Source organism: Equus asinus, chromosome 6, assembly GCF_041296235.1.
Source record: "Equus asinus isolate D_3611 breed Donkey chromosome 6, EquAss-T2T_v2, whole genome shotgun sequence".
NCBI lineage: Eukaryota > Metazoa > Chordata > Mammalia > Perissodactyla > Equidae > Equus > Equus asinus.
The window spans coordinates 8,734,826-8,879,004 of record NC_091795.1 but is presented as its reverse complement, the minus strand read 5'-3'; the positions used below and the strand labels follow the sequence as shown (position 1 = coordinate 8,879,004).

General features: G+C 47.8%; 2 protein-coding genes across 12 annotated transcripts; one reads left to right on the top strand and one right to left on the bottom strand.

The window, feature by feature from the left end:
- The first annotated feature begins 14,525 nt into the window (after positions 1-14,525).
- Positions 14,526-24,646, top strand: ECRG4 (ECRG4 augurin precursor). The gene is made up of 4 exons (XM_014843553.3): positions 14,526-15,000; positions 19,072-19,119; positions 21,072-21,229; positions 24,263-24,646. The coding sequence occupies exons 1-4, from the start codon at positions 14,820-14,822 to the stop codon at positions 24,419-24,421; spliced, it is 546 nt and encodes a 181-aa protein (XP_014699039.1). The 5' UTR covers positions 14,526-14,819; the 3' UTR covers positions 24,422-24,646.
- A 14,396-nt stretch (positions 24,647-39,042) lies between these two features.
- UXS1 (UDP-glucuronate decarboxylase 1) lies at positions 39,043-135,107 on the bottom strand. 11 transcript variants are annotated; one of them, XM_070511544.1, is made up of 16 exons: positions 134,901-135,065; positions 124,594-124,733; positions 108,172-108,199; positions 106,851-106,914; positions 105,450-105,493; positions 99,293-99,353; positions 88,304-88,484; positions 72,521-72,625; positions 69,414-69,473; positions 66,582-66,703; positions 57,896-58,015; positions 51,007-51,050; positions 46,862-46,922; positions 44,437-44,494; positions 42,357-42,460; positions 39,043-39,233 (listed from the first exon to the last, which is right to left on the bottom strand). In XM_070511544.1, the coding sequence occupies exons 2-16, from the start codon at positions 124,631-124,633 to the stop codon at positions 39,102-39,104; spliced, it is 1,224 nt and encodes a 407-aa protein (XP_070367645.1). In that variant the 5' UTR covers positions 124,634-124,733; positions 134,901-135,065; the 3' UTR covers positions 39,043-39,101. The 11 variants fall into 11 exon arrangements, with proteins under 11 accessions (XP_070367645.1, XP_070367646.1, XP_044629015.1 ...); XM_070511545.1 differs by having other exon boundaries at positions 106,851-106,899; positions 134,901-135,054; XM_044773080.2 differs by lacking the exon at positions 124,594-124,733 and having other exon boundaries at positions 134,901-135,106.
- Between the last annotated feature and the right edge of the window lie 9,072 nt (positions 135,108-144,179).

Sequence of the window (144,179 nt, the reverse complement as noted above, 5' to 3'; positions counted from 1 at the left end):
GCTTCTATGAATGAGTGTAGTAACTAACAGTACATTTGAAAGCCCAAAACAGTACTCTTGGACGTGACTATTTTACCATTCCAAAGATTTTGCCATTCTTGTTTGACATGAAGTTGGTTATATCAGTTAACAAGCTCTAAATTCCCCACAGACAGGGGGATGGGGTGAGGGGTTGATCTGTAAAGCGTTGCCTGGATAACTGTAACGGTTGACGTTTAAATAACCTCCAAAGTGTTTGACTGTCCAGTGCATTCGGGGAAATTCACAGGTTTTGCCTTGTTGGCAGGAATAATGGGATGGGCAGCCACAGAATACGAATGACTAAAGTCTTCTCTAGTGGGCTCTTTCCATTTTTGCCATCACCAGGAATTTTGATGAAAAAACAAAAGCTGATCCAGAAAAAAATAATTTGCATCTAACTAATTATTAGTTTCACTTAAATCCATTGTCAGTGGTATTTAATCAGAGTCTTTTTCATCAAGATGTTTGACAATCAATCTTGGGCCAACTAAACATTCAGTTGATTTAGATATTAAACTTCCATGGCATTGAAGCAGATTCTTCTTAAACAGAGCACATTTTGGCCAATGTATTTTTCTCTGAAATTCCACCAGAGATATATATTTTAACTCTCCCTCAATACCAGAGGCAGGAGTGACTAAGCTGGTTGGGGTTGTAAGGAAGCATTTATTTTCTGGAATTTTAAAAAATTCTTACAGAGTATCTGAATGCTTATAGCCCCTTTCATGCTGTGCCCAATATGACTTGCTCCATATAAAAAACAACTAGTACAAGAGACCAGAATGCTTGGTGTAATCAACACGAGCTGCTTATATGTGGGATCTTAGAAGACAGAACTGCTAGTTGGATTCAAGTCTGATCTTGAGCTCACGGCGCGGGTCCGGGTGTACGTGAGGTGGGGAGGGCGGTTGGTGGAAAGACTCCGCCTGACGTGTACAAAGGGCATTAATGTCAAAGTTATACAAAGGCCCCGGCCATTCGACGAGGAGCCTTGTTGCTTCTTGTTCATGGAAATGCATTCTCTTAGTTTTCCCCGTCAGATTCCAGCAGTGCTAGCTGTACGCTATTCAGAGGATCTGAACCCTCCCAGATGCCAGCTTCTGCGGGTGCAAGACAGGAAGTGCAAAGTGGTTTTGGCCCAAGTACAAAAATGTGAACTATGACAGAGCGTGCTCTGTGGGAAGGCCTCTATGATCTTTACACTCTTTCAGGCTCGGTGTGGAGTCATGAGTAGCCTATCTCTGCAGAAAGTTTGGTGCAGCTGGTCACTTTTGGTCTTAAGTGACAAAGTCCTATTGAACGAATTAAAGCAAGGACGTGGATTTATGGGAAAGGTTGTGGCACATCTCACAGGCTCAGGAAGGTCGAGGACTCGGCAGGATCCACCCGACAAGATCTGTAGGATGCCTGCCTCTCCCCTCTGCTCTTTCTCACGACTCCACTCCTCTCCCTGCCTGCAGATAGATGCTTTCTCCGCATCACGGCTGACACAGCTATCAGCAGTCTCTGGACTTCTCCTGGCACAGCTTCGGCCACATTGAGCTATGCTGTCCCTGACACAAGTCCAAGGGTCCCAGGGAAGGGATTTGGATCAGCTATCCAACTCCGGGGTCAACCAAGTGAGGCCTGAGAGCAGATCACCTAAGAAGGGGACACACATGTTTGGAACAGGGGAAGGGCATTCTTGTTAGAAGCAGGTAGAAAGGGGATACCAGTAGGTGAGTGCTGTGCAGTTAAGACCACTCCTCACCACCCGGGCAAGAGGAGCATCTGTCCTAGACCGGTCCGTGAATCCAAATCTGGTTCGTCAAAGACTTTCTATGGTTTTCTACCCAATATCATTCTGATATGGTCATCATTTAATTGGTTTAAAACAAAACAACAGCAAGCAATGTTCTAACCCATCTACAGCTTTCTCCAGTCATGGAAAGAGAAACAGTGTTTTGTGGTCTTGGTTGTGTGGTTTCCCACCACCTTCCAAAGCAAAGAAGTGGCAAAACGCATAATGAAATTAGACAGCATGTTTGTTGAGGGCAGGGAGCGTGTCCTGTTCATCTTGGATGCCCTGATGTGTGGGAGAGCAGTGCCTTGCACACAGGTACTCTATAAGAGCTTGCTAAATTAAAGTTTTGGAAAAAAATGTTCTACCAAGATGGAGGGCAAGAGATAATAAACAGCCGCAACAGACCCAGTGTCGATGGTAGAAATGTGAACAAGTGGTTAAACACTGGAATAAAGATGTTCTTAATGAAGTACCACCATAGAGTAAAGGCCTGGAGTTCACTCCGCTGAGAGACCAGAGCGCCTCAGACAGGAGGGGCCTGTTAGCATCTCTGTGGGGTCTGGTCACTGAGAGACAAGTGGGCTGGGCGTCAGCAGGAGGCGGAATGAGTTTGTGGTTGACTTGCTGTGTGACTCTTGGAATTTTATTGCATTCCTTTGGTTTGGAGTTCTCACGGCTTTATATTAAACTGCATGTTGTCACAAAAAATAACTTTAAAATATACCAAGATTGCTACAGAGGTAAGATGTTACTCATGCCAAAATTTACCGTGTCCTGGAAACGACCCGTGCCTGTTGTGTGTGCTGTACAGTTTCACACGTGTGAGACATACCTCATCGTACTGAGCCGTGGAGTCTGCACGTCCCTGAGTCAGCCCTGGAGGTCCTCCCAGCACGTCCACCCCCCCGCCCTGTGGCCCCCCACAACCCGCGCAGGCCCCAGTCCTTCATTCTTTCCTCGAACACTTTTCCCTCTGCTGCTTTCTTTCCTCCTGGGTTTATTTCTCCCTCTTTTCTCCACAGGTCTTCTTGAGCTTTCTCCTGCCTCTTTTCCCTGCTCCTCTTCTGTGTGTCTGCCCGTGGGACTCTGCCTCACGGGTGTCCCTCGGGCCCTGAGCTGAGGCACTGTTGAGCTCTGGGGTGATGCTCAGATCAGAAAAGGGTACTCTTTGGGCTAGATTGCCACATAACAAACCATCCAGACTCGGCGGTGCCAATGATGACGACGCCCAGTTACTTCTCACCACTCCGGCAAGAGGGCGCTAGGGCCCCCCGGCCTCGGCCACCGGGCCACACTCCATTGTGCCTGCCCAGGCCGCAGCGCCCACTCTGCCTCAAGCCACAGGAGCCCCCCGGCAGGGCAGCCAGCCTTCTTCCACAGCAGCTGGCTTCCAAGAGAGGAGAGAGGGAAACCGCCGGTTCTCTTAAGGCCTGGGCGGAGAGGTCCCCAAACGTCACCTCCACTATGTTCTTAGTGACAGGGGTTGGCAGACTTTTTCTGTAATGGACTGGCTAGTAAGCATTTTAGCCTTGAGGGCCAGACATCTCTGTCACTACTCAAACCTTGCCACTGTAGCGTGAAAGCAGCCGTAGATAGTACTGTAGATAAGTGAAGGAACTTGGCTGTGTTCCAGCAAAACTTTATTTACAGAAACAGGCAGGGGGCCGGATTTGACCTGCCAGAGCTTGTTGATCCAAGCTACTGGTCACAACAGTCCCAATGCCGGCCCAGATTTAAGGGGAGGAATGGCATGTGCATACAGGAAGGAGAGGACCCGATGGTGGCCGTCTGGGAGACCAGCCAGCACAGTGCCAGGCCCAGGGTCTCATGGGCAAGTTGGTGAAGGGCAGAGAGGTCAGCAGAGCCCATCCTGACGATGAAGGGCAAGCACATGCTCAGAAACTTGCCGCGTTCCTGAAGACAGTGCTGGGACGGAGGGAGGGAGGGCTGGCTTTTCGGCCTCTTGGTAGCTTAGCTCTGAGTATGGGAAAGGCACCCCACAGAGCCAACATCTGCAGGGGCAGCATCTGCCAGCGAGGCAGGGTCTGTGGGCTTCCCCCACTCACCCCACTCTTGAACCTCCAGGGAACGCCTCCACCTGCCCACGGTGTTCTGCTGGGGACGGTGCCGCTCTTTGTTTTCCTAAAGAAAGCGAAACCAAGAAGACTGAAATGCAAGTGTTCTCCTCTGATGTATTCGTTTATGAGTTTATATCAATATTGCTAATATCAGAGCCAGTCGTACTGAAGGAGAAGGTGGAGGAAGGGGGGAGACAAAGAGGGAAGGCAAAAGGCAACCTTCGGTGGCTGCTCTGGGCCAGGAGCAGGCGTGCGTGGAAAGCTTGTAGTTGGGGGGCAAGGAAGATGGTGAGTCCTTGAAATACAGAATACATTATGCCTGTCTCTCTGTCCAAGGCGTGCAGTAAAGTAGACAGTAGTGAAGAAGTAAGGGTTGGCTCTATAAACTGTCATTAACAACTAAAGCACAGGGTTAATGGTCGGTGACGGAACAGTCATACAGGGTGGGGACGGCCGCTCACCAGGGGACACAGGCACTCCGTTAACAGGGTATCAGTTCAGCCTGACGGCAAACCTGGAGTGAAATCAAGACCCTCCTGGGGCCAAGCCCAGTAATCCTCAGAGGAAAATACCAGGAGGTAAGCTGGGAACGCCACGGAGAAGGGGAAGAGAGGAAGCCATCCCGAAAGGGTAGCCTCATATGGCCTCAGTGGTATCAGCCAGACTGGGACGTGGCAAAGGAGGAGCTGGCTGACACAAATGAGAGCTGAGAAGGGTCTCTTAGGCTCAGGGGCTGTGGGAGAGGTGAGGCTGACCAAGAAAGCCCTGAGAGATAAGAGAAAATGGGCAGCAGCCCAACAGGGAAGAACTTTCTAACGATTCCAAGACGGGAATGGCTTCTCCCTGGAGTGGTGAGTCCCCAAATCAGAAGATTTCCGCAGAGGCGTGGAGGGATTCCTGCTCTCAGCAGGCTTAGCGACAGGACTTACCAGAGCCCACTAAGCTCACTCACTTTCCTTCCAGGGGTTGAAGCTCTTTCCTGGGAAATGGGCCCCGTGGAGCTGTGGGCCCCGTGAAGGCAGGGACTTCCTGGCTTTTGTGTTCCCTGTGCCCCTACACTTTTCACTATTCACTACACACCATTCACACTTGGTGAATGAACAGATGGCCTCACACACCCTCATCACCACTGTGGAGGTGACAACATGTAGCTAAAACACACTGCCATACGGCCCACCATTGCCCACCAGGGATTTACCAAAGAGAAACGAAAACACGTCCACACAAAGATGTGTATGCAAACGTTCACAGCAACTGTGTTTGTAATGGCCAAAACATGGAAACAACACAAATACACACCAGCTGGTGACTAGATACATACCTATATTATGTAATATCCATACAAACATCAATAAAACTCATCAATAAAAAGGAACAGACTACTGATAACACACAACAGCATGGCTGAATAAAAAAACTTCATGCTAAGAGCAAGAAGCTGGACGCGCAAGAATGTGCACTGTATAACTCCATTTACATAAAATTCCAGAAAAGGCAAAGCTATAGTGGTAGAAAGCAGGTCAGTGGTTGCCAGGGTCCAGAGGGCGGGGGGGTGGGGGGGGGACTGCAAAGGGGAGGAGGGAGCCTTTGGGTGGAAATACTGTGTCATGAGTGTGTGCTGGTTACACAGCTGCACGTATTTGTCAAACTCTTTGAATTACATATTTTAAATACGTGCAGTTTATTGTACTTCAGTTACACTTCAATAAAGTCAATAGAGAATATACATGTTTTAGACTCGTTTTCAGGCTCGCAACGGTTGGGAAAAGTTGGAAAAAGTTCTAGTTAAGTAACTCAGCAGATTGCACGACAGAGAGCGGGGCTCCAATAAATCCTTTACGGCTTGGGTCCCGGGGCTGTGTTTCCAGTGACGGTGCCCGGAGCCCGTCTGGACAGAGGAAAGAGGGCTAATGTGCTCACCCACCGTGGTCACAGGTGGCCGTCATGTGGCTGTGCCCTGTGACCGCTGTTGCCCGGCCTGGGGCAGGAGCTCCCCTGGTCTCAGGACCCTCAAAGTAGAAGCATGACTAATGGAAAGGGCCACTGGGAGCCACCTCTGTGACAAATCCTCCACCGCCAGGCCTGGAGCCACTCCAGCACTCAGGGCTGCTCCAGCCCTTCCCACCTCTCCAGGCGGTTCTCCAGGAGCGGTCACTGGGGAGGCTGTAAACAACGACTCAGGAGTCCGGGGGGTCTGACAAATGCCATACAAAAATACACGCCATCCTCACCCCCTGCAACACACACACACAGGGGAGAAAACATAGGGCGAAGACGGAATCTCCCAGGAAAAACCAAACTGTTTCAAACTGATACGCCAGATGATGGGAACGGCATTGTAACCATCAAAGGGGAAAGGAAATTTCCTACCTAAATATCTTGAGTGAGACAAGATTCTTGAGCAGAATCTTAAGATGAAGAGCCGGGTTTTGGCAGAGGAATGACCTCACCCCTGAACCACGAGCCTGAAATAATGAGCTGCACGTGAAGATGCTTTACAAACCATCAATCAGGTACATGAACCTTCATCACGCTTGTTCTGACAGCTGCGAAATCTAATTGCAGTCTGCAGCGGCTTCTCACCTCAGTGCTTTTGGGCGGCCTCCCCAGCCAGCCGGAGACCCCCCGAGGACCAGAGCCGGGCTGCATCTTCCCCGTGGATGGCATCCAGCAGCGTCTTGTCTCTGGGGAACCAAGGACGGAAGGCCCAGAGGAACGCGAGAGCACCGGCCTGAGTCGGAAAACAGACGCTGGTGAAAACCGCCGAGTGGCAAGCACAGCCTCTGACCCCAGGTTCTTGGTCTGGAAAATGGAGGTGCTGTTCCTGCTCACCCTGCAGGACCCGGGAGGGTCAGACTGGAAATGGTCAAGTGCAGGTGAAGCGACAGGCTTTCCCTGACCTGGGCAGCCCTTTGTACCCAGCAGGCGCCCGTACCACTGGGGGGCGGTGGGAAGCTCGTGGGTGATGCCGCCGTTTTCCCCGCAGGAAACGAGGCTATTTTACCGTCGTTACCTTATCAAAATATTTTTATTTAAACAGAGCGTTTTGGAAGGCATGAGTCTCTGATGCAGGAGTGGGGGCGGAGGGGAGCTAGGTGGAACTACATTTCACTCTGTACTTAGATGGCTGGCTTGAAATTCCATGCTCGGTAATGAACAGTGTAAACAAAAGGAAACAACACTAATAAAAAAGGAAATTAACAGCAACAGTCTGGGGGGCTCTGGATTGTGTGGGTGTCGGCTGTACTTAACTGCTGACGCTCTAATTATTTGGCCCCAAATAGAACTCCGTCGGGCTCTGTCAATGATGCTCCAAGATGCAGAGAAACAACGCGGCCGCAGGACCGCTGCCCCGCCTCTTCGGGACCCGGATGCCTGTCAAGGCGGAAGGACTGTCCGAGTCATTCACAAAGCCAGAAATCAGTAGTGCCACCGGCGCCGGTTAGCTCCTTCGGCCTCCCCTGCCGCATCTGTGCTGGCCGTAGCTTGGCCTTGCCCGGTCCTGGCAGATGAGAGTGCGACCTGGTGTACCCCAGAACTGCCCGGACAGCGGGCCCCTGGTGCTGGTACCATCGCCTCTGGAGCCGCAGGTCCCCACTAGAAAGCCATATTCTGTGTCCCGGTGGTTGAGCTGCTGGTCTGGGTTTTATGTTAAGAAGCCACCGTGGTCCTCTGCCCCATGGGGCAAAGGAATTCAGGAAATGTGCGTGCAGAGTTGTTCTAAGGTGGTGAGCTGTGTGGTCCTGCACCAGTGACAGTCCTGTCTGTCCTTGGGGGTCTTCTCAGCTTGCAGGATCTTTTTGGTTAAAATGCTGCAAATTGAAGGTATAAAAAGACTAGAAACTGTTCTCATTCAAGGTCTTAATCTGTTTTAGTAACATCATTATTTTACCAGAGGTCCCTTAGGGACACAAAGACCATTTCTTCAAAACTCTGGCAGTCTCCAGACCCCCTAGCTGGAGATTTATGCCCACCCCCAGTAAGGGCCACGTGTGTCTGCAGAGTCCTGGGAACTCCCACTAAAGGTCACATCTGTCTGTGGATCCTGGGCACCTGCACTAAGGGCCACATCTGTCTGTGCATCCTGGGCACCTGCACTAAGGGCCACATCTGTGCATCCTGGGCACCTGCACTAAGGGCCACATCTGTCTGTGCATCCTGGGCACCTGCACTAAGGGCCACATCTGTCTGTGCATCCTGGGCACCTGCACTAAGGGCCACATCTGTCTGGGGATCTTGGGCACCTGCACTAAGGGTCACGTCTGTCTGTGGATCCTGGGCATCTTCACTAAGGGTCACATCTGTGCATCCTGGGCACCTGCACTAAAGGTCTCGTGTGTCTGCAGAGCCCTGGGCACCTCTTGGGAGCCCTGCTCACAGAGCCTGTCAGGGAGCCAGAGCTGTGCATAATAAAGACTTTGTGCCTCTCAATGTTTTTTAGACCGAAAGGAAACTTTGCTGCTTTCTCCTCCTTTGGCTTCAGTGAGTTATTTGAAATGGCAAACGTTATTAAAATTCCAACATGGAAATATGCTTAATAAACAGGAAAGGAGCTTTGAGGACCCACCACTGAGCATGGAAATTAACCCAGTGGTTGCCAGTCCTGAGGTGCAGAGCATTTCTCTGGCTGGCATTTGGCAGGGCTCTCTGTGCAGCGTTCTTTCCTTATTCCTGTGACCGGGCTGCTGCTGGTCATTCGTCATGTGTAACAGTATAGCTTTCTACTATCAAAGTTGAAATGCAAGACATGCAAAATAATCTCATTCATACAAGCCCTCTGTAACCACAGATTCACTTTAGATGGCAACGTTTATTCATTCATCAAATATTTATTGAGTATTCAGTTCTAAGGGGTAATGACAAAAAGAGACCAAACAAATTGAGGAGCTCAAAAGCTTAAAATCCAATGGAGAAAAGAGAAATAGGTACACAAAAATTCAAGGCAAAATGGGGACACTTTCAGGGAGAACATAATGGTGGCGGAATTTCAAAACAAAGTGTGCTCCTGACCCCAAAGGGGGAAGCGGAACAAGCCTCGCAGGGGAGGTGGCATCTGGTCCTGGCCTTGAAAGGTGCGTGTGGTGGGTTAGAGATGGTTACGAACTCTTTGACGTCCTCCCATTGAGAAATGGGCTCTTTGTCCTTCCCCCTGACTGTGGTGGATTCTGGGACTGCATCGGTCAACAGAATACAGTGGTATCGATTTGTGTCCGTTTCTAGGGCAAGACTTAAGGTACTGGCAGCTTCCTCTCCTTGTCTTTTGGAACAGCTGCTCTTGGAATCCTTTCTGGCAGCTCGAGCCCCCCTGTAGGCCCTACCCTGAGACCCACATGCTGAAGAGGCCACATGTGGCTCTCCAGGGGACAGTCTCAGCTGAGCCCCGCCTTCCCAGCTCACCCCACCAAGGCGACTGAGCAGACCCCTGTGGGCTGTTCAGCGCAGCACATCTGCCAGCGCAGCACTGTGGAGTGAGCTCCAGAACGTCAGGTGAGCAGCACGACGCCCCGCGGAGCCCTGCGCTGATAGGCGCCTGGAAAAGCAGGGTCTGGTTAGCAAGGAGGAGCGCCCGCCGGCACCCCAGCGAGGGGCAATGGGGTGGGCAAAGCCGTGAAGTGCAGAGAAGCTACTCAAGAATTGAGTTTTGAGGGAATTGGGGAGCCTACAGGAAGTATAAGGGAAAAAAATAACTGTGATGCATATTTAAAGGCTAAATAGAGAGTCTGAAGGTCATGGGTATGTTATATACTCTATGGTTGATAGAGCGCCATTAAGATTCTATATTTCTTTTAGCTTTTCCTTATGGAAATTTGTAAATATACACAGAGAAGAGTGTTATATCCTCTGACACGTCTCAGTTGGGGCTCAAGCAGTGTCTAAGCCTCCCTAGCAAAAGAATTATCAATATGTGCGAGTCTTTTTTCCTGAAATATTTTAAGGCAAATCCCAAACATCATATCATTTTACCCATAAATATTCCCGTATGCAGCTCTAACAGACGAGGCCTTAAAAAAGGAACTGTAAAACTATTTTTACACCTAAAAAAAGAACAATCTTAATGTGGAACCAGTCCATGATCAGATTTCTCTCTTTGTTGTCTTATTCCTGGTTCGTTTGAGGCAGAGTCGAGCTGGGTCCAACACTGCATTCGGTCGGTGTGTCTCCAAGGCCTCTGGAATCAGTGGCCGTTCCGAGTCAGGCCCTGCGCTCTTTCTCACACTATTTGTGCCTTCGGCTCAGGGCACCCTCGCCGGGTCTGTCACTTCGTATGCTCTTCTAGCGCTGTATTTCCTGTGAACTACAAGTGAGAGAGAGGGCCACTTGGGTCTGCAGTGTTTTGAGGTGGGGGCGCCATGTCAGGGCTGTTGGGGAAGGTCCATCTGATAATGTATGATAGTGACGTGTGGGGTGGACGGGGACCCACCCAAAATGAAGGTTCCCAAGCACCTGACCTTGGCTGGAGGGTGAGGAGAGGGGAAGGCGCGTGCAGGCGTCACACAGGTCAGAGCACTGTGAACGGAGGGAGTTTTGGTAACGATCACCACTCCTAACATTTGCCGGGTGCTTACTGCATCACTGGCTCTGTACATCCTGGGGTTCTTATCTCAACTTGCTGGATAATATCGCCTCCATTTCACAGACCGGGCCTGGGAAGGACATGTGCCTGACTCACACGCTAGCACGTAACACAGAGAGAACTGGAAGCTGCAGTCTGCGTTCTGAGTTACTGTGCCACATCACAGAGGCAAAGTCCCCAGGCTGCCACAGTAAACGGGGAGCAAATGTACACTGCTGGGTGAGCAAGGCCAGGCGGAGGCCAAGGGAAGACGGCGAGTTTGGTAGAGAGCTGAGGGCGCTGGTGGTCTCGGGGTGCAATCAGCTCAGCATCCCCTAGAAACCTCTTTGTTTAAAAATGCAGACTCCTGGGCCCCACACAATCAGAATCAGACTAGATCAGAATTCCAGGGAGTGTGGCCCGGGAATGCGCATTACCAAGCACTTCAAGATTTTTAGACTAAGTTTAAGAACCTCTGGAATAAAGAGTGTGACCAGCTTTGGCAGAGGGAGAAAGAACAGCCATGTACTTGAGGGGATGATGGATTTCGGTAAACAGGACTTTCACAGCACCTCATGTGTCGTTAGTGTTTTATAAGGAAACACTGTTGAACAAATGGAAAGGAACTTCGACACCAAGGACTGACAGTGCCTGCAACTGGAGCATCTGAGTTTAGCAGCCCCTGTGAAGGCAGAGTGAGTGGCCCTTGCCACCTCCCACTCATTGGTTACTGCCTTGTGGGAACGTGGACTTGCATCACACCTTCAAACCTCTTACTGAAAGAAGTGGCAGTGATCGCCATGGGGGCCTGATCAAAGCAGCCTTTCCTCCCCGGCCTCCTCCACAATGGGACCCTTCCATGTTTGGGTGGAGAGAAAGACACTATGGAAAACAGTATGGAGATTTCTAGGAAAATTAAAAATAGAAATACCATACGATCCAGCTATTCCACTTCTGGGTATTTATCCAAAGAACATGACGACACTAATTCAAAAAGATACATGCACCCCTATGTTCATTGCAGCATAATTCACAACAGCCAAGACTTGGATGCGACCCAAGTGCCCATTGACTAACGACTGGATAAAGAACATGTGGTGCATATGTATATATAACGGAACACTACTCAGTCATAAAAAAGACAAAATTGTGCCATTTGTGACAATGTGGATGGACTTTGAGAGCGTTATGTTAAGTGAAATAACTCAGAGAAACACAAACAGCGTATGATTTCTCTCAAATGTGGAAGACAAACACATGAATAAAGACAACAGATTAGTGGTCACCAGAGGGGAAGGAGGTGGGGGGCAGGCAAAGGGTAAAGGGGCACATATGTATGGTGATGGATAAAAACTAGAGTACTGGTGGGGCTGGCCCCATGGCATAGTGGTTAGTTTTGACATGCTCTGCTTTGGTGGCCTGGGTTCACGGGTTTGGATCCCAGGCACAGACCTACACCACTCATCAGCCATGCTGTGGCAGTGACCCACATATAAAGTAGAGGAAGATTGGTACAGATGTTAGCTCAGAGCTAATCTTCCTCAGCATAAAGAAAAAAACACGAAAAACTAGACTACTGGTGGTAAACATCATGCAGTCTATACAGCAGCTGAAATATAATGATGTACCCCTGAAATTACACAATGTTATAAACCAATGTGACCTCAATAAAATAATTTTTAAATAATCCCTGCTGAGTAAAAATCTGAGTAAGCCTAGACTCAGCGTGGCGGGCAGTGGATGAAAGCGAGACGGGTAGATGAGCGTGTCTGTGCCGGTCTGTTAGTGCTGAGAAAGTACGACTCACAAGACGTGAGGCAGACAGGACCCCCGAGCCAACGGCATTTCAATACTGTCCAGGCGAGAATGTCCAGTGAGCGTTTTGAGAAACAGATACTGATACAGAATTGAACTGAACTGGATTGACACGGTCATGAATCTTACGCTTTTAACACTTCTTTTTATTAATCAGTGTTCCTATTGGTAACCATAAGTCTTTATATTGTGAGGGTTTTTTTCTTTTTAAGAAAATGAAAATCAAACTAAACTATTATGTTCCATGACACATGGCAGGGAGGGACAGGGGCCCCTGGAGTGATGCTAATGTGGTTTCTTCATCATTATGTTGCATATTGGATCTCCGCACTTTTCTGTATTATGTTATATCTTAATAAAAATTTTACGTGAAGAGGCCATCTCTATTAATGGCGCAGATGGCGCATTCCATCATTATTTACATTGTGTGATGTGCCACGCATCTGGGGACTGTAAATCTCCTGAAACCACTCTTGTTTGTAAAGCGGGTAAACATTCCAGCGAACATCGAAGCTGTGCGGCTACCAGACGGGTCCTTTCAGCAGACGGCGGCCACTTCCATCTTCTGGGTTAGAAAGCGCAGACTTCGCTTCAAACAGAAGACTCGCCCTCAGGACACTCTTCCGGCCACGTCTTCTCATCTTCTCCGTCTTCTCCTCGCTGTCCCTCCTGTGGAGGGTGCTGCTGCTCCCCGACCCGGTGTGGACAGAGCAGTGCGGAGGCGGCAGGTGAGTGAGCTCACCTCCGACCCTTCCCTGGGGACAGGAAGCAGGGCCGAATCCTCAGGAAATGTTTTCTCACCGTATTGGCGATTATTTTAAAACAATTTTCTGTAGGACACTTGATTTGTCTTACCAATTCTACGTTAAAACAGTAATCAGGATTTTAAAAAAATAGAGGCTCATAGAAAATTAGGATTCAATATTTACTTTGTTTTCAAATCCTACAGCTGTATGAGCTGATTAAAGCAGACATTTTCCCCCTTGGGATCTTTGAATTAACAAAGTAGAATCGCCACTCTGCCTTTTCAGCTGCAAAGGGGAGGGCTGGGTGGGAGGGCGTGAAACGTCGGCCTCCTTCCAAAGGACGGAGAAGGAAATGAGCTAGGGAGGGGCTCCCGTCCTCCTGGCTGCGCAGCCTCTCTCCGACCAGACCTGAGTGAGCAGAGGGAATGTAAGCGCACATTAAAAGCAAGCACTGATGGAGATGCGGGGGGAGGGGACCATCCGCAAGAATAAAGGAGAGATTGCCGTGAAGATCTTCAGGCTGTGTTCTAACCCATCCAAACAGAACACTGGTTTTCTATGTGCTTTGGTTTTCTTCCAAATAGCAAATTTCTCATCCTTGGGCAAAAGTAAATACATCGCTTTTCTTAGTTGCTTTTTTCCATCCTGCTCCCTATTCCACAGTTTCCTCAAGGTCCCTAATCATTTCCCCGCAACCACTGATGTGTAACCTCGTGTTTCAGCCTCTCTGTGTCTCCTGGGGACCCTGTGCAGCTGGAGTCCTTGTGACTCTCTCAGATCCACGTCACATCGTTTCTTTAGCTGCCATCGTCTGCCTTTGCTTGCTAAGTAGAAACATACTTGTTGCATTGTCTGCCGGAGAAATCCAACTACATTTACTCGGGGAGCTAATTATACGGTCAGACGCTAAGCATTTACCCCTGGAAGGTATAAAAAGTGAGAGACCAGAGGAAGAAAAGGTAATCAGCTGAGTTCAGAGCAGATCGGACAAGGAAGGGTCCCTACAGGCAACTTCAATCGCTCGGCCCTGTCCTAGACCACTGGGACAGATGAATCAGGTGACCGGCTCAAGGTCAGTTGGGACAAGCCCGCCTCATTTTTCCTTCACCACACCACACGGCCCTTCATGAGTCCTCTAACTTGAATAGGCCTGGTACTGGGATGGGACCTGCGCGTTCTCACTGGGCCTCACTTTAGTGTCGCTGAAGCGGGCGCGGATTACTTAGCGCAGCCTGCGACGCGTTTGTTCCGCGAACACTTACGGAGCTCACGGACCCCTGACATGAAAGGCTTTCCTGTTGGAGTAGTTTGGGGTGAGAGGTTTTCTTGGACTACAGCTCTGAACCCAGACTGTGGAGTCTTTCAAAATACCACAAAACACAGAGCTGCCAAGGGCATCTTTAAGCTCAGCCTTGGAAGCAAGGAAATTCCAGAGGCCACGTTATAATCCAAGGCAGGAGCAAGGCCCTGCGCCAGGAGGGGCGCGCTGCGGAGGAAGGGGAGGATTGAGAACAGCGGGGCAGTGGGCCACCGGGGAGCGGGGCGGGGGAGAGGCGGCGAGACCCGATCTGGCACCGGGCGGTCCATCCCCATCTCTTCCCGGGGCCGGAAGGCCTTTTCTCTCCTGGTGCCTCCAGCCCCTCGGGACGGCCAGAACCCCGCTTGTCCCCGCCGGTCACCCTGCGCCCCGCCCCCGGCGGTCCTCGGTGGCCCAGCAGCGCGAGCATCCCTGGCTTTGGAAGTTCGGAGCCCCGCTCAGCGCGGCCCCTTGGCCCGCGGCCCGTTGGCTCGGCGCCCGCCCGGCGGGTCCCGCCCAGGCAGGGATGCTGGGAGCTCCCTCCCGCAGGCCCCTCTCTCCCGCGCCTAGTCCTCCTGCGCAGCGGCTCACGGTGCGCGCGTTTCCCTCCTGCCCGCTGGGTGCAGCCATGGCCTCCTCCTCCGCGCGGCCCGCCGTCCTGGCCATGACCGCGCTGGCGCTGCTCCTGCTGCTGTGCCTGGGCCCAGGTAAGTGGGGAGATGCCAGGGGGCTGGGGAGGGAGATCGGTCACAGGGTGGGGACGTAGGGACTCATCCTGAGCCCGGGCAAGGGCCAAGGGGTGATAGGTGTCTTGCATTTTGCACTTGCACGAGCGGTCAGTAGCGCGCTTGGGCAGGCAGAGTACCCGGGTCAAGGGCAGGGTCTTAGAGGTGCGTGATAACCCTGGAAAGAATGAGGGCTGAAGGTCCGCAGGAGGGGCGAGAAGTGTTCCTGGACCAACGGAAGGGGCACTGGGCTACTGGGAGCTTTACGCGGCGGCGCCCTCCGGGACTGAGGGAGCCAAAAGGCGGCATCGCCGAGATTCCCTTCGGGCGCTGCTCTTCCAGGCGCTTCCCAGCTGGGTCAAGTTCCAGGTCTGCAAAGCTGGAGCAGGCCTCACATCCCAGATGGGGGAACGCTCTTAAAGGAGAACCGCTCAGCCGCCTCTACTTCGTGGAGCCCTCAGTGAGTCCGTTGGCAATCCCGGGTTTGTTCCCTATAAAATGTGCGCGTTCACACACCCGCCCCAAATGAAGCGGTTTGGTGAGTGTACAGACAGCTGAACCCCGACATTCGGCGGACCCGCCCTGAGAAGGTCCATCTGAAGGGGGTGTTTTGTCCTGGCAGTGCTGCCTCCTGCTTGCTCGGTCCTTGCTGGTTCCCTCGCGGCCTGGTGCACGCATGAGCCCTCTGAGGCTCCCAGCTCTGAGAGGCAGGTGTGGGGACCCCAGATCCGCTGCTCAGAGCCCTGGGGTCGGAAGGCACGAGGTCACTTGCCCAAGTCCCTGAGACGGTGCTCTGCCCACTACAAAGTAGCTGGGCGCTGTCTAACGCAGGGGGAGGACTCCCTCGCAGCCTCAGCGTCTGTATTCTGCTTATTCAAACAGGTTGGACGCCCCAGCTCCTGGTGGAGGGGAGTGGGGAGGCCGCAGCGGGAGCCCTGGGGTTGGAGCCCGGTGCCAGAACAGCAGGGGACCTGGTCCCTGAGGAGGATTACTGTTGTCCTAAATTACCACCACAGGGGCAGCTGATGAATACTTTCCCCTTAAATGATTTACCTGCCTCTCCCCTTCGTTCCTCCCATTCTAAGAAGCACATCCGAACAAAGCAAGTGAGCATTGGCTATAAGCCGTTCCTTCAAAGTAGACGACTTGTATTTTATTTCGTTCATACCAAGAATGTGGGGATAGGACTCAGTTAAAATATTATTATCATTGAGCTGGAATGTGAAAGTCCTTATGATGTAAAAAAAATCTTTATGTCTATAGAAAGTCCCAAAGGTGGTTCTTTATGGAGCTCAAACACATTTAGTGGAGAAAATGATCATTGTCCCTTCTTGATCAATTTATTACTAGTTAGCACCTTCAAAGGGGCCTCCTGCAATTCTGAGTCTGCTGGGAGAGCTAATGTCAGGTAACTAGATTTGATAAATTCAGGAGTGCCTATTGTTGCAGCTCAGAAATAGTGACTGATGATGTTGGGGTCAAAAAATCCATATTACAGGAAAAAATCTCAGCTATTCATTTGTCCTTTATTCCTTTCTTCAAACAAATTTAGCCTGGTGTCTGATTATGTGTATTAATATTTATAGTTCAATGTGTAGTAGTTGGCACAGTGGCAACATTAATAATTCATAATTGAGGACTTGTCCATACTTTTCAGTTGTATAGCTGAGTTTGGCGAGGTTTTCCTTTCTGGAGTCGCAGTGACATAGATTTGCTACAAGAAATTGCAGCTTCATCGCAAATGCCTAAACTCGATGTCTATTTCAACATCATGCCACGTTTCACTTATTAATTATTAAGTGCTTTTCAGAAGGCACACAGATGGAGGAACAATACTTAATTCCATACATGAGACCCTGTGAGTTATTGGAGATCGACAAATGTGAAGACATTAATGAATGCTAATATTAGTGCCAAGGAAAGTATCCTTCCGCTTTGGCAAACGTCATAGATTTCCTCACTGACTCTTGAGGTTGGAACGGAAGTATAGCCTTCAAGAGTAGCCCCCCACCCCCATCTAATTAATACTTCCCTCCACTGCAGCCTCATCAGGAGCTTACCTCTGCTGACTCTGGCTCAGCTGCCTCCAGCAGCTGTTGATGGGGAACCCCTTGGAGCGACTTATTCCATCTTTGGGTGGTGGCCCAGGTGTTGGAAACCCTGATCTATGGCCCAGTGGCCCCTTAGAACCATAGCTCTCCTCCCAGAAGCTTCGTTTCTCTAGATTAAATGTCTAAATTCCCTTAATTTTTTCTCATATGACACATATTTGGGCCCTTTGCTCCCTGGACTTTTTCTCTGACCACAACTCCAGTTTTCTGTGACCTTCCGAAAGTGAGATGTGGTCTGCACCAAATAGTAGAGGGGTGGTCCGATCAGAGGAATGACAGACAGAGACGGGACGATTAATTTCTTTCTTCAAGATGCTAGCCTTTTATTAATGCAGCCTAAAATTGCAATTGTTTTCTAAACAGCCGCATCGCTGTAGCCCTACATGAGCATGGACAGCGAGAACTGCTGCACTCTCCCACAGGCCGCTGTGCTGTGCTAATGCTGTAGCCCACTCTCCTGCAGACGCCCGGCCCTCCTGTGGAGGACGGGAGAGCAGCACTGCTTGTGCCCCCCCAAGCCCCCCACCCCCCACCCCCACCCCCCCACCCCCGTCCTTCAGGGCGGTCCCTAGCGATTCTTCTCAAACCAAGTTCCCTGGCTGGCACACCTGTTCTAAAGGCAGTTGCACTCCAATTCAAATGCCTATAGGGGGCCACTAGGTAAAGTGGCTGTTTGTGCACCATGGGGTGTGCTGAGTGGCTTGGGCCCAGAGGCATTCAAACTCATGAATTGGGCATACTGATAAAATGCACTTGCAGGTAAAGTTCAGCTGTGGGCAACCAATTTGTGACCTTCGCCTATGAATGTGGGTTTTTTTCTCCAACCGCATAGTAAATTCTTTAAGCAGGGGTTTTTAGTCTTATTTGGGTCCCAGATACTTTTGAAAGTCTGCCAAAAGCCATGGCCCCTATTCCCAGAAAACTATCTTTGCAGATGTTGACACAGGCCTTGGGCCTGTCAGTGGATGGCGAGGTTAAGGCTCTGCCCGGGAAGGTGGGCACCACCACCGCGTGAGCATCTCCATCCTGGGGCCAGCCTCCGGCTCCTTACGCCTGAGGATGCTCTGCTCACTAGTTCTGAGGCTGGGCTTTTTCCCGGGGGCTTGGTTCTCCCTTCAGGGACAAGCCCACGTGTGGTACTTAAGCATCAGAGGCTTCGATGGGTCCTCAGACCAGCTCACCAGGCAGAGGTGTGTCCTTTCAGGCCAGTCATGTTATTTTCTATTAAAACAATGGGGCTGATTAGAAACACTTTTAGACCTGAATAAAAATAACAGCAAATGGTACTAATAATGCCTGCTTGTAAGGTGATCGGAGCAAGCTATAAAACTGGGCTGGGCTGACGTTTTAGAGGTATGTTCCTTGGCTGTGGCAGCATAGCTCTCATTTCTGCCTGCCTCTGTGCTCACGTGGCTGCCTTCTCTGCATCCTCTCCTCTTCTAATATGGACACCAATCACTGGATTTAGAGCCCACCCTAAATCCAATATGATTATCACCTCGAGATCCTTAACTAGTTGTGTCTGTAGAGACCCTATTTCCAGCTATGTTCCCATTCAGAGTTTCCGGTGGATGTGAATTTTGAGGGGGCACTCTTCAATCCACTATACCGTGAAAAGTGACAATCTGCAGGAAGGTGCTGATGGCAGATGGTTGACCCTCACACACAAGGGCTGAAAGAACTATGTCACTTTTCCTAGAGAATAGCTCAAATGGTATTGTCCTTGGTCAGACGTGGTCATTGTCACCAGTTTTGGCCAGGGGCAGCCTGAATTCTTTTTGCTGCACAGCAGAGAATGCAAAGCATTAAACCCTGAAATACTACCAAGCTGCCAAATCAAGATGTGGGCATTCAGAGAGCCTTTCCAACTCTGATTTTTGCATTTGAGAAAGTAACGGGCACAGTGCAACTCTGAAACAGATTTCTGTTTTCATTCCTTTAGGTGGCATAAGTGGAAATAAACTCAAGCTGATGCTTCAAAAACGGGAAGGTAAATAAACCCCAACTGGATAAGGGTTGCATTCGTAACTGGGTTGAATGAAATGGCAGTGTTGACTGTGCTCACTGGAAGCTTGGATTTGGGAAATCAGAAGTATTTACTCCTTAAAAGGTAGCAGATCTGAAGAGCTTATTCTGTGGGTATGCGGTGTGCTATTTTATGAGATAAATATTATCGCCAGTAAATTTCTGAAGGTTGTTTTTCTGAAAGCTGCCAGTGTGGACTAAGACATAACAGAACAGTGCCACAGTGTGAATTGAACGCTGAGTCGTTCAGCAGGCGGTGCCCTTTGGAGCATGGGTCTACACTGAGAGCACATCCTTTAGAGCACAGACTTCACTTGGTGGGGTGCACACAGTCTTGCGGGGGTGCTCTATACCCAGTTAACTACTGAGGGGAGGTTACACAGAACAACCTTTTTGTTACTGACACCTGTTGTGAAAAATAGTCCTAAGATAGCGTGGCGGACAGCAGCAAAACGTCATAGAAAGGGAACAGTGAGGGAGCCACACGGTGTGAGTTCTGGGCCCACTGCAGTCGGACCGGGGCACCAATTGTGTGGTCTTGTGAATGCCACTTTCCCTCTGGGAACATTCTCTTCACCTGGAAAATTAAGAAGTTACCTATCCCTTACGAGGAAGTGTGGCCACGTTTCTGATGTGAACCTTTAACCACTTGTTCTTGCCCCTTGTTGGCGGGGTTCCAGAAGCCTCGAGTCTGCTCCCCGACATGCGCCCTCTGGCGCTTGCTCGCACACCTCCCAGTTGGCCCTCAGAAATCCCCCACAGCCGCTGAGCACCCAGAGCACCTCGAGAGGACTGGGGCTCCCAGGGGAGCTCCCAGCACCTTTCCAGCATGCCTGGCCTGGTCCATCCCTGAGCCCTGACGTGCCTCAGGGCCACCAGGGGCGACGGAAGCCTTCTCGGGGCCAACCTGTCAGAGGTGAGGGCAGAGAGCAAACTGCCGAGAAGATCTCAACTCCTGGGTATACGTCTTCAGCTTTTGCTCAAGTCAGGCCAAGAAACACATATTGAGTACCTACTGCGTACAAAACAGTGCTAACAGGCCCTGAGGGAAATACGCATGATCAAAAGTGAAAAAACAAATGCTCTGATATTTACCCATGCGACCAGCGCACACACAGGCACTTTCCTTCCATTATCCCATGCAGCCTCCCTAATGGCACTGAGCCAGGGTCTGTCAGTCCAGTGTTACAGATGAGGGGGCAGAGGCTCAAAGCCAGACACCAGGGCCAAACGCAGTGGCACAACCGCTTCTCTGAGCACATCCTGCAAAGGTAGTGCCTTTTAAACAGTGGGGGCCACGTCCGAGGGAGCTGTGCTAAAGCAAGGGTAGGACCGGTCAAGACTCAGTCATATCTCCCGTGGGCAGACGGTGAGGCCCAGAGGTGGTGGCCCACGGTGGCACTGTGTGTTCCAGCAACCTGATGTGGGAACTGGCCAGAGCGCTAGGCTGGGCCTGGTCTCGGCCCACTCAGGCTGGTCATTCCAGTTCCTTTGTCTTCCTAGTTTGCAAAGCAAGCACAGCGCTCTCTGGTTTGCATATATAGTGAATACACACCAGCGTGGCACTAGACATCCCGTTGTTTGCTGAACGCAGAGCCCAAGCCCCTAGCGCCTGCACGAGGCCTGGCGTCTGGGCATGCGGCATGGCTGCAGAGGTTGAGCTGAGCCTCGTCTCTACCCTGTGCCCTAGAAGTTGAAGGTGAGCCCGGGCCTCTTTACGTGGCTCTAACCAAACAGGAGAGCTTCCTGACAGGGAGCGTGGAGACTGATGATCACAGGCCGTGCAAGGATGACGTTGAGAGTCAAAACCGTCCTATGCATGGGGCGACTGGGGGAGTGGGATATCTAATAATGATTCACCCCAGGAGGAAAAGAAATCATTCTTTGTACTTTGGGGTGGGGAATTCATCATTTCAGCACCCGCTCCAACCAAGACTCCAGTGGCTGTGGATGAGAGCAAAGCCAAAGAATTCTTGCGCAGCCCGAAGCGCCAGCGGCGGCAGCTGTGGGACCGGAGCCGGCCGGAGGTGCAGCAGTGGTACCAGCAGTTTCTCTACATGGGCTTCGACGAGGCGGTGGGTGTGCGCTCCCGCTGACGCCTGGCTCCGCGGGGCAGGGCGCTGGGGACGGAGGCGCGGCCGGGGACAGGGGGCTCCAGGAGTGTAGGTCCCCATTCCATGTCCAGTGCTACCCAGGCGCTGGATTACATTACCACTGGGATAAGGACACCAGCTGGAATTTTCTGTCACACTGCAGTCAAACGAGAGTCTCCCCCAACTTGTTTGGGAACCAGAATTCCAGAGAAGTCCCTGCCCCAGATGCCTGGGACTGAGAGCCATCGAGGATCTGATTTTCCTGGGAAGTCTTTTAGCTTATCTGTACAGTTTTGCCTGGGTGTCCTTAAAATAGCTCTCAACTTCCCAAAAACATTTTCAGCTTTACCTCAAAAAATGTCAGAAACAACAAGGTGGATGCAAAGACCCATGGGGATAATGGAAAGAGATGAAAAGTGACTGTTAAAGAGACATGAGTCTTTGCAGATGTTTTTGGGAAAATTTGTCAATGGATTTGCAGGAAATGTGGTTCAGTCACGTGTCCGGGTGGCGTGGGTGGACGCATTCACTGTGTAAGGAAGGAGAATGTTTCCAATCACAGACATCCCACTGAGGAACAGGTGCAGGTGGGGCAGCCGCAGAGCTCGGGCGCTGAGTAAGTCTGCAGGGTGACGGCAGGGCTGGGACAGGTGCCGGATGCGAGCCTGGCCATTCGGACACTCAGCCTGCCACCCCAGCCAGGAGCAGGTGAACGGAGCATCTCCAAATGGGCAGCTGGGAGTGTTTTTCCAAGCAGGCCCTTGATTCATCCTGTGAGTAGAGGGGGTATACAGAGTACTGTACAGGTGAAAAAAAATGAAACTCTTCAGAGACATCATTTTTAACGGCTGCATAAAATGCAGTCAGGTCGCTGGATCATCATTTTCTTCCCATTCCAAACATTGGACTTATTGGTGGTTCCCTAATTATCTTTTTGCTACTCAAATATAATTTTTTTGCTGTGCAAATAGCTAAACACAGCCAAACTCTGTGCCAGGATGGTTCTAGTACTTACAGGAATTAACTTACTTAACACTCACAACAACCCAAAAGGCAGGGACGTACTATTATTTGCATCTTTGTGTGTGGTTTGTTCCTTACTTAATATTACATTCTGCCCAGTGGAATTACTGGGGCAAAAGGTAGAATCACATCTGAGGGTCTTTAAGTTTCGTCAAATTGCATATTCCCATAAGCCATGTATGAGAGCATCAATTTTCTCACATCTTCAGCAGCATCTGATATTCTCAATGAAAACTTTAAAAAAATAAGTTTACTTATTTGATAGATGAAAATGCAGTACCATCTTTTAGTAAGTTGCGTTTCTCTGATTACCAGTATTTGCAGTTCATGAAAATGGGGTATTAAGAGTTTAACATGGGGAAATGGCTAAAATAATGACTGATGACAGAACCAGAATAAAGGTGAGGATCAAATAAGATTATGATAACTAAATATGCATGGAAAAGACCAGAAGGAAATACATCACAATGTCATAGTGGTTGTCTTTGGCAATTGGAAATATGATCCCCCTTTTTTTTTGTCTCCCACATACATAAATTTTTAAAATATGAGTGTGCATTATTTCTGTAGTCATAAAACATTTAAAAAGATTATTTAAAAAATATATTTTAACCCAAAACCTCAAACAAGATTATAAAATGAGAAAAACCAAGGGACGAGATTACTTCATTATGAGAAGAATTGTTGTGCCCTCTTTTCCAAGGCAAGGCTGAGGGAGGGCTCAGAAGATGCGGAGGTGAGGCGTGGAGTTGTGCTCCTCAGCGTGGCACAGTTGGGCCCCTGCTCACCCAGCGTGCAAGGCCACGGAGAAGACCACTGCGGGCGGGCCGCGGCCTCCAGCCTCACGCAGGGCTCAGAACTCAGTGTCCTCTGGCAGTCGTGTTAAAATAAACATAGAGTCCTGAGACCCGACCACCAGAAAATTCGATCCAGGAGGCATGACGTGCCTGAGGATCTGCATTTTACAGCATCCCTAGAGATTGGGGTGCAGGGGGGCACTGGCCACACTTTGAGGAAAATTGGTCCTCAAGCCCAAAGTTTTGGACATGCCGCCTCCCCAGGCCATCGTTCTCTGCTCCTGCCCTTTCGCCTTCACACAAATCTCTCACCAAGTCCTGAGCATCGACCCATGTGGGTCCCAATCAAATTCATCCTGCACCTTCACTACCACCAGTGCAAAGTTAGTCTCTCCTTTAAAAAATGGTAGCAAAGGCCAGTTGCCCAGGCTGTAAACTCGAATGTCTTTCTACGTTTCTCACTCACCTTCAGTCCTTCTCCCTCCCTTTGAGTTTTATTAACTGCAGTGTCTGTTTTCAGGTGTCTCAGGAGCTCTAGGCTTCTGGAGGGCAGGGACTCTGTCTTACTTGTTGTGGGTGGCCCTCCAGTGCCCAGCACAAGCCCGACATGTTATGCCCATTTAATAAGCATTTGTGGAATGAATAAGTGCTCCTGGGCGTGCTGTCACCAGCACCACAGGGATAAAGGAGTCACCGCCAGGAGGATCCAAAATGCCCTGCCCCGTGGCGGGAAGACACCAGCGCAGAGGCTGATTTAACTCAGCCAACATCTGTTAAGGATTGCTGTGTGCACCCGAGTGGGCCAGGCACAGGAATGGGATGGAAGACGAGGCTGTGTCTGCCTCAATGAGACATGTACGGTGCCTGGGGGTCAAGCCAAGTTGTGACTGAATTTGGCAGATTCTGTTTTATTTACCAAAACAGAGGAAAATTGTTTAAGTCTGGGGTGTATTTGGAACTCACATGACAGAAGTTTTCATGGGTATGCATGTGTACTCCTGTGGGGAAAATCATTGTATCGGTATTCGTTAGCTGGCTGTGTGACCCCTGAGCGCAGGAGTACCCTAACACGGAGTTATTCTTAGTGTCGGGGTAGTTAATCATTGAAGAACCACCCCAGAGAGAAGCCAGAGGTAAGATGTGGCCTGGGGGTTGTCCTTAAGTCCAGTCTCTCTTGTTTTCTCTTTTCCTTCAGAAATTTGAGGATGACATCACTTATTGGCTGAACAGAGATCGGAATGGACATGACTACGACGATTACCACCAGCGTCACTATGATGAGGATGCTGCAATCGGTCCCCGGAGCCCCGACAGCTTCAGGCACGGGGCCAGCGTCAACTACGACGACTATTAGCTGCCAGGCCACCCGGCCCAGGGCCCGGAGGCCGGGCGAGCCTCTTTGCGGCCGTGCCCCGTTTGGTTTCTGCTGCGCTTTATTCCAGCAGTTCTTTTCTACCCGCTTTCTGTGACCAGAAAGGAAGTTAAAACAAAGGATAAATGCCTTTTGATATTTCATGCGAGTGCCTTACACTGCATTTCATTTAAGAATAGAAATAAAAGCATTTTGTTAAAAAGAAAAGTCTCCGAGTTCACTAGGATGAAAATTAAGCTGGTGGCAGTTTTCATTCCCTGGATGAAGCCTGAAGTCTGAGGCTGAAGCCTCATCTGGGAGGCACCTCTGCATTCTCAGCCCACGTGGGACCTTCCGGCAATCCTTGCCACCACTCCAGGCAGACCCTGGGCCTCAGCCAGGGGTCTTCAGTGGGTTAAAATCCAGCCCACACTAGATGCAAGATACAAAACCAGCAAGAAAATTTAGTTGAAAATTATTTAAGTTTACAGAACTAGGCTTTCTGGGTTCCAGGCCCAGAAGTGGGGCTGGACCTGTCTAATATTGCCATCCAGAAAATGAAGGATAATAGAGAAAACTATGACGTTTGGTAGATTTCAAGCCTCACTTATCTTAAAAAATTAAATCCTGTCCAATGAATTCCAGAAAGATTTAAGAATATACTTCACATCATATTTAACCCATCTGAGAGAACCAATGAAAGAGAAGAGCGGTGTTGGGGTGGGAGAGGGGGGAAGAGGACGGGAAGCAGATGGGGGATGGTGAAGGATCCAGCTGCACTGACAGGAGGGGGTCTCAGCCTGGCAATGCTTGACTGCTACTGGGCTGGCTCAAAGCCCAGTGCAGTGTTAAAAATGCGGGGGGGGGGGGGGTGGCGGAGAAGACATCTTAGCCTCATTCCTAACCTTAAAGGAAGTGCTTTCCATGTTTCTCCATAGACTGTTTGCTGGATTTTTTTTGGAGATGTCTGTTATCAAGTTAAGGAAATTTCTTTCCTTTCGAAAATATGCTAAGAATTTTTTTTAATGTCATATATGGATGTTGAATTCTATGTTCTTTTTCTGTTGAGATAATAGAACTTTTCCTTTTTAATCTGTTAACTAATGTGGTGAATTCTATCAAGAAAATTCTAATATTAATCAACTGAATGCCTGGAGTAAACCTAACTTGATCATGATTTTTTTACTCATTGTTTCTAGTTGGGTGATATTTTTCAGAATTTTTGCATTCATGTTGATGACTGTTTTCTTTCCCATTCTCTGTGTAAGAATGGAGTTGTCTGTTTCCTGAATGTTCAGTTGCATTCAGAGAAAGCCCCGTGGGGGTGGTGTTTTCCTCGTGGTAACATGTTTGATTGTTGACTGCGCTTCTCTTACAGCTAAAGGATTATTCTGACTTTGCGTTTCTCCTTCATCTGTTTGGCTAAGTTCTGTCTTCCTGTGTAGTCATCCATTATTTCAATGTTTTGAAGTATGTTGCGGGTTGTTCTTAATATCCTCTTATCTGTTTTTCTCTCTAGCACCTGTGGTTATGTTCTTTTTTTCATTCATTTTATTTGTACCTTTAAAAAAAGTGAATCTTGTCTTTTCAAACATGCAGTTTTTGCTATGCTGGTCTCTTCTTTTGTATGTTTCTCTATTTCATGAATTTCTGTCCTTTTAATTTCCATCCTTCTGCATCTGTGGGTCTTTGATTTATATTAGATCTCAGCTCCATTTTGAGGCTTCTTATTTTTTTAAAAGCAAACACTAAATACTGTTTCCTTCCAAGTGTCATATCCCATGAGTTTGATGTGAAAAGTTGCATGATGAAATCTTCTAATTTCAATTATAATTTCTCCTTTGACCCATGAGTTGATTATGTATTGTTAAATTTCCAAGTGAATGGACTTTTCTAATTATCTTATTGACTTTGTTTTCTTACTTAATTGCATTGTGGTAAAAAAAAAAACGTGGTCTGTCAGATCGCGATCCTTTGAAGTGTACTGAGGACAGCTTTATGGCCAAGTGTGTCAGCCTCGGCAAGTGTTCCACACGTGCTTGAAAGGAATGACATTGGACGCAGTCAAGTCCATTAGGCTCAAGTTCCATAGTTATACTGTTCACATTTTCTATTTTCTTACTTTTTCGGGGGTCTATTTGATCTACTGATTACTGGTAAGTGTGTTAAAATCTATTATGATGGATTTGACAAACTGTTCCTTTAATTCTGCCGGTCTGGCTTTATGGGAGTCTGTACGCAAATTCACACGACACACGCGACTTTAGAATCGACACGTCCTCCCAGTGAATGGAATCATTTATCATTATGCAGCAAATTTTCTTATTTCTGGTAACGCTTTCTGCCTGAATTCTCCTCTGATATTAATGACCATCCTTGCCTCCTTCTGGTCACTGTTTGCCTGGGCTCTCTCTCCCAGGGTTTGGCCTTTTATGTTCATGTGGCTTTAGCTGTGTCTTGTGAAGAGTACACAGCTGAAACTTGTTTTAAAATCTGGTATAACTGTGACGGCCTTAATGGGAGAAGTTAGCCCACTTACGCTCACCGTGATTAGTGATTAGGTTTTCTTTTAACACCACATTTTGAACCTTTGAGTTGTCCCATTTCACTGTCCCCTTCTCCTCCTCTTGGGCCATTTTGTTTTCCTTTGCTTATTGGTTCTTCTCCCTTTCCTTCCTTTGCAGGTGCACACTGGGCCTATTTTATTAGTGTTTGCCCCATTTAATACATATTTAACAACAGTTACCGGTAATCAACGACCACAGATTCTCCTGGACAATACAAGGACCTCGCAATACTTCATTCTCTAATCTCTTCTCCCAATTTATAAGCTATCGTAACTTGGCATCTTAAATCTAGCATGCTCTGTTTTCCCCACAGATGATCTTTGCTTCATATACAGTCATTGGTTTGCTTAGATTGTCACATATTTATCCCGGCTCACTATTTCTCCTGCAAGTCAGACCATGCGTCAGAGGTCATTTTCCTTTGGTTTGAATCTCATCCTTCAGAATACACTTAGTGAGGGTCACTTGGTGGTAAACTCTCAAGTTTGGCACTTTCCCTTGTTTTACTTGGTACAGAATTTTCGGTTGAGTTATTTAATCAGCACTTTGAAGATACTGTCATCTGGTCTTATGGATTCCACCGTCGATGTTAAGAATTTCACCATCCGTCGGTCATTCCTCTGTGGATGATATTGTCTTCTGCAACTGTCTCTTATAACCTACTCATCTTTGTTATCCCTACCCACATCCACATCAATATATATTTATACTGCTGGGGGTTGGTTGGGCTTCTCAATCTGAGGGTCAGTGTTTTTCACTAATTTGGAAAATTCTCACCACTATTTCTTTGAATGTTGCTTATTCTCCATTCTATTATTTCTTTCTGGAACTTTATTCAAAAGTATAAATTTCATTCATATTTTCTCTTTTTCAAATATGCTTAGTTAAGTCTCATGTTATCTGCTCAGATTTTCGTTTCTCCTTTGTTTCTTTCAATATACTAAACTTCTTTTATATTTGTTATTTCCAGTGTGTGAGGATGTCTTTGCAGATCTATTTCTGGCTGCCATCCGTTGTTTCTCACTCATGGTGTCTTGTCTCCTTGATTTCATGTAATTTCTGACTGTTACCTGCGCATTTTCTTTGGAACTTTGCGTTGTTAAGATCTATTGAACATTGAGTTAAGTTGAATTCTTCCAGGTGGCATTTGCATTTCCTTTTGCTGCTGGTCTAGGATGGAGGAGAGGGAGGGAGAGTTACCAAGCTGGAACCACTGGAGGTTAAATTCTCCACTGGGGGACTCACAGATCACACAGGGACACCTTGTGGTTCCTACTCTCATGGGTGCCATCTCCCCAGCCACCCATCTACTACTACCCAACTCTTTGAAAGAAAGCGTCCTTGCTGCCCACTTCAGTGTGATGGGTTTGCTTGTCATTGGCCCCTCCGTGTGATGCAGGGCAGTCTGCCCTGGGCTTTATCTCCTGTCCAAAGCCCTGGGCAGCCTTCAGAGAAGCTCAAGCTGGATGGATTCTACAGATGCCTTCCGGCAACAGTCGGCTTTCCCTTCATTTTGGGTTTGTGCCGATTCCTTACTTTTGTATCACCTAAGAGATGCATCTAAAAAGATATTTTAATATCATATGCAGCATTTCATTTGCTCTCATTGGGAGATTTACTCAGGTTATCTAATCTGCCATACTATTATTTGATCATTTATTTCAAATCAGATGTTATTCACCTTTTTGGTGCATCTAGGAATCTAAGAATAATGCTTTTAAACACATAAAATAAAATACATAGGATTACAAATGAAACCAATTATACTGAACAAGTTACCAACATTTTAAAAGACAGATCTATGATATAGTAATCAATGTGCCCTTCAAGTTATAAAAAACAAGATCTGGTGACAGGTCTACAATCACTGTAATTCCCAAGTAGTGAGAGTTAGTATTTTGATTGACAACAACTGTAACGTGATGACATACTGGGTTTGTACACATGACAAAGTCCCAGATGAGACCTAATACTGTTGCAGTTTGCTGTCCATACTTAGAATTGAGGAAAAGGCTCAATTTGAGTTAAGGATTAGTAAAAGCAAATAACATAATATTTTTCCCCATTCAAGGTCATGGAACTCCTTATTTAAAGGGCTTTCCAGTTCAATTCCTGAACACATCCGGAGTGAAAGTTTCCATTATTCTCGGGATAAAGGTGAAGACACGGCAAGAGTCTAGGAGGTCTGGCCCTGCCTACTCTTCAGCCTCCACTTGTCCTCACTCCCCGTTGCTCTGGGCTTCAGCCACTGCAGCCTTTCAATCCCTTCAGCACGCCATTCTACTCCCTCCTTCTGGAAGATTCTCTCTCCCTTTTGCCTAGTTAACTCCCAGACTTCCTTCAGCGCCCAGTGTCTTCACTCCCCCTCCCCACTTCTAGGTCAGCTTCCTCTCATAGGCTCTGACATAGCACTGCGATATAGCACCTTCCTTGAGAAAAATTATGACATGGGTGATTATCTGACAAACATCTTTCTCTCGACTAGGCTGTAAACCCCCCAACAGGGATCCCAACTGTCTTTGCTCACTATTAAATCCTCAGAGCCTGGCACAGGGCCTGGCAGAGTAAGTGCTCTTTAACATGTGCTGCATGGAGCCTGACCGCATACAGGAAGGGATCATTGACCCAGTCTACGTTCACATGGGAGGAACAGCTGGATGGGTTCAACGACAGACTTCTTCTGGGATAGAAAGTAAGAACAAAACAGGAATTATAACTCAGATTTGGGCGTCCTTCCCGCACCATTTATTTGTCTCCCTCCTTCCCAGGACAAGAACCACCCTATGTGAGCTTATCTGCACCTGCCACCCCACAATAGCAGAGTCCACCTTCTCCCTCCAAAGTATGCCTCATGGGCCTATAGTTTCCTGAGCCCGTGCTCAGCCTGGAAACAGCAAACTAACATTTTCTCCCATGTGACCACTGTACTGGCAGCTAGCTGCCTCTGAGCAGCTCACCATGACCAAGGGCGAGGATTCGAGGCCACGTCAGGTGGGAAGCTTGGTCAAGCTTGGTCAGAGGCCCTTGGCCAAGAGCTTTCCAAATGATATCACCTGATTCTCTGAGCGTCCCTTTTTAAAATTAAGATCCTCTGTGGATCAGAATTACTCTCTAGGATTTTACAAGCCAACCATTTTCATAGGTGATTCTTCAACAAAGGACAAAAAATCCCACTGTAAAGAGATCCTGACCAAGAGCTAAAGATTGGAAATGGGAGAGCCCAGACATTGCGCCCCCCTCCTGCCCCTCAATATTTTTAAAGATAAGACTGAGTCGAGGGCATCTGGGGGAGGGTAAGTAGGTCATCCAGGGGAGCCCAGGCTGGGGATGTCATGCCTGGAGTGACCTGATTGCTCAAACATCAGAAGGGCTGTCAAGAGAAAGAAGTCTTTGTCTCGCTCTTGGAGAGCCCCAAGGGCACAAGCAGAACCCGTGAGTGGCTGCTCAGTGAAGCTGAATTTGCTCAAAATTCTAGAAATGGAATGGGCTGCTTCACAAAGATAAGTGCTTCCAGCAGTGTGAGTGAACATTTGTCAAGATTGTTTATAGAAATTTCTGCATTTGAAGATTAAAGTTTCTTAAATTTTGAGGTCACGAATACCCAGTGGTGATTTTCAGGTACAACAGCGACTCCCTTCTCCACTGCCGTGGAGCCTTTGTGAAGGGATCTAGCACAGGATTCTGCCGAAAGTTTGGCTAAACTTTTCTCTCTGATAAAACTCATAGTGTATTTACAGAAGGAGGGCAGGTGAGGCTAGATTCTGGAAGAAATGTTAGAGCCAAAAGGGATTCACCTCCTTACAATACAACCAATAAGCTGAAGTCAAGGAAGGCTTGGTTACGACCAGGCCAATACTTTCCTGTAGTTTAGTGTTTTACTCTGCTTCTCAAGTCACGCTGTAGCCATCAGGGAAAAACAGGTAAGCACACCCAGGGAATTGGGATTTATACAGAGCTGTGTCTTTCCACTGGAAGTACATTTACTCTCTTGAAAACAGATGCCTAACACACCAAACGTAAGACAGCCTGGGGAGAGGGCAGAGAAAAACATCACATGATGCCACTGCTGACACTACCCGGGTTAAAACGAAACTGAGAAGCAGGCTGTGTAAGAGCCAGATGTAGTAGCTAGGAGAAAAGTGTGGAATAGACTCCATCACAAATGGCGTGGCGTACATCTGAGGTAATTCAGGGCTTTTTTTTTGGTGGGGTTGTTAATTGAGCTCTCTCCTATTCTTTTCTGATTTCCAAAATGTTTTGCTGAGAAATTTTGTGAAGATAAACCAGGAAATGTGAAATGGAACTTGGTAAGCGTTCGTTTTTGAAGAAGCCCGAGTGCTGATAGGAACACTGCTGCGCAGGTCCTGACCGCACTGATGACAGATGAACTCTACCTCCAGCCGTTTGATCGGTGAAGCTAGGAATGAAGACTCTGATTAATCGTCCATCCATGCATGGCCTTCCAGTTGGCCAGCTGAATCAGACATGGTTCTGTTCTGGGAAGTGATAAAGAAACACCATCCTCATAGTTTCCTCCTCACATCTGTGTATCACATCACTGCAACCTCACTCTCACCTTTCAAAGTAGGAAAAACAGATGTCAGCACCTTTACTCATATCTCTTTTTTTCGTATTTTCAATGTTTTTATTTCATTAATGTTTAATTAATGAAACTCCATCTTTAGTGATATTATAGATTCCTATTTAATCCTTTTCAAAGCCTAGTAAATTTTCCTCACTCTATTTAAAAATATCTTTCAAATTCAGGTTTTGTCAAAAAGATAGCATAGGGCATTAAGCACACACCATGACAAAGCTAGAATATTTAACATGATTTGATTTTTCAGCATCATTTGATATAATCATGAGGGTTTTTTAAAAACAGATTTCCTTTTTTTCTTGCTGGAAAAGATTCACTCTGAGCTAACATCTGTTGCCAATCTTCCTTCTTTTTCATCCCCCAAACCCCAGTACATAGCTGTATATTCTAGTTGTAGGTCCTTCTAGTTCTTCTACGTGAGCTGCTGCCACAGCATGGCTACTGACAGACGAGCGGTGTGGTTTTGCACCCGGGAACTGAACTCAGGCCACCGAAGCAGTGAGTGCCAAACTTTAACCACTAGGCCATCAGGGCTGGCTTGAGGGTTTTTTTTCTTTAGGTTGTTAAAATGGTGGATTATATTGACTAAGATTTTCAAATTCTGAACCAGCCTTGTAACCCCTGGAATAAACTCCACTTTATCATGGTATATAGTTCTTATAGTGTTGATTTCAATTTGCTAAAAATTTTATTTAAAAAATTTGCACATATATTCATGAGGGATATTGGTATGTAGTTCTTTTTTATACTGTTTTTGTGCGGTTTTGATGTCACAGTAATGTTGGCTTCATAAAGTGAATTAGAAAGTGTTCCTTCCTCTTTCAGTTTCTGGAAGAGATTGTGTAGAACTGACGTGAATTCTTCTTTAAGTGTTTGGTAGAATTCTCCAGTGAATCCTTCTGGACCTGGAGATTTCTTTTTCTAGAGGTTTTAAACTATAAATTCAATTTTTTTTTCTCCCCAAATCCCCCCAGTATATAGTTGTATATTTTAGTTGTGGGTCCTTCTAGTTGTGGCATGTTAAACTCAATTTCGTATACAGCTATTCAAATTATAGATTTCATATTGGGTAAATTGTGGTAGTTTCTACTTTTCCAGGAATTGGTTTCATCTAAATTGTCAAATTTATGTACAGAGTTGTACATAACATTCCCTTATAATCCTTTTGATGTCTGTAAGTGATATTCTTGGGTCATTCCTAATGTTATTTGCCTTCTCTGTTTTGTCAGTCTTGCTAGAAGCTTGTGAATTTTATTGATATTTTCAAAGTCTTGTAGACAGCATATAGTTGGGCCATTAAAAAAAAAGCTACCCTGTCAATCTCTGTCTCTTAATTGGTATCATTAGACCATTTACATTTAATGTAATTATTATGCTAAGGCTTACATCTACCATTTTACTTTTTGTTTTCTGCTTGTTTTTTTTTCCCATGCTTTCCTATGGGTTAAATTTTTTTTTTAGAATTCTATTTATGCATTTGAGTATATCTCTTTGCATACCTTTTTTTAGTGGTTGCTCTAGGTATTACATTATATATACACATAACATATAAAAATCTACTAGTGTCAACTTCTACCAGTTTGAGCGAACAGTGGAAACCTTACCTCCTCTACCCTCCAATATTTATAATATGGTTGCCTTATTCATTTCCTTTACAAACATTGAAAATGACAAGTGTTCTAATTTTTGCCTCAACTATTAAATATAATTTAGAAAACTTAAGAGGAGAAAGAAAACCTATTACATTTACCCATATTTTTGCTTGTTTCATGTTTGTCCTTCCTTCCTAATGTCCCAAGTTTCCATCTTTTATTGTTTCCTTTTTGTTTAGAGAAATTTAATTTAGTCGTTCTTTTAGGGTAGGTCTGCTGGTGAAAACTTCTCATTGTTTCCCTTTATACGAGAATGTCTTGATTTCTCCTCCATTTCTGAACATTTTCACTGGATACAGAATTCTGCATTGACAGTTCTTTTCTTTCAGCACTCAAACGATGTTCCACCTATTTCTGACCTCCATGGTGTCTGATGAGAAACCTGCTGCCATTCTAATCATTTTGTCCCTGGAGGCAATGTGTCACATCCCCTGGCTGCTTTGTCCCTGGAGACAATGTGTCATGTCCCCTGGCTGCTTTGGAGACTTTTTCCTTTGGCTCTAGTCTTCAGTCCAACTGTGACGTGTCTTAGCTTGGATTTCTTTGGGTTTATTCTATTTGGTGTTCACTCAGCATTTTGAATCTGTTGGTTTAGATTGTCTTGCCAAATCTAGAAAACTGTCAACCCTTTTTTCTTGGAATAATTCTTCAGCCTCAACCTCTTTCTCCTTTCTTGGAACTTCAACGACATGACAGAGTTTTTCTTATACTTCCACATATCTCCAAAGCTCTGTTCATTTTATTTTTCAGTCTATTTTTCCTCTGTTGTTCAGACTGGGTGATTTCTATGATTTTATCTTCAAGTGCATGGGTTCTTTCCTTTGTCCTCCCCGCTTTATTGTTGAATTCATTCTGAGCCTTTTATTTTGGTTACTTTACTTTCCAGTTCTAAAAGTTCCATTCAGTTCTCTATATCTCTTCTTTGCAGAGATCTTCTACTTTTTCATGTTTCAACAATGATTATAATTGCTCACTGAAGTATTTTTAGGATGCCTGCCTTAAAATATTTGTCAGATAATTCTAACATCTGTCATCCCAGTGTTGGCAGCTGTTGTCTTTTCTCTTTCAGTTTGAGATCTCCGTGGTTCTAGGTGTGATGAGTGACTTGTGATTGAAACCTGGTTGTTTGGAGTGTTCTACCACAGAACTCCGGGTCTTATTTAAATCTTGTGCTTTAGCAGGCCTCCCCTGACACCACTCCAGTGAGTGAAAGGAGGGGCACCGCCTCTTTACTGCAGGTGCAGGTAGAAGTCTAGGCTCTCCACATGGTCTCTTGATACCAGGAAGAGTGGGTCACTACTACCCACTGGAGATGCAAGTCCCAGCTCAGGCCTTCTAGTCCCTAGCTGCCACTAGGCCTTCTCTGATACCACAGGAGAGGGCTGGGAAAGAGGTCAAGGTGTTTCGTTACAGCCAGGCAAGGATGGAACTCCAGGCCCCACGTGATATTTGCTGGTGGCAATGAGGGTGAGGCTGCAGCTTTTTCATGTGGTATTTGGCGGGAGTAGAGCCATTACTGTAAAAGTTGTGTTTTACTAGGCCATCTCTTTCCTGGTATGTTGGCTACAGAGAACAGGTTTTTGTTGGGGCCTCTTATGACTGCCATTGGCATTTCTGGATTGCTGGCTTCTCCAGCTCCACGTGTCTAAGACAAAAAGAAAACCCAGGGAACTCACACCTTGTATCAGTTTGCTAGGGCTGCCATAACGAAATACTAGAGACTGGGAGGTTTCAACAGAAACTTATTTCTCATGGTTCTGGAGACGGGAAGTCCAAGGTCAATGTGCGGCAGGTTTGGTTTCTCCTGAGGCCCCTTCTCCTTGGCTTGCAGAACACCACCTATTTGCCGCGTCCTCACGTGGGCTTTTCTCTGCACATGCACATGTATGTTGTCTAAATTTCCTCCTTATAAAAACACCAATCAGATTGGATAGGGGCCACCCTAACCACCTCATTTTTAACTTAATAACCTCTTTTAAAGACTTCATCTCCCAATATGGTTACATTCTGAGTGCTGGGGGTTACAAGTTCCAACATGTAAATTTTCGGGGGACACAGTTCAGCCTATATCCTCAGGCCCTGAGGTCCCTAGTTGGTCTGCCTTTATCCACTTTTGGAGTCTTCTGTTTATTTTACATAATGTCTAGAACTGTAAATTGTACTTAGCAGGAAGAACAGGAGAGCATCTTTGCTTCATCTTCTTGGAAATGAAAGTCTCTTCTTGGCATTTTTGCAAAAACTAACCTCTCATGGTTGGCAAATGGTAAAGCCAGCTATTTTGACTCCTGCATCCTGGGTATTTATACTACATCACATTAGTTTTATTTCAAATAAAATGTATAAAAAAATACAGAAACAAAATTCAAAATGCACTAAAATACTAAGACTTTTGAAAAACATTAAGATTCTTGAACAAACCCTTTAACTGACGTGCAAGGACCGTGGATGTCACCACTCTGCCCCAACTAAAAAGCAGAAGAAACCGAAAAATCAACAACTCTTCCTAGATCCATCAGACAAGTGAGGTCACAGGGCAAACTGCTGTCCCCCAATGGGAGAGGTTGATAGGCGAGTACAGAGAATCACAACTTACCAGGGCAGCAAGCTCCTGGAGAACAAGTGTGCAGGTGGGAAAATCTGAAGTATAAATGATGAATTGCTGGAGGCTCAGTGTGGACAAATTTGAGTTAACAAATCCAGGAGGAGCCAGTCATGGGGAAGGGGGCCCACAATTTTGTGAGGTTTTCTTTTTTTTTCTTTTCTGGGGAAGATTCAACCCAAACTAACATCTGTGCCAATCTTCTTCTATTTTGTATGTGGGCCACCACCAGTGTGGCCACTGACAAGTGATGTAGGTCCATGCCCAGAACCACACGCAGGCCACAGAAGCGGAGTGCACTGAACTTAATCACTAGGCCATGGGGTCAGCCCACAATTTTGTGAGTTTTATCTCCAGGAGCTCAACCTGGTTCTCATAGTGAAGAGCAGAGAAAAATCTTGTGCTTCTGGCATCAGGAGGGGAAAAGGAACCGTTTGGAAATGTGTCAGAACATTCTGTTGCTCCTCACAAGGCCTGTCCTCTGGAGAAACTAGTTAACCAGTCTAACCTGCTGGGTTACATCAGCGCCTAACCAACCTGGGAAGGGAACAATGCCAGCCCCCCTAGACACTGCCCCACCTAGAGGGAGATAAAAGAAATTAAGATTCTTGATAATAAGATGCCCCCTTTTTTCCCTCTCATAGCACAGCTGTCAATAGGAACGACTCTTGTTCCTCAGTGTGGCTAAGCTGAAGGTAAGGGACACGACAAAGAATTTCTAATACGGGGAAACCAGAGGTCCGCCTGGGTCATCAGAACCACAGAGGCCAGCTAAGGCCTTGGAAGCACTGTGCATCCCTACCCCAGGCACCAAGGCAACAGTTCTCAGGGCTGTGCAATTTTTCAATTCCCTATCAAAGGTAACAATCAACCACAGAAAAGTCTTAGGTAGGGCACACAAATCATTTTAATATGCAAATTGAAACATTAAAACTCACAGCTTCTCTGCCCCAGGAAATCCCTGAGGACTTGCCGGATTTCCCAGTCTCTCTTATGAGACCAAACTATAACTCACTGTCATGAACAGACCAGCATTTCAGGCAACACAACTTCGAGGTTGAGAATCAAGTCAAGTTCACACATAACTGAGAACCATTAACAGAGTGGTAGCCTGTCCAGCACCAGGGCTGTGATCAAAGACTCCACTCAGGCTCGTGGCGTGGCCATGATACTCTGAGCTTCTACCTGGGGCCAGTGGACTGGGCTCAGCATCCAAGAGGGCATGGCTGCAATCCAGCCCGTCCCGATTCTGTAACTTGCACCTTGCTTGAGCTCACTGTCAATGAAGGAAGAGAAGTCGTACCCATCTTATCCCTGCCAGCAGGAGCAGTGACGCCAGGGTCAGGAGCCAATGCCCAATGCAGGGGTGCCATCACCTAGCCACCCATCCACCCACCCCCCTCCAGGTTCCCTCAGCACTGCCATCCTCTCTCTGGGACATGCATATGCCTAACACAAGGCCCATGTTGTTTTCCTGGACGTGTTGTATGTTTCCTTAGGGTGAATTAGACATAATCCCTCTTCCCCTTCTTCCTTGTTTCCTGAAAATATTTTATGAAAATCACGGGGAAGAAAGCCAAAAGAATGCATCCCACAGAAGAATTCCAGATATCTGCAAGTCACATAGTAAGAGTTCTGGACCCTGGGGCTTAGGGGATCCCAAACTGCAACGCACAGCTAGCTCCACAAAACCCCCGTGTCTATGCTCTTTCTTCACGTCTGCAGTCACCATTAGTAGTTCCCAAATGAGCTTCTCAGCTCTGTTCATCCCTGCTCAGTAAATGGTGCATGAGTTAGTTTTGGCCAAAATAACGACAATTAAAAATAAGAAACCATCCTGGAGTCTTCTCTCTCGCTCGCATCACATCCAATCTAACACCGACCCTTGGTTCCAGAATCTCTTGGAGAATTTAGGAGGATACATGAAACAAGACCACAGCTTCCTGGGCCTGGCCCAGAGACTCTGATTGGAACACCACGTCCAATTAAAAAAATCCCAAGGTGACTTTGAAGGACAGGCAAGTCTACTTTACCCTGGTTAGCCGTGGAAGCAAGCATTTTGCCCAACTGCCTGATGCTTTACCCCCTTGGTGCTGGTTCAGGTTTGTCGCTATCAGGCAGAGCCAACTGACTTGGAAAATGTGTGGCTTGATTTTACTGCACTGTTCTTCCATTTGCTATAAAAGCAGTAAAAAACTCCTACCACTAAACCTGGAAAGAATTCTTAACAAAAGAGAAAGCTCTCAAAGCTTTCACTCAATGAGTCTAGTTGATAGATCATTATGACAAATGGTGCTTCTTTTGGTCTGTGCTGCCAGAGAAGGAGACACAATGACTCCAACCCTGGGTAAGATCTGAAAATCTCTCCACATGGCAGTTAATACTATGTGCACTGATTCAGCTCAAGTAGCAGATAAATGTTTTCAACATCCACTCACCAAATTACGTATTATAATGACCTGGATGTTTTCAGAATTTTCTTTTAAATTAAGTTCTCCAACATTTTTCTTAGTAATTGAACAACAAACCATGCAAAGCAGAAAGCCAACATTTAACACTGAAAGTGAGTTTCAATATTTTATTAAAATAGCATATTTAACCACTGTTAACCAAGAATACGTTAACTTTGTCTCCCTCCCAACCCGGAACACGCAGCACAACACAGTAGTGATTTCAAATATCCTTGATCATGATAACCAACAGAAATACTTCAAAGTCAAGTTTGCAACTAAAAACTAGACCTTGGAAAAATTCTGAATTAAAAGAAACATAAAGCTCTCAAACAGAATTCTTTTATCCGCCCAAAGGATAAATGCCGGCACCCCACCCACCTGACAATCCTGCTGGGTTCTGTTTTGCTGTTTTCCTTTATGCATAGTATAACGTCTCCTTTATAAGTACCCACTTTTATAAATAAAATCGGCATTTTTCACCCCATTTAATGTTCCTTTTCAGCTTCACAAAGAAACCAGTAAATAAAACTGTCAATGACAGTCACGACGTATGCTCTCACAGCAAGATAAAAAACTCGAAAATATGCAGAGATGCATCTATGCTATTTTACATAAAAAGACAGATTTAAAAAGTGCAAGGCAAAATCTGCAGTTTTTTGAGGGGAGTTTTTAGGCACATCCATTTCTTTAAAGCAAGCTTCAGAATGAAATTCCAGTTTGTTCTTCATGACACCTGTTTAAGTCTTTCTTTAAAAAAAAAGAAGAAAGAAAAAAAAAATACATCCCATCAAGTGTGAACAGGAGGTGAGGTCTCAGTTATGGCGCGTCCGTCCTTTCTTTATTCTCGCGGGCTTTGGTTTGGGGATGTACTGATTGTTCGCCTGGTACTCGAGTTCTTTCCGGAAGTAGTGAATTGCTTTGTTTAGACCTTCTTCCAGCGGGACCTGTTGGAAGAGGGTGAGAATGAGAGACGGGGCCACTGCTGAGAAACAGCAGACTGTCCCAGGCTGCGTGGGAAGGAAGTGCGGACCTGTGGTCAGGGCTCTCTGGAGGGCCTCACAGCCCCGCATGCGGGTCACTATGGCAACTCTGTCAACCTGGAGCCAGAGGTCCTTCCAAAGCTGCCTTCAAAACGCGCTGTGCAATTTGACAAATTTCACCCCTAACTGACATAAAATGAGCTCTAACTCCCCAAGACCCCAAACCACCTCTGGCTCCAGGTTTGGTGTCTGCTCCAGTCTGAATCAGCTGCTAAGACCACTTTAGAAACAACGCACACATGACCCTTCCTCTCAGAAGAAGTCCACCGTGGGGGGAAGGTGATTTGGGAGGCACCCGTGTCTGATCTAGAGGCTTCACTCACCCGTGAGACATCTGCCCTTTGCACTCTCACCCACAGTGACCCAAGAGGCTGAGTCTGAGAGGGATCCATACACCACAGAAGCAATCTCAATTTGGAGCTGCCCTGCGGCAAACAGGAAACAGATCAAACCAGCTGCCCGTGAGAAGAGGAGGAGCGTGGAGGAGGAACGGCCAAGGGCCCTGAGACCCCTGAGACCCCAGGAGAGATGGCTGTGCCTAGTGTCTTGACTGGGGCCACTACTTCACAGGTGTAAAAACAGATCAAAGCTTATCAAATGGTACATTTTACCCAGAGGCAGTTTGCTGGATGCCAACTGTACCTCAACAAAGCTGTTAAAAACACACACGCAGGAAAATGAAGATGTAAATAAAAGCTTCTTTGGACAAAATCCCTCAAAAACTTCTTAGGAATTAAAACTACTAGCAGAAAGATAAACTAGTGGTAGATGCCTCATATTCTAAAAATGTTAGAATATTCCACTTTTCTTTTTAAAACCATAATTAGGCACACACCTGTGCCAAATGCTCACCTTTGTTTTTTTTTCTTTTTTGCTTTCTGGTGAGGAAGATTGGCCCTGGGATAAACATCTGTTGCCAATCTTTCTCTTTGTTCTCCCTCCTCAAAGCCCCAGCACATAGTTGTATATCCTGGTTGTAAGTCATTCTGAGTTCCTCTATGTGGGACACCACCACAACACAGCTTGATGAGCGGTAGTAGGTCCACACCCAGGATCCGAACTGGCAAACCCCAGGCCACGGAAGTGGAGTGTGTGAACCCAACCACTCAGCCATGGGGCTGGCCCTGAATATTATACATTTAAACTGCAGACAAATATTAATGCCCACTGTAGACACACCTCACCTAATGTAGAAGCAGGAGTTATTACGTGGTGAACACGTATTTAACTTTGTTCAAAATGCTTCACTTAAACCATAGGTTCTATTTACAACGAGACCATGGCACGTGCCTTCTAAACATGAAGGCCTCTGCTTGCTGCAACCTGTTCTGTGCAGCTGGGATGATGACAAAAGTAGATTTCGTCACCTAATGATCGTGTTTCTATTTCATTCAACAACTTTCTGTGGCCCTCAGCAGCTAGCTTCGACCTGCAGGTCACAGCAAAGAAGAAGCCTTTTATCTTTAGACTGGAACCCTCATCCTCTAAGCATCGCCATTCTCGGTTTCCACTGACTCAGCTCTCGGAAGGGAGCAGTCCGGCACGCCACCACCATAGGCCGCGTTTGTTTACTGATTATCCTGAGTTGCAGGCACTTGACAAACAGCCTACACAGGGAGAGGCTGACCCTAAACTGCTCTCATCTACCCAAAGACAGATCCTCCGAAAGGAATCAGCCATCATCTCTCCCCTCCCAGAAGTGCCATCAACCAGGGGCACGACTGTCACCACAGAGGAGACTAGTTGACGCCACATAAAGCCTGTCACAAACCATCACAGCTCCATCTTTTCTTCTAAGGGCCCATTCACCTTTCCCAATATCACCTCCTCCTCTCTCAGAGGCCCACGTGCCCCCTTTCCCTGAGCAGATGGTATTTGCGCCTGAGTTCTAAGCCACCCCTTTGAGGTACTTATTTTCCCTTGGGAAATTCCCATGTATACAAGAGGTACATGTTAATAACTTTCTGTTCACTCTTCTCTTGATCTGTTTTTTGTCACACAGGGTTCTCAGCTAAGAACTCGGAAGGGTAGAGGGAACATTACTTTTCCTCCCTACACTCAGTACTACATACATTTTTAAAAGGTGAACAGATTGTGGCTGCGCCCTGCCTCTCTGTGCCTGTGACCCGACAGGGAGGCAGCCACAGCCCACGGAGGCACACCTGGGACGGCCCTACGTCTATCGAGCGCCGACAGTGCGCCAGTCTCTGCGGCAGCCGCAGGGGCACCGCACACAAGCCCAACATGCCGCTGCCCTCAGGGAGGGCACATTCTGGCAGGGCCCCGGGGGAGCGGAGGAGCAAAGAGGGAAGGCGGAGGCGCTACAGAAGGTAAATGGGGTGAACTTGTGCCCACAGGTGTGGCTGCCTAGGAAGGCCTCTCTAAACAGATGGCCTCTGAACTGAGGCCTGAAGGACAGAAGGCAGCAGCCACGCACAGCCCCAGCCACAGGCGGCCCTGGAACCTGGGCAGCTTGGGGGACACAGGGCCTGAGAGGACAAGCACTCTAGGGCAGGGGAGGAGAACATTCTTGCAGTCACAGCAAGGGCCTGACAGTCTGCGAGCAAAGGAAAGGCATGGAGACCCCCTTGTTTCCTCGCCTGCAGCCTCTGTCTCTCCAACCTGGTGTCCTGCCTGCACCAGAGCCGGTGGACTAGCTCACCCCAGTTCACACGGCAGCCTCGCCCAACCCTGCACGCGCCAAGACGGGCTTGACTGAGCAGAGACAGGCAGGTCCACACAGGCCCAGAGCACACGGGGCCATCCCCCTCAATGCTGCTTCCACGTGAGTTTATGAAGGCAGAGCCCCCAGCAGGCCAAGCCACTTGCCCCATAACAGAGAATGAGACACATGACACAAGAAGCTACGTGATGACCTGGAAAAAACCCTCCCCTCCAGTCTGCCCAGATGCCTGAGCCCACCTCGCTCCACTGGGGGCTACCCAGCAATAGCTGGTGCCCACGAGGACACGGACGTGGCCTGTGGAGACCTTTTTCCGTGAGGCCACGTCACTCCCCGACACTTACCACAGGCTCCCAGCCCAGCATCAGCTTCGCCTTTTTGATGTCTGGTTTTCTTTTCTGTGGATCATCCTGAGCTTCGGAGAGAAACTGAATTTCACTTCCACTACCTGAGTTGTTAAAAAAAGAAAAAGGTAAGACAGAATCACAAACCAGTAGACCTCTGACTTCTACTGTACATGTCACAATAAAATCCCGTCTGGGCAGATAAGGGTGCAGGCTGCACAACACCCCCTCACAGAGTCGCCTTGCCGTGGGAGGGACTGTCCTTCTGGCCTCTCCAGAGCTCGGGGAGGAGCGGCTCCTCTGCCTCTACAGCCTGAGCTACCCCGAACGAAACAGGAGGGTGTGCCTCACACTGCCGGCTCCAAGGCAGACCACCCGCCACCAGCTGACACAGCAGGCATGCCCACCAAGACGACTCCAAAGTAAGTAAATACAGCAAACATGGTGTGTGGTGGTCTGTGACACTGATGTCCCCAGTGAGCCACACCTGGGGTGTTCACGCCTTGGAGTAATCAGCAAGCTTCAACTTGTTTAACTAGTAGAGTAGGGGGAATGACCACAGGCCAGTAAGGGGCTGACGCCTTACATAAACCTGGCCACTTATATGCGCCTGCAGCATCGAGTCCTGAGCCAACACCTAAAATGGCCAGTCATCCTGGAGAGACCATGTGCAGAAGGACAGAGAAGCCTGACTTGTCCAGCATCCTAGCTGCGTCCAGAGCCTGCTGACCAGTAGAATGTAGCCACAACAGTGACCATCAGCCAGACGTGCAGAAGAAACTCCAAGGGGAGGCCAGCCCTGATGGAAGAATCTCGAGCAGATGAAACGGTGGTTGCTTCCAGCCACGGTGGTGTGGGGGTGGTGTCTGCACAGCCACTCACAGAAACACGTGGTTATACCGCGGCCCACTCAGGTTTTAGACTAATGCTTCTCAAACATCAATGTGCACACACAATCACCTAGGATCTTGTCAAAATGCAGACTCTGGTCCAGGAGACGCGAGCAGGCTGTGCAATTTTGCATTTCTAACGCGTGCCTGGATGATGCTGAGGATGCTGTCCTGTGGGCCCCACTCTGGGCAGCGAGGTTTTTGATGGCCCAGGTGCCACATTAGCTGTTATCTGAGCATGCTCCTTCCTTACTTGGGTAGGGACAGACAGATTCAGAACAGAAAAGCTGGGGAATGGATCTGAATGGAGGCTGCTGGAGCCACGAGATGCTTCTGTTTCCGTCTCCAGAAGAGCATCCCCTCTCCTGTCCAACTGTCCAGACTTGATGAGAACAATGCTGGTGGACGACAGCTCAACTCCAGGAAGGACAAGCCTGAAGAATCAATCCAGCCAAGAGTAGGGTCTGGAGAGCCAGTCCAGAACATCCTGTATGACATTCACCCTTAGTCCAGCCAACCACACTCCATCCAAGTTGTGTCTTCACTCAAATTTCTCAATCAATCCCATAAAACAGACACCCCCAAGCGCCAGACTCCCCAGAGCTCCATAAGCCTGATGATGTGACAGAGGGCTCACCCAATACGTCTGCAACCCAAGGGCTGGCTGGAAGTACACAAACTTCCTGTGGCTTAAGAGCAGACCCTTGACAGGGGCTACTCCCCGTGTCTACACTGCCCACAACGTTTCACGGCCAGGTTGGCCAGAACTGTAAACAGAACATAAAACTCGCCAACAGGTTCCATCAGAAACGCACAAGCTGGTGTCACTCTCCCTGCTCCCTGCAACTCCATGCTCCTCACTGCCAGCTCTGGAAACCAAACAACGGCCAGTGTGCAGAAGGACCCAACGCAAGCCCGTCCCGAGCACTGGGAACAATCTTCTTCCCACTCCACAGACCTGCAATTCCAACTGTGAACAACACCGGCCTCCTTCCCTATCCCCTTCGTCTGTATCTTTCCACTACTTAATTAAGAATCAGAAAACAATTAAGTGTTCCTGATAAAGTTCTGCTTTTTATCTACCTGATTCAATTACCCTGCATTCATTACCCATTTCCTAGTCAAGGTGTGATTAACTGATAGGGTAAGTGCAGCCGGTTTTCCTTCAGGAAGGTGTTTGTCCTACTTACCAACAAGGGTTTTAATTAACTGAGCAAATTCTAGGATGGTGTGCTCTTCTGGGTTCCCCTGAGGAAGAAACGGTTTCTGGTTATGAGTGTAATTGAGGCAGCGGCCCCTCCCCCCAAACCACACGCAGTCTTCAAGGACGTTCTGGGCACCTCAGGAATCTCCAGGCTCCTGCCTCTTGTCTCATGTCTCAAGATGCCGACTCCTCAACTTGGCCAAGCGCTACACTTACCTGTCTTCACCTCTGTCCTCTGGACTCACGGTTCACAAGGACACCCTCTAGCCCAGCTGAGAGTATCTAACGTGGGCGCATGCGCTGGCCGAGTCACCAGGACAGACAACTGTTGTATCTAACGTCACTGCAAGTGCAGTGTCACTTTGTATAAGTTTGTTGTGCAAAATTAGCTCTCCTAAGACAACGTAGTTCCTTCTCGGTGTACTATGTCAACAACTTAAGTAATTAGGGACTTGCAAACTCACACACGAAAGCCCTAACAGGAATGAAATGACTCACGGAGGGAAAGACTCAATGTGGCTGACAAAGCATACTCAGCTTTTGGGGGGCTTTAAGAGAAACCATTTTCTCCTTTTTTCCCTCCCACCACACACCGCAGCAGCCACTGCCCCGTCCCTTCCCAATCCTGCTACTCCTACTTGCCACCCTACTCCCGATCCTAAGAGACCACCAGCAAGTTTGGCAATTTCATATCTTAAAGACACTTCATCCCCAATTTCCTAGTCTGCTCTGAAGCTAGAAGGTAAGAGAGGCAGGCAGGGACCCTGGCCCTCAATATGGGCACAAAAAAAGGTACAGCTAGCAATGTGGAGTGGTGGGAATCTGGGAGAAGGTGGCCCAGTTTTTATCAGGGCTACTGGCAGACACACTCTTCAGACTTTAGAAAAGACAGGTTTCTACAAGAGATGGGCATCTCCAAATGTCCCAGTGCAAAGGCCCCCAGCAGGAGGAAGGAAGCAACATGGTATCTAAAGAGCGAGCGTGGATACTCAAGGAGATCCTGGACAACGTGCTCATTTTAAAGGGCACGTAGGGAAAACACAGGGAGCAGCTGGCAGGGCCTTTACAGCGTCAGGTCAGCAAATGCTCACAAGACACATCTATTCTGCTTTTAACCACATGTTCCTTCAGCAGCTCACGAAGCTAGCACCGGCTGGGTGCTTGCAGCCACTTGTATCCCTGAGCCAACCAACGGCCCCACAGGGATCGGCCGCTCCAGGGGCCACTCTTCCCTGTTTGGGAAGGGCTCCCTCCCAACTCAGTGGACAAGGAACGCGATGGAACATGCTCAAGATTGCTGGTTACAGAAAAAAGTACAAGACAGGTTTTTGAGTGATATGGTTTCCAAGAAATAAGCAGACATGGCCACACCTGTTTGAGAGTCCCAAACATTATAGGAAGTAGGAGAGGGGATCTGGGAGAAGCCCCTGAAATAGAGCCCACGGCACTGTCCAGGTGAGGCAGTGTTAGGTGGCTCCCTAATGAGCTAAGGGGCTCTCGTGTCAGTTGCCATCAACAGAAGCAGAACATCTTGAATGCTGGACAGTCTACACTGGACACTTCCCATTTAAACAAGATGGAGTGAAGCCATTCAGAAGACAGTGACGGAAAGGGAAGAGGACTCCAGCATGCCATGGCTCTGGCTGAAAGAGCTGGAGAGGAGAAGACTCCGGGGTATGACCGTGCCCTTAAATCCCTGGAAAGCGGTCACAATGCAGAGGCATCTGACTAGCTGTACATGGTCCCCCAGGTGGAGAAGTAAGGCCAGTGGGCAGGCGCACAGAGAATGAGATTCTAGTCCTTGACCTAAGGAAAAACTTCCCGTCAGCCAGAACTGGCCAAAGACAGAATGAACTGCTTTGGGGGGAAGCAAGTTCACCAGCACTGCCAGTGTTTAAGGCTGGGAGGGAGACCGGGCAAACCAGCCTTATAGTCCCGGCAACAGAGAGACTCTGAAAGCGGTGGGGGAGGAAGCAACAAAGGTGGTCTGCACGGCTGAACCACAGAGTGCCCGGAAGACTTTCTGGACAACCTCCATCTTCTGAAAACTCATTCTACCAAGTCTTAGACAGACTATCTGCACACCGAATGATGGAGAAAGGAAGGCACACAAAATGCCCCTGTATACCACCAAGAGGATGTACAGATTTCTACGCGGGCCCTTCAGGTGGACGAAGCTAGTTTAGTGCTGCTTACAGCCCGCATCCCCGTCGTGCGGATGCTGTACTTCTTTATAACTCTTACTTTACTGTGCTTTGTGTTTTCCTCTAGCGTCCACATTCAACAGGCAACACTCAAGCAAGTCCTCAGTGTGCTGATGGCAAGTAAAGCCAAGCCTGGTGCTTCTCACGGGTTCATGGAAGAATGAAACTGGGCTGTCCTGGAGACACGGAAGGGGAGGCTGGACTCACCAGGTTGACCGGGCTGCTGACGTTGCTGTTCATGAGAGCCACAAGGCCATTCACGAGGTCACTAGAAAAGAAGGGAAGGCCAGGTCAGGCGCCGCCTGCTGAGGCACGCTGGTGCCGAGTGTCGGACACGCCCCCTCCCAGAGGAAAGCCAAACCCAATGGAAAACTGAACGTCAAAATAAAATCCTGCACAGAAGAGGGAGCTGAGAATGCTCAAGTATTAATGGATGAAATGATATGATATCTGGGATTTGCTTTCAGTGGATGGGGTAGAATGGTTAAACAGGATAGAAACTGAGCAATGGGCTTGAGTTCTCAACTTTGTATATTTCTGAAATCCTTTAACAATTAAAAAATAAAAATAAGTTAAAATAGGCACACACCCAAAAAAGATGGCGTTTACACAACTTTCTGATGAAAGTCCATGGTTAACGTGAACCCACGTAGTTGGCCCGTACAAAAGCAGATGATTTTTTAAAAAGTAAGATCCACCGAAATGAAAGGACTCCAGTATGTAACTCCCATACTGGCAAATCACAGATACAGCCAAACAATACCAAGTGCGGAAATAAACTGGAACGCCGCTCCCTACTCCCTTGCCCTTCAGTTCACCACCCCCCAAGGAAACAGCTCGTATGAAACGTCAGGGGTGTCTGGATGCGGCAAATGGATCGTGATTGGCAGGGCCATGAAGGTGAAGATAAGTAAGCAAATTTTCGCTTACCAAGGTTTGGTTCTTATTTTCAGAAGCTTTAAAGTGTGGCTCTGTTAAAAAAAAGTTACTTCGTAAAAATGACACCTCACTGCTCTCCACAAGCCCCTCTCAGTCTATTTTCACCAGCTGTATTTCTGAGAAGACTTGAAATCCTGCTCTGGCAATCCAGTGAAGTCCATTTTGAAGCCTCTCCCTCCTCCTCCAGCATTACCAGCAAGGAGCAGGGCACTAGAGTGAACTTCCAAAAGAAAACCTCAGCTTTTGCTTTCCTTTTGGTTGAAATAAAGGTTTTTTTTGGTGGGATATTTAGTAAACCAACTGTTTTCTGGGTTTTTGTTTATGACAAATGGGTATTTTATATGAACGTGCCTAAAGTCGTTCTAGTTTCACAGATCAAGCACAGACGCAAATATCTGAGGACATCAGATGATTTCTCTTTTCTGGAAACTGGCAAAAAGTCACTTCATCACTATGGCAGTAATTACTACATCGCAACATGTTCTCTCATGGCACACGTCTCTTCATAGTCAGGGGAAGACATTAAAAGCTGCCACTCAGGGGCATCCACAGCCATTTGTAATATTGAAATGCGAAGGGGTCCATATCAAGCTCGAGGACGACTGACTCTTACGCAATCATCCTCATTGGGGGACGCGACGGGGGTGGGCTGTGTACCTTTTATGTAATAAATCCGCAACTTTTAAGGTCAAAATGGCATAGATCACACTCATTTAACCTGTAGCTCTTTAAAAGTGTCATTTTGACAAAGTGACTTTTTAAAATAATATAGCATGCCTTTGTTATGTGGATGAGGACGTACCCTGACCATGAAAATACCAAACACGGTCATGCCAAGATGTTGATGCGCATGATCACCTAGACCTCAGAAACCAGGAAATGCTGCCTCAAGGCAATCATGGATTTTGTAACAGTTAATTTGGAAGAGTAACTATGGAGTCAGACATTGTGCTGTGTTTTTTTTTTTTTTTTGGTGAGGAAGATTTACCCTGAGCTAATATCTGTTGCTAATCCTCCTCTTTTTTTGTTTTTTGCTCAAGGAAGACTGTCCCTGAGCTAACATCTGTGCCAATCTCCCTCTACTTTGTATGTGGGATGCTGCCACAGCATGGCTTGATGAGTGGAGTAGGTCCACACCTGGGAGCCGAACCTACAAACCAGGGCCACTGAGGTGGAGCACATCAAACTTAACCACTATGCCACAGGGCCGTTCCTAGACACCACGCATTTTTAACCATGAAGTAAAAGATTATCAGTTTCTAAAAAATAGCTTATTAAAAACAGGAAGCTTTGGTAGTTAACTACCAGAGCTGAGTCTTGAACACGTCAAAGTGCATGAGGGGAACCCTGTGGCTGAGTCTGTAAAGTCACAGAGCCTCACCATCTCAGGCCCCATGACCCGAGAGAACATGGCCAGAGCTGGGGAGGCAATGATGACTGTGACAAAGAAAGGCCTTCTGAAAGGGATGTCCCAACGCTTCTGAAATGTCCCAGTGTTCCTGGCGACACGACATGAGTGCTCTTTCCCAGGTGTTGCTGGCATCTGGGACGATGAACGTGCGTGTGAGCCACACCTGGGCAGGCCGCACTCGAGGGGTGTGTTTGTCCTGAACTGGGATGGAATGTGGCACATGCACCACTGAATTCTTAAAATATTTTAATCACTAGCAAAAAGAAGTATCTGAGGCTATTTTAAAATGAACTTTGTATCTGCTACCTTTGAAATAACGGGAACAGTAAGCAGAATGGGCTCTGATTTCCCTTCACTGGCTCACTACTCTTTCCTGCGGTGTTACAGCTGGAGAAGTTCAGGGAACACTGATGCGGCTGAAGGAAACTGAGTGTAACTGAAGACCGCAAGACTCCCTCCAGAAGGGGCACGGCGTCAGGGAAGGGGGAGGGTGGGGGGGGGGACACAGTATTCTGAAAAGATGGCAATCAACACAGCCCGATAGAGAAAGGTGCCACCGCAGTTTCCTCGGAGCACGTGGTGCCTGGGTCAAGTGCTCTGACATGAAAACGATCCTGAAGGGGGTAGCTGCCACTTCCTGGTTAAGTCCCTTCTTAGGGTGTTTGGGGAACAAAGTGGGCCAGTCATTTTATACTCCCAGGCTTTCTGCCCTCCTTGGCAAGATGCTAATGGGTGGAGAGAAAAAAACACTGACCACTATAAGTGTTTATTCACGGCTTTCTTTTGGACTAAATGTGGAAATTCACAAACACTTCCAGGAAAAATCTACAGCGGTTGTTTTGCTTTCTTTTTCCTAGCAGTTCCATTTCTCAAAGCAATGTCCACCTGGGACCCTCACATAATCAGATGGTCTCTGTGACTGCTCCAGCTGAGGTGGGGGCTGCCCAGACCCTCACCCCATTGCCACTACGTGGCCCCTACAGCACCCCCGGGACAAGCTCAAGACACCAGGAATAGCATTTTCCAACTGCCTGACATTACAGGGTATTTGTATGGAAAAATGAAAATATATTGTGCCAAAATACAGGCTGGATTCTACAGTGATGTAGGATACCAGAAACTTACACAGAATTCACAGTAACAGTGTCCTGTGAGAAAATATTCTGGTATACGTAACTGCCTATATGGTAACTCTTCTCTCAGAACACAAACTCCATTTTAAAATTTGTCATCAACTGAACTGATCAAGAAAAATTAGATTTATGAAGATTACCAAGAAAACAATAAAAATTACCATGTGAGACTACTCAACAAAGTTCTTAAACACATTCTTATCTGCCTTTAGTTTCAGCACAAAATTGAATATTGGGACACTCATTTTTCTCTCTCTGAGGACAACCTCATCCAGTCACAAATGGGTCAGACTTTGGAATCCGCAGGTTTGCTGGGCGACTAAGGCCAAACCTTACCCGGCCCGAACTGAGGCGACGGCCCTCAGCGCCGGGCACTGCACCTGTGCACCACTAGGTGGCAGTAAAGGAGCAGCACTTGAGTCCTGAGTCATGGATGGCCACATGACATTCCAACTTTTAAAAAGAGAATGGCAGGAGCTTTCCCATCTGAAAATTAAAATGAACTTTTTTGGGAAGATTAGGCCTGAGCTAACATCTGCCACTAATCCTCCTCTTTTTTGCTGAGGAAGACTGGCCCTGAGCTAACATCCGTGCCCATCCTATTCTACTTTATATGTGGGACGCCTACCACAGCATGGCTGGCCAAGCGGTGCCATGTCTGCACGCAGGATCTGAACCGGCGAACCCTGGGCAGCTGAAGCAGAACGTGCACACTTAAGGGCTGCGCCACCAGGCCAGCCCCTTAAAATGAACTTTTAACCAAGACACGCTGTTAGAGTTGTGAAAACAGTTAACGTGTAAGACAGACACGACTGTTGGGTCTGCACGGCGCCTGCTGGGCCGCCGCTCGTGCAGGGCCGGCGTCTTACCTGACATACTGGAAGGCCCTTGTCTGCGACCCGGATCCGTACACCTGGGAGGAAACCGACAGTTAGGCCTCCTGGGAAAACCACACCCCAGACAGCGGGGTTCCCGAAAACGCCAGGGGCACAGACCGACCCCAAACTGATGCTGCAGGCAGGCACGCTCCCACCCACGCTTCACACTTCAAAGTAGAGTCCCGACTGTGGGAGGGCGCGGAACACTTGACGCGTGCACTCGGATGTGTCTAAGTCTGTCCTCAAGACAGTATCGGAAAGACTCCGCTTCTATGAGAGTCTTATGATGTGTCAGGTTCTGGGGACGGACATCTCCGAGTCCAGCAAGGTGATAGACCCACACGCAAACAGTAATCAGCACATCTAACGGGGTCCCCCACCCTGGCTCCCCGCCAGGCCAGTCCATAGACTCTGTGCGGATGAGGCAGGCGGACAGCTCGGTATTTTGACAGCCAGTTCCCGGGGTGATGCTAACGTGCGACCGAGGCTGAGAAGCAGCGGGAGACTCGGGACAGGAGACAGAGTTAGCAGGCGGGGCCTGCACTTGCACGTGTGTCCCCTGCACACGTGTCCCCTGTCCGTTTCCACATCTCACCGTCCATGCTGGCACACCTTCACCCGCTACCAAGCCTCTCGTCTACTTCCCACCTGGCGATTACTACTGCTCGTCTCTCAGGGACCAGCTCTGATGCTGCCTCCTTGTGATGCTTCCTCTGGCTCATTCCAAGAACAGAATGGCCTGCTCTGCCCTTTGTGCTCGCTGGCCCTCCCCTAATCTTCTAGACTCCGCTGCTCCTACCAGCTTCCCCCGGTGGGCGCCCCCTGGGACAGGAGTCTGACTCATCTTTGCCTCCTGCAGCCAGTTCTGGATGAACATGTGCTCAACAACAACCTGTGACTTCTGCAGTTTATACCACTTAACTGGAACGAAGAGACTCCCTAACCCCACAGTCACAGAGAACAGAGAGCCACGGACTGTTTGCTTGCTTTGCTTGTTGGCTTGTGGCGGAAAGAAGGCAGCTGGGAGGAGGGACTGCCTTCTGGAACAGCCTGATTTCCAAGCTGGATTATAACAGTGCTGGCGCCGCCAGACAAAGAGGAGCCAGGAGGCCGAGCGCTCTGCAGACAGCAGCTCCACTGGCCCCACTCCCCCATCAGCCTCCCAGGGCTCAGTCCACTGGCTCTGAGAAGGAGAGAGGGGAAGGGGCAGCCCCATCCATCCCCAGTGCCTTCTCTGCTTTTGTTAAGCAGGGTGAAAGGGCAGTGTTGTCTTGGTAAGTGTTTACATGCGCCAGTGTCATGGGTGCACCACGTCTACCTGAGGGTCTGTCCTAGCTGGAAGGCCTCACGTGAGGAAAGGCTGGGGCAATACCGATTCATGCAGATTTCTGTCTGCAGACGTAACAATGGCAGCAGCACATGTCAGTGAATGAAAACTGAGGAAAGATGGGGTGGGCCTCTGACTTGCGCTTCGCTGGCAGTTCTGTCTGACCCCAATTCTCTGGCCTCGCTGACCCCCAGGATATATCTGGCTGAGTCAGAAAGAAAGCAATGGGCCTGGTTAAGTAGGACAGAGGGTCCACCCATTAGTGAATGGCCGGCTTGTCATGCTGGAAATCCACCCTCCAGCCTAGTCCTGTCGGTGTAACACTTATATATATCTACACGCATATTTTTCCACAAGTTTATTTTGAAGATGGGGTCATGGAAGCTCCGAGCGCTACAGTGACCTGCATCCAGCAGAGTAGACACTGCCTTGCCTGCAAGTCCAGGATTCTTTCTCCTCCCCGGCTGCATCGACAGCTTCGGAGCTGCCTGCAGTCTCAGCTGTACACTATGACTCGCAGGCTGGCCCCAGGCCATTCTCCAATCTCACTGCCATGTGAGGCCCAGATTTAGGCCAGACTCGTCAATCCGAGTCACAGCGCCCCATAAGGGGTAGGTCTGTGTGGGCAGCTACACCCTTGTGCGTCTGCACCCACCCACCCTTCTCGGGTTTGCCCGGTCACAGCGGAGGGCACAGACACACCTCTGTCTGCTCTCTGTGCATCGCCCCACCGCACTCACTCAGGGTCACTGTGATGGCGGGTCTGCTGTTGGGTTCCGGCACATTCGTGAAGAGCCCACTGCATGAGCAGAGCAGCAACAAGCCTGGATGAAGGCTCGGTCTTCAGTCCGATCAGCCCTCGGAGCTGATGCAGCAGCACGCACAAAGGAACACACGGGGCAGCTTCTCGTCTCACCCAGGCATGCGGGCGGGCACACGCTGAGGGCCCCCAGGCTGCCGAAGCCAGGGATGGCACAGGTTGGAAGGGGCCGCCAGGGTGAGGAGCCTAAAGAAGCGTGCCAAACCCTTTTTCAGGAACAGGGAACTGTGATGGAGACGCTTAGCAGGTGGAACGTCACCTAATCCCAGAGGAAGGTTCAGAGCGACAGACTGGGAAGTCCACAACAGCTCCCAAAGACTGAAATAAACTGCATCTGCTGTGCCTTCCCACAGCCGCCTTGAGAAAGTGCCCTCTGGGAGGGGCAGGCATGACCAGGAGGCCAGGCTGTCTTCAGGCACACTTCTTCCCTGACTCCATCGCCATAGGGCTCTGGTGGCCTGGGGTCAACTGCAGGCACCACATTCGTCAGGGGGAGCTCAGCCTACTCCCCAAGGTCCAGTGGCAAAAGTCCCTCAGCAGCACCCCTTCCACTGAGGTCTCACTTGATATCAGTGTGGCAACCCGGCCTCAGGGGCAAGTCCTCAATACGGGAGGAGGCACTGGAAGGGCCATTGTGCCTGGCTGCGGCAGGAATGCTTGGATCCTGGGCACCCCAGGGTACAACTCTCCTGGCTCCTGTGGATGCAGCCTTGAAGATGTGCTCCAGTGTGCGCGTGAGCTAAGATGCAACATGAGCGGCATCCTGGACCCCTCCCCCTGGCATCCTTCTAAAGTCCTGTTGGACGTAAGTTTCTATAGTATATCATACTCTCCCATCCATATTTTGGTTTAAATCAGCCGCGCTATATCATCAACACAGTATTTTGCAATATGAAGACTTATAATTCACGTGTGTCATATTTACTCTGTGTGGCTCAATGTGAAAAAGTAAAAAGGGGGCTGTGTGTGTGTGTGTGAGAAAATGCTATGCCCTGCTCCCAGTACCCCTCCCTGACCTCTGGAATGCACCTGGAACCCCCGTGCACAGCCCTCTCCCATGACAGGGCACACAGGGCAGAGACAATACCCCGTTTACAGAGGTGGCCCAAAGCAGGTGTGTAACAGAAGCCAGAACATGAATAACGCAGGGACCGTGCTGACAGCAAGTGCTCTGCACGGCCCCCCAGAGACCTTGTTTTCCTCTGAGAGAAGACAGGGGCACTTCTAGCCGCTCTGGTTTCACTTCACAGAATGGGAGAGACACAAGGGGGCTCCAGGCCCTCTTCAGGTCTAGGTAACAGAGGGCGGTGTGCAGGTCAAAGCCACATGGGATTCCGGAAGTACCAAAAGGGAGAGGCAGGCCGGCGGGTGGACAGGCAGCTGGGAGCACAGGGAGCACCAGTGAGGGGCAAAGTGAAGGGAGCACCATGGGGGAGCACCACATCACGTCCAAGGCTGTGCCTCACGCACCTGAGATGCACGAACACAGGCTCAAAGTGAGGAACTGCCTATCACACTTCGTGTGGGTACGGAGGGTGAGTAAACTGACTGTGGCCTGGTCTTAGAAGGATGGTTTCTCCAAAATTGCCCTTTGGAAAAACAGCAAAACTTTTACAATGATATAGACCCAGATTCAAACCCAGTTCTGCCACATCCTGGCTGTCCTGGAAAAATTCATCTCAATAAAGTTTTCTCATCTGCAAACTGAGATAATCACAGTAAGGTGGCAAAATGGATTTTGACCCTGCTGCAAACACGTGTATGCATGCGTGTGTGTGCACGTGTGTTGTAAGTGAATTGTGAGCTAAAGTCTCTTCAAAATAAACTTACTACGCCAGCTCCAGCTGAACCATACTCATCTACCATCTCAACTTTCTAACCTGGAACAGTATTTCCTGAGTTTGTATGTGATTCAGCTTCGAATACAGCTCCTGCGCACGACTCACAGAGCCGAGCAGGGCAGTCCCTGAGCCACCCTAACAGGCATCGGATGGGGCAGTGACTCAGAACGCTAAGACGTGCCCCAAGAATGAAATTGCCGACGGATAAGATAACAGAAGGTTTCAGAGAAGAGCAGCCCGAAGCTAAGTGATTTCATGAACCCAGCTTGGAAAATGGAGGACAAGATACTGAGCTGTTCCCAACGACCACTAGGGAGGTCTTTAGTCTCAGAAATGACTTGGAAATATAGCAGAAAGGGAAAAAGATGGACACACCTCTTTATTCTCCTTCCCGAATAAACCCAGTGTTCCCAAAGACGGGCTGGAGTGAGAGAATCAGGATGTGTGACCCCTCCCCCAAGAATTCTCCAGAGAACCATGCGACAAAAGCAAGACATGCTATCTCAACTGGACAGAAAGGGATGAAAAGTTATCAACTTCATCAAATCACTGAACGGAAGGAGAACTCTGCGTGACAGGAGGAAACAGACGCATTCGGAAAGGCCTCCCCGAGGACACTGCCTCCTGCCCCCAGCGGCGTCTGGAGAAGACTAAACCCGAGGGCCTGGACCAACTACAGTCCTGGACGGCACCAGCCTTCTTTCTCCTTCTGTCGCTGGCACAGAAGCTTGTGCGGCATGAAGACAACACATGAGTTATGACCGTCTGTCCATAATAGGCACATTCTGGGGAGGGCTAGGGACTTGCTCTTGGGCTGGGGACACTTGGGGCCTGGCTGCTGCCCAGGAGGCAATAAATCCAGAAGTTGCTTCTCGGAAGGCTCTTGCCATTTACTCTGCAAACAAAGCAGCTCTGATCTTGTGGTGTGAGCAGAGGGACCAAGCGCAGTGGCTAAAAGGCCCGAGTGTCCCTGAAGGCGAGGAGCTCTCCACAGAGCAGCCGGGGGAGGCCCAGGCACAAGAGGCTCAGAACCAAACAGCAGGCAGAGGGGACCAGGGACAGAGAGTCAGCTCCGCCTCGCAGTGACATAAAACTGCCAGCTTCCAGGACAGGGCACTGGGCCACCTGTGCTCATCACAGAGGGAAGCAGCCACCATAAACCCAATCATTAATTCCACCAGCATTTGTCACATGTCACCAGGAGCCGGGGACACCGCCTGAATAAAGCAAAGTTCCAACTTCTAAGAGCTTACACTCTAGGTGGGACTGGGGGCTGGAAAATTAACACTTCAGCTGGTAAGGAGCTCAACAAAGACAAAAAAGGTTAGGAAGGAGAGAGTAACAGGTGGGTGCCATCATACACGGAACAGTCCAGAAGGCTCCCCTAGTGAGCTGATGACTGAACAGGGAGATGCCCGGAAGAAAAATGCCCCTGGGGCAGACAGGAACACACGACTCAGCCTGTGGAGGCAGGGGTGAGGCCCACGTGTGCAGGCAGGAGAGGACCGCGTGTTATGCTCTCAAGAGATGAAAAGCCCTTGGAGCTTCTGACTTCTCTTGAAAGGCTACCTCTGGCTGCTGGGTCGAGAGCGCCCAACAGGGAGAATGAGAGTGGTTAGGAGTGACAGGGAGCGGGCGGCAGCAAGGACCGGAGCAGCAGGAGAGGGAGTGAGAAGGGGCTGGAGTCTGGATCTACTTGGGCAAGGCCACCAGATACGCCGGTGGATCTGATATATGGTGTGCGGGGAAGAGGACCGAGTGTGACCCCTGCACCCATCCGCAGGCACCGAGGCAGGGAGCCAGCACTTGGTGAGCCTGGAGGCAGGAGAGCAGACTGGTGGCGTCCGGTACCTCGGGCTGGCGTTTGGAGTCACCACTCCCCTGTCATGTGTCAAGCAAAACTCACCTATAAAATATGTCTTGCCCTGGGGGAGCCACGTCATTTTGCAACCGGCTAAACTTTTGTTCTAAATTGGGAGTGGTGTAGCTAACACACCCAAGAGATGAACACCACGGAGACCAGCGATTAAGAGCGGAGGCTCGGGTGCAAACAGTGGCTGCCATGGTTGGGCCACATAAACTTGGGCAATTTATCTAAGATCTGTGCTTCAGTCCCCCATCGGACTTTCGGGGTAATAATATAACCTGCACCCCACAGTTGTGCTGTGAGCATTAAATGAGTGAAGAGACGTAAAGATCAGAGAACAGAAGCAGTAAACTCACTCCACGGACAGATAGCTAGGGAGCGACGGACAGACGGTTAGACAGACACGCATGCATATAGTTTTTTCCCTGGGAATACACTCAGCTGATAAGCAAACCGTCCTGCAAGATTTTCAGAGTAACAGGACACTCCTCCACTCTGGACATCCACCGAATGCTGAGCTGTGAAGGGGCACAGAGGCCACAGAACGGACGGGCAGAGAGGCAGAGGCGGACAGGCAGGAAGACCACAGGAGAGCCAGAGAAGCAGGACGAGGAGGGAGGGGGAGAGTGCTGGGGACTCCGCAGAACCGAAGAGAACCAACGGAACTTCATCAGCAACCCGAGGGGCGCTGGGCGCAGACACACGACTGGGCACAGCCAGCGGCCAAGACAACGTCTGGGAAAGTCTCTGCAGGCAGGCCGGGCAGAGAGGCAGGCCGAGGAGCGGGCAGCGTGGACGAGGCCTGCAGGACGCTGTGCACTCGGGGAGCATGGGGCCCTGCGTCCCGTCACACTCATTCCTCCTGGACTCACGCCCAGCACCCCTCCCCTTCGAGGTGGGCAGCAGCGCCTACTTAACACCAAGCGGCACCTCAGGAATGTTACTCCCTGAGTCCCGACGCGCTCCGCCTTCGTCACCTGTTGGCCGAGCCCCCACTGCTTCGTGCCTGCTGAGGCTGCACATACCGTGAGCGGCTCGCCCTGCAGCGCCTGCAGGATGAAGTTGCTGACAACTCGCCCGTCGTTCATGTGCATGCGCGGCCCAAAGGTATTGAAGATCCTCGCCACCCGAACTTCAACGCCTTCCTGGAACAGAGAAAAGGGAAGAAAATGTGCTTCACCCTGAAGCCTGCATTTCCACTTTCCCACTTCTGGGCCCTGCACAGCAAGCGGGTGAGAAAACGTTTGCTTTTCATTCCAAGATGGAAGTGGTTTTTTTGTTCGGATTATATAATGTGTTAATTGTAAACAAATCTGGTGACTACACAGAAACCAAACTCAGATGTGCCCCAGATCTCACCCCCATGAAGCACCAGCACTAACATCCTGGTAGGAAACCTATGAGACAGTTAAATAGCACAAGAGAAAAAAATGCATTTATATCAAATTTTTTCCCAGTATATAAATAGCTATTTTCCCAACTAGGATCATGCTATGCATATTCTCTTATAATCTTTCCCACATGATGTTTTGTGCAAATTTATCACTCAATAGAGATTTAAATGTCAATGAATGTTTAATATCGGATTTGAAGAAAAACAACAGAGCACTTTATCTTGGGAAGGAAGGACAGACAAGCATTCTTAGAGAGCACAGTGTCCCTTCACCCCAATCTGCTCCAGTGAAAGCTGAAGACAAGCCAGCACCCAGCGTGGGCTACGTGGCCTGGACGATACGTACGAACGTCATGTGAAACAGCTATCTTTATGGGGGGATTACACACGTTCATTTACTTCTATGTATTTTTTTAATGTTTCTATTTTTATTACAATAAACATGTATTACTTTTAAAATCCAGAAAAAGCATATTTTCAAATACATAGTCAGGAAAGTATATTTCTTAAACCCCAAAAGCCTTCTCCAAACTACCTGGTTTAATTATTAATTTCAGTCTGCTTCTTTGTGGATAAAGAAGTTAAACGTTGTATCACACTCTGAATTAGTGGACTTTCGCAGGGTATGTTTCTTGTTTGTTTGGTCCACTAGACTACAGACGTGTGTGTTCTGGGCGTCCGAGGGCAGGCAGGACGGTGGAGCAAAGACCTGGGGCTCACTAAGCAGGCCTGCCGCTGAGCTCTCAGCCACAGGAACCTGGGAGAGAACAGTGCCTCCCTTATGGGGCTTTTGTACGAATTAAGCCAACCCCGTGCAGCCCTCAGCACAGGCCCAGCAGCCAGAAGCATTAGAGGCTATTGTTGCCAAGACCAGTCCAAACAGCTCCTCTCTAGTTCTACCACTCAGATCTGGCACAGGCTGGGAACCTAATGGGCCCTCGGCTAACGGGGCTTATTCAGCACAGAATTTCCCCACCAGCCGAGTGAGTGAAAGGCGATGAGCTGCATGCCCAAGGGCATGCCTCCCAGCGGGGCTGGAGCCACCCCGCGGCCCCCTCTGCCCACAGCGGCCTCACCTCCGGGCCCAGTGTGCCAGGCAAGCACGGGCGGTCTCTAACTGTGCTGAGATAGGAAATGGTTGGGAAGCAGGGAACCAGCACACAGTCAATGTCCAGAAACCAGGGCGCTATACTTCTGCTAACCCCTCCAGCATTACATTATGATGCTTCCACACGAGCTATTCTCAGGACTAAGATATGAGCTACTATTCTAGGCCCGGGAATCAACCTTTTTCTCTACCAAACTAATGGCAGAATACTTTCTAAAAAGGGGAGGAGCAGAGATGTTGTTCCTAATAGAAAAGAACTCAAAAATATCCACTTGCATTTAATTGTTAAGATGAGGAAAGACTCACACATGGATAAACATGGCTTTATTCTAGGAAGTGACTGCAAAGACCTCAGCAAATTCACAGCAGTCAAACCACGTGTCCAGCAGGGCAGCTCAGTGGGCTGTGCGAAGGCTGCAGGGAATTGACGCTTTTATCCTCCTGAACTCCCCGTTCCTCAGGAACAACGTTCCAGAACACGACCTCAGGAAAGGCTGGCTTCTGCAAACATCACTGGCCAGCACGTGCACAGGCCTTCTTGTTCTGCTTGCCCAACTGGAGAGTAACCCTAGGCGACACGGCATGAGCCTCCTCAGGTGCAGATGCCGGACAGCCATGGCGCTGGTCCAAGAACTGCAGCCCCCCAGCCTGTCCTACACCAGCAAGGCCCGCCCAGGCTCGGCGCATGGAGGAGACACACATGCAGGCGCACTCGCTGAGGACCGCTCTTCTCCAGCACACGGCGCTTCTGGAGTCCCCACGCCGCCTCGTCTCTCTGGGCAGTGTCAGGACACAGAGGCCGCCCCGTTCAGCATGCACAGTCCCTCACCACCTGACACCCATCCCCTGCGGCCCTGTGGGGGCCCCGGGCAGGAGAGCGGATGGGCACCCATGCGCACAGCTTGGAGGAAGAGTCCTTACTTCCCAGCTCAGACATGAGGAAAGGGCCAGTGTCTGCCCAAAGACTGCTTCCTAGGGTGAAAACCCAGGACGCCTCGCCAGGATGAGACGGCTCTTGGAAGGGAGACGTTCCTCGAGAGGACCAGTGAGCAAACACTCGCACAAACTCCTGTCTCTCATTCAATGCTCTGGCTGCCAAGGACAGCAGCCTGCTGACTCCCACATGGGCGCACCTGAGCGTCCACCATGGCGAGGTACAGGGCCTGCATGCACACACACAGCAGTGATTCAAAAAGGAACCACATCATTCTTAAGCATGGTGGGGTTTCACTTTGTGTCCATGGCTTTGTCCAGTGTGGGAACCATGACTCATTCACTTATGACTCCAAGTATCCAAGAAGTTTTTATCAAGGATCAGGACAACTCCTGCAAGTCTGCGCCATATCAGCATCAAACCAGCAGAAACTTAAGGGAGGACGATGCTCAGGGTGCCATGCAGGCGAGCGCATGCGAGCACACAAAAGCTAGCAGCACACAGACTGCGGTAGTACCAGGGCTCTGGAAACAGTGACCAGCCTGCAAGAAGCACCACCCCAGATGGGAAGGCTGCCATTGGAAGGCTCTTCCCCCACTTCTGGTAGCCAAGAGGCAGGAGGAGCTGGGGAGGCAGGCTTGGATGATTGGTGAGTGGTGAGTCAGGCAGCACAATGAAGGAACAGGGATTTCTCCTCCCCAAGCATCTCCCAACAGAAAGTCACCAGCAGGAATTAAATGGGCCCTTCCTCTAAAGTTCTCTTTTCAACTGCATCCTTCAGTGGAGAGCACTGTCTCAAGCCACTGAACACCAATTATGATCACTGTCTTTACTGATGGAAGGTGCCGGAGGGTGGAACAGACAGGCGATGCAGAGAGAGCGGATGCTGACCAGGAGCTGACCATCACCTCTCCACTGCACGGACAGCCAGTCCTGAAGGAGGCTCCCAGAGCTCATTTATCTGTAGGGAACAGTACAGAGAAATAACAGGAAGTGCTCCAGCTATGGTAGCCCGACTCTGTGAGGCCTCCTTAGTGTTCCTCATGCCCCTGAGACAAGGACATGCACGGCCCTAAAGCAATAGGTCAGAGGCCCTGGAGGTGAACCAGGTAACCCCCAGCAGCAGCCTCTCCTAACTACGTCCTGATGGGGCCTGCTCTTACCTGAGAATCAGACCGAGGCCGCTACAGAACAGAGAGCTCACTTGCTGAGCAAGATTCTCGAAGGAGCTAGAATGCTGCAGTTCACACTCAGGGCTGGCAGAGCGACAAGGCCATGCAAGCTCAGGGGACGGGCGTACATGTCCGCCTGCAATCTCCCTCAGCAGCCCTGCTGTAGTCTTGACAACTGGTCCTAAGGCCTCTCTGCAGCAGGCTACGCCAGCGCTCACCACCAGGCCAGGAGGAGCAAGCGTTACCCTGACGGTTTCTAGGTGGGGCAAATGGGGATGGAGAGCAGGCCAGCGAGGGGGCGGCAGAGCCAGGACACAAGGCCTGCGGGAGGGCCCAGGCCACAGGGTCTTGACCCCTAGGGTGTGAATCCTACCCGTCCAACATGTGACTTATTTTAGTTGCTTGCTGAATGTTTGCGAACTGAAGTATACTGTACATACCAACTATTTAATTATTTAAAAGTATTGTGATGCCAGAAAATAAAATAAAACCATACCCTTGAGGCCTCTGGACCAGAGGATTTCTGAGTTTCCTTTCTGCCTGCCAGTCTATGGTTTTATGACTTGTGGCAGACCCAGCCCAGTGGGGGGGCCACAGACCGTGGAGGGTTCGACTTACGTGGGGCCGTGAGCTCAAATGCACACTGACTAAGCACTGACTACAGCACACTGGACAGGTGTCCACACTGAAACAACCACCACGTCCAAGTGCACGTGGAGACGCAACTTAATTCCTCTCTGACAAGTCCAAAGTATCCATGAAAGACGCGAGGCCCTTTGATCCCAAGTTCCATCTCCTTCCATCGCCCAGAAGAAAGCTCAAGGGAGCTGCTCTTCACATAAGGGATGTGTTCTGAAATGTGCCTGTGTGGCAGGTTTTTTATGGGAAAATCAAGTTCTACTGTGAATACATTAGGATATTTCATTCATTAAAATTAAGAAACTCAGAAGAAGATCCTCTGGAAAAGGGAAAATCTATAAAAAGATTATTACTAATTCTATTTATCTTGTTTATATTTTCAATCCTTATGTAGTAGGATTATTCAGAACAAGATACATCCACATACCATATGAGGTCTTGACAATAAAAATGACGGTTTATACTGAAGACTGTCACTATGTATTTTAAAAAATAAGAATTTAGGTTATTAAAATAATTAATTAAAAATACACGAGAGGCATACTGTTCCACCTTGTTCATCCTTCTTTCTGGTCATTATTTTTTTCATTTGTCTCCAAATAGCATAAATTGTTAACACCTAAAGTTCTGAATCTTCTCCTGAAAGTTGCCATCTTGAAAGGCCGCACACTTAGAACTATAAACCTACAACGTCACGATGCAGCTGCTTGTTGGTGACATGCTGCTCTGAAGAACAGCGGGTAGTTCTGGAGCCCTGCTGCGTGCGCTCCCCGTCCCAGGCATTGTCACCTGACTGCACGTGTCCGAGCCCGGATGCCCTTGCACCCGGAGCCACAGCTTCTCTCACTCAGCCAGGCTTTCCACCAGCCGTGGCCTGCCAGGACGGCAGGGAGAGGGGAGCAGCACACACTGCAGGCAGCCAGCTGTGGGTTCAAGCTCCACTTACCGGCCAGGAGCTGAGAGCAAGTTCTCCCATCTGTACGATGGGCTGCACGCCACCCCCCCCCCCCGCCCCCGACCTTAAAGGGGCTGCAGGAATGAGGTGAGATGGAACAGACCGAGCCCTCACACAGGCTGAGCCCCAACAGAGGCCAGGCCACTGCAGGCCGCCAGCCCGCAGCTCCTGCAACACCCACTGCAGGAGACAGCAGCACATCTGGGCCTGGAACATTAATATGGCGCCCGGAGGGCACCGCGCTGAGCACTCAGGGTCTGGAAAGGCTACCTCCACAGACGGATGAGGAGTGAGAAGCGGCAGAGCTGGAGTCTCGAAAATGTCACGTTGGAGTCTGAGCCCCAAAGAGGTTCTGACTTGTCCCAGACTAGGCCACACCCCGAGGGGCCAACCCTCAATCCCCCAGACCAGGCCATAGCTCACAGGGCCAACCCTGAACCCCCAGACCAGGCCACACCTCACAGGGCCAACGCTGAACCCCCAGACCAGGCCACACCTTGAGAGGCCTACCCTGATCCCCCCAGATCAGGCAGCCCCCGAGGCCAACCCAAGGAAGGCAGGCAGTGCCGACCCACCCTTGCTGGCAGCTAATATAAATTCCTGAGTAAAAGAATCGTCCTAACGTCTTAAACATTTACACCCTTCACAATCTTTACAGAGTGGTTTTTATTTTGTTTTCCCCTATGTTTATCTCTGGATGGGACTGGGGTAACACTTCTTTTTCCTTCTCGCTTTTCTGTGTTTTCTTACTTTCTATTTGTGGCCAAGCATCCTGCCATCGCAGGAACACAAATCTCCTTCAGCTGTTCCCGTGAGCTGACAGGAAAGGTGCCCCCGTTTCCTCCTCTTCAGCACTGATCCCGACACACCAGGGACAGAGGGCTCGGGGACAAGTTTTAGAGCCCAGCAGGGTCACAGGCTTGGACCCATGGCTCTCCCCACAAGGGAGCACAGTACTTATAACACGAATAACGGGGGATGGAAGGTACAAAGCTCATGCGTAACTGCTTCACAGGCCTCTTAGAACTTGAGCAAGGCTACAGGCCCTCCGACCAGGCCCATTGCTCTCGGCCACACTGACCCTGCATCAGGAAGCCATGACTCCCACAGCTGCAGAGCCACCAGAACCAGACGGGACTCTGCCACCTGTAGGGCCAGAGGCACCGCCACTCCCTGAGCTAAAGGCCACCCAGTGGGAGCAGACGAGGGGCTCTGGGGAAAGGCAGCTAGGTCATACTGCTCACAAGTCCCGACGTGCCACGAGGAACAGGCCTTCCTCTGGGCTATTTGCAGACAACACGTGACGGCAATGGTCCCCGGGGCAGACACGAGTCCTTACGCAGGTAGGCTAAGCAATGTGACGAGCTTTGACGAATCTACAGACTACTCCATGCTGTCGGCCGGCTTAGACCCCAAGCTTCGCACAAAGCGCTGAGCCCATCTTCCACAAGGCAATTCTAAAACCCGACATCACGATGGAAGGTAACCCATGCACCGTTCCCTCGAGGAGAAGCCACGGTGCCCCAGCAAGCAGCACACTGTCGACGTGACCACGGACATCACTGCTTCATCTGCATGGCACCCGTCGGTGGGGCCTCCCATGTGTGCAGCACACACCAGACATTCCACGGTGCAGGCCTCGTTGGAGCAAGTGCCAGTCCTTCACAAGGACGGCCCCGCTGGGCACAGACACATCCTGACGGGGCTCGTAGGGGACGCTCAGCACAGACCAGCTGCACACACAAGAGGAGATTCTAACATTGCAGGTCTTGGGGCAATGGCACCTGTGCCGTTAAATTGAGACCCACGCGAGCAGAAACGTCATGCTGACAGGTCCAGAGTCACCCAGGGGCCACACACCTGGGCTCAGCCGGATGACAGGCCCGGGTCCCATGACAGCGTGTGTGTGAATGCGTACGCTGGCTAGTGTCCAGGTGCGGACTACAGTTCCTGGCATACAGTCAGTGTTTAATCAATGCTGGCTACATTATTACTAAACACTGTAATTATTGTGAGCTCATACCTCAAGGTACTCATTTAACAAAAACTAAAAAGTTTCACAAAATGTCCTATTTGGCCACCAGCTTTACCTACATAAAAACTCCATAAGAAATTCTACCACAGACTGAAAGCAAAAGGAAACAGCTGAGACTCACCAGGCCCCTCAGACTTACTGAGCAACGAAATGCACTTACACGCCCCTCATGCCTGCAGGTTAGTTTTCTTAGGTACCAACCACATGCCGGTGCTGCTGTGTATCCGGGGACCATCTGAAATTTTGGGGTCAAGACATTCTGGGTTCAAAAATGATAAACGTATGTCTCTAAAACTGTTTCATGTTCGTAAAATAAATGGATGATATAAGCCAACTGCCCAAGGCAGCTCAGAAAGCAGTTAGTTCTGCTTCTGGCCGAGAAATGAGGCAGAAAGGGGTAAACACCTACATCAGCACAAGGTTGTTTTGTGGGTCTTTAATGTTGGTATTTCATTAAAAACATGATGACAAAAAAGCCCCTGACGACTCTCCTCCAAAAAAACCAAAAACGCTTGGGGACAGCCTGGCCCAGCCCCTAGCACCTCCATGCGCGCCCCCAGGCCTCCAGCCTCACATGAAGCCACAGCCGTCAGGCCTGGGCTTGCCTGCAGGCGGGGCCTCCGCCTGAGAACCTGCTCCCAAGGAGAGCCGTCCACGTCCCAGGTGCTGAGAGTACGGCCCGCACCACCACCCGTCAGCAGCCTGTCCTGGGACAACACTCCTGTCCACACCGGTTTACCCACGCGTCCCTCCCCCAGAGGCACATCCCTGAGGATCTCCGAGAGCTGGTCCAAGCACAACAGGACAGTCACCGAGAAATGAAGGACCCGCTGGGCCCTGGCCTGGCCCCTTGGGGCCTGTGTGGACATCTCATGGGCTCCTGCACAGCCTTCAGGGGTCAGGACAGTGCGCTGTGACCAAGAGATTACGTCTCTGAGGTCTCTGGGAATGAGAGCCTCGCCCCCAGGCTGTGGGCTCCTGCTACAGGAGGGCAAACCTGTAACACGAAACCACTGCGGGAAGAGCCCTCAGCACTGCAGTGAATGGTGCGGACAGCAGGAACCAGCAGCAGTAAACACAAATAATAATCCCAGAGAGGCTCAGATTAAAGCACTGAATGCACTTTTATGCCCGTCAGATAACTGAAAAGCAGGACAAACAGTCCATTGATTTGCAGGCTTCAGGAAATCCGAGCCGCTCATCAAACAACTGCCGTAGGCAATGAGGCAACTGAGAAGCCTCCTCTCAAAGCCACCAACACTATTCCAAACCGAGGAGTGCATCCCCCAGAAATCTTTCTTTAAAAAAGGAGAAACACGGGGAAAGCTGCTGACAGCACCATTCGTTTACAACAGTGGGCACCTGGGCTTCCCCGACGCCCAGCCCCAGGCAGTTATTCACGCATTTCAGCCCGTACGGCTGAGGGAGTGGGTGCTGGTGCGCCTACACCGCAAGCCCAGAGGTTGGTTCAGTACCTGCTTCATGTAGGCATAGCACATGGTCTCTGCAACACGCTTGCCTTCATCGTAGCAGGCGCGGGGTCCCACCGGATTCACGTGGCCCCAGTAACTCTCACTCTGAGGGTGGACTTCGGGATCTACGGGGGGAAATGAGACCATGTTGTCATCCTTCCTTTTTTCAAGATCTTGTGCATTACGAACAACGAATACTGACGACGCAAGGGGGAGCTTGGAAAACCCAACAAGAACACTTACAAACAGAGAGACACGTGTCAAGAGAGGGACTCAGGGTTCCAGAGGCCATTCTGTGGGCTCCAGCAGGGTGGGTGTTCTCCCCTCTCACATTACGTAGTGAGAGTACTTCACAGGCAAAATACACACATTTGAAGACCGAAGTCTCTCAACTTTAAGTCTCCCCTCTTTCCTATAAATTGTTCTCAACTTTCAGATCATCATACAAACTGTAATTAAATATAATCTACGTGAAGAGATATGCAGTTCAGTTGTATACTCATGAAACATGTCATTATAGTAAAGCATGTATTTCCTGAAAACACTGTAAGAGCATCTCTGTGGAACATGATGACTTTCACATGTGCTGCCCCAGAGTGAACCTGAGACCCTCGAGGACATGCCCGGAGCCTGGTCGAGCGCAGGTGGAAGGACAACAGCACGTCCAACAGCAAGTGGCCACTGGTGCTGTGAACAGGCATTCCTATTTCCCAATTCGTGTGTTTCTGGTGTGTAAGTAAATCACACTTTAAGACTGTACCAGGGGGACAGACTATTTAAAGAAACCTAGGAACGAATTCTTTTTTAACACAGTATATTGTTGGAATGTGAATTAACACCTAATTAATCTGGTACACCAGGAATTTTATACAACCACAGTATGAAATGTATGAGTCTTTGCAAGAAATCTGGACAAGGTACAGGAACTCTATGTTACAAATTCATTTCTTGCTTATTTTGCAGCCCAAGTCTGACTTCAGCTCATGGGTACAATGAGACCTGCGTAGGGACAGGGCCACGAACACACATGCCTGAGCCTGCCATCCCCCTTCAGGAGGCTGACACCCCTCCGGGGCGAAGCCAGGGCATGCAGAGATTCAGACCTATCTGCTCCTGTGGTTTAAAATTCCTATGAGAAGGTGCACATTTTTACTGCACGACAAGAAAAAAGGTCGAAGGCAAATACTCCGAGAGAAGAGAACCAATGCCTTAAATTCACACTGATGTAAGAGATGACTGACATCAGGCCTCTCTGGGGGTTTCTGATAAGGGCTGGGCAAGCCGGACGCGCCAGAGAACGGTGGGCACACCCACCACCCCCTCGACTGGCCCCGTCCAGGCTGAGATGCCCAGGACACCCAAGGGCCATGACACAGCTTTGAACAGTTACCTCACAAAATCACTTTGAAAAAACAAGTGAAAAAAAATCACTGTTATGACAAAAGTGAAGGTCGAGAGTGAAAAGTGACTTCAAACTCGTCCTCCCCTCAGCATTCTGTGAGGCTGACAGACCCCGCACGCACTCCACAATGTCAGTGGACAGCAGTTAGCAGACGTCAGGGCAGAGCAGCTGGTGAGCTCGGTGAGGGACGCCCTGATGTTATCTCAGAACTCTGAAGAACGAGCTATTGTCAAACACAGCAGATAGGAACCCAGGTGGGAGGAGGGAGGGTGGGCGTGGAGAAGTGCACAGTGCGATCCTGGCCAGACAGCAGGAGCACCTTCACCTGAGACACTTGAGGGTTCCGCCCATTGGACTACACCAACACCGCTCCTTCTGTGTGAGGTGCAGCCCCTCCAGGCAGCCCCGGGAAGCATCTGATGTCTACAGAGGGGCTTGCTGGCCCGTTGTAGCATCTTGACATGGAAAGACAGGGAGGGGACGCAAAAGTCTGCTCAGCAGCCTATTCCAAAGGAGCGGGGCAAATGGTGAAGTGGTCACTCCTGCCCTTGCAGCCACCTAGGATTCAAAGACGCAGATGGTGCCCCGCCTTTCCACGGGGATTACAAAGAACATAACTGCATTTGGGAGAATTCCTGTTTCTGTGATTTTTTTCCCTTTGGTTCTCATCTTGCTCTCTCACTTCCTCATTTCTCCTGTCTATAACAAGAAGGTGAGACAGAAAATTCTATGATGTCAGAGTCTGGCTTCTGCTGCATAAGTGAGCAGTTCTCTGAAGCCTTACACAGCTCATCTGGGACCAAAGGGAAAGCCACCTGAACTGAAAATGAAGCCCTCAGCCCACTCCTGCCGTTCCCTCCCGGATGGGCCTGGGGAGGGATGTGAAGAGCTCCTTGTTGGCAAAACAGGCTCCCAAGTTTGCCGGCACTGCCTACTTAGGATTCTTCCAGAAATCGTTACGCAGCAGCTGAGGCAATCAGTGCAAGTCTGCACCAAGCAAGCTCTCACGGCCAACCCCGGAGTCCTGGCGGGTCGGGCAGATGGCATGTGCTGCCCACACTGCAGAACAACATGTGCCAGCTCAACCCGCAAAGATTCCCTAACGAAGGACCTCTAGGGTACTTTCTGAACAGAATGGCCAAGACACGTCTATGGACTTGTAAACGGTGCGACCTTCTTGGGAAGGTGACATGACAGTCTTGGGGCGCTCTAGCAGGAGAAAAATGGGTTTGTCCCACGCAGAGGAGGGAGCCTGGAGACCACAACAGCTGCGACAGGCAGCCTCTTTGCTGTCACGCCTGGAACGGGACAGGCTGGCCTTCTCAGAAACGGAACCTGGGACTCACTGCTTATTCCTTCTTCACCTCAGACAGGATGCAAACAGTTCATGGGGCCTGAGCAAGCATCCCCCCGTGGGAGCCCCACCCACTCACCTCCATACACCTCCGAGGTGGAGGCCAGGAGCAGACGCGCGCCGACTCGCTTGGCCAGGCCTGTGAAAAGCAAAGATGTGATAAGAAAAACTGTGAACTTCAGGGAAACCGGAAAACACAGATGCACATGCACATTTTTGTAGCCAATTTAAGGAATTTTTGTATTAATGATATCTGATAATCCATGCATCTTCAATTATCCATTCTTATTGCATCTACTTTGGAAGGAAATGAAAACAAAAACAGTAAGAAAAACATAAATGAACCCTCAGAAGCACAGTATTTCGTTGGATACTTACAGTGTAAGCAGGGCCAACACAGAATCTGTCGATTCGAGAAGGTGCGGTTTGAGGAGTTTCATAAAGACTCCTTCGCCCCAGCGTATCACCCAGTATTTACCAGGGGCTTCGCTCTGGGAGGCAGAAGGCAGGGCCCTTCGCACCTTAACTTCCACTATTACCCCAAATGGTCTGCCTGCCACTTCCTCAACGTGCACCCTGCCATCTTCTGCTGTGCCTGAGCCAGACCCCAGGGCTGGACATCTCCACCCCACCCCCTGCCTCCCTCCAGGTTCAACAGCACCTTCTCCAAAGCAAGTTGCCACATTCCTCCGTCCTGCTCTGAACCCTCTCCTGCACTGACCCCTCGCACGTGGAATGGGCCAGAACACCATTATCTGTGGTGGTCACGTGAGCATGGAAGGTCTCCGATCGGTCTCCTGCAGAGCCCAGTGTACAGGCTCTGAGAAGCCCTGCACGGAAGCCACCAACTACCCGTCACTTAGCCCAGTGCTTCCTCCCCAAACAGCTCTGCCACGGAGCTTCGTGCACAGGCAGCATCGGGTGAAGGGCCAGCTGTGCCACAACACAGCCCTCAGCGCCCAGCACGGCACACGGGGCAGAGGTCCAGCACGGTGCCTGTGGGGTGCTGCTAGGAGGGAGAGGTGAGGCGGGCACTGCTGGGGGAGGCGGGCGAGACGGAAGGGCAGGAGTGCATAGGAACACCCAGGAGAGGCATGAAGACACTCTTCAAGAAGAGAATGGGGTTGCTAAAAGGCAAGGATGTGGAGATAACCTGTGCAAACGCCATGCCACCATTGCTTGAGGAAGAAGATGCTAAAAGGGATGTAGTATGACATGGAATTTACAGGCTACCAACATCTCAGGCCTGTCTCCCTTACTCCAGTTTCACCCGCAGAAGTCTGCAAGGTGGGTCAGCACACCATATTATGGCATACGGACAATGGAAGTAATGAAGAATCCCAGAGTCTTTTTTTTAACTAAACTTGTAATTTGAGATGATTGTAGATTCAAATGCAGTTGTAAGAAGTCATACAGAGAAATCCCATGAACCGTTTACCCAGTTTCCCCTAATACAGTAACAACTTACAAAACTACAGTACAATATCACAACCAGGATAGTGACAACAGATGCCGTCAAGACACAGAACATCCCATCACCACAAGGATCCCTCCTGCCTCACTGAGGCCAGGCGAGTGCACCTGTGCCACTGTAGTGCCCAGGGGCTTATGCTGAGCTGGACAAAGAGGTTCTATCATGAGGAAGCCAAGCACAGAACTGGGGAGGTGGGGAGGCACAGAGAGGGGAGGGCCCTACTGGGAAGAAGCCAGGTGAAGTCCAGTGCATCTTGCCTCAAGTGCAACATCACGACAGCTCCTTTCAGTTCGGAACACAAAGTCCCATCTGGGACTCCTTCTGGCCTACCAACTGTCTCCCTTTAGCTTTTGTCCAGGGTCATTGCTGGAAGACCCTGATGACTCCTTCAGGACCTCCAGGTCCAATGTCACTTGTGCCTCAGGCCCTGCTCAGAAGTCACTTCCGTCCTGAACTCTAACAGCATGGCACTGGTACCTCCCTTCTGGAAACTCTCCCTGCCTATGTGGTGTCGCTGATGCCTGTGCCCTTCTTTCCGCTCTCCTATGAGACACAAGTTCCCTGCAGAAGGCCTGAGTCCAGCCTTGTCTGAATGCCCTCCACAGTGGACAGGACGGTGCCTTGGGCTCAGTGACTGCATCGCCTAAACAGGCAGAAGGAATGATACCCCCTTAAACATCACGTGGTTGGCGGCCCTTCCCCTATGGGACCCAGTGCTGGAAAGGAGGAGGGGCTGGGGAGGCAGAGATGGTGCGCGGAGGGGCAGAGCCTGCAGTGGCAAGGTTGGGGAGTGGCCTCAACCATGCCACCCCTCTAAGCAGAGGCGGGGGGACTGGTTCTGTCTGGAACAAAGAGGAGGACAAATGCCCGTTCTGGTTTAGAATGGACTTAACTCCATGCAAAGCTTGATCCTCCAAAACGTCTGGTCTTCGAAACCTGAAAACTGTTCTCCGCTACCCTTCCCATCCCTTGTCTCCACGCTTCCCTCAAATTAAAACGCAGTGCTGTATTTCCCAAATCCACTTACAGAACCTGTTTCAAATGTTCCTATAATTAAATTCATTTTTTACTTCACATTTCAAAAAGTGGCCCCTTTCTTCCACTTTGCAATTAATCAAAGCCCCTAAGCTTTTAAGCCTGTGCTGAAGTTAAGCACGCATCTAATTTCAAGCATTAACTCAAGCTTATTGTCCACAGCTCTAAATCTCAGGCCTGCTGTCTGGAGTACACACGCGTGCTCACTCTTTCATCTCACATCTGAGGTGAGCTCTGAAGTTCCGACAGCCCCATAAGGACAGCTCTCCTCCCGTTCCTTCTAGGAGTGCTACCGAAAGCCCGCGTGAGTGTGTGTGCATGCGGTCCACCGCAACCCCCGCTCACACAAGAGTCGCCAGCGCCTCCTCCCAGCCCAGAGGCAGCGCACCGTGTCTCAGTGGGGAGAGTGGAGGAAGGCTGGGCCGTGGCTGGAAAGCACAGGTGCTCACTCGCGGGGGATTTAACTGAGGCGACACAGACTGGTTACTACAAAGACTGTCCCCGCCAAAGCAAATTCATGGCAAATAAAGTCACACTGAAATAGCACAGGCTGCGGGCAGGGGAGGGGTGTAACGACCAAGATCACACTCTAAGAGGACAACCAACCACCCACGCTGGAGTCGTCTAAAATACTCCCGCTCCCACCAGCAGCTGCAAATCCGCAAGGGGCGGCTCACCCAGCATGTTCAACGTCCCGATCGTGTTGGTCTTCAGCGTCTTGATGGGGTTGTACATGTAGTTTGGAGGGGAGGCTGGAGAGGCCAGGTGGTATATCTGGTCAACTAAAGGAGACAAACGGACATACGTTATTTCCAAGAAAAAGTGAAATCATTCTGAACTCCCAGGAACCAGACTGTGTAATAAAGGTGTTCGTGTATCTTTCACTGAAATTCTAGTTGTTGCATTATTCTTCATAGAAACTAACTGACATTCGCAATTAGAAGAACTTTAAACAAAAATAGAAATCTAATTATCTGGAACAAAAACATGTGCTGGGCCGGTGATTTGGGCCTGTTCTCCTCTAATTGGAGTCAATCCGATTACTGAGTTGATTGTTTTCCAAGAAGATCCGTCCCAGATAAAGCATTCAAATCAGAAGAAGGAAGACCGATTTTTCAGACACAGAATTAAACATGAATATCTAAAGTAAACAAGATATTTAATTTGTATAACAAATCTGACATAAATCAAAGGCACAAACGTACGGGAGAAGATAAAATAGCATTTTGCTGTGTTCGTACACATCCTGTAGACACCAAACCAGACCTCGCGGAGATGACAGTCACGCAGGGCGGTTTTTAAAGCCAGAATGGCAAAATGATTTAGACTCCACACCTCCCCTGGTGCGCAGGCCCTCACGTCAACATGCCCACCCACAGCCCTCGCTGTCAGGGTCAGGTCACACCTGTCACATGGCAAAGGCCCTTGGGAACCAGGGTCTCCCTGTGAAACGGCCATGATGGGTGAGCACGCAGGAGGAACCCATCCCCGCAGACAGACAGCGTCTGTGCCACGCCATCCCACTTGAGCTACAGGGGAAGGAAACACAACTGCCACAGCAGAGCCGTGGAACGGGGGCTCTGAAACGAATCTTCCTTGCACAGGGCTTTGGCCCTCATGCCAGAGCACCTGCAGGCTCCCCCAGCCTCCCACCCTATCCCAAACTGGCACATCAGGTAACAGCACAACAGGGCGCGGTTTCACAGATGACAGGCAAAACAGGCAAACTCGAAACAATAGTCCTCGTAACAAACACCTCCGCCAAAAAGTGCCCGACCTCCCCACCCACCCCCTGAAAATCTCCTGTCACCTCCAGGAGGGCGAGGGAAACACGCAGTGCCTTCTGGGAGCAGGGCTGTTTCCTGACATGCTCTCCGACCCAGGGCAAGGCTGGGTGACAGCTCCTCATCCTCACACAAGGGCAGAAGTGGCAGCTGCACACAAGAGCGCTGGAGTCCAGGCTGTGAGCTGGGGCTCCACTTCATTCATGCTAACCACCACAGCGCTTCAAGCCCAGAAGCATCTGGGAGACGGGAGTCAGAGGAGACCCCAACACCAGGAAAACAGGAAGCGGATGGTTCTATGGAGACTGAATCTTTGGGAAGGGTTCTAGGTATTGCCCAGGCTCACAGAATAGCCTGGTAACTTTATTTTCCCCACACTGGGACCACACGCCAAGGGAGGCAAGAATGACATGTGACAGATGGAGGGTCTCATCGTTGGGATATTTGTGAGGCCTCTTCGCCAAGACCATTCCAGAAAACTCCTGATGTGACTACAAAAAGCCTTCCTGTTTCAAAAATGATACTTATGCAATACCAGCCCTATGTTTTGCAAAAATAGAAAAAATTCATTCTAGAATTCATATAGAATCTTAAGGGATCTTGAATAGCAAAAAAATTTTGAAAAAGAGGAACAAAGTTGGAAAACTCACATATGCTGAGTTCAAAACATATTACAAAGCTACAGTAGTCAAAATAGTGTGGTACTGGCATAAAGACAGACATATAGATCAACGGAATAGAACAGAAAGCACAGAAATAAGGCTTCAGATCCATGGTCACGTGATCTTCGACCAGGGTGTGAAACAACTTAATCCAGAAAGAACACTCTCTTTAACAAGTGGTACCGGGAAAACTGGATATCCACATGCAAAAAAGAATGATGCTGGACTCTTCTCTCACACCATATTCAAAATTAACTCAAAATGGATTGAACACCTAAATGTAAGACCCAAAACTAAAAAGCTCCTAGAAGAAAACGTAGGGGAAAGGCTGCATGACACTGGATTTGGCAAAGATTTCTTGGACTTAAAACCAAAACACAGGCAAGAACAGCAAAACAGACAAATGGAGCCACAGAGAATGTGGAAACTCGTGCTAGTCTCAAAGGACACAAGCAACAGAGCAAAAAGGCAACATACGAAACAGGAAAAAATTCTGCAAACCATACACATGATGAGGGGTTAATATCCACAATATATAAAGAACTCCCACACATCAACAAAAAAATCAAATAACCCAATTAAAAATGGCAAAGCACTTGACTGGACATTTCTCCAAAGACAATATACAAATAGTCAACAGGAATATGAAAAGATGCTCAACATCACTAATCATCAGAGAAATGCAAATCAAAACCTCAATGAGATATCACCTCATACACATTAGGACAGCTACTATGAAAAAGAAACTAAAAAGAAAAAACTAGAAAACAACAAGTGTTGGGGAGGACATGGAGAAACTGGAACCCTTGTGCACTATTGGTAGGAATGCAAAATGGTGCAGCCACTATGGAAAACAGTATGACAGTTTCTCAAAATATTAAAAATATTATTACCATATAGTCTAAGAATCCCACTTCTGGGTATGTACCCAAAAGAAGTGACAGCAGGGTCTGGAAGAGGTATTTGCACACCCATTGCCATGACAGCACTATACCTGACAGCCAAAAGGGGAAAACAACCCAAGTGCCCATCAACAGAGGAACAGATTAACAAAATATGGTATACACACACAATGGAATATTACTCACCCTTAAAAAGGAAGAAAATCCTGTCACATGCTACAACATGGATGAACTCTGAGGACATTATTCTAAGTAAAATAAGTCAGACACAAAAAGAGAAATACTGTATGATTCCACTTACACGAGGTCCCTAGAGTAGTCAAATTCATAAAGACAGAAGGTAGAATGGTGGGCGCCAGGGACTGGGGAACGGGGCGTTAGTGTTCAATGAGTACAGAGTTTCAGTTTTGCAGGATGAAAAAGTTCTGGAGATCTATTTTACAACAATGTGATTACACTTGACACTACTGAACCATACTACTTGAAAATGGTTACGATGGTAAAAAAACAAAAGAAAGGTGCTGATGAGAGGAGAAAGCAGATGAAAAAGAGTATTAGTGAAAGAGAGTTCAAACCCTTTATCAAGGCTGAAGTCAGAATGAATGGTGTTGGTTTCTATATTTTTTCTCCTCCTCTTCTCAACCCTGGGAATACAAGAGCTAAAAATTAGGCTCCTGAGCCACTGAAGACCATTCAAGATTCTCAATCAATCCTTGCTCTACATCAGAGTTACCCAGTGAAGCTATGAATCAAAGATGCCTGGGCCCCTGGCATCCTGAGACTCTGGACCTCTGTATATATACATATGTATGTATGCATATGTTTTTAAAAGCCACATTGGAAAACTATTGGGTCAATTTAAAAGTGGAACCGAAGCTATTGAAAGAATAATCTTTCTTCAAGAAAACTAAGAAAACACAAAACCTTTTAAAATTGTTTACAGTCGTCAATATGCGAATTCATTGAAGGGATCTATCTACATAAACGGAAAATCCTGTGACTGCTTTCAGACAACCATGTTTTGCTGAATTGATAAATAGGTAAAAATAAACAGCAATGAAAAATTCAATTGTGCTAATTGTAAGTCATAAGATAGTTCTCACAAAATCCTGTCAGCCTTAGTCTGCTCCATCTTTTCCAGCTTACAGATGTGACCAGGAAGAGCGTGGCTCACCCCGCACATCTACTTAAAGGCTCAAGAGGCAGGTGTAAGCAGACCATGGGCTCCATTCACGGTACCGTGTGCCCTCGTTTTACAGCGCCTTGCACACACCTGCAGCTCTCCTAAGGATGCGCCAATCAACGCAGCAGAACTCTGGACAGCCCTGCAGGGCTGCACGCCGCCTGGGGGGCACACTCAGGCAGGCCTGGCACCCCAGTCAGCTTCCTCCTGACTCTCTGGCATCTCTGCTCACACAGATGGGGCCGCCACACGCTCCCCAAAGACAGCGGAAACCACGGTGTACGGGCTGTGGTCCTACAGAACAAATCATTCAGCACGATTTTTACTCCCGAGGTGACAGCATATGCAGGGAAAGAAAGCAACAGCTGCACTGAAGACTAAGGAAATCAAGCATCTTGAGAGTGCGTGATTCCCCGACACCAAAGCCGGTGAGGTGGACACTTACATCCTGCACCCCTGCATCCTCCGCCCGGCCCCCGCCAGGCCCCCTCTGCCAGGCTCGGGCCAGACGCCGGTTCGTGGGGAGCCTTCCCGCTGCCCGGGCCGAGGACTCATCTCACTCGGCTGCGGGGACCGCGGCTGCACGGCTACTTCACGCCACCTGCCTGCGCGTCCTCCTGTCCTCTTCACTGGATGACAAGCTCACTGAGCACAAGAAGGATCCTTTTCCTTCCTTAAGATCTCCATTCACACAGCTCTGCTCTCTGCAGGGAGGGCAGCCCCCGCCCTCTTCGCCACACATGCCGTCTCTGTCACGCTGTCCAGGCAGGCCAGGAAACCCACGACGGAAAACCAATGTCCCCGGGCCGGTGTGCGAACAGTGCTCACCCAAAGTCAGCTGAGTGAAGAGGTGAGCCACAGACCGGGGCCTCCTTATCCAAAAGGCCATTCCATCAGTTGTTGCTTTTTCATCATTTGACAGTTCAGCCCAACTGCTGCTCTCCGTTCATCCAACCTGGACGAGGCTGTGCTGTGCCCTGTAAAGCTATCATTTCAGGATGTTTATTTAAGGAGCAACACTGCTGCGTCCTTTTTAAGAACAACGCTATGAAAATCAGTGTTTTCAATGGGCCCTCTTTCCTATGAGAACGTGTTGTCTCTAACATTAACCACGACTCCATTTCCTCTCCTAAAAAGGACATAAGCACCAGAGTCTGTGGACTAACTAATCTGGCATGGAATTAAGAGGAGGAGAGCAGGGCGGAACTTCAGAACAAGCAAAGCTCATCAGCAATGAGAGGTGCCACGCAAATACTAAGTAATACTAATAACAGAGCAGCAAAGTGAGCCCCACAGCCCAGGAACAGGGCCCCTCAACCCGTCAACCAGGGTTCAAAGTTCACCAAAAGTGAGCATGATACGCAAAAATCTGAGTCGGGGGTGGAGAGAGGAAGAGGAAAGAAGGAAGGAAGGCACGTCCGTTCTTTTGCTGGATACACACCTCTGGACGTTGCCACCAAGGGACCCCAGTGACCCTGTCACCTCTACGAGGGCCATGTGCCATAATCACAGCTGGAAAAATAGGAGCCTTGAGAAATGAGCCTAAAAGAGCTCAAATTAATGATCAAGGGCAAAACAGTAAAAGATTAAACAGTAAAGCAAACTAGGTGTTTTCCTTTTTCCATATAATTTCCTAAAATAGGTTCAAAGCAGCATTCGGCAGAACGCAGACACATCACTTTCACGTTGGGAAGAACATTGGTAAGGGGTGGGCGGCTGAGGCGAGCTCGGCCCTGCTGCGAATCCTGAACCCAACTGGCCCAACCACAAATGAACTTCCTACAGTCTGTCAGGAATTTCACCGTGCCTGAAATCCACAAAAATGATACATAAATGAAGAAGAAAAAGACTGTCGAAAGTGAACTCTTGGGATAATCCAAATTACTGCTGAGACTCCATCAAAGAAATCACATCTTACCTCCTACCAAAGGGGAAATCCACATAAAATCCAAATAGAGTGTTTACATCTCCCCCTGATTTTTTCCCAAAGGTTCCTAGCATAGGCTGTGTCAGACGTCCTCTAGGAGCCAGGGACAGCCTTACCAGACTGATGGGACCACCAGTTAAAGACTTGCACCCTGAAACTTTGGAAAAACTAAAACAATAAAACAAAGGGCTGGTTCTTGCTGTGAATGTGCGTGACTATTTAGTAAACGGTAAAAGCCCATCACGAAGACGCTTGCTACACGTTTCCCTTTTGCTACAGTTCAAGACAGGGGCCTGGCATAAGGATTGCATAAGATGTGACTGCGGCATGGAGCACACAGCCCACCCCCACCTCCATCCCCAACACCAGTACCAGGATGGAAAACAGGATTGAACAAGGCACAGAACTTTTCCCAGAGTAAAGACCAAATTTCTCTTGGCACAAGGAACTAAAAAGAGTGGGATTTTGCCTGGATTTCCTCTCAAATAATATTGACTTACTGCAAAGGGAAGAGTGCACGTGCCAGAGGTCTGGCTCAGCCCAGGATCAAAAGCTCCACTCAGTGCGGCTGCTTGTCAATTTCCTTTGGGCTGGCAGCCCCCTCCCCTCCAGAGTCTACCCCACCACAGCGGGAGAGCACCACGACAACACCACGGCGAGAGCACCGACAGTGCCTGAGCTTCGCTGGAGGAATTCCCCACAGCTCCAAGGTAAACAGACTGAGATAGGCAGCCTCTGCATGTTATGCTTACATTTGTAACATAAACTGAAGGTGAGAAATTCCTAAATTATAATTCAACAAGAATATTCTAATCAGGGTGGCACTCCTCAAATCATAAACATGAACCCAATGCGCTTGGCAAACACCGTTTCCATCCCACCTTTTACTGTCGACTCCAGAGTGTCTGGGTGCTAACGGCCCAGCCTCTCCTATTCTCCTCTCCTGGCCTCACCCTCCTGGACTCGCACAGGATTTCTGCACCTGGTAAAAGGCCGGTAACAGGGAGGGCTCCGTGCACTGGTGTCCTCGCCCGTAAAACAAAGATAATAACTGCCTACTTCACACGAGTGCTGCAAGAACGGAATTTGTTAATCACACACAGTCACGAGAACAGGGCCTAGAACACAGCAGGGGTTAGCTACTGCCACGTTCTGCTTTCGCTTTCCTGGACTCTTCTACACAGGTACGACAGGTTCCAGGAGCGGCTCCCATGACACAATGCGCACGTCTGCTTTTTTCTGTCCTCTACAGAAAGGCTGGTCTCAAGATTCCTTTTTATGCAGATGGTGGACAAGTAAACTGGGACAGCTTTTTGGGGAAGCACAGGCTGTATGCACCAAGAGCCTGGACATGTGTGCATGATAATGACAACATGACTTAGATGTGTACACAGGGCGGCCTTCCCAAGCAAGGTTTACGAAGGCCCCATGCTGCAAACGCCCTGAATACCTAACACAGGAATAACGAAACTATATTATAATCATACGAGACGGAAATGCTAATCAAATAACGTTGAGGGAAAAAATGTGTCTTTGGAAAGAGATCGGGTATAGCCACGTAAAAGAATACTAAGCAGCTGCCAAAAATATTAATAATAAAATAGCTCTCTATGCATAATATAGAAAGACCACCAAAGATCATCAAAAAGCAGAAAAAATAAGATGAAGAGCAATGTAGAATATGCTGCTTTCTCTGCAATAAGGGAAAATTATGAATATCTATTTATATTAAATATATGTGCATTTATGATAAAGAAACTACAGATGAACACAGAGAAATTGTTAACAGCAGTTTCCTGAGGAGAGTTAGGAACTGAGAAGATAGGAGACAGAGGCAAGAGGAAGACTTTTTACAGTCTTTTAAATTCTTTTTTAAAAAGTTTGAACCATATAACTATATTGCCTATTAAGCATGTTTTTAAGTTAAAAATCACATTTAGAGAAATGATTGGATGTTAACATGAACAGACTATTTTTGGATGACAGGATTAAGGATAATTTTTTTTATACTTTTCCAAATTTTCTTTAAAATGTATATATTTGTTTTATCATCAGGAAACAAGTCTTTTGAAAAGAGAGAAAATCAAGATTCTCTTCCATCTCATTCTTGATCAAATACATAAACAAGAAACCTAATTCTTTCATTTGGTTCAAAATATTTTTTAATTTCTCTTGAGATTTCTTCTTTGACCCATGTGTTAATTAGAAGTACACTGTTTACTCTCCAAATATTTTCTGGTTTCCCAGCTATCTTTGTTACTGATTTCTAGTTTTAATTCCACTGCGGTCTGGAAGTATACTCTATGTAATTTCCATTCAACTTTTTTTATGTTCTAGTAACAAACTTCAAAGTTTGGTAAGGCGTATTTTATGGCCCAGAATATGGTCTATCTTGGTGAATGTTCTATGTGAGCTTGAGAAGAATGTGTCCTGCTATTCTTGGATGAAGGAGTCCACAGATGTCAATCATATCCCATTGATCAGTGGTATTGTCGAGTTCAACTACGTCCTCACTGATTTTCTGCCTGCTGGATCTGTCCATTTCTGACAGAGGGGTGTTGAAGTCCCCAACTATAATAGTGGATGTATCTATTCCTCCTTTCAGTTCTGTCCGTTTTTGCCTCATGTATTTTTGACACTGTTCTTAAAAGCATACACATTAAGGGCTGTTATGTGCTCTTGGAGGACGGACCCTTCACCAGTTTGCAATGTCACTCTTTGTCCCTGACAACTTTCCTTGCTCTGAAGTCTAGATCGTCTGAAATTAATACATCTACTCCAGCTTTCTCTTGATTACTATTAACATGGTATATCTTCCTCCACCCCTTTACTTTTAATCAATCTGTATTTTTATATATAAAGTATGAGTTTCTTGTAGAAAATAAATAGTTGGGTCTTGTCTTTTTTAACTACTAGGACAGTCTGTTTTTTAATTAGTGTATTTAGACCATTCATATTTAAAGTGATTATCAAGATACTTGGATTAATATCTACCATATTTGTAACTATTTTCTATTCATTTCTCTTGTTCTATTTGTCTCCACTCTTTTTCTGCCTTCTCTCATTTTAATTGGGCATTGTATATGAACCCATTTTCTCGTCTCTTTTAGCATACGAACTATTTCTAAAAATCCTTAGTGGTTGTCTTAGAATTTGTAATACTCATTTATAAAATCTACATCCACTTTCAAATAACACTACACCACTTCACAGGTAGTGAGGTACCTTATATCAGAGCATTCTCAATTCTTCCTCTTGTCTAACACTGTCATTCATTTCACTCATTCATAAGAAGTAATACCCAATATTGTTGCTATTATTATTTTGAACTGTTATCTGTTAGAGTAAGAATAAGAAAAACATGTTTTTATTTTACTGTCACATTCCTTCTCTCACATTCTTCTTTTCTTTACGTAGATCTGAGTTTCTGACCTACGTCATTTTCCTACTCTCTAAAGAATTTTTAACACTTCTTGTAAGGCAAGTCTTACAGGGGCAAATTCCTTGACTTTTGTTTGTCTGAGAAGGCCTTTCTTTCTCCTTCACTTTTGAAGGATAATTTTACCAGATAGAGAATTCTAGGTTGGTGTGTTTTTTCTTTCACTTTAAACATTTCACTCTACTCTCTTCTTGTTTGCATGGTTTCTGAGGAGAAGTCAATGGAATCCTTATCCTTGTTCCTCTATTGATAAAGTGTGTTTTTCCCCTCTCAGCTTCTTTCAAGGTCTAAATTTATCTTTTATCTTTATCTGTTTATCTTTAATTTTCTGCAATTTGAATACAACAGTACGATAAGCCTGCGTGTAGATTTTGGGGGTACTGATCCTTCTCAGTGTTCTGAGCTTCCTTGATCTGTGGTTTGGTGCCTGTCATTAATTTCCCAAAGTTCTCAGTTGTAATTACTTTATATATTTCTTCAGTCCCTCTCTCTCTTTCTTCTCCTTCTGGTATTCTCATTATGCATATGTTACGTCTTTTGTCACTGTCCCACAGTTCTTGGATATTCTGTTTTATTCTTTTCCTGTTTATGAAGTTTTCACTGACGGTACCTCCAAGCATACTGATCCCTTCCTAAGCTTTGTCCACTGCACTGATGAGCCAGCCCATCAAAGGCATCCTTCATTTCTCATAATGTTTTTTATTTTGGGCATTCCCTTTTGAACCTTTCTTAGAGTGTCCATCTCTGCTTTCCTTGCCCATCTATTCTTGCATAGAGTCCACTTTTTCCAGTAGAGTCCTTAGCATATTAATTATAGCCATTTTACATTGCCAGTCTGGTAATTCCAACAACTCTGCCATATCTGGTCTGGTTCTGATGTTTGCTTTGTCTCTTTAGACTGTGTTCTCTGTCTTCAGCATGCCTGGTGATTTTTTGTTGAAAGGCAGACATGATGTATCAGGTAAAGTAATCACGGTAAACAGGCCTTTAGTGTGAGGTTTACGCTTATATGCTTACCAGGCTAGGAGTTAGGCTGTGTTTATCGTCTGCTGTAGCTGCAGGTGTCAGGGGCTAACATTTCCTCTAGTGTCTTTGCTTTTGTCTGCCTCCCCTGTAGTCTGCAGGCTTCCCTAGAGGCTCCTTCGTAGGTGGAGCCTGAGCCCTGCAGGTCTTCCAGCTGTAACTGCTACCGCACAGGATCTCTACGGGTGCGGTACAGCGGGGGGAGAGGAAGCATTCTGTAGTCCCATGATTAGGTCTCAGTCTTTTAGTGAGCCTGAATCAGGTATTTCCCTCCCTCCTGTCACTTAGGCTCTGGGAAAACAGTTTCCCTCAAGGACAGGCCTTTGTAGGGAGAACAGAATGCTCTGGGCATATTTCAGAATGGTTTCTTCACCCTCCCCCTGCTGGAAACATGAAGAGACTTTTCTCTGAACTTCACTGTGAGAACCTACTGGGGCTTCTGGAAGTGAAACTCACAAAAGCATGCCCCAAACCCCCCAAAGCTGGAACCCTGGAGCTTTTAACTCTCAAGCATGTCCACACTGCCTCCAGCAGTGAGTCAATCACCTGCTACGAGTTCCTACCATGCTCCAGCAGTTGCTTCTGCCCCTTAAGTTGTTACTGTCTGTGCACATCTGTATCTCTAGTTTTCAGGGTGGCAATTTGCTCTGTGCCCTCAATTCTCTGATGGAGCTAAAAAGAATTGTTGATTTTCAGTTTGTTCAGCTTTTTCCTTCTTGTGAGGACGGGAATGATGCTTTCCAAGTTCCTTACATGACAAACCAGAAAGCTTAAGTCCACACTCCCACTGTGAGGTCACTCCTTCCTCTTGTGCTTGTCCTGTGTGTGGACCTCCCACTGAAGGAGTACTCCCATCTCCCTTCAGCAGCACCTCATCACTTCTGACAAGCCCTCCACAGTCACTGGTGTCCTGTGCTTCCCCAATCCTCACCTCCAAGAGCACTTGGGCTCTCTTTAGACATCCTTGCTTCCGGCAGAGCAGTCCCGGAGCCGAGCACTCGCCCTCCAGGCTGGACACGGAGCTACTCCCACTACAGCTCCATCTTCACCATCGTGATGACCCGGCATGTCCCTTACAAACCCAAACGCACTCTGCTAACCCTGAACCCTGGCTTCTCAGAACTTTCTAGTGTCCTGATTAGATGACTTGGAAGGATAATTAACTTTACTCCTTCCAGAGCTAAATATTTTGCAGGGTAGATTCAACATCTGAAACTTAAATGTCTTGGTTGGTAAAATGCAGACTTCTTTTAAAGCAATATAAAATTAGATTAAGTTATTCCAATGAGTACTTACAACTCCTTCCAAAGCAATGATACTCTTTCTCTACAGTCTAACCCAGACAATGCAGAGGCCTCTCTCGTAACCCCTATGACAAAGCTCCTCTTGTCTTAATCATTTGTATAACTCACTAACACGTGGCAGTCCCTGAATTCTCCAGATCTCAGTCCTCATCCTGAGGACACTGCAATCACTTTCTCCTTTTCCATTTCCACCACATTCTTATTCCAGACAATAATTTCCCACTGGAAATGTGAAATTAGAATAAATAGCCAATGTCTTTGCTTCTCAAACCTAATGGCTCTACTTTGAAAATAATAAGAGGAGGAAATCTGTGCTGAGGAAAAATGAATGAAGCTCTGCTGTGACGCTGCCATTTTAAGTGACGCAATCGTTACCTCACGAAAATCCATACAACTTGTCAGCCCCAGAAAAACAAACAAACCAAAATAAACCCCACAAAATTCTTTTCAAAACTGAAGAACATTCCTGCTATGGGTATAAATATCAGATCAACTAAAGTTTCTTTTATTAGGAAAAAGGTACTAAAAAGTAGTTACGGATCAAACGTTGGGTATCCTCTTACCAGACAAAGGAGGAAAATAAGTTATCACATCAACAGGACATACAAACTTGCTCATTGCTGCAGACCACACACCACACCACATGGGAACCCACTGAGGGCAGGCACGGGCTGGAGCCTTCAATCAGAGGAAAGACCAAAATGAAGTGTAAGTGAAATGTGACAGGCCCTGCAAGTGCAAGGCAAGGATGCATCCCTCAGGGGACTCTAAATCACGTCCCTCTTTGGGTGACAATGCAACACCGAGGAAAGGAGAGGGGCACACCAGAATAAGTGCATCTGGTTAAATTCACGCTGTGTCTGATTTAAGGGGGAAAGAGGGATGACTACCTCTGAGAAGAACAGCTGTACCCACACAGGGGATCAAAGGACGCTTCTTCACACCAGGAGCGCCGAGTCAGGCGGGCATTGTAGGGGCAGAAAGAGTGCAGAGATGCGGGATAGGAAGCAGGCGGGGCATTAACAAGTATGTGGAAGACCCGAACGGCCCAGAAGAAGACGTGAAAAACAGACTTCAAACTATCGAGGTGGAGAAACGCCTCATGCTCTCCCAGCACAAGCACCACTTGAGGGAACTAAGGACTCTGGGCAAAGGACAAAAAGCATCAATCCTGTATCATGTGACCCCATTCAGTGTGTGTGTCTTCTGCAGAGTCTACCGCCAGAAGCAAGGGAAATGGCCCAGAATAGCTTTGGCGTCAAAGCTCAGAGCCAAAGCAGATAATTTTCTTACCGACCCTGTTTTCACCAAGCTTTGGTTTCTCAGCAGTACTGAAATTATGTAAGCAATGGTTTCATTCAGTTGCTTATTGCCATGTGCAAAAAAGAGGAAAGAGCAATAATAGTAATAGCTATTATTGGGGAGCACTTACTATGGGGCAGCCACTGTAGAAGTTTTCTACTGATGCTCTAAAAAATTCAGAGACTTAAAAAATATCCACTTTTAATCTCACAGGTCTGCAGGCCAGAGGGCCAGGCACGGCGTGCCTCAGTTGGTTCTCTGCTCTCTCTCACAGGCTGAAATCAAGGTCTCAGCAGGGCTGCCTTCCTGCCCTCAGAGGATGGTTCCGGTTGTTGGCAGAATTCAGTTCCACGACGCGGTAGCACTAAGGTCCCTGTCTCTTTGTTGGCTGCTGGCTGGGAGCTTTTAGCGGCCGCAGGCATGCTCTGGCTCACAGCCCCCTTCAAAGGCAGCAGTTGGGGAGCAAGTCCTTCTCACGCTTCGAATCTGACTTCCCTGCTGCCTGTCTCCTCGAAGCATCTTTTCTACCAAATCTGACTGGCTCTTCTACTTTCTGCTGCTGCTTTTAAGGGCTCAAGCAGTGAGGTGGGCCCCCTGCATAATACAAGGTAACCTCCCTGTCTTACAGCCAGCTGATTCATAACCTTGATTCCAGCCGCAGAGCCCTTTCACAGCAGGACCTGGATTCGCACACCTTGTGGCTCTGCCTACGAGAGCCCCGCCACACGCATCACCTCAATAACCTCACAGCAACCCGTGATGAAGAGCGGAAAGGTAACCAATTTATCTACTCTCCAGAGCATGTGTTTCACCTTACGAAAACTACGGCCTAACCCCAAAATAAATCCCAGACAGATTAAATAATTAAATGCTTAAAAGTGAAGCAAAAAATAAAAACACCATGGCTGAATATTCATCTACTCCTGTGATGGTTATAGCATAAAAGAAACAATAGCAAAGGCAAAGTGAACAGATAAAGGATATTGTAAAATTTCAACGAAATTAAAAAGCAAAAGCCAGATTGAGGGGGGAATGCTAAATACATGCCAGATGACTACCATCCCTATTATGAAGAACTCATACTAAAAGCAAATTTTTAAAAAAAGTAAAAGAAACTATTTAGATTTCTTTTGTGAACTAACATGTTAGAAAGTCTAACCTTTTTAGTAACCAAAGAAATGTACATTGCACCATGGGTTTTCTATCAAATTAGCAAAATATTTTTGTTCGTTAAGATAACGCTCAATGTTACTAATGTATTAGTGAAATAGACACCACCAAACAATGAAGGAGACATATTACTATTTGGCACAATTCATATCTGGACTCTCTACTGAGGAAATAAAATTCAGAAAAAGATATTTGCAATAAAACACTGGGGCCAGCCTGGTGGCACAGCGGTTAAGTGCTCACGTTCTGCTGCGGTGGCCCAGGGTTCACTGGTTTGGATCCCAGGTGTGGACATGGCACCGCTGGGCAAGCCATGCTGTGGCAGGCGTCCCACATATACAGTAGAGGAAGATGGGCACGGATGTTAGCTCAGGGCCAGTCTTCCTCAGAAAAGAGAGGAGGGTTGGCAGCAGATGTTAGCTCAGGGCCAATCTTCCTCAAAAAAAAACAAAAACAAAAACAAAAAAAACCACTGGATATCTTTAAATAAGGATAAGATTTAAAAAGCCACAGTATATCTACATTATAATATGCTAAGCAACTATCCTGGCTTCCAGACACTTTTCACTGACATGGGAAAATGTTCATGATTTGATAATAAGGGAAAAGCAGATACTAATACTCCCGCAGGCAGAGGGGTGGATGATCAAACAAGCTTTGAGTCAACTACTTGAGGCTAAATTCTGGCTCAGCCACTTAACAGCCCAACATAACTGTAGGCAGGCCACAACCTGATTCTAGTGTGCCATACTTACACATGGGGATGATACCACTTACCTCTCAGGTACGATCGGATTTAAATGAGAACAAACGTGAGGCCTGTGGGATGCTAACCTGCCCACTAATCCAGCACCTGGGGGCAGCTGTCAGCACACCCTGGACAATCTGGGGAAAAGTCTACCTAAGTTTCCTCTGTCAGCTTCCTCTGGCTGCTGTAACTACAGTACCACAAACTAAGCAGACTAGACAAGAGAAATTTATTCTCCCACAGTACTAGAAACCAAAAGTCAGAAAACAAGGTGTTGGCCAGGCCACACTGTCCCCAAAGGCTCTAGAGGAGAATCCTTCTTTGCTTCTTTTAGGCATTCCTGGGCGTGGGGCTGCATCACTCCAGTCTCTGACTCAGTCTTCACACGGCCTTCTCCTCTCTCCCCACGCGTCTCGTTTTCTCCATTCTCTCTTAGAAAGACACTTGCCATTGGAATTACGACCCACCCAGCTCATCCAGAGGGATCTCATCTGGAGATCCTTAACTTAATTACATCTGCAAAGACACTCTTTCCACAGAAGGTCACATTCACAGGTCCCAGGTGTTAAGATGTGGACAGATCTTTTTGGGGGAGCACCACCCAACCACTACAGCCCCCAAACCCTAATTGCTTTCAAGCGGCAAAGTTACTGGAGTGCTTTAACCTCCCATCTGTGGAAGTTCATTACTCAATCAGCATTCTGCATCAGCTAACTTCCTGAAGGAGGCACGAAGTCACCTCACACAGCGGGGCAGGCGGCAGAGTTGTTAGGAAGAGGGATGGCGTGTCCCACACAGGCCCTGCTTCAACAGGACCCAAAGTTCAAGACCAGGTGCCACGTAATAGGAAGCCAGACACTCACCACTTCATAGCCATTCTCCATCACAGAAACTAGGACAGTGCCTTTTGCAAGCAAGGCAAGACCATTTCAGAAACAAGACAACACAAATTCCATGTGGCGAAGCGAGGGGGCTGGCCAGCAGCTCTAACGGTAACAAGGCGCGGTCTCACTCACCTTCAATGTACAGGGGCTCCACCACATCATGGTTGATGAGCTCGAAGTTCTCATGGCCGATCCAGTGCTCCACATTTCTCTTCCTGCCCGTGAAGAAGTTGTCCACCACGGTCACCTCATGGCCGTCCATCATGAGCTTGTCAGTCAGATGGGAACCTACGAACCCCGCTCCTCCAGTTATCTGCATCAGGACAGCGCGTAAAACAGCCCCAGAGGAAACACAAGAGAACAGTGATGACCGACTTCAGGGAGCTGTGTGTTTGGTGCAGCCACAACTTAGAACTTAGGAATAGGGTAGGGCAGGAAGACAGTAAAGGTTTTAAAGCTTAAAGCAGCATCTTTACTCTTACTCCTAAGCAAGAAGTCACACTATTTGTTCACTTGTAAGCAGCCTAAAAATTTAAACTACCACCCAGTAAATAATACAGAGAAACAGCAGTTACAAGTTTCAAATGTCTTCTTTGATAGGGAATTTCATATTATTAAAAGGTTCTTGTTTTAGAATGCATGGGATGTTGAACATCACTTATACAGTTCTAATACCACTCCTGCAAAGTTTTAGAATTACCTTTTTAAAAAAAGTGATTAGCAACATGCAGAGATTTTGTGAACTACCAAAAGAATTACATGATATTGAAATTGGTCTCAAAAACCTCATGAAAAATTTGTATCTTTCAAATCGTTTATAAGAACAAATTAATAAGCAATAGATACTGTCTGCAGATCAACGCCCCAAGTGATGAAGCCCCACTGCCGGTTTACCCCTGAGCAGGAGGTGCGCACATCATGCAGTGTGGCCGACCCAGCCAAACTGCAGAAGGATACGGCCACGAGGAGCCTCTGAGGGCCAGCAGCTCTGCAATAACGAGCTTCCAAGACTTGAATCACAACAAAGGTGAAACGACAATTATGACTGAAAAAATTTTTTTAACTAATAAAAAGACTTTATTCAAATTAAATGGTGTACATGGAGGGGGCTAGTTAAAGTGTATTTCATTTTGGGGAGGTAGGAGTGAAAATAACAAACTCAGAAAACAGACATGTGATGTGAAACTATATTCTCGGTCCTACTCTGTTCTGTTCTCCACTCTGCCTTCTCCTCCACCAAATTCTCACTCCCCTTGCCCTCCTGTTCCAAACTGAAAGAAGCAACAGGAGAAAAACACCAATTCTTTTAACCTACAATGAAAAGCACATAAACCCCTAGGTGTATGGTTTTAAAACACTTTACCATGAAGTCCTCTGTTCAAATAAAACCCAACGCATAATTCCAGGGTTTATGAGAGTGAGAGCCAGGCAGCCCCAGGTGAGGAGGGCAGACGTGGGGCAGCAGGAGGGTCAAGGCCAGCCCCATCAACCACCAACTGCGTACGCACACACGCTCTGACGAAACACACACTGGTTTAAAATGTGAATGGCAAGGACTCATACTCAGCAACCTTCAGTCACGTTCCCTCTTCATTGAGAGCACCATCTTCTAAACCCCTTTGCTTTAGAGATAAGAAATTGACACCGAGAGGAAGTGAGTTTTTGACCAAGATCCCCAGATCACAAGTAGCGGCAGAACAAGCCCGCAATCTTCCTAATCGCATATTCTCTGCACTACCTGTCGATTTGTCTGGCTTGTGTTTTATCTTTAGCACTCCTACATTCTACCTGCAGACCTGAACAATGATTTGAAAAAAGAATTTTCTGGGAAAATAACTGAACTTCAAATCTGGCTCACCACTAGTGCTTAACTCGTGGGGTGAGACTTCATTTGATTTTATCTTCTTTTTATTGCATTTTCCCAAGTTTTCCATAGTTTTTAAATCAGAAAAGTTACGTTTTTAAAAGAAATTTAACCCCTTTTAATGTAACTCTATATCTATATGCAAATGTTTCTTAAAATAAGATGTTCTGTGGCATGCTACCTTTATGTCTGCACCTAAAATAACTGAGGGACAGCTCAGAGCTCGCAGAAATGCAGTGTGAATTACACATGATTGCCTCCAACATTTCACTAGTTTTAGTGACATAAAATTGTTGGAAGCACCTGAGCCTTGTTTAAAATGGATTTGAATTGTTTTTCTTGAATAATTCCTTTCTATATAAATACTTATGGATTTATGTAACATAGCTAGGTGGTTATAAAATGTTGCTCCTGACCAATTTCAGTCCATTAAGCAACTATTTCAAAGAAAAACAAAACTGGCAGAAGCTTACCACTTACGAAGCTTCCTCAGAAAAACTAATCACCAAACCCAAGCAGACCCCTAGAACAACAAGGAGCTAACACCCAAAGGATAGTGGGAAGAAAAGACGTAAGACCCCTCACGCTGAAATGGACTAGACCTTACACAGCTCTGCAGTTTATGAGCTCATCTCAGCGTATTTGTACTTCTTGCTCTTGTAGGAGGTACCAGGCAGCCAAAGTGGTCTAGTTCAAGGTCAGCATTCAAGCTCATGCTGCTCAGCAAATCAGCAAAAAGAATGTCTTGTCAAACAAACCTCTTCTTTGTGCTAAGGCTTTGACAATTATTGAAAATGCTTTAAATTTTAGCAACAATATGCCAGACTTGAGCACCAAGTGATTTGGAAACGTGGCTTAATCTATGAGATGGCAGATGGGTGAAAAACAGTAAGTCCATTTGTTGTGGTTATGTGTAAAATGATAGAAATTCTGTAACACTCAGCATCGACAGGAAGATCATCCCATATGGAAACAATCATAACGCTTACAGACTGTGTGGGACTCATATATTCATGTAGAACATCAGATTTTCTGATCACTCTGACATGTGGCAGCAGAAAGATTAGAAAAATTAGCTTTTCTCTGCTGCTGAGGACACTGATATATTTCTCAATTCATGCTTAAATGCTTACACATTTTTTTTTTTTGAGGAAGATTAGCCCTGAGCTAACTACTGCCAATCCTCCTCTTTTTGCTGAGGAAGACTGGCCCTGAGCTAACATCCATGCCCATCTTCCTCTACTTTATACGTGGGACGCCTACTACAGCATGGCTTGCCAAGCGGTACCATGTCCGCACCCGGGATCCGAACTGGCGAACCCCGGGCCACGGAGAAGCGGAACATGCGAACTTAACCGCTATGCCACCAGGCCAGCCCCTGCTTACACATTTTTGATGTAATAGAAGTAACCCAAAAAGACGGGTGTACAAGTATAACAGACTTTAGAGTCTGCTCAGGGTGAGAGTTATGTAAAGTATGAAGAAAGGCAAGAGATCTTCATAGCTTCTAGAAGAAAAGGGGATTATGTGGGGGTAAGTTTAATACTGATCCAAGAATATTTGGATGCATGGTCCTACAACCTGGATGATAAGTAAAATTAAAAACCACCTTGTGTACTAACCATTTATATATCAAGGTCACAGATAAAAAATTTCTTATAGAATGGCAGTGTGAAGTGCTCCACAGACCTGTTCCCCAGCAAAACCACCATAACTGCTAAGAATTAATTTTAAAAAACCCAACCATGTAAAGTCTCTGGAAATTGTCCTAAGCATATACAGCAAATGAAGAAACATTTATTCAAGAAAATCCACTAAAATTCAGTAAGAACAGTGAGAGTCTGTGACATTTGAGCCACGGCCCACTCCCTCCTTCCGCCCTCCACTCTCACAGCTCAGAGTGGGTGAGACTGGTAAGCATGGACTCCCAGTCAAAAGATATGGTATCGCCCCAGGAGGGCAGGCCCTGCGTTTCTCATTCCCTCCAGCTGCGAGTTTGAGAGGCTAAATCGCTGACACGTGAGCTCTTTCCTCCACCCAGTTCCCACTCAGAGGGCAGAAGCTCTACCCCAGCCTGGCAGGCTGTGGATAACGGGACCCTGGTCACCATTACCCCAGCTCGCTCAGAGGGTGGAGGCTCCCAGCTGAGAGAGACCAGGCAAGCAGATCAGGGGCTCCTGTTCCTGCCCAGCTCGCTGCGTGTAAGCAGGAATGTCATTCCCTGCTCCAGCTCCAGGGCCATGGTGCAAAGATTTTCCCTGGGGACAGAGACAGTCAAAAACACAGAGCTCCAAAGCTCTCCCCGAAGGAAGTGATTTTATTTGAAAAAGCAAGTGGGCAAGTTCAAGAATAAGGGTGACCTCGAAAACAATGGAGATTTAGGTGGTAGGAAATAAAAAGGAGGCTGGGGTCTAAACAAACTGCAAAGACTGGCCTCAAAATCGACCTCTGCAAAAAGGCCAGAATTTAACTGGATCAGACTGAGAAGCAACTTAGAGCACAAAGCACTGACGAAGGAATAGTTCACTCAACTGGCAATTACTGGGGCCTACCAGTTGGTGTGATACCAGATAAGGCAGACAGCGTAACAGAGAAATCAGGGAAAGAGACGGTCAACAAGAGGCCCTCCCAGAAGCCGTCATCCCAGGTGACTGTGCCCATGCCCAAGGCAGCAGCCTCTGAGAAGCAACCACTCGAGCTCCACACTCCAGGGGAAACATGTCACTAAACAAATAATAAGCAAACAAAAATAAACAAGTCTTGGGGGAAGGGAGAACAGTAACCAGAGTAACTACAATATACTACCTAAAATGTCCAATTTTCTACAAAAAATTTTGAGATATGCAAAGAAGCAGGAATGTGTCCATATACAGAATAACCAAGCAACAAACTCTGCCTGTGTGAGGGCCCAGATGTCAGATCTAACAGTCTTCAAAGCAGCCATCACAAATATGTTCAAAGAACTGGAGGAAACCATGCTTAAAGAAGTAAACAGAGAATAGAAAGAGAAAAATTATAAAATTCTGGGGTTGACAAGTATAGTAACCAAAAAGAAAACTTCACTAGAGATTCACAACTCATTGGATCTGACAGAAGAAAGAGTCAGCAAACTTGAGGACAGATTGAGAGGGCTTGGACAATCTGAAGACCAGAGAGAAAAATACAGGAACAGAGCCTCAGACAAATAGGAGACACTAATAAACACACCAGCGTGCATGTAACGGGAGAACCAGAAAAGAGAAAAAATATTCAAAGAAATAATGAAAAACTCCCCAAAACCGATGAAACACATTAATCTGCACATTCAAGAAGCTCAACAAACTCCAAGCAGGACAAACGTCAACAGGAATAGCTGCACACAGATGCATCATGCTAAACACGCTGAACATCAGAGACGAAGGGAAAGCTCTGAAAGCAGCTGCACTGGGTCGAAAACTGTCCTGCAAAACTTCTGTCCTCCTTGGAACCTCAGAACATGAGCTTATTTGGAAACAGGGCCATTGCAGATGTAATTAGTTAAGATCAGGCCATACTGTGGTAGGCTGGACCCTGAGTCCAGTGGGACAGACACACATGGAGAACACCACGTGATGATGGAGGGAAAGACTGGAGTGACGTGGCTACAAGGCAAGCAACTCGAGGATTACTGGCAACACCAGAAACACAGGGAACAGATTTGCCCTTGGAGCCTTCAGAGACAGCACGGCCCTGTGGACACCTTGATTTCAGACTCCTAGCTCCCCAAACTGGGAGACATTCAATTTCTATTGTCTTAAGCCACTGAGTTGGTGATAATTGTTACTGCAGCTCTAGGAAACTAAACAGGAAAAGAATAAAATGACTTCTCAGGTCCAAGAGAACCCCAATGTGATTAACAGCTAACTTCTTGTCACAAATAATGAAGAAAGCAGTGGGAGAACACATTCAAAGTGCAGAAAGAAACCGTCAGCAAAGAATCTTATATACAAGCAAAAATAACTTTTCAAAATAAAAAGCAAAAATAGACAAAAAATGAGAGAATTCATTGCTGGCAGACCAGCCATACAAGAAATACTAAAGGAAAAACCTCACACTGACAGCAAATGATCCTGGACAGTAACTTAATCCAGAGGTGAAAAAAGAGGGGGAATAAATAAAGTAATTAGGTAATTATAAAAGCCAATATAATCACATTTTCTCCTTTCTACTATTAAGTGATTTAAAGACCAAATTGTACAGCACAATGTGAACATACTTAAAGCCACAGAACTATGCACTTAAAAATGGTCAAAATAAATTTTTTATGCATATTTTACCATACAACAAAAAAGTCAACTGTATAAAATAATACATATATAATTGTATTATTGGTCCTGTAAAATACACAAATATAATATATTTGACAATAATAGTACAAAGAAGGTAGGCAGGGGCAAAGTTCTTTTGCAGTAAGAAAATTACACCAAAAGTTAACTGAAACCCACAGGAACAAATGGAGGAAACCAGACATTGCAATAAAAAGATTAATGTACAAATTCTATAAATAGATCCTTGTTCTCCTTTATTTGCTTAGCTTATTTAAAAGACATAAAATTAGGGGCTGGCCCCGTGGCTGAGTGGTTAAGTTTGCGCGCTCTGCTACAGGTGGCCCAGTGTTTCGTTGGTTCGAATCCTGGGCGCGGACATGGCACTGCTCGTCAAACCACGCTGAGGCAGCGTCCCACATGCCACAACTAGAAGGACCCACAACGAAGAATATACAGCTATGTGCTAGGGGGCTTTGAGGAGAAAAAGGAAAAAATAACATCTTTAAAAGACATAAAATTATAGAAAGTAATAATTGTAACAATGGATTGTTGAGTTTGTAATATATATGAAGTGATACATAAAATGGACAGAAATAATATCACAAGAAGAGGGAAAGGTAACAGAACCATACAGGAGTGCCACTGCCACATCTCACCAGAACACAGTATAAATCTGAAGTAGGACATCACAAGTCAAGATGTCATGGTAAGCACTAGAGCAATCAGAAACAAAATAAACTTTTCAAATACAGAAAAAATTGTTAAAGAAATTCTAATGCTAGACAAGGAAAGATGTACTTACTGCAAAAGAAAAGGGTAATGGAGGAATAAGGGAATGAAGAAGATACGAGGCATACAGACAACACAAAGTAAAATGACACATATAAAGCCAACTGTGTTGGGTAACAACATCAAATGTGAATGGATTAAACAATCTCTCAAAAGGCAGACTGTGAAACTGGAAAAAAAGCAAAACAAAATCCAACTGTACAATGTCTAAAGGGGACACGCTGTAGACTCAGAGATACTACGTATTCAATGTAAAAAGATATAAAATACAGCACAGAACCAACAGTAAGAAAGCTGGAGTGGCTATAATGATATCAGACAAAATAAACTTTAACACAAAAAATGTTAATAGATAAAGAGGGGCATTTTATAACGATAAAAGGGTCAATCCATCAAGCCGATAACAATTATAAATATTTATGCACCTAACAACAGAGATCCATAATACACAAAGCAAAAGTTAAAAGAATTGAAGGGAGAAAAAGAGAATTCAGCAACACTAATTGGACATACCAACACTCCACTCTCAATAATGGATAGAACTCTGCAGAAGGTTAACAAGGAAACAGAAGACTTGAAAAATTCTGTAAACCAGCTACAACTAACACAGAACACGCCACTCAGCAACAGCATGCTACGCATTCCTTTCGAGAGCACGTGAAACCTTCTCCAGGACAGACTATAACCTAGGCCCTAAAACGAGCCTCAACAGACTCAGGATCTGAAGCATACAAAGTATGTTCTCTGACTACAATGGGATGAAATTAGGCATTAATAACAAAGAAATCTGAGAAATTCACAAGTATGTAGAAATTAAACAACACACTCCCAAATAACTAATGAATAAAATAATAAATTACAAGAGAAATTAGAAAACACTTTGACAAGAATGACAATGAAGAAATAGCATACCAAAATTTAGGGTGTGCAGCCAAAGCAGTGCCATTCCTAGGAAGATACAAACTACCAAAACCAACTAAGAAAACAAAGATTGAGTGAGTGAGTAAAAAAAATTTTAATGAAGAAAAGCCTAAGCCCAGATGGCTTCTGTGGTGAATTTCACCAAACATTTAAAGAATTAATACCAAATCTTCACAAATTCTTCCCCAAAAATAGAATAGGAGGGAACACTTCCCCACTTATCCTATGAGGCCAGTATTACCCTGATACCAAAACCAGAAAAAGACATCTAAGAAAGGAAAGTTACAGACCAATATCTCTCATGAATATAGACATGAAAATCCTCAACAAAATACTAGAAAATCAAATCCAGCAATAAATAAAAAAGAATTCTGCACAGTAACCAACTGGGATTTATCCCAGGTAAGCAAGGTTGGTTGCAAACTGAGCACACCAGGGTTAGAAGAGAACTTTCTCAACCTGACAAAAGGCAGCAATGAAAACCCACAGCAACCAGTACATGTAACAGTGAAAGACTGAAAAGTTTCTCCTAAGGCCAGGGACAGGACCAGGATGTCCGCTCTTCCCACTTCCATTCAACACTGTAGTAGAGTTCCAGCCAGGACAATTATGCAAGGGAGTGAAATACAAGGTATCCATATTGAAAAGGCAGAAGTTAAATCACCTATAATTGCAGATAACATGATCATAGTATACAAAAAATCCTAGGAATCCACGTAAAACAATCAGAACTAACCAATGAGTTCAGCAAGTTTGAAGGACATAAGAAAATACAAAAATCACTTGTATTTCTACTTACTTGCAATACACAATATTAAAATGAAACTAACAAAACATTTCCATTTATTCGAGCATCAAAAAGGATAAAACACTTTAGAATAAACTTAACAAAAGAAGTGCAAAACTTATATTCTGAAAAGTACAAAAAGAAACTAATAAAGACCTAAATAAATGGAAAGACACCCAGTGTTCAAGGATTGGAAAATAACATTGTTGAGATGGCAATACTGTCCAAACCAATCTACAGATTCAATGCCATCTCTACCAAAAGCTCAGCTGGCTTCTTTGGAGAAACTGACAAGCTGATCCTAAAATTCACAAGGAACTGTAAGGGATCCAGAATAGTCTAAGCTATCTGGAAAAAGAAGAACAAAGTTTGAGTACTCACACTTCCCAATTCCAAAACTTCCTACAAAGCTACAGTAATCAAGACAGTGTGGTACTGGCACATGGATAAACATATAGAACAGAAATGCAAGTCTAGAACTAAATCATAAATACTTACATTTATGGTCAGTCGATTTTCAACAAGGGTCCCAAGACAACTGAATGGGGCACGATCAGTCTTCAACCAACGGTGCTGGACAACTGGATAGCCACATGTATAAAATGGAAGCCCCTTATCTAACACCATATACAAAAATTAACTCAAAATGAACCATAGACCTAAATATAAGAACTAAAACTATAAAACTCTCAGGAAAAAACAGGGTAAATCTTTGTGAACTTGGATTAATCAATGATTTCTTAAATAAGATACCAAAGTATAAGGAATTAAAGAAAAAAAATAGACCAACATTAAAACTTTCGTGCTTCAAACACCACCAAGAAAGTGAAAAGACAAACCACAGAATGGGAGAAAATATTTGCAAATCATATATCTGACAGGAAACTTGTATCTAGAATAGGCAAAGAGCTCATATAACAGAATAATGAAAAGAAAGATAACCCAATTAAAAATGGGCTTAGCGTCTGAATATACATTTCTCCACAGAAGATAAAGAAATGGGAAATAAGCGCATGAAAAGATGCTCAACATCATTAGCCATCACGGAAACTCGAATCAAAACCACACTGAGATACCATTTCACACCTACCAGGGGAGCTACAAACAAAAAGACAGATGACAACAAGTATCGGTGAGGATGTGGAGAAACTAGAACCCTCACACACCACCAATAGGGACGGTTGCTATGACAAACAGTCTGGCGTTTCCTCAAAAGGTTAAACAGAGAGCTGCCATACGACCCACATGATAAACAGATAAATAAAATGTGGTCTATCCACACAACAATCACTTGGCAATAAAAAGTAAGAAGTACGGACACATGCCACAAGGTGAATGAACCTTGCAAACACGCTAAGGGAAAGAAGCCAGTCACAAAAGGACAAATATGACATTATTCCACCTATATGAAACATCCAGAACTGTTAACTCTCTACAGACAGAAAGCAGGTTAGTGGCAGCCTAGGGCTTGGGATGTGGAAGGGCTTGGGGGAAAATGGAGAGTGACCTCTAATAGGTATCGGGTTTCTTTGTGGAGTGATGAAAATGTTCAAAAATTGGTGATGGTTGCGCAACTTTGTGAATGTACTAAACACTACTGAATTGTACACTTTAAAGGGTGAATTGTATGGTACGTAAATTATATCTCAATAAAGCTGTTACTTTTAAATGCAACAGTGCCAATCTCTTTGGACACACTTTGCTGTGCAATGGTTGAATGGGATTCTTTCACTGGTGAACACGTGCTTATGTTTAACAAGGAGAACGTTAGCCAAAGAAGCCCCCAGTGTCTTCATCAAAGTGGTCCGTGAACCAGAAGAGGTTTTAAAAACCACTGCTCTGGGAAAGTTGCACACTTCCTCAAAAAGTTATACACGCTACCACACGGCCCAGTAATTCCTCTCCTAGGTATACACCCAAAGGAACCGAAAACCTGAGTCCACACAAAAACTTGCACACGTATGTTCACAGCAGCGTTAACAACAATAGCCTCAAAGAAGAAACAACCCCATTGTCCGTCAACTGAGAAATGGATAAACAAAACGTCGTACATCCATACAACGGAGTACTATTCATGAAAGAATGAAGTACTGATTCATGCTACAGCATGGATGAACCTTGGAAACATTACTCTATGTCTAAGAAATCAAAATACTGTAGTCTACATATTGTGTCATCTCATTCATATGAAATGTTCAAAACAGGCAAATCCAGAGACGGAAAGTGATTTTAGTGATTGCCAGGACCCGGAGGAGGGGGAATGGGCAATGACTGCTAAGGGGTATGGAGCTTTTCCGGGGGTGATGAAAACATTCTGGAATTAGAATGTAGCGCTGTTGCATAACTTTGTAAACATACCATAAACCACTGAAGTGTATATTCTATAAGGGTGATATTAATGGTAGATGAATTATACCCTATTTAAAAAGCAAGTTTCTTGATACTACAAATATTAATCAGATGTGCAAACTTACCAAAATTCTTTTACGGTCCTTTTCTGATAAAAATTTTACTGGCGGGTATTTCTGGGTGAGGCTGTATAACAGGAAGAGATTAGGAAAGAAAAAGTCAAACATCTCATGTGAGCATTTCCTTCACCCACCACCAAGACAAAGGCCAGACTTCGAACTGCTCTCGCTCGCTTCTTCTCTCTATTCCACAGGAGAGCTGCAGGAGCCAGGCCAGCACTGGCTGACGAGAATTCAAGAAACACCCTACCGCTCCTGGTTCAGAATCAAGCTAGGGACATGACTTAAGACTCCAGCCCTGAGAAGGGAAAACTGAAGGATGTATAGGTGACCAGCAGCCAAAGCCAAATGCAAATAAGGGAGGGGGAGCATCCTCAAGATGCTACATTGGGGCCTGGAAGCAAGAAAGCAACTGCTTGAAGTCATTGGCCCAACGTAGAGACAGTGCCTTGCAAAAATAAGAAAAGAAGATATGAACTAAGCCCATTCCCCTGTTCGGGGCAGTTTCATAATTCCCGCATCCCCTTCCCAATCGGCGCCCCCGGGCAAAATGACTGGGCATCAGCACTCTGCCTTTCCGGGTCTGCTCTGAACCCATCTTAAGTCTCACTTCATCTTTCAAGGCCTCTTGCCCCCGCTGAAGGTGCCATGCGTCCCCAACCCACACTGATGTTTCAGGAGCAGGGCAGCATAAACGGCATATGGAACATCAAATGAGAGTTGATAAAGGCAGATTTAAAAGATCCATTCTTAAAATGATTCACTTAGGAACAAAAGTGCTTTAAATAAATTTGGAGAAATCAGCTTTGCAGGTTTTATTTTAATTGGAGAGATGCTGGTCCAGGGACATTGTCTCCATCCCCTCCACGTCCCTGGCTGGGATACAGAAAGCACTTCCTTAATGGTCGCTGAACTGAACAGACTATGACAGGTCATCAGACAAAAGCCCTGAAGCAGGTGTTTCTCCTCTCGTGAAAGAGCGGAAGCACACTTAAACTGGAGCTTGAGCAGGAAGGCCTGCTTTCACAACGCACGCGAATTCCTCTCCTGAAAGCTTCCAGATTCTCAAAAGGCCAAGACCCCCTCACAGACTACAAAACAGAGGCAGGCAGGTGGGAGAGGCTGAGCGGATGGCTGAGCATCCTGGCCTTCCCCCATGTTAGTTCTGTGATCCCAGAGTAAGACCCCCAAGAGCTCTGTGCACCTCAGAGCCTCCTGCTCTGTTAGGGGTACCAACAGCACCTCCCCCAGGGGCTACCTCCCCCAGGGGCTGCCTCCCCCAGGGGCTGCCCTGGCAGGGACTGTCTTTAGCACAGGCCACCATGGTAAGTGCTTATGTAGCTGTGAAGCAGGGGAGGTTCCGTCTTCAGTCAGAGCAAGACTGGAGGCCTCGAGGGAGCCTGGCAGATGCCCTGTTTGCGAAGCGACACTTTGTGTCACTCTGAGTACTTCCGAGTACTTACTCAGCTGGAGGACGGCAAAGTAAACCTGAGCTCTGGCCGCGCGCACCCTACACAGATGCCCCGTTTCCTCCGCCCCTGAGCGCCAACCTCCACCCTCCAGCGTCAATCCCGAGTCCGCATCCAGCCCCAATCCCCATCCAGCCCCAATCCCGAGTCCGTATCCAGCCCCAGGGCACAACTGAAACGTCTCTCCCTTGCAGCCTGACCCTCTCTACCCTCCCAGTGGCGCCCACGAGCCCCCTTCTCTTCCAGGCTGTAGCAGAAAATGTCGCCGCCAACCCTGACTCGTCCCCTTCCTTCACTCACGGTGGAGGTCCACCCTCTCCCGTCCGTGAGGTTTCTGACAGAGTGTCATAGGGAGACGGGATCACAGCTGAGCACTGGAAAAGAAGTGGAGGGAGGGAGAGGGAGCAGCAAGGAGCAGCGGCACAGGACCAAGGCGTGTGCATCCCGAGGGAGCGCAATGCAGCCACCGAGACAAACTCTAGTCCACGTCATTAGCTTAGAACAGCACCTGTCTGAAAGGTTAATGAAATCTGATATGCTGTTTACACCAGGAGGAACACAGCAAACGGTTTGCTTACAATAAATATAGTTACAAAGAAATAAAAGTGAAGGAAAAACATAATTGCCCAACACACAGTTACATGTGTAGGATGGACTAAAAAAGCCACTTCCAACACTGAGCACCAAAACGAGTAATGTAAGAACAAAACACTGGCTGGACTTCTTGCTCTGTTTCTCTTCAATATGCAGCAACCGAGTTTCAGATTTCATATGTATGATCAAGTTATTAGATGTTAAAAAAATGATCTGACAGGCGGCTGGGCCCGTGGCCTAGTGGTTAACTTTAGGGTGCTCTGTGTCGGCGGCCTGGGTTCAGATCCCAGGCACAGACCTACACCACTCATCAGCAGCCATGCTGTGGGGGCATCCCACATACCAAAAAGAGGAAGACTGGCACAGATGTTAGCTCAGGGCCAATCGTCCTTACCAAAAAAAAAACAAAAAAATGATGTTATAACCCTCATTCCTTCCTTTGAGACCTCAGGCACACAAAGCTGTAAGTGTGAGCAGAGGTAAAGTTCCTTCAGGGTCCTCCTCAGCAGGCACTTCTCCCTGTTTGCCATCCTGGATGACAGCTCGGGCACTGTGAGGTGACCGTGTGAGGTGGTGCTGGCTGGGCCACACCTTCAGCAGGCTGCTCAACCCTCCCAAGCCCTCCTGGGCTGACACAGCACTGGGCAAAGTGGGCAAGGGAGAGGCACAGGCTTCTTTTAAGGCCTGAAGGGGATTAAAATCCTACCCGGCACATAGGCTCATCCACGTATTCATTTATTCAGCAACATGACTGAGCAGCTATTCGATGCCCTGCCCTGAGGACACAGCAGCACACAGGGCAGAGGGAGGTCCCCGCCCGTAGCAAGCCTGCATTCGGCATTTCTGAGTGTGAGAGAGAAGCAAGCCTGGGAGGCAGAATGAGTATGAACCGAACAATGGGTCTTTTCTTACCCCCCAAATTAATCCTTTAGTAATTACCTTATGCCATCCCAGACTCTAACCTTAGTGTTTAACAAAACAGCCAGAAAGAAGTACTTTTACTTAGAATTTAAATGACCACTATAACTTGCTATCTATTCAAAGAACATTTAAAGATATGAAGATGAAATTAAACAAATGGCATGTAATCAAACTATTAAGAAATGGGGATGTGATAAGGAAGAGAAAAGGCCCACATAGTCCACTTACTCAGGCTTCTGGAATGGCACCGTGCCCATTTCTTTCCCTCTATAAATACTATCTTTACCTTTGCAAAATACCAATACTTCTTTTGGGCATCTCTTTGCCCCCAAGTGACAAGCACATGAAGACAGCACATTTCCAGTTACGTGCTTATCTTGCCAGTGTCAAGATGGCTGTTTGATCATTCTCATCACACAGTCAGTCAGGAAAAGTAAAACCAGACAGAGCTCCATCGATTTCCACTACAAAGTCACGTCTACACTTGACTTTCTAACTAAAACAGTAACTCGAGCTCCTCTGTCCCCTGATTTGCTCCCCAACCTGAAGAACAGAACCATTTTAGAATGACTAACTAGCAAAGCTGCCCTAGGAGGCAAATGCTTAACCTCCACCCGTTTCAAAGGTAACTCTCAGTTTGACAAGACCGAGCTACCGCTAAATTCTAACATTATATTCATACCTGTGCTTCTCCTTCTCATCTAAGAAGCACAAAGAACATCACACAAGTATCAAAGAGAATCAGATAATTCTCATATTTCGATAGATCTTGTGTGTGAGCCACTGCCCTACAGGGAATTATCTAATTGATTCACTTTTCACAACTAAATGAATCTTAGTATTTTCTAAAGAAAGTGATCGCCAGTGGACAGACTTTTTTTTTTATAAACTCTGTGGTGAGTTATTTCCTATCATAGGCATTTTTTTTAAGACTCAGTTAAAACCTCTCAAATTATGCCAGTCATATTGAAGGCAGAATTTCTGGCTGCCATCCAATGAAATGTTACAAGCAGTATAATTTCAGTGCCAAATCATGGGAAGAATAATTTAAAGCACAAATAACAACCTTATGTTACTAACTGAATCTATTAAAAGTACTAACAACTTCTACTCTAGTAAGAGTTAAAATTAATAGTTTGCCTGACTACATATAAACTATTGAGGACAGGAAGAAAGTGAATGAACACATTTTGATCAATTTTCTCCATCCTTATTTCTCTTTGATCATTTAATGAAAACAATAAAATCAAAAAAAAAACTGCTCTTCATTTCTTCCCTTTTACTCTGGACTTGATAAAAAACTCATACAACACTAATGTACATCACTCAAACTCATCCCAATAAAAACATTACATAAACGTTAAGGAGGGCCGGCCCCGCGGCGGAGTGGTTGAGTTCGAGCACTCTGCTTCGGTGGCCCAGGGTTCGGATCCTGGGCGAGGACATGGCACTGCTCGTTAGGCCATGTTGAGGCAGCGTCCCACATGCCACAACTAGAAGGACCCACAACTGAAAATATACAACTATGTACTGGGGGCATTTGAGGAGAAAAAAAAAAAGCAGAAAAAAAAAAAGAAGATTGGCAACAGTTGTTAGCTCAGGTGCCAATCTGAAAAAAAAAAACTTTAATGAATGTTTTCATTTTTCTTTTTCAAACTTCTAAAGACCTAATTTTTACTCTAGACACAACGCTTTCCAAATACACTCAAGGAAACATTCCAGTGCCTAACACTCAATTTCGCGAGAGAACGTGTGGAACAGAGCCAACAGAGCCACAGCCGGGGCGGGTGGGGGTGGGGCCACCAAGACAGAGGCTGAGGAGGAATCTTCTTCTGATTCAAATGCAAGTTTCCACCATATTATACAATTCTTCCCTTGCAGCCACTTTACCTGGACTCAATTCTGAAAACTTCCTGATGCAGTTTGGTGCAAAGGCAAATAAATGACCAAACATGGCGTCTCACAGGCTCCATGTCCTTAACTTCTTACGGTACTTACATACATTTGACAAGAACGAGCTACCGCTAAATTCTTTAACATTATATTCATATTTGTGCTTCTCTGTCTCATTTAAAAAGCACAAAGAACATCTCAAAAGTATCAAAGAGAATCACATAATTCTCATATTTCAAGAGATCCTGTGTGTGAGCCATTGCCTTATAGGGAAGTTATCTAATGATTCACTTTTCTTTTCACAAATAAATGAATATTATTATTCTCTAAAGAAAACAATTGCCAGTGGACAGATTTTTTTTTTTTTTTTTTTTTTGACTAAAATAAAGTCTAGGTTTTAGGCCCTCCAAACTGCTTTCTCGTTTTGGAAACAATTCTCCTAAACTAATCAACAGATGCTGGAAACCACCTGGCTGCGCGTGCAGACGTGAGAGGGAGGAGGGCTCGGCCTCCAGGTGTATGCAATGAATTCTCGGAACTGAGAAACTCACGGGGTGGAGAGACTCCAACAGACCTGGATCCTCTTGCAATGTTCTCCCCAGGGGGCTACTAAACTCAAATGGGGGAAAACAAAAACATTTATGTGGACATTTATTTAGACCCTTGTAGTCTGTAGAAATCAAACTGGCAGAGGATGTAAGAGGAAGGACTTTTAACATAGGATCTGTGGCTGGGCTTCAGGAAGGCCCTTGAAAAAATAAATTGATTAAAATAAATATTTTTTTCTGGAGCAAATCTGTAGCCTTCATCAAAAGTAGTTCTTAATGGCAAAAGACCAACCAAAGTGGGGCTGGCCCCGTGGCTGAGTGGTTAAGTTCACACGCTCCGCTGCAGGCAGCCCAGTGTTTCGTTGGTTCGAATCCTGGGCGCGGACATGGCACTGCTCATCAAACCACTCTGAGGCAGCGTCCCACATGCCACAACTAAAAGGACCCACAACGAAGAATATACAACTATGTACTGGGGAGCTTTGGGGAGAAAAAGGAAAAAAATAAAATCTTTAAAAAAAAGACCAACCAAAGTAAGGTTTAAAAACACTGCATCCAAATTTTAGTGTAAAAATTTACCTTCTGAAGGAAAAGTTCTTATCTCAAGCACACCCTATATATTTCACATTATGGAATTAATTACTCAATTGTGATGAACTTATATCCTAGTCACTGACCTTAGAAGGTCAATATCTTATATAAGTATCTTCCTAAACTCAAAACAAAAAGTATACATACCTTTTTTCTAAATCTCTGATTTTCTCTCTTAGTGGTTCAACCATCTAAAAAAAATAACCAAAATCAGTTTTAAAGCAAAACACAGTCTCCTGCCACTTTCACCCCGCTCTGATATTCCAAATAGGCATGAAATAATGCAACACACATTTTAATTACTTCTACAGTTCACTTCCAATTTGAAATTACATTATAACACTTCAATCACAATTCTAGAACAGAGAATGATAAACAGCATGTTATAACTCTTACTCCACAGGTGCCTAGATCCTTGAGAAAATTAACCTTTTTACTTTCCCATCTTACTATGAGCAAGGTTAAAGGTGGTTCAGGCTCATAAAAACAGGCAGAGGAACAGCACTGGTTTTTTTCCCGGAACTAAAGAATCTCCTAAACGCTGTCCACAAAGTTGATCCCCAGGTTTCTCCCTGTTGTCAGCTCCAGCACATGACTGCACACATCCAGCTGTGTTGACCCCCTGAGCTTGGACAGAAGGACAAGAGCAATCCAAGGGCCTCCCCATGACTCTAGCATGTGGCTTCAAATTGAAATGCGTACCTCCCTATCCCCCTGAACAGTCCATGTGACAACAGTCTATCTACAGCTATATTTATTTAACGAAAACCTAAGCAATTGTTTTAAAATAGGAGGAGTAGCATCACTCAGAGGAGCTGGTTTTCGGTGAGGTGTGCGGCTCCCCATCCGGGCACACACTCTCTTTAGGCTCCTCCGGTCCCAGCATCCGAGTGAGGCCCTCTTCCCTCTTCACTTTCAGCATCTACTCAGGTGAGTGGATGTTGGCACTTGCCTCCATCCCTGGTAAAGGTAATCACTTCCCTTTCTCTAAGAAATTCTGGAAAGGCTCATTAGAAAAGTCACATGAAAGTTTAAATCCAGGGGCCAGCCCGTGGCCCAATGGCTGGGTTGGCACGCTCCGCTTCGGCGGCCCAAGGATTCACCGGTCGGATCCTGGGCGCGGGCATGGCCCCGCTGGTCAGGCCATGCTGAGGCGGCGTCCACATAGCACAACCAGAAGGACCTACAACTAGAATCTACAGCTATGTACTGGGGGGCTTTGGAAAGAAGAAAAACAAAAGAAGATCGAAAACAGTTGTTAGCTCAGGTGTCGATCTCTCAAAACAAAAGTTTAAATTCGTTTTGCTTTTAGGTCAGAATTTGTTTTGACCCCTCACATCTTTACAAAACGGACAAATGCTGACACAGAGATGCATCAACAGTGTAACAAATGGAAAGTCTCCTTTAATTAAGGGAATAATTTTTCAAGACATGCTTTCAAAATCACAGAGCAGCACAAAGCTGCCACAATAAAGACACCAGCAGAAGCAAAGGAACTGACGTTGACAAACAGAAGAAACAGAAGCAGAATATGGAAAAGAGACTCACCTCTTCAATCTTGCTTTCAATTTTCAGTTCATCATGTTCCTGGATAGACCTGTTGAGAAGAAAGCTACAAAACTGAGACCAGGCGAAAGGCTTTGGGACTTCAAGATTCAGCTCTGACAAATCCCCACACAAACCGAAGGCTCCAGGCCAGGCCCTCTCCTTCCCAAGTGCCAGTTCCCTCCAGAAGGGGGTGCTCCGGAGGCCCCGCAGACAACTGGGCAGAGGAGGGCTCCTGGAACCCGCCTCACAGGTTCCCTGCCCCCTGAGGGTTGCTTCTAGTAAACTAAAACAATCTCACTTTCACGTTACACCCAACCCGGGGTTTTAAATTAGAAGCAGGAAGTGTGTCTATAGGAGTTCAAGCCTGTCTGCTGGGCTTTCCCGGGGATTTAATGCAAAATGCAGTTTTTCCAAGTAAAAAACAGAGCTCCTTTAAAAGGGATGTGAGCACCGCACGGAGCCAGACACAGAAGCCTTTGTCAGGAGGCGGCAGGAATCAGATCCCCACGCCCCACCGGCCTTGCAAGACCAACCCCGAGGGAAGAGCCTGCTGGGGCCCAGCACCCTCTCCCCTGTGGCTCGTGTAGCATTGAACTTCCGACCCAACCCAAGCACCACAGTCCTGATCGTTCTTATTTTATTCCCACTACCAAGAAATATAAAGTGGAACAAACTTTTCTTTAAAGGTAAAACTGGACTAACTCAACCAAATTTGTTTCTTCAATGGAATGCTTGTTACTTTCTGATTGTTTTTTCTTAGAACATTAACACAAGGATTTTACTTTTACAAGTGTCTCTCCTGCCCTGTTAAGCAGCATGAATAATGCACACTCAGGCCAGACGGGTCCTCGAGCCCCCCTCAGAGTTAGACCACTGGTCTGAGCATCCACTGGTCTGCTCCCCGGGGCCGGCCACCACGGCCTCCCTAACACAGTGCCCTTCTCAAGGCTTTGGAAACCCCCTACTTTGTGCCTGCTCAAGCCACCCAGAAGGCCATTTACATCTTAGTGGTGAGAAAGCTAGGGTCACCCCTCTACTGTCCACAAAAGGAGGGAAGGGCCCCTGAGGTGGGCAACGCAGAGCAGTCAGCCACTGCTGCATCGAGACTTATCTTTACACCTGGGCTTTACTTGGGTAAATGTTAAAGTCAGCTCAAGAATATTCCTAGGAGAAAAGACACAGCCCAGATGTGTGAATAGCAAAAAGCTCAGTTTCCTTTTTAAAATATTCTTATTAACCCACAAAATCAATGGTGCACATCTAACTACTGAAATGTATGGATAAATTCAACCACAGTATTCAAGTTATCAAAAACAATTACCTCATATTAACGAAGTTGCCCCAAACGGCTGTAAGGGAAAGAACAAAAAAAGTCACTATGTAAGCTCATGACATTCAAGGGTTCCAACCAACACAATTTTAATTTTTAGCCAACATTTTAAAGTTCATTAGGAAAACTAAATTATAGGGGGGCTGGCTCCGTGGCTGTGGTTAAGTTTGCGCGCTCCGCTGTGGCGGCCCAGGGTTCGGCTCCTGGGCGCAGACATGGCACCACTTGTCAGGCCATGTTGAGGTGGTGTCCCACATCCCACAACTAGCAAGACCTGCAATTAGGATATACAACTGTGTACAGGGGGCAGGGTTTGAGAAGATAAAGCAGAAAAAAAAAAAGAAGATTGGCAAGAGTTGTTAGCTCAGGTGCCAATCTTTAGGGAAAAAAAGAAAACTAAATTATAGCTCATGAAGACAATAAACGGCACACTTTTAAAGTATTAAGTCTTACAAAAAGTAAGGGAGACACGATCCTATATATCCCTCTAACTTTGGAAGATCTCTTTGGAGGTTTGGAGTTCAACTGTGTGTGTGTTGAGAAAGCTATGTCCCCAACTTTTGTTTGAGGAAGAGCCAGTCACAGAATCAAAGAACTCGTGCCTGAAAGAGAGCCTAGGGTTCAACTCAACCTCTTCCTTTAAATCTTGACGAAATCAAAACCCAGACAAGTCCAGTCAGGGCCTGACATCGTGGCTTAACTTCAACTGGAGTCCACGCTTTCTCAGTACAGTCAGATTGCCCTGGTCTTGCACTTCTTGTCTGCTGTCGGCCTCCTTGATCGCAGACATCTGGACGGTGGGTCATCCTGCATACAGCTGGTGTTCAATAAATGTGTATAAATCAACCCAGCTGCGACAGTGAAACTGCACCATGGATGACTTTAAAAACCTAAGACTGGAGCATGAGCAGCCACTTAAAGTGACCGAAGGGAGGGTTACTTCACAAAGAAGCCTTTGCTGTGAGCGAGGGTCCTCATGTTTGTTTGGTGCACATTCCTCTTTGGCCCTGAGGTACTCAGTCTCCAAATGCTAAACACCTCCTAAGGGCCAGGTGCTCCTGCAGGTGACTGCAAATATTCAACAAGAACCTGACTACCCCTCAACCTTGTTCCAACACAGACACAGACGAAAAGAAGTTAATCTTGTTAATTTGCTGTTTTCTTGTTTAACCTAAGGAGTGACTAAGGGTCACAAGGATTTATCAGTTTCTTTTGCAGAAAAAAAAGAATGCCTTCAAGGAAGTTACGACCACCAAGTAACCAGCCCCCAGCTGCGATGACGCCCAGAAGTCCAACTGCCCAAGGGCTTATCTGGAGTGAAAGAAACATGGATTTCCCCCTTGTTTCTCCAAAACTCCTCCTCCCAAGCCCCTTAGCTCTATAAAGGCCCCTGCTTTCTTCTCTTGTTAAGGTGAATTTGAGAGAACCTATCCTCCTGCCTTCTCGTTTTGGCCAATTCTAGCAAACCTTTCTCCATCTGCAAGCACCATGTTTCAGTGATGGGCTTACTGCACACCAGACACGTGACCTTGAGATTAAGAGGTTCATATCACTGTTAGGTGCTTCCAGGTGCTGGGGAAAGACAGGGAACAAACACAAACGCCCTCTTGTCCCAGGCTGGCGATTTTGTGAGCTTGGGAAGTCCCGACATTAAGATCTGCTCCCAGGCACCTTGTCACTGTGATCCTCAGGTACACAGGAGGGGTTTCATTAATGTTTAGTGACTAAGACTCAGTGTCCAAAATCTCGCCCCACCAAGAAATTCCCATCGTTAAGAAGGGAGACGTTGTTGATTTCATAAAAGCCTATCCCTCTTCAAATAGAGGAGGAAACTATGATAGAAAAGATAGCAGTAACTGACTAAACAAAAGTGGCAAGAAATGGGAGAAATTAAAATAAAGCCTTACTATACTCATTATTCATTAAAGAAACAAAGCATGTTTATACCTTTGGACCATGAGATCTTACTTTTGAGTACTATCGTCAGGAAATAAGCATATATACAGGAAAGCTGCCTTCACAAATCAGGGTCTTATTTATAATTAAAGAAAAAAAGACGGGAATAAACCAAAATCTCCAACAATTGGGAGCTGCTATATAAATTACGATGCAGCCATTCAATGAAATCAGAAGGCCATAAATACGACTATGGAACTACGCTGTATCATGATAATGCAGTGACCACAGCTCCAGATGAACACGCGTATATGCAGTATGACTCCTGCTGCTAAAAATACACAAAAAAGACAAGACTGTGAAAATGCCAAAACATTGAGTTTAAATGGCGACCAAGGTAATTGTTTATTTTTCCTTGTATTTATGTGCATAGCTTGCTTTTCACAAAGGAGAACAAAGATGTTTAAACCCTTGCTAAACTCCTGCTCTCGGCCTCTTTCTAGACAATATGTGAACATCTGGGTCAGTCCTTAGCTCACACACCAGGCGTTGTAGCCACTAAAACAGAGCTGCCCAAAGATGGGTGATGAACCAGGAGCTCCCAGACCCCACGGGCACTTTCCTTTACTGTGGTCTCAAATGAAGACACTGTCTCATTTTGGCTTTAGGAGGCTGTGCCCGTTAAAATGCACCAGGAAGCAGTCCTTCTCTTTCTCTACTATGGAACAGCACGGAGAGAACTATCCACTCCTTCAGGTGCTTTCTGGGTGGTTAGCGCCTTCTGACAACCTTTTCAAATCATTCCATGGTTATCATTTTATTCAGCTTTTTCCTTTTTAACTTCTTGAGTCAGTTTAGGGTGTCTATTTTGGAGAGATTCCTCGATCCTTCTACCATCACTTAGACCACTTCAGAGCACGGAGGGCTGCCACCTCCCCTCCTGGACACTGTGTCTTTCTTGGAAGTAAAGACACCACGGTCTCCTGAGTCATCGCTCCTCTCCCACTGGCCCTGCTTAAGCATCTCTCCCTTGGGAAGTGGGTGAGGGCCCTGGGACCTGCCCCGGGGAATGAAGCCCCGAGTCACAGCTTCACCAGCCCTTACAAAGGGACAAAATGGTTATAGGCGGATAATGCCCAAACCTACTTGTGTGGCTCAGACCTCTTCAACTGCCCTCCGCAGCTGGAAATGCACCCTCCTCCCCAACTGGCTGCTCTTTCCGGTTCACCCCAGAGCTTCAGGAGCCCCTCCTCCTCACCAATCAGCCCCCCACAGCAGCCCCTCCACGGACTCTCCACGCTCCCAATCCTTCAGCACCTGCTGCAGAGGGTCGCCTGGCCAGAAGCGCACTCACACCACCCCTGAGCACCCCATCCCCAGGAGAGCCCCCTCAACACCCCTGCCCCGGGGACACTGTGGCTCCGTGCTGCCATGGTACCCACGACACACTAATGTTTCTCGGCGGCCGCAGGCGGGCTGCCCTGCAAGACCAGGGGTTTTCTCGTTCACACCTGCAGTACCAAGCACAGGGGGCCCAGGGACCAACATTAGCTGAATGGAGGTCAAGGAACGGCTTCACTTTCTTACATTTATCCCGTGCTTAGTAGTTTTTATCTTCAGAAGTGCTAACAACAGTTAATCTTTAAAATGTTTTTATGTCAAGTGTTTTGGGCTTTCTTTTAAATTCTCAAAAGCTCCACCTGCTTTACTTTGGGGAGTGACAAGGACTCAGCACCCGGCACAGACCAGACACTCCGGCAGCAGGAAGGCCCAGCATCGCCGCAGACTCATCCGGGGAGAACGCGGCGATTTCCAGCAGGCGCGGAGTCCTGCTCCTGGTGCTCTGTGGAGAGAAGCCCGGACTGCTGCGGGGCATGGTGTTTAAAAGCCCAACGGTATTTAAAATCAACATTGCTTTTAGAATTTTGCAACCTGCTTGTTAATTTGACCCACCTTACTCAAAAGGATAGCTAGGAATTATTAATAGATGTACTCTATAAATAAAGGAACTAACAAAACTAAATTAAATCTATTACCTATAATACAAGGACTCAATATTAAGAACAGCAAGTATAAAAGAAAAAACACAGTCAATCACTGTTACTGACAAAGGTAAAAACCAAATTCCCTCACACAGCTCTCAAGACAATTTATTCTAATTTTTAACATAAATTTTAAAAATACTTTGTATGCAAACTGAGGCACACCGATTTTACGATTCTCATTATGTCTGTGTCTACACTTCATGCTATGCAGGGAAACCCAGTTCAAGAAAATCACAGAGAAGGGCCAGCCCTGTGACCTAGCAGTTAAGCTTGCCACGCTCCACTTCAGCGGCCTGGGTGTGGTTCCTGGGCACAGACCCACACTGCTCTGTTAGGGGCCATGCTGTGCCGGTGGCCCACATACTAAAAAACAGGGGAAGATTGGCATGGATGTTAGCCAGGATGAACCTTCCTCACACACGCACACATAAAATCACAGAGAAATTTTCACTTAGGGCAAAAAATTGAGTTATTTTAAAGAGTATGATTTAAAATGACTGTCCTTTTCCAATGAAGAAAATATTAAAATGCTAACCACTCTGTCATAGTCTCTACTAGGCTAACTTGGTTTCATAAATATTAATCAGCTATTACTTGAGAGAAATCTTTTTAGAACACAATTTCTCAATCTGAAGTCTGTGGGTCTCCATGGAGTCACGAACAAGTTTCAGGAAGTCCAGAGGGGGAAAAATCCTTGAAAGTCCACATAAAATTGTATGTCCATAGCTTTCAAAAATCCTCCAAAGAATTCAAGACCCCAAACAGGTGAAGAACCACCATTCACAATCCTTAAAAGCGTGGAGTTGTAAGAGGCGCATTTGTTTTAGAATAGGGATAAATTCAGTCCCGGAATGCTGGGCACAGAAAAAGTGCAGATCCTTCACCAGGAGCCCTGTTATCCTATTCCATGCACTGTTATCATCCTGGATCAGACAGAACTACCATTTCCACCTCACACCTGTACACTTTATTAAATGGCTGCAATACAGTTTAGCAGGTTTTTATCAGACATTCTGATGAGCATTTTAACATGAAAGCACATGGACTTTCATCCTCAGTCCTGGGAAGAAGCATGAAGTAACCCTGCCCTCTATGTGGGCACATGCCTGTGTAACAGGCTATAACAGGCAAGCCTGCAGGCAAGCATGGACAACAAGACAGCCCACAGGCCGGTGTGCCGTGGGCTCACCAACGTGGCTTAACGAGATCAGACAGTGTCAACTGCCAGGTAGGATTTGCGTCCTTTTTTCCGTGTTTCCTAAAATCCTTCCTCACTCATCCACCAGCCATGCATCCAGCAAAGTTGGTGTCTACAGATGCATGGAGAGGTAAGACTGTGCACAAAACTTCATGCCTCTGGTAGGCAACGTGTGCATGACATACAGGGAGGACCAAGAGAAGAGGGCCAGAGACGGAGTCCCAAAGGAGGCAAGACCCAGCTGACCAGAAGCAGGAGGGGTCCACCTGGGACCAGAGGGCAAACAGCCGGACCCTACTCGTGCAGAAAGTGGAGCACCAGGCACCTGCAAGACCCTGGGAACTTACCCAGATCACAAAGACTCAGTCCCGCAGGACAGGGCAGAGGGAGAAGCGGCATGCCCACAGAGCACAGTCACCAGAGTAAAGGCAGGTCTCTTTTCTAAAATGCAGACATCTATTTACTGAGCCTCTGCCACAGCCAAGCAACACGTGAGGCAGGGCAGCAAAGGCTCCTATGCCTGGTGCCCTGTAGACTGAAGGCTCTGCAGGACCTAACAGTGACTGAAAATGGGGTTGGGGTGAGTGGGGTGTGAGGGGTATCTGCATTCTCCAGTCTCCACGGATAAAATCCAGCTTCCCAGGGCCTGCAAGGCCCCAAACGGTCTGCACTTCAGACCTCCTGAAGCTGAACCTCTGTGCAGGGATGGGGCATCACACTTGTCAAGTGCCCCAGGTGAACCTGGCCGCTGGGGAAGGTGGAGAGCCTCCACGCTAAGGGACCTCAAGACTGTCACAGCCACATCTCACCTATTGCCCACCTCTCTGTCCTTATAGTCCAGGATCAAGACATACCTGTCCCATGTAATTTCTCCAATTTGCCAAGCCTGTTCCTGCCTCAGGGCCTTTGCACTTCCTCCAAACAACCTCTTCATCTGCCTCCCTCTCTCTGTTCATCCAGGTCTCAAAAGACCGGGTAGCTACCTCAAAAGCTACCTTTCAAAGAGATCTTCTAACCAATCTCTCTGGAACAGCACCCCCACCCCCAGTCCTCTTCCTTCCCCCCCACACTCAGCCTGCTTTCTTTGTCTGAAAACAGCATTTATCACTAGCTAATATATCTACTTATCTACGAGTCTGTTTTCTGTCTAATTCCCTCCAAGAAAACGTAAGCTCCAAGCGGACAAAGATTTTCTGTTTGGTTCACTGCTGTCATTTATGGCGTTGAGATACATGCATGTAACATGTGCTCACAGACACCTGCTGAAAGAACGCACAACGGAATCTCTCCCAAATGACTGGGAGTCGCCGCTCTCAGGCAGGAGTCGGCACCTCTTCTCTGCAACGGCACACAGAGGACACAGTTCAGGCCTTGTAGGCCATTCAACCTCTGGAGCAGCTACTCGACGCCGCCACTGCAGGCTGACATGGTCATAGGTGACCTGTAAGAGCACAGCTGTGCTCCCACACGACTCTGTTCAAGGACGCTGAGAGCTGAACTTCGTGTCATGAAATTCCATTCTTTTTTTGACTTTTTTCAACTATTTAAAAATAATTAAAACTTCCTTAGCTCAAGAGTGGGCTGGATTTGGCCTCTGGGTCATAGTTTGCCATCCCAGCTCTAAGAGACAGCAGAATGAGGCAGCGCAATCGCAGCCCAGGGAGTTCTTGTCCTCAAGTGCCAAAGAGCCAACAGCCACCCACATATAACACACAGCAGAGAAGCAAAGGCTGCAGCCGCCCCAGCCCTCGGCGCGGAGAGGAAGAGGCAGGACAGTGAGCCCCGTGGATGGGTGGGGAATGTCTGCCGGGCTCTGAGGGAGAGGGACAAGGCCAGCAGAGGCCCCTGGACCGCAAGTGAGGCTGAAAGGGAGGGATGGGCTGGGACCGCTGTGTTCTTAACAAGCTCCCAGGGGATTCTGTTAATGAGCCACATACGGACACCACTGTTTCACCTTTTGTAGCATCCCAAGACAGCCGGGTTCTGGCTGCTAGGGAATCAGCCACCACTCAGTGTGATGAAGGGCAGCTTGTGTTTCAGCATCACAGGAAGCAGGCAGGTGAGCAGCACATGGCCAAGGGAGAAGGTGGGGAGAGAGAAGAAGGCAGAGGCAGGCCTCGGGAGGGTCTCAGGCCAGGTGGTGTATCAGGGTGAGGTGGAAGAGGCCAGGCGGGGTTGTGACACAGGTGAAGTCACAAGACAAGAACACCAGAGATGGAGGGCAGCTGGCGGAGGGGATAATGGTCTGGGATATGCACACGCTCGCTTCGAGGCATCCTCCGGTGACCCAAGAAAAAGACGTCTAACAGGCGAGTAGAAACGGAGGCCAGAAGCCTCTGTGCACCCTGGCTGTGCACGCTGGAGGTGCAGGTGGGGACCCCTGAGGCTAGCAGGGCGAAGGCTCATTAAACCAGCGCTGACCTCTGCATCCAGCCAGGTGGAGGCCAAGCCCTGGGGGATCTCAGGATAGGCAGTGCAGCAACATCAGTGCTCTAACATTTACCCCAGGCGGGCCTTCCAGGCTCTGCTGTTCTAACCACAAGGTCATGTTACTACCTCCCCTTCACAGCCCAAGACCAGAGCCAAAAGGAGTAGCATGTGACTTGCTCAAGGTCACACAGCCACACCTGGGCCAAGACTTCCAAGTGTGAGCCTCATTCCAAGGTGTGTGTGGCCTGCTCAGGGCTCCAGAGTCATCCCCATCTCCATGCAAAAAAGGCATCTTGTTTTTCCCAATCTTGTCCTCTAAGGGAATCCCCTACCCTCAGAGGCTGTGTGTGACATGAGCTCAGACCAGAACTGAGCAACATTAACCTCAGAACACCCTTGGGGGCGGGGCGGACAAAGCCCTCAGAATGCTGAAAACACGCCGCATTTCGGAGTGAAGGGCAATTCCGCCTTCCACTTCTGAGGTCAAGAACACTTTAATTTAGAGAGGTATTCAAAATAGAAACCCTGTACAAACACAGGCACCCTGAGCTCATCTAAAATGACTATTATTTGCAGAGAAAGTTCCAGGAATGCTAAAGTATGACGCAGCTGCACGCATTCTGCTGTGACTCTGTTTACTGTTCTTCTCGAGATTTTCTAAGCGTTAATCGCAACAAAACGCCTCCACTGAGCTATGACTCGGTTTTCCTGCCAAGTGCTCGCTGAGAAGCTGTACAGTGTCATTGTGCGTTTTACAGAAAGGGGACCCTCCCTGGGAGCACTTTTAAACCTGGTCAGAAAATTCTTTGGCCTCCCATCAGGAGGCGGGGTGTCTGTGTCCTTCCCTCGAATCTGAATCCAGCGGACTTGTGACTGCTGTGAACACAGGGAAGAGCAGAAGTGACACTGTGACTGTGGAGCTGGTCATTAACAGGGTGCACTTCCACCTCGTTTGCTGGGACGCTGGCTCCTGGAGCCCTGGGCCTGTGGAAGAAGTGTGGCCACCCCGAGCCTAAACAGGCCACCACAGGGCCTCTGACAGCCAGTCCTGGCCGAGCCCTCCTCAGGGGACAGACTTGCCCATGAGGAAACTATCTGGAAGTGGATCCACCAGCCTCAGCTGTGACTCATCCAACTGAAGTCCCAGACGCCACGAAACAGAGAACAGCCATCCCCATTCAAACTGCCGACCCACAGAACCCGTAAGCATAATAAACGGTTGCTGCTCTATACCAGAGTTTTGAAGCAGTTGGTTAAGCAGAAAACAGAACCTGAACCAGAGAATACAGACGGGTATGGTCCCACCCCTTTATCTCCCGATGTCCCCATATTCCCAGGGCAGCCTGAATCGCCCAGGATACGGGGCCAGAGGCAACTCCTTCCCACCCAGCACGTTCCCTGCAAGTGTAGAGCACCCTTCCTCTGTCAAGGACAGCTTTGCACAGAATGTCGCCTGGGGGAAAGTGGGGATCAAGGCTGAATCCTGGGGAAATCCCACCACCCCGGTCACCCATGCTGCCTCCCTCCATCTGAACAAAATACGAAACGCACCTGGGAAAAGTGCCCCATGCTCACCACCCACGACCCGACAATTCTAGGCCTGGAAGAGAGCAAATATTTGACTCACCTTGGGTAAAGTCTGAGAGTATATAACTGAAATGTTTTCAAAGCAGGTAAGAATATGCATGATTCTTGTAACAAGAAAAGCACCAAAAGATTTGTTTAAATGGATCAGAAGGTTCAAGTTAGCAGATATTACTATTTTTAATTCTTCAAATAAGAAAGGGGATGCACAGAAGTGAGGGAGCGCCCCAGCCTCCAGTTCCCACTAAAGAATGAGCTGCTAAGGGCCAGGCAGCAATAACACACCAGAGAGCAGCGGGCCCTGAAAGGGGCCCCCTGGCACCCCCCAACCCAAAGGAGCGAACCCCAAACCCCAAATCCTGCCCAGCCTCCTGGCCTGCGTCCACCCTGAGTGGTTGAACAGGATGAAAATCGTCCCAGATCAAAGGGCTACCTGGGGCCCCGAGCAGCCTCGGCAGACGTCCTGCCCTGCCACACCGCCCTGCTCCGGGCCCTCCCTGAGGAGAGAAGTAGAAGCAGGCGCGACAGCCGTGCTTTCAGCTCCCTGTGTCCCAGTGGCCGTCCCCAGCTTCAGCCATGAAGCACGGGCCAAGTGACTCATACCTCCCCACAGGCTTACCTCATAAAACCGCACCACATTCCCTGGGAAACATTTTTGCCCCAAGACGTTCCTTTTTATAAAGAATGGTTAAAAATCCAAGAAACTGTGGGCTTGGCAGACGACATCTGGTCCTTTAAAGAGTCTACCTGTAAAAATGTCACTACTAAGCGAGAAGGGCAACTTTGAAAACACATGTAGGAGAATCAATTTTTTGCTTTTTAAAACTATACACATTGCAAACTACACGCACGTATATTTATTCACAGAAGCAAGGCTGGGGACACGAGGTAAGAGCTTTCTATAATTTTGTGTTATTTTCATTTCTACGACTCACAGGAAGCCGGTTGGAAATACCACATTTTGACACAGTCTGTGAGACGCTGGTGTGTTCTGCCCAGTGCAGGCAGGGCAGCGCCACAGCTGCACGGTTTAGGGCGGCCTATGAAAATCCCCCTAGCTGGGGAGGCAGAAAAGCCTGGGATCCAAACCACCGACTCAGCCACGACCTCAAGGATATCTGCCATTCTGCTTCCAAAGCCTGGAGGGGAGAGACTCCTTCCACAGGGACCCTCTGGAGGCACACAGGACACGCAGCTGTGCAGACCAGAGCCACAGCAAGTGTCTCCCCAGAGCAGGGGTGCCTCCGGCACCCGGGAGCTGACCAGAAGTGCAGATCCTCAGGCCCGACCAGGCTCCCCAGTCAGAAACTCTGGGGTGTGGCCCAGCCACGCGGTTTTAACAAGTGTTTCCGGTGACGTGGATCCAGCCACAGCCCAGGGACCTCTGCAGCAGACAGCACACCTTTGTCCTCCCAAGCTCAGAGCCCTAAGACACGTGTTTTGTGAAGATACCAGTGAAACGATGTGGAGGTGAGCCCTCTCCAGACACCCCCGCTACTCCAGGCACCATTCCAGATGTCCCCCTCCCTTCCTTCCCAGGCAGCTGGCAGACCCTTACAATTCTTCCTTCAGTGTCCCCCTCCATCCCTGGGCCAGCCCCCTGTCAGGCTCTGCCACTGCATTGACTGGACAACCTCTGTCACTGTCCTCCTGTTTCTGCCATCTCCACGTGGCGCTTCTCCCTTCTCACCAGGTGACTTATCCTGAAAGCTGTTGTTCCTGTCATTGTCCTGCTTAAGATTTCCAACCTCTCCAAACTATTTTGATGGCCCACTGTAATTATCAAAAAGTCCTGAGGGACTGACCCTGTGGCCTAGTGGTTATATTCGGCACTCTCCACTTCGGCGGCCCTGGTTGGTTCCTGGGCACAGACCTACACCACTCATCAGCAGCTACACTGTGATGGCGACCCACAGACAAAACAGAGGAAGACTGACAAAAGTGTTAGCTCAGGGAGAATCTTCCCCAGCAAAAAAAAAATCTTGAGCATATACCCCACATGTATGTATATGTAGCACTGCATTATGTTCATTATAACACAGAAGCAGAAAATTTAAAAGAATGAGGTAAAAAAGTATATATAAATATATACATGGAAGTCCTTGAATGTCTTTCCACAATGCTCCATGTAGGGGGTTCCATGGGCCCACCTCCCCCACCCTAATGCCAGTCCCACAGGATGTGTTCTGCTGGCCCTCACCCCCAGCCCACCCCCAATCCACCTGTTTCCATTCCTCCAGCAGCCACAGCAAGCCGGGCAGCATAGTCCTGAGCACACCCAGCCCTCCCCAGCCTTGCTAACTCCTGGAATGACTTTGGGTTTCTGATATCATCTGTGTGGCTCCCGATTATAGAATCACCAGCGCCTGATCAGAGATCTCGTCTCTCATGCAAAGCGCAGTGGCGCTGAGATAACACTTGTTCAGCACTGGGTCCCCATGAGCTTGACCGGACACACTTAGGAGCAGCAACTCTGCAGGACATTTGCTCTGCACAGCAAAGCCCTGGCATAACCACGGCATCCGACTCTCCCTCCTCCTACAGGTATCCAGCGCTCCCTCCTCGGCTCCCCCAGGCACCAGGCGCAAGAGTGCACCAGGCTCTCTCCAAACACAGGCCAATCCCCCTGCCATGCTGCTGGGCAGGACGGCTGAGGGACCACAGCCGACAGCCCCCAGCCTCATCTCCCACTACTCACAGTCTCCCACACTGCAACACTAAACCCCTCTGTCCGAGTCCACTGCACTTGCTCGGACTTCAACCCCTGGCCCTGCTCTTCCCCTTTTCACAAAGGCCCTGCCCCTCCACCTCCCCCAGTGGCAGGCTCTGTTCTGTCATCTTTCCAAACCCCGCGTGTGCCTTGCCATCTCTCAGATGCCCTCTCCGACCCCTTCCTGGTACCCCTGCAGAGCCTTACACTGCTTCTGTGTCTGCCTCCACACTGAGGTCAGGGTCCCTGTCCTATTTATCCTGGACATTACTGTGCCAGATAAATACTGTACCAGAATGAAGATGAAAATAAAACTAACACAACTGACCTTGAGAACCCAAGACAGTCTTTAAGGTAAAGCTTTAAAATTCCACCCTTGTGCACTGTTGGTGGGAATGTAAATTGGTGCAGCCACTATGGAAGACAGCATGGAGGATCCTCAGAAAATTAAAATAGAACTATCATGCAATCCAGCAATTCCACTTCTGGTATATATCCAAAGCGAACAAAAACACTAACTCAAAAGATGTCAGCACCCCCATGGTCACTGCAGCATCATGTACGATAAATAGCCAAGATATAGGAACAAGCTGACGTCCATCGATGGACAAATGGATAAAGAACATGTGGTATATATACATACACAATGGAATACTCTTCAGCCATAAAAAAATGAGCAAATCTTGCCATTTGCGATAACGTGGACGGACCTTGAGAGCATTATGCTAAGTGAACTGTCAGAGAGAGGAAAGACAAATACTGTATGATCTCTCTTACATATGGAATCTAAAAAAATCCCAGAAAAAGAGATCCAGCCTGTGGTTACCCAAGGCAAGAGGGGGTGGGGGGATTGGAGGAAGGTGGTTGAAAGTTACAAACATCCAGTTACACGATAAATAAGTCCTAAGGATGTGGTGTACAGCACGGCGACTGTACTGACACTGCTCTGTGACATACATGAAGGCTGTTAAGAGTAAATCCTAAGAATTCTCATCACAAGGAAAAAAACTTTCTTTTTCTTTTTTTGCTTTCTCTTTCTATTGTATCTATATGAGATGATGGATGGTAACTAAACTTATTGTAGTAATCATTTCACAATGTATCTAAGTCAAACCATTATGCTGTATACCTCAAACTTATACAGTGATGCATGTCAATTATATCTCAATAAAACTGGAAAAAATTCTAAATATTGAGTTACATCCTTAAGGTGCTTCACTCTTAGTCAAGAAAGCTGTAAGAACAACAGTTTGAAGGAACAGAATTCTCCCATCGGAAGCCCTCAGCCATGCAAAGCCTTCCTTTGACTTAAGTGAGGACATCCTAGGATATCCACCTGCCACGAGTGCTAAGCAGGCATTTAGATGAACTCAGTAGACATCTGCACTGAGAGACTATCTCCATATATTAGGCAAAAAAGCAAATCACAGAAAAATCAACGGTATAAAACCACTTACGTTTTAAAAGCACCTAAATATATTTTATGAACACAGAATGCAAAGGAAACTATCTAGATGATTCATACAGTACTAAAGTGTCAACCAGTAACCCAGGGGAAGACATATAGGGTTAGCTGGAAGCGCAGAGCGGGGAGAGGGTCTTCCAATGCTTCCACGTTGTTTGGATGTTAAAATTAGGAATTGAGACCAAGCCTCAGAAAGAGAGGGAAATATCAATACCTCTTGCACCTTACTATCCAAACTGTAAACTACTCTTAACCACCAAATACCTTAGGTTCCAGCTTCTTCAACTCAACTCAGGACTCAGAGGCAACAACGTATCGAAAGAAAGCTATTTGTAGAACTTCCCTTACCCGTAACAATGATGTGACTACTTCTTACAATGGAAACTAAGATATATTCTGTCAGCAAACCTTGACCTAAGAAAGTCACTCCCGCCTCTTCACAGCAGGATGCCAATAAATTTGTAAACATGTTCCACTCAAACATACTCTCAAGGATGTGGTGCACAGTATTACTATTCAATAAGTAAACATTCAAAAACCCCTTATCTGAAATACTAGACAACAGCATCAATTTGGAGAAGCAGGTAGAAAGAGAGAAAGCAAGCTGTCGACCACTCCTGATCTGCAGAAAGCAAAAGTGCATTTTACTCTTCGAATGACTAGACACAAACACAAACGACAAGAAGCTGGCTCTCCTTGCTCCCCTCCAACTTCACAAACACAGTAGATGGTTGGTGTGATACAGAGAAAAAGCAGCCACATTATTTCTTTTGTTTTTTTCCACTTAAACAGATGGAGGCTCAACCTAAGGAAAGTGGCAATATTTTCTCTCAAACAACAGGAAATGAAATAGACCTCCGCCAGGCTACCAAACGAATGCATCTCCTTAGTTTTCTGATGGAAAGAAGGAACAGATTCATTAAAGAAAAGGAGAGCAACACGGGGGACTCCTTCCCAGAGACCCCAGCCTCAGCCCGGAGGGCTGCCTGGAGAGAGGGCTGAGAGCCGCCCAGCCCTGCCTCCTCAGGATGCACACCGAAACTGACCCTGTGCTCTGCCCTGGACCAACCACTTCCCGGTGGAAGCACAAGTCAGGAGAAGAAGGCACGTCTCCAGCCCCACGCACGGAGCAGGCCACTCGATACACATCTGCTGCCAAGTCGACGATGAATCTGCTGAAAACTGCTGACAGCGACAGCTCTGCTGCAAACACTTCCTTTCCAACCAGCTTCGAATGAACACCACTGATGATAACGGTTGATGGATCTATTTTTAGAATGCTTACGGCAAAGAAAGCCAGGGAAAAAAAGGGCTTAAAGAAAACTAGCTAGGAAGAAAAAGCAAATTCAGACTCCCCACTACAACCTCCAGCGGAGGGAGGAGCTATCATGTAACCAAACCCAGAATGTGAGGATAGGACACATGTCAAGTTATACTAACTTCTTTTAGAACGTAGAACATTATGATTAAGAACAAGATGGGAAAAAAATGTGTACATATAAGGATTAGGGCAAAAGGCAAAGGGAAAATTTTTCAAAAATGGAGCACAGCTTTGGGGTTACTTTTGCGGCTTGCTGTTGTAAAGTTGTTTTGTTATAATATACTTGCTATTGGATCTTTACTTAGAATGCTAAAGAGAAACTTGATAGAAATAAAATTTACAAAAAATGTACAAAATCTACATCAGAAAAATTATAAAACTTACTGAGGGGCAAAACAAAAGATCCCACTAAATGAAGACATATCACTATTTTTGTACAAGAAGACATTTTAATATGCTAAAATTATGAGGATTCTGATTTTATCTTCTTTGCACTTCATTCTCTACTTTTTCCACATTGAGCACATTTTCCTGTTTCCAAATTCTTTTGTAATTTTTAATAATGATGGTTTTAAGCTGGCCTTTTCACCTTGCTTTTAAAGGGGTGGAGAGGGAAAGGAGGAGACGATCCAGGAGGGCCACCTCCAAACCACAGGGCCAGCTGGCAGGGACAGTGCGCTCACCGAGACAGAAGGACCCCGTCCACTGGCATGCCACAGCCAATGTGCAGGAAGGTGTGACACCCCACGTGACAAGGGCCACTGGGCGCTTTGCGCTGATGTCCCACCGGTGGCGTGGCCATCCACAGACACGGAACCATGGGGAATGGCTGTGTCTGTAGGTCACCCTAACACACTGCAAAAACATCAGCCTTCTACCCACAGCGTTTATCAGTGATGGCAAAGTCCAGGACAGCGGAAGGAAAGGGGACGTGGGGGGGACTGGGAGTGAGGGTGGCAGTGCAGAGGGGGGATGTGCTGGGGGGAAGTGGAGGAGCCTGGGGCTATGGGGGCTTCAGTGCAGACAAGCTGACAACCAGCCACCCGGGCCCAGCCCACTGTCTCCTCATTAGCCATGCTGGAGTCTAGGGAAAGGGGAGAGGGCCCCTACTACAGGGCCAAATGGGAGGACCAAAGGCAGCCTGACCACCCACCAAGAAGACAAGGGTGATGCCCCGATACCTCCGGTCCCGCCACCGTGCAGCACTCCATCAAGGCTGCCTCAAAGTGTGCCCTTTCTTTCAGGACATGTTTCACAAAAGCCTACACCCAAGCTAAACAATGGTTTGGTGCAGCCTTGGGGTTCCTCCAGGCTCCTCTACACCACCACCGAATACCACTGTAGCCACACTAAGAGCTGGGGCAGGTTGTGTAATTACTCTGTGCCTCAGTTTCCCCATCTATAAAATGGAGAGACCATCTCCCCCTCACGCTTTGCTGCAAGACAGTAGGATGATCAAAGTAGGTCACTCTTGCTGGGGGAGGGGGGCCGGGGCACAAGTGGAAGCCTAAGGAGGACCCAGAAAGCCTGGGGGGTGGGAGGTAGGGGGGTGGGAAGGCTTTCATTATATTAAGCACGCAGGATAGAAATTTTTTCTTTAAATAATTAAGATGTACTGGGACTAAGAGGAGCAGGGCATTTAAAATTAAATTCGATACTACATCATCAAAAGAAACTAAGAGGAGGAAAAGAACTAAGACCCTGATTTGGCTACATACAAGTTTTGCGGCAAACCACTGCTGATGAGGACCCCACATCACTCACAGCTGATGACCATTTCCACAAGAACTGTCGCTGGCCCCATGACGAGTGTCAGATTAATAGGATTCTCTCACTTGATTGCGACTGAGCTGTCCCACACCTTCAGTGTTCTGTTGCTGATACAACACACTGTCTGCTCGTATCTTTAAAAACAAATAAATAAACAAAAGCTATGTCACCTACGTTACGTGTGCCAACTGAATTCCAACTTAGAAACGGCATGTTTTGTTTTCAATTTCTGAAAATACCATAAAAAAGTGCAAAGATACTAAGAATAAATTGCAAAATCTCACCACTCTAACAAAATTGTGTTCATTTTCCAGAACACTCAGACTCCTGAAAATGACTACTATGAAGGGGTTCAGGTGTTCCCTGTGTCACTTTACTTCACTTATTTTGGTTAGAGCAATAAAAAGCTTAACCAGAAAGTAAAAGAAACTGATGGGTTAACTTGAAATTCACTCCTTGCCCTTCTAAATGAAAGGCAGACAGGGAAAACCTTGGCCCACCCTGGGAGAAGCACCCACTTGCCCGCTGTCACTGCCCCTCCCACCTGAGGACCGTCCCTCCATCAGGTTACACTATGACACCCACAGCTGGAAATAGTATTTTTTTCCCAAGTGTCTCCTCAACTATAGCTATATTCCTTTAAAGAAACTGTTTCAATTCCTCATAGTATCCTTTAAAAGGGATTATCTACAAGGCATATCCATTCTCTAAGTGGAAAAAGATGAAACAGCAGGGTGAGACGACTTGTCCCAAGTTATGGGATGAGTGGAACCAGGGCAAGTGAAACCACCCCTTCCAGATGAGAGGCAACCCTGAATCACCCACCCCTCGTCTATCCCTCAGAAACTCTGAACAGCTACAAGAAAAGCACTTGAAGCAGGCATTAACGTGGGTTCAGCACACGTGGGGAAGCTGGAAACTGGCCTTGCCTATGAGATTCATCAAAGTCCTTCAACTTCACAACAGACACGCTCCTGATCTCTTGGCCTACACAGCGGTCACACACACCAGGGGTAAAATCCACCAGCATTATCTCCAAAAGGTAGGGAGATGCACAGAGCAGAGTGCTATATTCAGTATAGAGAGGACACCCCAAAACGCAAAACTGATTCTATCTGGCCCTACCCTAATGTTTGACTGTTTAGGGCATGTTCACCAGAATCCCTACCACCTCATGAACTCTCATCAAACGTTCACTCATCTCACTGAACAAAGTCCGTGTCGGGTCAGACGTCAGGTTCTGCCCTCATGGACCCAAAGGACTTCCGTTCCTTGAGCCCTGTCCCCTCCATGCCTAAGGTCAGGGCGGGCCCCTGCCTCCAATTCCACTGGCCATCCTCTAAACACCACTGCCCGGGCCCTGAGGGCGTCCGCATTCCTTCACAACCCCTGGTCTCATGTCTCACTGAATACCTTGACCAGTTCCTTAAGAACTACATGGGGAAACAGGAAAACTGTTGAAAATAAAGATCCGCAGGTCTTATAACCTGTTTCTTACCCTCAGAACAATTCTGACACCAAATGCGTGGGGTTTTTCCACACAAACAACCAATTCTCCCACTCTCTGGACACAACTAGGTGTCCAATAATCCAATCCTGACACTAACGACCTGGTGTTAGCATCAGACCCCACAGGTTAAGGGCAGGGTCCCACAAGACTGCTCCCCACCTCAGACGCTGATGTCAAGTCCCAGAGGCCACCCAGACTTGTGACGAACTGGCTCTAAATTAGGGGTTCCCACGATCCCCTCCTTGGGTTCAATAATCTGCTAGAATGGCTCACAGAACTCAGGAAAACAGTTTACTTACAATTACCAGTTGGTCATAAAGGATACAATTCAGGAAGAGAGAAATGGAATAGATGCACAGGGCAACACACGGGGGAGGGACTGGAGCTTCCACACCACTTCGGGTGCACCACTCTCCCAGTACCCCCTCATGTTCACCAACTGGGAAGCTCACATCTCACTTTCAAGAGTTTTCAGAGAACTCAGTCCTCCTCCTGGAGGTTGGTGGGAGGGGCTGAAGTGCCAACCCTCTAAGCACATGGCTGGTCTTTCTGGTGACGAGTGCCATCCGGAGCTACCTACGGGTCCCTCCCTGAGTCACGGTATTGGCATAAACTCAGGTGTGCTCAAAAGGGGCGCATTAGGAAAAATAAAAGACTCCTATCACTCAGGAAGAGCTTGGTGCCAGGAACAGAGACAAAGAGCAGATATATTTTTTCCTATACCACACCAGGCACGAGAAAACAGTTGCGGTTTACTTCATAAAGACCAGGTAACATCCCCAATATATAAGGAGTTCTTAAAAATGAGGGGAAAAGACAACCGAAAACTCAACAGAAAAATAGGCAAAAACCTGAACAGTTTTCAGGAAAAGATAGGTTAATAGGCCTTAAACACTGGAAAAGATGCTTAATGACACTCATAATACGAGAAATGCAAATTAAAACAAGGAGGTACCATTTTTCGGATTGGTGAAAAATTCAAACATTTGTCAGCACACTCTTGGGGAGGCTGAGAGGAAACAGCTGCTCCCCCATCGCTGACGGGAGCATGTGCACAGGCCCACGCCCTGCCGAGTATTCGTAACAGCAAAATATCTGAAATCACTTAAATGCCGCCCATAGGAGATGGATCAGATAAGCCGCAGAGCGCACACACAGGAGTACCACGCAGCTGAGAAACGGAACGAAAGCGATCTGCTCCCTGACACGGAGGGCTTTCCGGGAAATGCTGAGCAGGAAAGGAAAAGAGTCTATACGGTACATTACCTTTTCGGTAAAAATGAATAACTGTGCATGTATACACACAGACTAATGCCTGTACCTGCAAAAAGAAATGTAGGATGGATAAAACAGGCTAATAAAAATGGGAACACGGTGGAGAGGCCGGAAACTTGTTGCAGTTTCCAGCCTCTGAATATAACTTTTTATATAATTTGACTTTCAACCATGTAAATGGTTTACATACTCTAACAATTAGAAAGAAAAAAGCAAATCCTAAAATTGAACACAAAAAGAAGAACATGAACCTACCTTGTAGGAGGCATAGGAAAAAAATTCCTTTAAGCGGCTTTTGAACACAACACTCGAAGTGTACATTCTTAGTGGGCTATAGTCTCAGGACCAAAAGAGCTACGAAGAAATTCTGAGTCTTCTTAAGTTTGTTGTTGGTGGTGGCAGTGACGGAGTAATTCTGAAACTGTCTGTATGGTAGCAGTATGGAGCAAATGGGGTTTTTACTGATGTTAGAAACAAGATTTTCATTGTGGGGAAATAGGAATCAGCACTATGGAATGGGGAAAGGTATGCAAGAAACCTGTTATGATTCAACTTGGGGGTATCGGTCGGCATAAACTCATGACTGGAAAAAATACGTACATTTCCAGGTTCTGTCTGGTGAAAGAGGCAGAAGCAGTGACACTTCAACAGCAACGGGCAGGCCAGTGCTCAGACCCTCACTCCTAAACGTACTCCCCCAAAAAGAAGCAGGGCTCCGTGGAGAAACACCCGATTGCAGGTTTGGGGCAGGGAAAGAACAAGATGACCTGGAGCACCTGGGGATCAAGAAAGTGCTCGAAGACTAAAAGAATCTGTGAGTCCACAGTGATTTAAACAAAGGGGTGGGCGTGTGAGTTGGTTGGTGGTCCCCCAAAAATATGTCCTCATCCTAATTCCTAGAAAGCAAATATGACCTTACTTGGAAAAAGGGTCTTTGCAGATGTAATTAAGGACCTTGAGAGCAAAAGATCATCTGAGATTATCCACTTGGACCCTAAAACCAGTGATAAGTGTCCTTACAAGGGACACAGGGGAGATCTGACAGACAGAAGAGAAGGATGCAACGTGACCAGGTGTTGTACCAGAAAACGCATCTGTGAGAGGAGGGATGCGCGACAGGCCTCCAGGCTTCAACCCAACACCGGCGACAGTGGGACACCCCCGGCGCAAGGCAAACCAACAAGCATTAGTGTAAGAAATGCTTGACCGAGTTTAATCATAAGGAAACAATCAGATAAACCCAGAATGTGGGACATGTGACAGGACAAGAGGCCTGGGCTTTTTTAAAAGGTAAATGTCATAAGAAACGAAAACAATTTAGAGACATAACAGGCAAATGCAACACGTAACCTCTGACTGGATCCCAGATTTAAAAAAAAAACCCACAAAAGGCTGTAAAACACATTTATGGTACAACTGGGACAAATTCAAATGCGGACTGTACAATAAATGGTAGTTATGTTCATTTTTAGAGTATGATAATGGTGATGAGATTATTAGAAGAATGCCTTCACTCTTGAGACACATATTAAAGCATTTAAAGTTTAAATATTATGTCTGCAACTTTCAAATATTTCAACATAAACAAGATATTAAAAACACAGAGAAAGAGCAAATGTGGAGAAAAAGAACTGGTGACTGCAGGTGGAGGGTTATTTGGGTGTTCACTGAGTTATTCTTTCAACAGGAAGAACAGAAAACAGGTGTGAAATTCCTAACACTTTTTTGAGGGTTCAGCACAATTTCCAGGTTGCCTCCCAACTCCAGGGAGGGAGGGAGGAAGAGGCGGGCTCCTATCCCCGACGCCCAGGCAGGGGCCTGGGGGTCTGCACCCACCCTGTGCCCTCTGATTCCCAGCTCAGGCTCATCTGGAAACACCACCCATGCTATCGGATCTTCCCTATCTTTTCTCCCTGGAGTCAGCTGGCACCGGGAGGGCGTCTGAGTCGCTGTGTCCCCTCCCCGGCCGCAGGCCAGCGAATGTTTAATGAGTGAATTTATGAGGCCATCATCAGTCATGTGGGGCTGATTAGATTCAGGACAATGCTACTCCAACCCAAGGCCCAAATCAGAGAAGTCTTATCAAACAGGCAAAGCTAACACTTATAAAACATGCTTTTATATGGTTTTCAGGGTTTAATTTATTCTCTTTTCAGTGGAATAATGGGAACAAGAAAGAAAGGTACCACACAAAAAATTTTTTGTAACTATATATGGTGACAGATTTATTGTGGTGATCATTCACAATATATACAAATATAGAATCACTATGTTGGACACCTGAAACTAATAACAGGTTACTTGTCCACCATATCAATAAAGAAAGGTACCAGAAATAAAATGTCATTAAAACAAAATCCATCATGCACCAAAAATTAAATAAACATTACTAGATGTCACAACTCTGGTCTCCGAGAGCTGGAGGTGAAAACATATGGCTCCTAAACTCCACTAGAATGTCTGAAAAGAGATTTCTTTTTTGCTCTTAAGGTATAACCCTAGGTGGACAGGGTAAAGGGAAATCAAACGCTGCTGGAAGGTGAAAAGAAGATGGACGAGGACAGAGGAACTAAGTGAACCTGAGGAGAGCACTGGGAAAGGCCGGGCTGAAGCCGGGCAGGGTGGACAATGGGCATGCTGGAGCGCCTGGAAATGGAGGGACAAGGCAGGAGGCTTGCCTTTCAAATCTGTCCAAACAGCAGCATGACTGCCAGCTGCACTCCCCGCCAGGGCACAAGATGGGCAGCTCCATCTCTGCAGAGGGTAGGACAGGGGTCTGGGACTGGGGAGTCCCCGGCCAAGTGGGACGACGCGCAAGGTACTGCTCAGCCCGGCAGCCCTGTCCCCACTGGGCACCAGACATCAGGCAGCCGGGCTCCCCGCCAGCAGGGGCCTGGGAGAGCCGCGGCACCCCAGCTGGGGACTGACAGTGCTGCGGGCGGGCGGGGGCCCAGGCCACTGTGGCGAGCAGTGCACCCAGCGCAGGCCCGGCCCCAGCGGCCACCCTCACCCACCGGCACAGAGCACTGGGGCGTGGTGACCGGGGAAAGGAACACCGGACAGACAGCACCGCCAAGAGAAGAGGCCTGCACCAGGACCACATTTTCTCAGTTTAAAACGCCAAGAGCAAAAGAGAACTCTTAAAAATGAAAAATGATAGCAAAAATTTAAAAATTTTTAAAAATCACTAGAGGAGTCAATACAAAGATGAAGAAGTTTCTAAGTTTCCAAAAGGTACAGCAAAACCTTAAAATGTCAGAATAGGAAATAAAAGGACTGGACAAGCCAATTCTATTTCAGCATAATAGTAATTTCAGAAGGAGAAAATGGAGGGGAGGAAATAACCAAAGAATAATTCAAGAATATTCCCAGAACCAAAGAATAAGAGTTTCTGCATCACACAGCTCAAAAGTGGCCAGCAAGAGGCTGCAGACGCGCCACAGCAGGGGTGGGCTCCTGAACACTGGGCACAGTCAGGGCAGGCTTTGTCAAGCTGTGGCCCCAAGCCACCCGAGACCCTCAGAGGCTTAACCCAAAGACGCCTCTTCAAGCTCATGCCACTCTGCGGCCTGGGGCAGGGGCTCTGCACTGAGCGCCACCATCTTGAATGCTGCTGGTCATCAAACCAGAGGGGAAAAACATGTTCACAACCAAACCCTGGGACCCGAAGTGAGCCGGGCACCCCACGCAGCTTCCAGGCACAGTGATCACACAAGGCCACCAAGAGTGAGGCGAGGCCAGGGGCAGAGAGCTAGAAATGTATGGGGAACGATGATTACCATGGGCAAAAAGATCTGCACCCTTTCAGAAGGAGAACCCCAGCCCCACAGAAAGAGACTGGCCGGCCACTCCCATCAACACTAGATGCCAGAAGGGAATGGAACAATGCCTGAAAATTCTGAAGGAAGCTTTTTCTAGAATTCTCCATTATCAATCTATCAATTAAGTGTGAAGACAGAAAGACACTTATGGACAAAGTCTCACAATTCTCCCGTGCACATCCAAGTGAAGTTACGAGGAAGTCATGGGAACAGATCTGTGATGGGCAGCTCCAGGCCAATGGCGGGGGAGGGGGCGCAGCGGTGCTGAGGCTGGAGGCACAAGGTCCAAAGGCTCTGGGGGCCCTTCTTCCTCTGTGTCCCAACAAAGGTCCTGATGCTTCCCAGAATCTCAGCAGGAAGACACAGACAATGACAAAGCGTCTGGAGTTGAATCAGTAACAGTACATAGCAAAGTATATTAAAAAAGAAAACAAGCCAATTAGTTCCAGGGAAAACAAAAAGTAACATCCAGCATGGCTCACTACGGAGAGCACTTTACTCACACACATAAATACTAAATGTTGAGCTCCTCAAAAGGACACCACATCTACACGGGGGTGGGGAGCATGGGTTCAGAGGAGAGGAAAGAGAATAAACAATCTTTTCTCAAAGAAGAAGGTCACTAGCTAATATCCATAAATGAACAACCGAGAAGCATACGATTCTACGGCACAAAAACAAATATACCCAAATACTGAAATAATCAGCTAAGAGAAGTTAAGCACTTGCCTCTGGGCAGCGGGAAGAGAGGCGGGGGCTTCTATTCTGCCTAACAAACCCTGCAGAGGCTATTTGACTTTTTAAACTTTGTGCATATTAAAAAACACTAAAGGTAATTGGAGCTGCATCTCTGCCTAGGGAACCGCCTAGTAGGTTGGCACGATTTTCAAACAATCAGACCTCTGAGCTCTTCCAATGAACTAATAGAACTGATCTAAGCAAGTGCTACAAGCGCTCAAACACCACAGACACAGTCCCTGTCTTCAAGGATTGTGAATTTTATTGAGATGAAAACATATGCACGGAAAAGAAATCAAGTGCAATGCAAGCCGGCATAGGCTCACTCCCCTAGGCGGGGTACAGAAGGCTTATGTGACAGCAAGAAGGGAGACTCTCGGCCAGGGAGGCAAAAAAGACTGAGAAAGGTGTACGGAGGTGGAATGAGAAAGACTAGAGGAACCTGAGAGGAACAGGGAGAGCATTTCTAGAAGGTGATTGGCTAACAGTGAGGGTGTGTAATCTGGCAGCATGGACAGTTTCTGCAAACAGAGGTGAGATTTTACTCATAGGGAGGACAAGACTATTAATAAAGAAGAGCAGAGACTAGAAATCACAGGCATCACTGTTGACTTACACTTTCAGAGTCCTTGCACACCGTCAGTCAGGAGCCCTGTAACGTTTTTCCTGCAAAGTGTCTCTGATTTACCATCCCTGCTCATTAGGAGCACTGCTTCCACCCTAGTCTTAGACCCCCCCAGCTGAAATCTCCACTTCAGAAGATGGCCCAAGGCCACTCCCAGGCCTGCCTGCTCGCCCCTAAGTACCCCGGCAGCCTCATCACTGTACTTCGTTTTCCCACTCCAACACTAGCCTCCTTTGCATTCCTAGAATACTCCGTGCTCTGGGCTGCCACAGGACCTCTGCACATGCTGCTCCTTCTGCAACACATTCCCTCCTATGTCTCCCTATTAACTCCTTTATATCCGCCAATTCTCAGCTTAAGCCTCAATGCCTCGTGGAAACAAACGTCCCTGATTGCTCTAACCCAGGAGTCCCTGTCATAAGCTCTCACACATTCGTTTCCTTCATAACAGCCTGTAACGTAACCTGCCTTTGAGTGATTAATCCAATTCATGGCCACCTCCCCTTGTGGGCCAGTGGGGTCCCCATACCGCAGCCACACTTCCCAGGTGAAGCTACCAGAAATACAAATTGTCAGGCACACCAAGACCTGCGGATCTGAAACCTGAGGTGGGAGGCAGCACTGTGCCGAAAACCCTCCGGGTGAGGCGGATCCACACTCCAGCTCCAGAACCGCTGCCTGACTCCATGGGGCACAGCACAGGCGTCTGCACTCCCTGGTGTCCCCTGGCACCAAAAACAGCGACAGACAACAGTAAGGACTCCATAGGATTTCCTGATTGAATGAATGGTGAAAAACTTTCCATGGCTCCCTAGATCCCCTAGTCAAAGCCCCTCTGTCTACCTGTAGAAGTCCCCATAATCAACACTGAACCTGCTGCAGACCTGGCTTCTAGCCCCCAGCACCCTGGCCTTTTCTGGGTTCAAAACATGGCTCTCTATAGCTTATAATCTGTGTGAACATCTGTACATTTTCCTAATTTCTCTTGGCCTTAATTTCCTCACCTCAAAAAATGGGAATAATCATATTTCCTATTTCCTAGGATTGCTGAGATAATAAAATGAGAAAGGCTCATGCCTACACATATATGGTAAGCTCTCAACAAATTCAGGTATAATTATTATCATTGTCATAACAATAATTATGCAATTTTAAGTGGTCTTTCCTCAGGTCTCAGCTTTCTTGCTCCAGACTGACCACACACACTTCAGACTAGCTCTTCCTCCAGGCAAAGGACTCACATCTAACACCCATTCTGGCCTGAAAGCTCGCCTAGCAACCAGCAGCCCTGCTGGTGCTTCCTAGTTCCACCTCCTGGAAGAGCTGGGCTGGACCAGACAGGCTGGCTCTTAACCACACGTCTTCCTAAAACTCCGCTGAAGTCACTTTCCTGAGTCCACGCTCACCTCGGGAAGCAGATCTTGGTAACCCAACTCGTGAGCAGGTGGTTTCATTTCAGTATGTGTCTGTCTGGTGGCTAGGATTCAAACGGAACTCACACTGGGAGCTATTTCTGGTCCACTTTGGTACTTGGTAAGGTATTAATAGCAGCAATTAAAATACATTCCCATCGAATGGATCTTAAAAAGAAAAAGGACGGTTTCTGCCTCTAAGAAGACACAGGGTCCACCACCCGCCTGCAAATCGCCCCTCCTGCCCCGTCTCGGGCAGCAGCGGTGAGGAATGACAGAAACGAGAACGGCACGCGCCAGCGCCGCCCGGGTCTCCGCGCTGCGCCTCGGGGCTGGGCCGGGCCGCCCGGCCGGGAGCGCCCACCCGCCGCGCCCCGGGGACCCCGCGCCGGACGCCCGGGCGCGGTGGCGGGCCGGCAGCACTCGGCTCCCCAGGAGTTAAACGCTGAGTAATTTTCCCGCGGAGCACACAGTGGGAGCCGGGCTCTGCCAAGGACAACAGTATTTTTATCCTACTTAACCAACGCGGCGCGCGGCCCGGCTGTCCCCAGGGTGTCCCCGCGCCGCACGCTCCGAATCGCCGGCCGGACCCTCTCCAGCTCCCGGGCGACGTGGACAGCAGTGCCGGCGTCGGGGCGGGGGACCGGGCAGCGGGCGGGGGCCGTGGCGCGGGGTCGGCCGAGGACGGCGGTCACCGCGCAAGGGCCTAAGCGGGCGAGGGGCTGCCACCAAGTTGGCCAGCTGCTCTGCCGCGAGAGTGGAAGCGGGAGAGGGGTCCGCACCCCGGAAGAGGGTGGGAGCGGGCAGCGCAGGTCCCGCCGGCGAGGGAGGGAGACCGGGCCGCACACCGCCCGCCGCCCCCGGCCCGCGCGGCGCCCGGAATGAATGGGGCTCGCCCACCGGCCGCGGCGCGCACTCACAGGCGACGTAGGCGAGCAGCGCGACGCTCAGCAGCAGCTTCATCCTCCTGCGGCTGACGGCAGACACGAGGCGCAGCAGCGCCTTGCTCACCATCCCCGGGGGCCGCGCCGGTCCAGGGCCCTGCCGCGCGGGGGCCCGCCTGCTGCACAAAGCGCGGCGGCGGCGGCGGCCCCGGAGAGCCCCGCCCCCGCCGCACGCCCCGCCCCGCCCCCGCCGCCGGTTTCCTGCCGGCCGGACTACCGCGCACGCGCGACCCCGCCTCTGCCCCGCCTCCTCCCTCGCCTCCCCACGCCCCGCCCCCCGCCTCCTCTCCCCGCAGGCGCAATTGCCGCTGCTCGCCCCTAGGTTTTCGAAGAATGTGGCTGGGAGGGCGGCGGCGCGGCGCATGCGCGCCCCGCGTGTTTTGCCGGAGCCCTCGGGGCTGCAGGCGGAGGAGCGTGGCCGGCCCGAGGGCGGGGCGGCGGGTGCCGGTCTCCGGACCCTGCCAGGCGGGTGGCGTGGTGGGCGCCAGCGCGCTGCGGTGGGAAGAAATGTTTATGCTAAATTGGGCCCTGTGTTTGAAGTTCTTTGAACTCGTCCCTCACAAAGTTGGCTGGTCTCTGCGCTGTTTTGTTGGCTTCTTTAGTTACAGTAGGCAGCGAAGAGGATTAATCCCCTAAACGCTGCTGAAGTAGAAACCGGGTGCAGTTTTTTCTCTGCTGTGATCGACTGGGATGTCTTTCTTTAAAAAATAAAGAGTTTATTATTATTATTGTTACAAAAAAGTAATGCCAGTGCTATAAAATTAGGACAAACTAGGAAAAGGATGAAATCGTGCTTTGTCTCTGCCTGGAGAAAAACCCTGAACGTGTCGTCATGTTTGTTTCATTCCAATCTTGTTGTCGAGTGTACATATTTTAACATAGTTATGGAGATGAATTGTGTTAGTGTACTCACTGCATATATAGTACCTAAATTTACTTCTTCGGTAAGCATTTATTGATGCCTGTTACAAGCAAGGAGGTATGTCAAAGCATGCACAGATACCAGAAGCTCATCATCAGAACCACAGAAAGCTGGTCCCTATAGAGGAGAAATGATGATACACACAGATCTATGTGATGCCAAGTCAAGGGAGACCCCAGAAAGTGACCGGGAGCTGCAGGCTAAAATCGCTAATCTTCAGCTACAGAGGGAAATCAGAGCAGCCAGCAGTGTCTCTGACCTCTTGAAGGCCAGGCCCTTTTGCTATACTTCAAGATCAAATACCTTCCTTTAGCCTTATTAGAAACCTCCAAGAAAAGTAAACTAGCAATAAATCAAAACAGTAATATGTTACATCTGTCAAACTACACAGCACAAATGCTGTGGTTCTGTAATTCTAATGCAACCGTCCCCCATCCCAGGTCTCCCCATTAACACGCGGAGAATCACTGGGAGGAAGCAAGCTGAGAGCCACCCAGTGAGGGGAGAGCTGTCTGCTGTCCCCTCTGCCCGGCTCTCTGACTCTGAAGGACACCAGGGGCTGCCAGGTGACACTTCCTTTGGAGGCAGAGAGAACCTGATGTGGGAGCCGGAGGCCTGAGTTCCCACAGCAGCCAGGCATCCAGAGCACACCAGCTTGGAACAAATGGCTTTCTGTCTGTCTTAGCTTCCTGATCATTAACGTTTTGAGTTTGGGTTAGACCTATGATGTTTGCAGAGAAGCGTCCAAAGCAGGTAGGGCTCTGAGCTCCTCCGATTCCACAATTCCATGATTCTTAGACGAAAGGTGAGGAGCAGGAATGTGAGAAAACGTTTTATTGACGCTTGTTCTGCCAGCAAAATCAGATGGAAGCTGTAAGCCAATTGCAAACACATTAGGTTGTAGATGGGATTTAGCTGACAGGTATCTGTCAACTCAGACAGACAGAAATTGTGAAATACATGCTGTTTCTGTACAAAACTCCTTAAAACCCAGCATTCCTAGTTGAGTGCTTTTTCTGCCACCATGCTCTATTGCCAACTCCTCCTGCCCCATTGGATTAAGTATAAGGCAATGCCATCAGCAGCTGCAAAGTCACTGTTCTGTCCTTATTACCACCCAGAAGGCTGTTGGTGACCTAAGACCCTGATGTCCAGCTGAGCCAAAGTGAAACTTGGGGAGTAAGCAACAGTAAGCGTGCACCCAGTGGAGGCGAGAAGGCCTGAGGGGAAGGAGGTGCCAAAGAGGCCCTCCAGGCTCCTTAGGTCCCTTCCCTGTGCTCCGGTCCTCCCTATTCTCTTCCCTTCTTCCAACCAGCTCATCCCCACTTTCCCAAAGGGTTCTGGGCTCACGTCCACACCCCTGCCTTGCCCTTGCTGTCGACTGCTTCATCCTTTCAATGGATAAGTTACCAAGCATTTTCCTAGTTGGAGGCTAGTGTCCTTGACACTTGGGGTAATTAAAAAATGAATCATACTATGGCTCCTCTCCTAAAGTATTAAAAGCCTAAGAAGGGTAGAAAACTAAGACTTATTACATTTCTACCACATGCCAGAGACTGTTGGGCAGATGCTTTCATGTGTTATTTAATTTTGTAACAGCCCTGTGAAATAGCTTGCTGCTGTTGCTGCTGTCTGTAACAGACAATAAACTGAAGCTGGAGTATTTGGTCCGTGTCCACATAGCTGTGAGTGTGGGTAGGGCTTTCAAACCAGGCCTTTTCCCTGCATGAGGACACTTTTCTGTCGGAGAGTGAAGACCTGTGAAGAAACAACTATAATTCATGGTAGAAAGTGGTGGGTGCTGTGGGACAGGCTCAGATGGATGACTGAGGAAATTCACAAGAGAGACATTGCTTCCAGGAGTGTGGGGTGCCAGGTCAGCTGGTACGGGCTCACCAAAGCTGAGTGTTAGCAACTCCCGTGGGAGCATTTATACCGTGGAAATGAGCAATTGCTACAAATCAGGGCTTTTTTTTTTTAACCAGTACACCTCTGCTTCCAGGTGAGCAAAGCGAGAGGAGGGCTCTGCAGAGCAGAAGGTGAGCTGAATTTGAAAGCACATGTGAGAGTTCTACTCACACACATTGGGTGGGACGTCCCTCAGGAAACAGCCAAGGCAGAGCACTGGGAGGGAAGGGATCCCATAGGGCACAGTGGGATCTTTGTTAGGCTGGAGAAGCACGGAACAAGAAGAAAAGGTATAAATAATGTTGGAAAGGAAAGATTCTGAAGGTCTCGAGAGGTAGTACAAACCAAGAGTCAATCATACCCTCGGAAAGGGTCACTTTCTCTGCTGGCTATTTACCAGATGTCTCTGCCTCCATCCGCACTTCTGGTCTCTGTGTTATTCCGCTGGGCAAGGAATGTATACACTGCGTCTTCCAGGTTCCCCAGGAAGTTCTGCCAATAGAAACTCCTGGTGGAGGAGACCTTCTGTTTCTGGCTCATCCAGCATGGCTGTTGCTAGGGGTTACTGACAGTTGTTAGCTCTGGCCGTAGCCACAGCGAGGGTGGGTGATTCTAGACCCCAGCAGCTCAGAGCGAGGCAGCATCTTTTCAGAGACCCATCCCCCAGAATCAAGACCTCTCTTCTGGGCTGCCCCAAAGCTGACCCCCCACAGGCATTCGCTGCTTTTGACCTCTGGGCATCTCTCCTTTCTCCCTTGTTCCTCCAAGATTGCTCTTCTCCTTTTTGCTCTTCTTAACCCTTCCAACAGCTCTGCAATCAAACTTTGATGTTAAATTCCGTCTGTTGAAATACTTAGGATAGTTTTCCTGACTAGACCTGGACTGACACACCCTCCTCTGAGGAGTCTGGGACAGAGGGTGGGCTCAGGTCTGCTCCTGAGTTGCCTGCATGAAGCTGCTGCCCTGGGCCGAGCCACCTCTGCTGGGGGCTCTGCTGGTCTCCTGCTGGCAGTAATGCCTGCACGGGTGCCCCTTCCTAGAGGATGTTAGCCCTTCCGTGGGTCTCAGGAGAGAGAGGGATGGGGGTCTCCGCCCTCCTGCTCTGTTTCCCACCCCAGTATCACACCAGAATAAGCGAGTGCACTAGGCCAGACCTCAGGTTTGGGGAGACGGGAGGGTTTAATATCACATCAACATAAATTACTTGAAGTTGCGTATCTAACATTCCCATTCCTAGGAGTCTTTTTAAAAATAGACTCTATTTTTTAGAACAATTTCAGATTCACACAAAAATGAGATGATAATACAGAGACTTGGCATATACCCACACCCATTTCCTCCTGTTATTAACAACTTGCATTCTTATAGGATCTATATCACTTCATATCGTGGCTTCATATTGTCAACATGGTTTGTGACCGTTGGTGTTGACCTTGGTCACCTGGCTGAGGTCGTGTTGTCTGCTTTCTCCACTGTACAATTCCTTTTCTTTCCCTTTTCCCTTCTGTCCCCTGTGAGGAAAGTCGCTCTGCACAGCCCACATGTAAGGAGTGGGGTTACGCCGCACCTCCTCGAGTGCCTAATATTGGCCCTCAAGGGATTGTCCATTACGGAGTATGCGTATCTTCTCCCCCATTTACTTATTATTCAATCATTTATTTATATCAGCATGGACTCATAGGCCCTTTGGGGGGCCTAGATCTCTGGGGCATTTGGTGTTTATGACACTGTGGACCTGGGTGCTTGTGGTTTGGACCACACCCTGTGCAGCAGAAGGCAATGGTAAATGACTGCTGTATTTTCCTTTTTTTTCCTCTTTCTTTTAAACGTTTTTACCTTGAAAACCCTATGATGAGACAATCCAAAATGAAATATGAGCTAGTGCTGGCAGATGAGACCCCCGGGCCAGAAGGCACTCAGTTACCGGGGAGGAGCAGAGAACAAGTACAGATAGCACTGTTGCTGGTGACACAAGCAGACTAAGGCCGGAAGGACGTGCAGCGGCTGAAGAGAAAGGAAAGCCGAGGCCGTGCAGCACACGCAACTGGGACATGGAGTGTGAGAAGCATGAACCAAGGTGAGCTGGGAACTGTACAGCAAGAAATGGTGTGAACATCGCAGCGCTTGGCGTCAGCAAACTAAAACGGACGAGAATGGGGCACTTTCAGTCAGACGACTGCAGAACGTTCCACCCCAGAAATGACAGGCTCAGAAGAGACGGAGCTGCTCTGGTCCTGGGGCAGGAGGCAGCACAGGCGGTCAGGGGCCGCGACACAAGGTCTCACCGGGGAAGGTTAATCAGACTTCTGGGAGCACCTGTTAGCATAGCCATCACCCAGGTCTGTGCTCCAGCTGCAGACGCTGAAGACGGTGAAACAGTTTTCCTGCCGTGTCCAAGAAGAAACTGGTCACACACCAAATCAAAACGTGCTGGTAATTGTAGGTGACTGGGAATGCAAAAGGAGGAAATAAAGCAGAATTCTTTGGAAAATTTGGACTAGGGCTCAGAAGGGAAGCAGGAGACTGGCTCGTGGATTTCCGTGAAGCCAACATTCTGTCCATCGCGTATACACGCTTCAAGCAACGCGACAGGACTGTCTGCACGGGGAAGCTGTGTTCCTTCTGCCAAAACAAGACCAGGAGCAGACTGCGGTCCTGACCACGAACTGTTAACATCAAACATCAGAGTAAAGCTGAAGAAGAACACTGAAAGAATCCTAGAGCCAAAACTAATGTAAACAGCATTCTTGGTGAATTCAAAGTCCATGTAAAACCAGATTTGTGTTGTTAAACTTAATTGACCGAGAACCAGAAGAACTCTGGACTGAAACCAGAAATATTACTAAGGAAGATGCAGAAAGACAGTGCTTGAAACAAAAAGAAAGCTAAATCAAGATGGCTGACAGAAGAAACACTGAAACTTGTTAAGGATGGAGGAGACGCAAAATTTAAAGGTCCAAAAGGAGGGTGAGAATCGTGAACGCAGTTTTTCAGTAACTGTCACGTGGAGATAAAGAGAACCAGCCTAATGGCCACTGCAGAGAGAGAGAAGAGGACAGCCAAAAGGAACAAGAGGTCTCTTCCGGAAGATTCAAGAAGCCAAAGGGAAATTTAAACCCAGGTTAGGAATGCTGGACGACCCTCAGGGAAGCACACCCTCTGATCAGGAGAAAATAGAGGGAAGGTGGAAACCGTATGTGAAAGTCCACACAGAAGAGACGAAAGGATGACAGATGCCTCCGAAGAAGACGCCAACCAGGAAGAACCCATAATTCTAGAAAGTGAAGGGAAAGCTGCCCTGGAAATGCTGGGAAGAAATACGTCACCAGGACTAGACGGGATATTGATAGTGTTACGTCAAGCCACAGAGACTGAATCTGTCAAAATCCTGACAAGAATGCGCCAACGAAACAATGGCCTGCAGACTGGAAACGCTCGATGTACAGGCCAATCCCCAAGAAAGGCGCTACCAAGGAGGGCAGTGCCTACAGGACCATCGCTCTGATGTCCCGTGCGAGTGAGTGATGCTCACAGAGCTGCAGCGAAGGCCTGTACCTCGTGTGGACCAAGAAACGCCCAACAGCCAAGCTGGATTTTGAAAAGGGAGAGGCACACGAGAGCCAACTGTGACTATCCGCTGGCTACCGGAGCGCTCCCGAGAATTCCAGAAGGTTAGTCTGTGTTTATAGATGACAGCAAAGCCTTTGCCTGCGTGGATTATGGGAAGCTGTGGGCTGCTCTGAGAGAAATGGGCGGGCTCGGCACTTGACTGTCTGATGTGTGAGCTGTGCTGTGGGCAAGAAGCCACGCCAGGACAGAATATGGAGAGACGGGATGCTTCCCTTTATGCCAAGGGGTCAGACAGCGTGCACTTTATCTCCCTATCTGTTTAATCTGTATGCAGAACCGAGCAAACGAAGAACTGGGCTGGGATCAGACGGAGGAAGAGTGAAAACCGGTGGAGGAAACACCAACCATCTAAGGTCCGCAGGTGACACCGTCTTACTGGAAGAAAGCAGCAGTGGCTTGAAACAACTTCTGACGAAAGTGAAAGAAGAAAGTGCCAAAACAGGACTGACTGCATTTGAACGTCAGGAAGACAGAAATCCCACTGCGGAAGAACTGCACAACTTTAACGTAGACAGTGAAGACACTGAAATTGTTAAAGAATCTGTCTGCCTTGGTTCAGTCATCGATTTAAACGGAGGCTGCAGCCATGGAACCAAGGGGAGGCTGGGACGCGGAAGGGCAGCAATGGAAGAATTAGGGAGGATCACCAGGTGTGAGGAAGTGTCATCAGACACCAAGGCCAAGGTTGTCCACACCCTCGTGCTCCCAACGACTGTGTACGCATGCGAAAGCTGGGCAGTGAAGAAGGCTGCAGGAAAAAATGGGTTCATTGGAAATATGGTGTTGGGGGAGAGCTCTGCGGACACCCTGGACTACCAGAAAGGCGACCCGTGGGTCCCTGAGCAAATTAGGCCTGAGCTGTCGCTGGAGGCAAAGATGGTAAAACTGAGGCCGTCCTACGTTGGGCACATCATGAGAAGGCAGGACTCTGGAAAAGACAGTAACGCTGGGAACAGTAGAGGCAGCAGGAGAAGAGGAGGACCGAATAGGAGACGGGCTGACCCCACACGGGAAGCTGTAGGCCCGAGTCCACAGGATTTGAGTGGGGCTGCTGGGGACAGGACATTGCGGACCTCCCTCATGCATAGGGTCGCCAGGAGTGGGAGCTGACTTGACAGTGCACTCATGGATATTTATTTTATACTTTGAGTTATAACGCAATACTACTTTGCTTATTTTATTGCTAAAATCTTTCCAGCTTGAGTCACTGGGAGCTCTTCCAGTTGACTCCTGTGTCCCTTTGATATACCCACATCATTGTAGTTGCTTTTTTAAACATGTCCTTACTTTCTGGCACTACAAGATGCTCCAGGCTCATCTTATATATTTCCTGCCCCGGTCCCAGAGTCAGCTGTTTCTCCAAGGAGCCCTGGTCCCTTTTACCGGAGAGTGGTGCTAGAAATCAAACTCTGGGGGCTTGATGTGCTAGTACTGCTAGGGTTTTGTTGTTTCTAGGCCTTCATAGCTGACAGAGCAAAGAAATAGGTGTGTGTGCACTAACCTGTGTGTGTAGACATATCAATAAATATTTTTACAGGTAATGATCTGTATCTAAATTAAGCTAAACATGAATTCATCCTGAGGTCTGCACTCTAATCCATCGCCACATAGATCCTTCTAGCCTCCTCCCTTGCTTAGTTGCAAGCTCTCGCTCCCACAGTGGGAAACTTGGCTCCCACGGTCCGCCATCTGTCTCCTTCATTGTCTGATTCCAGTGTACATTCTAGCAGGGTCACCTGAGTTCTTCGTCTGCTTCGCCACTGGGGATGGCCGTCTGTGCAGGCTTCCATCCCTTCCTCCCCACACACGTGCCTTTCCTCCCTCTCTCCCTTGTTCCCCCCCCCCCCCGCCCTGTCCTAGATCCCTGTTTATCTCTAGGCAACGGAGTTTGTTTCCCTTCCTGGCGTCCATACCCTGCTGGTTTCACCTTCCTCACCTAAACTGGCTGATGAAAGTCTCTTTCTAAGCGAGTCCAGTTCCCTCCTTAAGAAGCACTCTGTTCACCCTTAAAACGTCTTCTGAGGCCTGCTCAGGATAAGAGTCTGGTTTTAGTCTATGGACGGTGGGGCGTGACAGTGCATCCCTGGGCCGCAGCTCCCATTGCCCAGGCAGGCTTTCTGACCGTAACTGGAGTGGGGATGGTCACAGGAGAAACACCTGGCAGAGCAGGCTGCTGCCACGGCCCCCGCGGACAGGAAAGGCATCTGCTGAGAGGGCATTAAATAAATTTGAGGGTTATTTCAGAAGCAGAACAATAGAAGTTCCAGTTGGTTGTAGAGGTCAAGGAGAGAAAGATTAATCAAATAGGACTCATATCATATGCGGGGTGACAGGTCTTCCTGAGCTGTTAGGCAAAGAAGACTCAAAGTATTTCCCTCCGGTGTTCGCATTTTCATGAGACTCCTGGACTAGAATTCAAAGTTGACAAAGAGGGTCAAATGCGTGCTGCTCCTGTAGAAATGCGGGGCGGTGGCTGCCGGAAGCTCTGAGTTGGGAAGGGCTCCTGCATCCAGAAGTGGCAGGATAACGTGCTGCGGTGTTGGTAAGGCCCGCACGGTGGGGAGGGCGGGACAGGGCTGGGGGCGGGGGGGGGGACGACGATGACCGACATCCTGTGACTCTTTCGGTTGTCATGGTTTCCTCTGCAAGTTCCCTTCCAGTTCAGGAATTGTATGCTGAATTTTAAGTGCTACAAATTACCGTTAGTGGGGATAATGTGGAGCAAAAGCCAAAATTATCATCTCATGTAGGCAGCGTCCTTTCTCGTCCAGTCTGAGGCCAGTCTGGTATTCCAG

Coding starts and splice junctions, on each gene's coding strand:
- ECRG4 (XM_014843553.3), top strand. CDS start 14,820: ATGCTGGGAGCTCCCTCCCGCAGGCCCCTCTCTCCCGCGCCTAGTCCT. Junction 15,001..19,071: donor GCTGCTGTGCCTGGGCCCAG/GTAAGTGGGGAG, acceptor TCATTCCTTTAG/GTGGCATAAGTGGAAATAAA. Junction 21,230..24,262: donor ACATGGGCTTCGACGAGGCG/GTGGGTGTGCGC, acceptor CTTTTCCTTCAG/AAATTTGAGGATGACATCAC.
- UXS1 (XM_070511542.1), bottom strand. CDS start 122,657: ATGTGTATCGAGTGGCCTGCTCCGTGCGTGGGGCTGGAGACGTGCCTT. Junction 69,474..72,520: donor CGGGACGTTGAACATGCTGG/GTGAGCCGCCCC, acceptor TGCTTTTCACAG/GCCTGGCCAAGCGAGTCGGC. Junction 39,234..42,356: donor TGCTGGGCTGGGAGCCTGTG/GTAAGTGTCGGG, acceptor CTCTTCCAACAG/GTCCCGCTGGAAGAAGGTCT.